Raw genomic sequence first — 103800 nt, forward strand, 5'->3', positions numbered from 1 at the left:
GTGTTTTAAAACCAGTTAATGTGCCCGACTTTATAGATGGCTGACCAGGAACACGGTTCTGGCATTTATTTTTCATTAAACATCTTAGGCTTTCCCATATTCCAACACAAACTTTCAAATATGTTGACGTCACAGCTCAAAATTACCTCCTTCCAGGCCACATTACTGTCATAAAGCTGTTCTGTTACTCTGTAGGCACCACAACAAGTTCAGACCAAGTTTTAAGCGATTTTTCAACGAACAAACCCATTTAAATCAGAATGACTAAACGAGGTGACGTCACACAACGGTCGCTCCATGTTGAAGATAGGGCCTTGTACAAGGCCCCATTTTCAAATGAAGGAACGAATTTCTTCAACACCAAGAGCCGCGGGGGTTGCAACCTAGATAGATAGTGGTTTTGAACCTCGCCGCAAACTTGGCTATCTCAACTCAAACCCCATGTTAAAGGTGGGATAGTCCCTTTAACTAATAGCTATAAGTTTGATTGTCGTTTTGAAATCATAAACTCATGAATCGCGCATGATAATGCATTTTATTGCAAGTTTAAGATATGTAGCCCACGTCAGTCTTAAAATGTTGACTATTGAGGGCTAGTCTTACATTTCAAGTAAACAATTTACCCACGACATTGAATGGTCAAATCTTAATGCTCGTAAACAGCTAAACATGAAGTGCTTATGACATCCTGTCGTGCCGTCAATAGTATTTAAACAGGCTGAGAGAAGATTTAATACACTAACCCCACTCGCTCATCGTTGCTCCCTCACTCACATTTCGACGATATCGGTAAAGCTGTTTCGCATGAAGTCCCAGGCGACGTATCTGCCGACAGTGGTGCTGGACACGGCCTTGAAGGCCATCAGGCCGTGGTGCACCCTCAGACCCGAGTCGGCAGCGGTCAGCCACCCCAGCATCCTGCGGGAACAGACCGGTAGGTACAGAGTGTGTGAAACGAGACGAGAGGAGAGGAGAACAAGGAACACATGTAGAGGAAAAAAAATGGAGTGTGACCAAAACACCGTGACCAAATCTAGGTGAACACTAAGCATTTGAAAGAAAGTTCCTTGAGACTTCGACTTGTTCTTGTATTTAACCCGCGACCTGGTGGGGGGGGGCTATTTTTTGCCCCCCCCCCCCCCTCCAGACTTTTCGATATATCTCCAGAACCGCTGCGCCGATCGTCACCAAACTTTCAGTACCCTCCCGGACATCAATTTTACACATTGTGACCAAAATTTTTCCAAAGGCTATGATAGGTTGGCCGGAAATGACGTCAGAGTGACGTCATGTTCTGCCGTTTTCGACCCAAAAAAGGGTTTCGCGGGAAGAGCTGTCAGGCCTATAGCTTTGCAAATACAGAAAAATGATTAAATCATAAAAGCTGTAGATTGGACAGGGCTAAAAAACTGCTAAAAAACCCCGTAGCGCAAAAACAAAGACCACCATTAGACTCCCCGTGACGAGCTGCATCGAATCAATATCCATTTTATGCAAAACTATCAACTTTAAAATTTGACCTTTTTTGGCCTGACCTTGACCTGAACTTCACCAGAAAGTGACCTAAGCCGTACCTGATAGTCTTATAACCAACACCATTGAGTTGGAAATGAAAAATTGGCCATAAAACATGTATCACACAACCTTAGTAAAGTTGGGCTCATGTGACCTGACCTGTGACCCTTGGTGACCTGACCTGTGACCTGACCTGGTATTGTCAGTGACCTCTAATAGCAACATATCTACTAGGCAACTGACGCCCTACCGCTGATTCTCGACAAAATGCGTTTTCCTCGGTGTTATAGCGCATTCCCTAGAAGACCCGTGAACGGTGAAACATTTCATCTTTGACCTGACCTGTGACGTCATCGGTGACCCCGAGGTCAATGAAATTTGGTTTCCTTCGACAAATTTGACAGGCCTTTCGAACACCGTTTGAATTTTGCGGATTCGTCCAGTAGTTTCGGAGATACGAGGGGGGGGGCAAAAAATAGCCCCCCCCCCCCCCCCCCACCAGGTCGCGTTATAAACAGACCCCACCAGGGCGCGGGTTAACTTAGGATGAGCAAATAAGGAACCGACCAATTGATCTCCAGGTAGTTGATATGAAAATATCTATATCAAGTCCTTTCCGTGGCCGAGTGGATAAAAGCGCCGGAATTCGACGCTTAGCCGGAAGTGAGAGCCCGGTTCAAGCCCCGGTGCGGGCGGCCACATTTAGCTCCTACGTGTAATGGCGTGCGTGTCTGTGGCAGGGGCCGCACGGAAGTCAGGTAACGTGAGTGAGCGGAGGGGACCGTGTCCAGTCGTGAGGGCACGTTAAACGTTCGGACAAAATTCTGCCATACAACTGGAATTGCGCGATCGGGTGGTGGGTTCAGGGTCAGCACAACAAGCTATGCTTAGTGCGGGCTCTGATTCCTCAAATCCGCCCATTCAGCCATTCGGACTAAATTTATAAAAAAGTAACACCAAACTATACGTTAAAGCAGCACCATTAAATCAGTTTTCTTCTACCAATAAATTGCAGATACAAACCTGTTCAATAGCCATATTTTATTTGTACAGGCAAGCGCCTTGAGCAGCTTTTGCCTTTCGGATTCGACGTTGGACTCGTTGAAGCGTCTCCAGACGAACTCCCATTCGGTGAGACCTCCCTGATGCAGAGCCGTGCAGAACACGCTACTGCGGATGTTGACCGGTATGATGCTGTGGAAAGAAACGTAGAGGCGAGTCAGGGTAGGAAACGGGAAAAAAAACGTTAGCATATCGCGGCATACATATTGGCATACCAGTACGAAATACAGACTACATTAATACTTTGCAAAAGAGGCAACGCACTTTCCTTTTTAAGTTTTTTTTTTAACTAGTATATGCCAGCTTTGTAAGAGATTCTTTCTTTAGACGGAGGTATATTCCAGACAATCATGTCACCACTTCGGCATTTCACTCATAAACACCTGGCGTTGTCGGGGTCTTCCATCCAGCGTTTGAACATGTTTACTGCCTTGCTGATACAGTCCGGGTGACCCATGGAACATGCCCATACGACCACGTGATTCCGAGTCAGGTGGTCGATATGTGAGTCACTGGGACGCTCTTCGAATCCGATGCGGTCATACAGAGGACCGATCAGCTTCAACACAAACTTCTGCAAAATATAAGTAATCGGTAAATAGTGGAAATTGCTTCAAATAACGAAATCAATAAAAATGACGATTAATCGAAAATATATTTGGATCTTCCAGTAGCATAAAATTTCGGCATGAAGTTCCGTAAATCTGACCTTTGCATAAAAGGTTTGTTTTAAGTTGCAGATGACAGGAGGCCTACGGCTACCTTATAGCTTTTACTTGTCTGCAAGCCAGCGGTACAATGCATTCCATATGTCAGCAACTCTTCACTCTGTGATTTGCACCTACCCACCTGGAACGCGCCGTAGCCGGCCGTCCGCCTCAGCTGGGTATTGAGGAAGCCCAGGTTGTTGAAGGCGGCGTCCCAGGGCAGGAAGTCACGCTCCCGCTCCAGATAGCTGACCAGCGAGAGAGCCGTGCTGTAGCTCAGCTGGCCAGCCCGGGCCAGGTCCAGCGCGTCATCCACCAGCTGTTTGCACCAGGTCAGGTCAGGCATGGCACATTATCCACCAGCTGCGTGCACCAGGTCAGGTCAGGTCAGGTGAGGTCAAGCACAAAATCCACCAGCTATATGAGTAAGATCCTGGCCTAATTGTCGGGTTGATTTTACTTTGTTAACCCTATTAGTGGCAGGGGGCGGGGTTTCATCCACCCCTCAGGATTTTCGAGAATATCTCCGAAACCGCTGAAGCTACGATGCTGAAATTTTCTGACTTTTCCTAAAACTAAATTGGGCACATTCCCTGAAAATTTCAAGTTCATAACTTTACCAGGGGCGGCTCCAGAGCACTGGGAATTGGGGGGTCCTATTCGTGAAGCGAGTCATTTGGGCGAAGATCACGATGCTGATGTATTATAACTGTATGCACCAGTTTTACGAACAGTGGATGAAAGGTATCATGTGATAACAACATATACAAAGTTATTGTGCATCCTCTTTTGACACGTTTTTGCTATAATAGGCGGATCCAGGCGTCCAAAAATGGGGGTTATGTTTTACCTCCCAACATAGGTGCCCTGACACCGCCTATGCATGACCAATACAATTGTAGTCGTTCTCTCATAAGAAAATTGTAAAGGCCGCCGTCCACTGCGACGGAATTCCGTCCGGAGTCCGTCCGGAATGTCGCCGCACGCTTGCCGCATCCGGTCCGGATGCGGTCCGGATGCGGAGAGCTAATAAATGTTTCCTATCAGTTATTACCAAATAAAATATTGCAAGTAACCAGCAGCGAATACTCTTGCCATTCTAAGGAAATAATTTTTACTTACTTCATGATGATCGAGTTCCAATTCTTCGTACAATTCACAATGTTTGCCTCCGATACGGCCCCAAACCACGTCTGTTCCGGACGTTCCGGATGCGTTTTCCGCAGAAAAGTTCAACGCGTCGGACATCACTCTTCCGTCTCCGTAGCAACCGCATCCGAAACGCATGCGGAGAGCTGACGGAAAATCAACAGCTGATTGCCGTTCGGATGCGGTCCGGACGGAGCGCACACGATTTCCGTACGGACCGGATGCGCCCATAGGGTTCTGTGTTAAATTCCGTACGGACCGCACGCGTTCCGCACAGTGGACGGCGGCCTTAACATATCAAGACCATTACCATCCCTTTTAGAAACAGTACCAACAAAAACCTTATTTACTATACTTTTTGTGTACCCCCAATCTCAATGATCTGTATCCGCCTATGATTTTTGAAAATGCATATTTTTAGGATCCATGTGAATTCCTGGTTCATTCTCTATCGATCGGCAAAAGTTGCGTTAAGATTGGTTCAGAAACCTGGCCGTGATAAACAGTCTAAAATGTATCTGCAATTTGCCCGTTTTTACCCCCCTCTACCCCCTATTGACATTTTCTTAATTTTTATTGATTAGAAATGTAGATCACGTTGAGCGAAATCGAATGCCGTTTGAATTTTGAAAATCGGCCCGTTAGATCTCGAGATATCAAGGGGGGGTCGTAAACAGCCCCCCTGCCACTAATAGGGGTAGCCAGGAGCCTGCCACTAATAGGGTTAACCCACAGCTGGATAAACCAGTTGAAGCCAAAATAATAAATAAAATTCAAGCTTTATCACAGAACTGTTTGTCAAGAGTATGCCCACGTGTGTAACTGAATTACAAGAGCCTCACAAATAAGCCACAAAGGAAACCGATTGTTGTTTACCTGAGCTCGGTTTACTGGATGAATTGCGGTATGATCTTCGTTGAGCTGCTTGATAAGCATGTCCCAATTCCTCTGGTCGTAATTAACCTTGTAGAATCCCATTTCTTGCACGTTTAAAATGAACCATTCCTCGTCATTGGCGACATCTGAAATTTGGGAGGAAAAGGTGCTCTTTAATTCGATACAATCTGCAATACATTTTTGCGTAGATGTGAAATTGTTGCCATTGTACGCAAAGTACGCATTTGCATTGAAAACGGTTGTTAAATCAGTTAGAATTAAATGTCATATTACAGTATACTGTAATAATGCCCTATTACTTAATAATGCCTGTAATATTACAGTAATTACAGTAATTACAGGGCATTATTACAGTAATTAATAATTACTGTAATAATGCCCATTATAATGCCCACCTTCGATGGTGACCTGTCGCTGCCTCCTCATCCAGTGGGTGGGCTGGGTGCGGTTGAAGTTGGCTGCTGACCTCGAGGTGAACACCAGGGGGACCCACCAGAGGAACTCGGTGGAGTTGTCAGCTGCTCCAAACAGGAATCGATTCTAAGAGCGCAGAAAGGTATAATAAAAGAACCTCGTGAAGCTCAAATTGCATGTTTTAACGCCACACATAATTTAGCGGGTCACATTTTAGAATGCTCAGATAAAACTTTCCAGAATTCCGACATCATTCTAACTTCAAAAACTTCTAAATGCACGCCTCTCCTCTCCGCCGCCATCCTGACCTGCGTCATCTGCGCCGACCTTTTGCCGTAGTTCCTGACCACGGTCACGAGCGGGAAGCCCATCTGCAGTGTCCACGTATCCATGACCTGTTTGACGGTGACGTCATCGGGTAGCGTGCCGTCCCGGTGCGCCTGCTCCGTCAGGAAGCGCCACAGGTCGTCCTGGGTCGCCGCACGGTACTGCCTGCCAGGGATTGATCAAATTCTAATTTTTATTAGTTATCATTATTGGACACAGGCAAACGTAAGTAAGCCAATGAATTTCAGAGCAAGCAAACATAGGATATCAAACAGTTTCCAATTCGTCAGCATTTCAACCTAAAATGACCCATTTTTATAATTTAGACGGTAGGTACCGTATCATGAGGTACACTTACATGGCGGTGAGGTAGTTGGTGAGAGCGCCACGCAGAGTTTTTCTCGTCAGCATGTGATCCAACATCCTGATGATCGAGTTACCTGGAAAGCAGAAATCGTTAGGACTGAGGCCTAACAGCGTCTTATATGTCAATGGAATGTAGGTAACCGGTAAAACTAGATAGCAGCACAAACTATAGCCAGCTGGCGGTACAAAACAAACTAAAACAGGTAGCAATGCAACACTTTCGATGGGCCCCGGAACAAGAAAAACGCAGGTCACTTCCTTTTTACATTCTAACGCGTATATTGTGCTTACGTGGTTAATGAATGCTGTTGAAAAACGGTATGCTTGTCATTTAATTTCAGGTTACACTCCCAATACGACACGATTCAGATTGATGATGTTTTCACTCCCAAGCTCAGTAGAGCTCAGTAGACTTATTCTATTTTAAGGCAGTGTGCTTAATCCCCTTCAAAATTGCCCTCAAATGTGATTTCCTCGAGTGACAGACGATCGCTCACCTTTATCATACGATATTTTATCGAAGATCTGTCCGATGTCGTCCGGATGTTGGACAGGGATAGAGATGGCGTGCGAGCTGCGCAGCGCATCTACCGTCATCACCCCCTGTAACTCATTGGTAACCATCTGATCCATGGCGCGCCACGTCGGCTCCACCTGCAGACGGTCAGGTGGGGCGATGACAGTCAGGTGGGGCGAGGACGGTCAGGTGGGGCGAGGATGGTCACCGTCAGCCTTACGAATAGTGGGTGCTTTGCTGTAGGGCGTGTGAATGTATGTGGAAAATTGTTATTATCTCTGATGCGTGCTTTGGTTGTATAAATACGACTGTTTTCATGTGTGTTTTCGTTTTACATGTGTTTACTCCAGGCGTATAATATATATTAGATTCTATGTAAAGCTGATTTAGTTACCTGATTTGTTGATCACACACAACTATTGAATGCATCGCCATCGGTGACCAATCATGTTCCATTACTCGCTTGTACAAAATGCACATGAAAGCGTATTATCCTAATCTAAGCCCACCTCTTGTGTTCCCATGACTCCCATGTAGCTGGCGAAGCCCTCTTTGAGCCAGAGGTCTGTCCACCAGCTAGGGGTGGCGAGATCACCGAACCACTGGTGTGCCAGTTCATGTGAGACTACGTCTGCCACGCGCTTCTTGTTGGCTTCTGACGATACCTCCGGGTCGTACAGCATCGACGTCTCCCTGACGGTAACAGGTGGTGGTCAATGGGATGTCTAGGATCGTCTGTAAAAAAGGCATAGGATAGTAAACGATGAATGTTGAAAATATAAAAATAAACAAGTAAAAGATAAAGATTGAACGTAAAATGCTCCAAGAATGGTCAAAAAGGTAATATGAAATTGATGATAATTGGTTATTTGAACTTTTCCTTGAAAGGTAAATAGCAGAATCACTTTAGTATGATTAACTTTGAGATATTTTCGAAAGCCGCCAACCACGTTTTTCGTCATTTATAGCCTAAGTCGAGTTAGGGGGAAAGTTCAAATCATTTATCTCCACCACGACATTGAAATGAAGAATTGTTCATTCTCCCCTTGGTAGGATGCAAATTCTATCATCAAATCCATAACCATACCCACCTGTAAGTGATGAGTCCCCAGTTTTCCATGCCACCAAATGGAAAGTCAGGAATGGCGGCCATGTCCAGTTTGGGCAAAGGGAAGTCGATCTGGAAGAAGTCCTCGAAGAACTCAAGGATGGTCGGTCCTATTTTGCGAGCGTACTCGGTGTGGTTGATGGCTGCCGGCTGCGACCAGACTGCAGACGGTGAACACGTGTCACTAGTAGGCAGGGGACCAGTGAGCCAGTATCAGCTTGTTTATGCATGCAGTGTTGTACGCTCACGATGTCTGACAGCGTCACACTTGTGTAGAAGCAAAAGTGTTTACAAGATATATTATCAGCACGCGGCAGTTGATTCAGGAAAATGTGTATGTTGACGGGTCACATGAACGTGACTGCGCTGACTCTAATGAAGGACCACGCTAAAAACCTGACTCTTAGGTATCTGTTTTGATAACTCTTATCGAACAGTTCGATATTCATATATTTGTAAGACATATGACGTGTAATTGCCCGTCAGAAACCTCACCCGTATGGGTGTTTTTCCGGCCGCGAGCGATGTAAGGGAGGGGGCCCGTTGGACCCCCTTTCCATTTAGCCCCTGGTCGATAGAGCTTCGCAGAAATAACGAGCGTGTTGCCCGTGACAAAAACAAGCCGATGGTACCCAATTTTAAGGTTCTAGGTCATTGGTTGACCTTCCAGGTTAGGTCAATGACCCACAAATCAGGAATATCGGGACCTATTAGAACGTCGTAAAGGGTGGCTGCTATGGGGTTTTTCGGGGTGCTGATCACGAATTCATCATCATGCTGGTTTTGATCACATATGATGTCTTCACGCATTTAGGCCAGGTCGGGTCAGATCAGGCCAGGTCAACAAGTAGAGGTCCTGCCGGATATTCGTAGTAGGTGTCAACCGCCTCTGACAGCTTCGTAACATGTTACGAAGACACCAAAACTACTACGTAAATGTTCAAATGGCTGCTAAATTTGAACTCAGCCCCAATAACTAGCCTAGAAACATGTAAAACTCGAAAAGTGAACCGAGGTCATCAAAGGTCAGTGAGCTGACCTTACCTTCAGGTGACCTTGACAACCACACTTATGCATGGGACCAAAATCATGTTACATGTTTGAACGCTTTAGACCTGATGAAAAGATTGCAAACGCGCGGCTAATGCGAGCCGACATACGCCAAATCGCGATGGCGGCCAAACATGGTCTCGAGAAATAGGTCACAGATCAAAGGTCATTTGTGTCAGGGTCATGAAATTTTTAGAGTTGGTGTCAAATTGATTAACTTGAGGGTACTGAAAGTTTCGTTGCGATCGGCCGCTTTCTAGGTTAGTTATTCGCGAAAAACCGAGCCCCCTCCCCCGATGCGGGCAGGGATTGTTAGCATATCTGCACCAGGCATCATGTCACTAAGCAACTCAGCATGACTCGTGATGACAGCAACTCAGCATGATGCATCTCCCACACGCTCCACTTTGGCACCGGTTCCTCCTTGGTCTCACCTCTGAAGTGGGTGTCGCTGAGCGCAGAGTCCGCCACTCGGTGCGTCATGTCCGTCACGATGAAACCCACCACGTAGGTGGACATGGGTAGCGACCTCTCGAACGTGTCCCAGACAAAGTCGGCCCTCTCCGGGCTGCGACACATGACACATGACCGTGACATTTTGGACACGAGTGGCTACGACCCAACCGTGCAGAGATGATGCAGTTGGGTTTCGGGGTAATGAACAGTGAACACGGTTCTCCAATTATGTCACCGAGGAATGCCAATCACATAAATATAAGCACATTCAACATACGATAATAATGCCAACCAGTCCTACATATAAAGGCAAGCAAATAACCTTCCGCCTGTAACTCTGTCAGCCCTATTTTCACCACGGTGTTAATGGGGTCCTGCATGGTCAGTCCTGCACGTACTACACCTATTCTAGTGCGATCGAGACTTTACACAAAACACCTCAGATTTACCCACCAGATGACACGTTGACGACAGCGGTGACGCTGAATTGCGTCAGTCTGTCGTTCTGTCACAGAAATCCCCTCTCACTTTGGCTCTGTGGTGCTGAGCGGCATGTTCGAGATGGCCGTCATGTTTTTATGACGTCCCAGAGTGATCTCAAACGTCGCCTTCAGCGCCGGCTCGTCCAGGCAGGGAAACGCCTTCCTGGCATCGTTCGGAGAAAACTGCGTCACCGCCATCCACCTGAAACCAGATTATGGCGGAGACACAATAGGTAAGCCGGCTTATTGAGGTCCTACCACCGAAATAGCAGACTACGAGGTGTACGAGAGTTCAACTGTCTGCAAAAAGCAAGCACATCAACATAATAAGGCCGGATAGAGCTAGGCTGATACTCATCTAGACGGCTTAATTATTCAGCTTTGAGCTCTCTTTTTTTGAGAGCTAACAATATTATCATATCAGACAGCATTATTTTACATGACAATGAACCACGGCTGACGTCGTAGAGGCGAGACAATTACGAATGTAATTTGTAAATGTTGTGTAATGCGATCACATAGTGAGCCTGATTATGGAGTTCACATACAACTTCATTATCACCGTTCAAATGTGTCCAAAGGTGGGTACTTATTCATTTCAATTTTGATTTGTCATCCGATCACTAGACTTGATTTGCGATTGTCCCATGGCAAGACAGCAAAGCAACTGTTTTTTCGGTGTATAAAAAACTGTTATCACAAGAACAAATATCGATAATTGGTTACGCCCACTCACCGTTTTTCTCCCTCTGATGTGGTGTAGCTGCTGCGGTAGAACCCAGCCAGCTTGTCGTTGAGGGTGCCGGAGAACTTGACGTTGACGCTGTAGTTGTGGCCTGACACCACCGGCTCCGCCAGCACCACCACCAGAAACTCGCGCTCGACGTCGTGCACCAGCCGAACAACGGGCACCTGTCTGTCATCGGTCACGTCCGTCACCGCCACGGAGTCGTCGGAGACGAGCAGCTGACTGACGTGCAGCGTGACGTTGTCGCCGGCGGCGTCCGCCCGCAGCGTGACCGTCACCTCGCCGCTGAAGCTGAAGTTGCCCTCCTCGAAGAGCGGCAGCGTGCGCAGCTGGTAGGCCAGTGGCACCAGGTGCCGCGGCAGTCGGATGTCGGGCGCCGGCCGGTCGGCGGCGGCGGTCCCATCGGAGACGACGGGCGCGGCGCGTGCCTCAGAGGACGCGCCGTCGGCCGGCGTGCCGAGGTGGTGCACCAGCAGGCCGGTGGCCAGCAGACAGGCGGCCAGCAGGAGCAGCAGCAGCAGGCCGCGCCGCCAGGTGAGCAGCACGCCCGAGCGGCGTGTGAAGCTCACCTGGTGAGGCTCCTCGGTCAGCTGCTCGGCCGGCGGCATCACGACCAGCCACGCCTACCTCTGGGGGAGGTGGAATATGAGCGCTCTGAGCGGTACGGTTTGGAAGTGACACTGCTTTTAAAGACGCTTCTAAAATGCTGCGATCCAATTGCCCCAATCCTCCTGACGTATAAATGTGAATCGATTGTGTGCAAGAGTTGCTGGATTTCTATATTGTATTAAAAGTTGCAGAGCTTTACCACATGTCTCGACTCTTGATCATTAATTTCACTGCAAAGTATGATAACTTAAAATCATTTCCTGATGCTAGGTACTTGCGAGCAAAGTGTCCGCATTAACACACCAGTGTAGACTCAAAATACCCTCCAACCGCACCGGGGGAGGGGGGGGGGATTAACACTCCTTGCGGCTTTCCGTGAACGTCTAAAAAAAACGGCGACTTATCATGCATCTTTTCAGCACATGTGTGACCATTTTAGACCCAGGTCTTTAAAGGTCAGATCACCAGGTTATGTCAAGTGACCTTACCTCAGAAAAAGCTATAATGTTCGCCAATGCTACACCTACATCACGATTTCTTTGAAAATTTCAGCGATGGATAAGAACAGCAGCATGCATAAGACGTTTATCTGTCGGAATTTTGATAGCAAAAACCTAAGATCAGGTCAAATTTGCGACATTTTCATTAAGTTTAAGTCCTAATGAGAGAAAATTCAATGGCGCTTTTCTGGACGAGTCATATCAAATGCTCTTAAACATCGGGCTAAATAAAAACATGACACATTGAATCGGAAAATTGTATCCATGACCATCCTTAGTTAACGCCTCTAAGGTCGTCTCTTTACAAACCGTACTCAGTCAGTGCACTAGTATAGTCGACTATAGAGTGATGTTACACTCCTCAGAAGCTATCAGTTGACAGGAGCGCTAAATTGTGCCGTTTATCACGCAATTAAGCGTGTCGATTGTGAGCATTAGGACAAAGCTATAATTTGTGAACTCAGCCCGTGTGATGCGGCACAGCCTACCACTCCAGGCAAATAATTGCCTGTGAAAAGTGGAACATTATTCTGTAGTCGACAGTCCGTAACGGTTAGCGAGTCAGCACAAACCACCTCATGGCAACTGGTCAGCTGAGGTCCGTTCAGTCTCTACAACCGGTAACAATAAGTACAGACACATGTGCCCGCCCATTTATTGTGTAGAGCTCACAGCCGGTGAACGGGCGACCCCGTGGTGGTGTGTGCAGCAGAGCGAAACTCCAACCGAGCTGATGCAGCTGCACAGACAATGGGTGTTGCACACAGCCTGAAATACCTTCCTACAAATCAGTGATGACAAACTTTAGACAAACTAGAGCGTTTTGCATTATGACAAAAAAAAATCAGAATCCCCAAGTCATATTGGCTCTAACAGACAACATATGGAGATTTCCTGAACAGGCCTCTCAAAGACCGGTATCGACCAGTGTTCACCAATGGAGCCTCTCCCATATATGCCTGAAGGCATGGAGCGCTGGATCTCCGGTCTCTCTGGTGAAACCGGCCGATAGAAAGCAAATCTGGTTGGATCCATGATGCTATCGGTGGTGATTTGTCGGCGGTATGCGGACAGCTGTCTTATGATCGACGCGTCACAGCGATATAACAGTCACGGTGCTACAGCAGACTGGACAGAAGAAAGGGGACAGTGTACATGTTTTCTGGTATAGCATGAGGAGGCCGCACGAGCTCACCCATCAAATACAGGGATCGTATGTTCGGATTTCTGTTATTGAAAGTGATTTGCCTATTTTGCAAGTGATTCGAGGAATTATCTAAATTATTGAGACGGTAAAATCATTTCAATCGCTGCAAAATATTCCAAAACGTTTCAGACTTCTTGCGAGACTACAAGTGGCATTGACTTGCACGACGTTTTGTCTCATCAGTGACAGCAGAAGTAAGTTGTGTTCGTCATGGTCATGTTAGTTCATGTCAGCTTTGAAGCAGCCGAAAAAGAAACGTTACCTCACTCGCCCAATTTTACTTATGCAGTCGGGCAATGCATGCATAGCTCACATCCAACTCCGTACATGCAGCAATGGCCCACACTTCACCCCGTGCGTAAATACCGCATATATTAGCGGCTCACATAACACATCATTGGCCAACACAAGTAAACATTAGTCATTCCAACGTCAATACTCACCTGTGCTGTACTTTCCTCGGAGCTCCCTTCCGTTTTCCGTCTGCGCTGGCCACTGGGTCTACAACTCTACACAGTTCGAGTATATTTGCCGAGCGCAGCGGACGGTGTCGTCCCCGCTGGGCCGTACACCCGACTGACCCCACCAAACGAGCCACCGGCCGCAGCCCCGAGGGACCGGTCAGGCAACACACATACCTGCAGGTGCCGAGCTGACGTATCTGTAGACTGCGCCGCACCGCTAGCACCGAAGCCAAGCCACGACTAACCTGGGTGCGCGAGCCTACGCGGCACTCGTTAATTATAAATTCAGCACATGTAGGCATTAGTGATGCAAATATGATACCAGTCGAGCCCACGCAACTGACTGGACTGCAGATACGCCAGGTAATCCAAGAACAATGCTTTGACACATCGGCTGCATAGAGAGCTTGTGTAAAATGTTTGTTATCGCGTAGCACGTGCGCTGGTGTGTCCGTGTCACGTGCGTTTGTGTCTTCTAACCCACAGCTGTCTACACAACTGGTCAGTTGTCATGTCAGCAGTGACACCAGACAGTCACCAGTGACGGTCCCGCGGGGCTGTGCAGCTGGTGTCTCGTGTGGTGGGGTCAGTCTGGTGCGTACGGCTCTGTAAGGACGATACAGTCCGCTGCTGCACTCAGCAAATATTCAAGCCGTGTAGTGTTGTACTCAGCACAAGCGGAACACACACGGGATTTACGGACAGCACAGGTGAGGTTTGACATGTTGGCCACGGATGGATGTATCTCGGTCTAGGTAGGTATGTATGGCAGTTGAGGATGTCAGCTTCTGATCTACGCATTGTCTACTTGTAATTTATTTATTTATTTATTTATTTACTTCGTAGTGGCCGTCCCCTATCTATGACCGAAGTCAAAGAGGCTATTCTTGGCACTGAGTCAATAAAAGATGGTGATGAAGTGGGTAAAAGAACATCATGCTATGACATAAAAAATGCTTAAAAATCACGATAAAAGCGCACAACACAATGCACATACATATACATACATATCACACTTCGTCCGCACCAGACGTCAGTCGACGTTTCAGCTGGTTTCTAAACTCGGTGACGGTCAGATCAGTAAAGGCGGCGGGGAGAGCATTGTACAGCTCTGCGGCACGGTATGTAAACTGCCGCTTTCCCGCCGCCGTGCCGCGTATGTCAGGGAGACTCAGCAGGTTGTCACTGCGAGTGCTGCGCACATGGTTGGGCCGTTCGCGGTTCGTGAAGAACCGAGCAGCCAGAGACTCGGGCTGCCCAGTCTGACGGACCTTATGAAGCAGTGTGAGGGTGTGATGGACGACCAGGTCTTGGGAACACAGCCAGCCCAGGTCTTCTCGCACGGCGGATATGTGGTCAAATTTACGCTTTCCAGAAATGATGCGGGCTGCATAGTTGAAAATTTTTTGAATGGTTGCCATGTTTCTGCCAGAACCGTTGCCGTACACTGCCAAACCATAGCGGATGTGCGAGAAGACTAGGGCTGAGACGATGATAGGAAGGGATCCGGGGGGTAGGTAGTGACGTAGGTGAGAGATGGCGGTCAGGATCCCTACGCACTTCCGAGACAGCTGTGATACGTGCGAATCCCACGAAAGATGACGGTCGAAAGTGATACCAAGATTTTTCGCCTCGTAGCCGGGAAGGAGAGCTGTACTCCGAAATTTTACAGAGAAGGGGGGAAGGTTTCGTAGATTTTGCCGAGTGCCGATAGGGAGGAGCTCAAATTTCGCCTCGTTGACTTTCAGTCCATTGGACCGAAAGTACGCGTCCAGGGATTGAAGGGCCGCCTCCATGTCACCGATCAAGGCTGGAAAGGCGTTTTTTCTGCCAGAGACGAGAACCTGCGTGTCGTCGGCGTACTGCGTGACGCAGGCGCCGGCGGCATGCAGGCTGAGGTCGTTCGAAAAAACCGTGAAGAGAAGAGGGCCGAGAGAGGAACCTTGGAACACGCCTTTGGTAATTGGACGAGACTGGGAGATAAGTGTTGGAGAAAGGCTGACGCTCTGTGTATGGCCGGACAGGTAGCTGGAGAACCAGGAGGTGTCGATGCAGTAAAGCTGCAGCTTGGATAGTAATTTGGAATGATCGATGACATCGAAGCAGCGACTCAAATCGATGAGGCAGAGAAGCGAGATTTGACTTTGATCCATTGCGTGAAGCGCGCGGTCGGTGACGTTAATGAGGGCTGTCTCGGTAGAGTGTTGGGGCCTGTAAGTACTCACATCGGCGCGGTGGTATACGCAAGGCTGTAGAGTGTAGGTAGGGAAGGATTGGGACATGCATTTATAACTAGTGAACTGCATTTATAGCATTAACGTGACATAACTCAGGAGACTACATACCTAGTTTATAGATTGAAGGACGTTGCAAGGTGCAGATTTATTACAAAATTCAGCTGCACATCTAAAGTTTAATTCTTTAAACATATCGCTCTAACAGTTCGATCATAGTTTTCCCAGAAAGCTGAGCTAGAGTTGGTTATATAGTGAGTCAAAATTGGTCCGCTATTATGTTTACTCTTCATTCGTCAAAGAGGAATGGGGTGTGCCTGGGTGTGTTCGACGTGTTTAGATCAGGGGGCGGATGTATGTGTAAATTTATGTCAGTAACGCTCAGACGCCTATGTCGTTTCCATCCACGTGTTATGCAACGGTATGTCCGAAATAATCTACAGCGTCTCGCAGCCAATCCCTTTTTAAGAAACGATCGATTCAAACACTTAAGATGCGACAACAGTCCGGTGTGAACTTATACAGTCTTCAAACTAATACGAAAATAATGACTCTCAGAACTACCAGAGCCATGTCGCATTTCTGCAGGTGTGTAATCTTTAAATTGAAAGTATCTATAATCTGCTAACAATGAACTGATTGTGAACAATGATAGTTACGTACATGTTATAAGCTGTAATAAATTTTGTATTGCATGTACATACGCTGTGTATGCATCTTTCTTGCCACGCTCTGGCGGCCAGGAGGAGAGCCAGCAATCACAATGGCTCCCCGGTTACGATGCCCCGTCACGATGCGGCGGATGGCTGTGTCTGTCCTTGAGTCGCGGGGCGGGAACCTTCCTCTCCGCTCCGCGTGATCCAGCCTCGGGGCACGGAGCGTGGCTCAGCATCCGAATGGGGCGCAGAGAGCAGAGAGCTTGTCTCCACGAGAGGGAGACGCAGTAGAGTAAGCCTGGGGGAGCAGCAGTTGGTGCATGGTAAGCACCGTGTGATAAAGCCTGGAGGGCATCGCGTTGTGCCTTCGCTTAGGCCAAGGACCGTCGTGGGTGAGTTGAACGCTTCATATTTTATCTGAAAATGTATTATTCCTCTCATTGTTTGTCTAGACGGATTTTATACCTGGGCTTGGATAAGCATTTCGGTCCGCTACTGGGGAAAAGTGTTTCCAAACCACTCATTCATTTCTGTTCTCTTTCCAAGAATGTTTGAGTGAATTGCAGCTGATTGCTGAAAAGACATGAATAGCGATCATCTAGGTGTCAGAATAAGATACCGAATCCTACTTTTCGTAGCCTTAGTATATATTCCATCTCCCCAGGTCTCTGCGGCTGGTCGCGATGCCGCCGGCCGAGCAGCTGACCGAGGAGCCTCACCAGGTGAGCTTCACACGCCGCTCGGGCGTGCTGCTCACCTGGCGGCGCGGCCTGCTGCTGCTGCTCCTGCTGGCCGCCTGTCTGCTGGCCACCGGCCTGCTGGTGCACCACCTCGGCACGCCGGCCGACGGAGCGCCCTCCGAGGCACGCGCCGCGCCCGTCGTCTCCGATGAGACCACCGCCGCCGACCGGCCGGCGCCCGACATCCGACTGCCGCGGCACCTGGTGCCGCTGGCCTACCAGCTGCGCACGCTGCCGCTCTTCGAGGAGGGCAACTTCAGCTTCAGCGGCGAGGTGACGGTCACGCTGCGGGCGGACGCCGCCGGCGACAACGTCACGCTGCACGTCAGCCAGCTGATCGTCTCCGACGACTCCGTGGCGGTGACGGACGTGACCGACGACAGGCAGGTGCCCGTTGTTCGGCTGGTGCACGACGTCGAGCGCGAGTTTCTGGTGGTGGTGCTGGCGGAGCCGGTGGTGCCGGGCCACAACTACAGCGTCAACGTCATGTTCTCCGGCACCCTCAACGACAAGCTGGCCGGCTTTTACCGCAGCAGCTACACCACTTCGGAGGGAGAAAAACGGTAAGTCATGGGAGTTCATGAGGGTATTTTACAGTGAGCTTCAAGCTACAGAGCCCAGTCATCAGGAGTGGTAACTTTCTGGTCGGCCCTGATCGTGTCCTTGTAAAATCCCACTGACAATAGCTATCCTGAGTCTGACTACGCCTTTTACCGTGACCTTCTCAGGTGGATGGCGGTTACTCAGATGGCTCCGACCGATGCCAGGAAGGTGTTTCCCTGCCTGGACGAGCCGGCGCTGAAGGCGACGTTTGAGATCACTCTGGGACGTCATAAAAACATGACGGCCATCTCTAACATGCCGCTGAGCACCACAGAGCCAAAGTGAGAGGGGGTTTCCTGCAGTTGTCATTATTTGGTACATATGTAATTCGGGGGACCATCAAAGCGTCCAAAACCGCAGCATCCAAAGTACGCAACATCCAAAACCGCAGCGTCCAAAGTACGCAACGTCCAAAATACGTCCAAAATCGGGTATATAGGGAGCATTCACAGCGTCCAAAACCGAAACATCCAAAACCGCAACATCCAAAACGTATTATCCAAAAACGCAGCATCCAAGGACGCATCATCCAAAGTACGCAACATCCAAAGTACGCAACATCCAAAGTACGCAACATCCAAAGTACGCAACATCCAAAACCGTTAGGTTAGGTTAGGTTAGGCTAGGTTAGGTTTCCTTATCCCCGGTAGGCATAAATCAGTAGGTTAGGTTAGCCCGCGCCCCACTGGGGGGGGCTATTTATAGCCCCCCCTCCCGTTTTTCTGCAATAACTTCCAAACCGCTTGACGAATCGACGCCAAACTTTCAGTACCTTCGGCTGCATCAATTTGACACCTTGTGTCAAAATTTGAACTTCGTAGCTACCATAGGTCGGCCGGAAATGACGTCAGAGTGACGTCATGTTCGTCTGATTTCGACGCAAAACATTGAACCACGGCAATCGCTCCCAAGAGCTCAGTTTTCAAGCTAGATCCAATTTCTTTGCATGAAAGAACTCAGAATTGACCGCGCTATCAAACTGCTATCTCGGATTTTCAAAATTTTGAAAATTTTGAAAATTTTATATAATAATATTCAAAATTTATATTTTTATATTTTTTTCAAAAAAATTTTGACTTTTCGAAAAAAACCGGAATATATGTCACAGAACGCATGATTATGACTAACTCTAGCAAGTTTTAGCTAAATATCTTCAAAAATGGCCAAGTTACACGCATTATTGCAAAAAATTCACAATTATTAATTTTTCAAATCAATTTTTCAGTACGTATTTGGCATCGTACACCAATATAAATGGCACCATCGTGTTCCTGAGCTCAAACTGCATCCAATAGACACCTTTTTTGTTGAAAAATTTCAACTTCAAAATTTGACCTTTTTTGACCTGAAAGTGACCTGACCTAAGCTAATTTCGACTCAAAATGACCTTGAATGACACAGACGACATCAAATTCGAAATCTATGGCCTAAATGGACCATAAAACATGTGTCACGTGACCGACGCATGATATAATATTTTCGTGACCTGTGATGACCTGACCCTGACCTGAAAATCAAAGTACAAGTTTGGTACCCTCAAGGTATCTAGAGCATCTGTTCACGAGTGTGGAAACCAAAAATGAGCCTGATCTGACTTGTAAGACGGCGGCCAGAGCCCAAAATGAGAACAAGCCAAAGTGCTAATAATTTTTACTTTGACCTGACCTGTGACGTCATCGGTGACCTCCAGGTCAATGAAATTAGGTTTCGCTCGACAGTTTTTCCGGGGCTATCAGACGCCGTTTGAATTTTGACGATCGGCCCAGTAGTTTCGGAGTTAGGAGGGGGGCTATGAATAGCCCCCCCCCCCAGTAGGGCGTGTTATACACAGACCCCAGTGGGGCGCGGGTTAGGTTAGGTTAGGTTAGGTTAGGCTAGGTTAGGTTAGGTTAGGTTAGGTTAGGTTAGGTTAGGTTAGGTTGGGTTTCCTTATCCCCGGTAGGCAAAAATCAGTAGGTTAGGTTAGGTTAGGTTAGGTTAGGTTAGGGATAGGCAAAAATCCATAGGTTAGGTTAGGCTAGGTTAGGTTAAGATAGGTTAGGTTAGGTTAGGTTGTTTTTGGATGTTGCGTGCCTTGGATGTCGTTGTCTTGGAGGTTGTGGTTTTGGAGGTTACGTACTTTGGATGTTGCGTCTTTGGATGTTGCGTTTTTTGGATGATACGTTTTTGGACGTTGCGGTTTTGGATGTTTCGGTTTTGGACTTTGTGAATGCCCCCTATAAACCCGATTTTGGACGTATTTTGGACGTTGCGTACTTTGGACGCTGCGGTTTTGGATGTTGCATACTTTGGGTGCTGCGGTTTTGGACGCTTTGATACGGACCCATGTAATTCAATGGCGGTTCTCTTTTCTCGCGAAGTCGGGCAAGTAAGAAAAACTTAGAAGATACAAATGATACAAATGTAAATGCTTACCGCAATAGTAAAGACACTCCAGCAGCTTCGTCAATGTTCTCTGCTTGATATGTCTCGTTCATTGCGTGCTCACCCACCCATGCATATTGCATACCTATAGATTAATTATAGACATCCTTTCTCCGAAGTCCGACGGCACTCTAACCGATCACAATCTTGATTACAGTCCGGAGAAGACAGATTTTGTCTGGGACACGTTCGAGAAATCCATGCCGATGTCCACTTACCTGGTGGCGTTTGTGGTTTCTGACATGGTCGCCAGGGAGTCCGACCCTTCTCTCAGCGACACTCGCTTCAGAGGTCAGTGGAAGGAGGGAAACGGGAGATATCACTCGTGTTAGATGATTCAACTGTTCTTTCAATGATGATGTGTAAAAGCAACAATTATATCGTTTTCGGTTACACCCCTTACCAAGCGACTGGTTTATCGGGATGGGGTGGAGGGACAAGGGGGAGGGCTCCTACTGTCGAAAACTGGATTCGTCCGCTGCCGTCCAGTCCAACCTCAACCACTGAGCTTGGCCTATATGTGGATAAAACGTATTCGCTCCATTCATAGAAAATACGTTGGCTCATAAATGGCTCACGAATGATTCTTTTTTGTACAATAAATAAAAAATTACCTTCCCACAGTTTGGTCCCGTGCAGAAGCTGAGGAGCAGACCAAGTACGCTGGAAAGATCGGTCCCGCCATATTGGAATATTACGAGGACTTTTTCAAGACAGACTTCCCGTTACCAAAACAAGACATGGCAGCCATGCCTGACTTCCCTTTTAGAGGAATGGAGAACTGGGGGCTCATCCTATACAGGTAAATGGGTACTGGAGATGATGCACAAGATGGTTGCATAAAAACTGTACCTATATACCTAATCGTTTATTTCAGAGGTATACCAGTCTACTGAAAAAAATACAGTTATGTTTACAGGCACAATTTTGTAGGAATTGCTGATTCTTTGGTAATCACTGATGCAGCTTTATCACAGCAAGGTCAAGGAAAGCAAACATAAAAATAGCTGAATGTTAACAGTGAACTTGACCTCAGTAACAATTAACATAGTCCTAGAGCCCGGAACTTTCATGAACGCTTATCACAACGCTTTACATAACTAAGCGGGCCTTTAAAGCTTCGAGCTCGCAAATATTGAAACACTGTATGTTCGCTCATTCGACATGGTGTATTTGTGGGCAGCGAGGCGGCACTGCTGCTCGACCCGGAGGTGACCTCAGCTGCCAGCAAACAGGCGCTGACCCAGGTGGTGGCCCACGAGCTGGCCCACATGTGGTTCGGGGACCTGGTCACCCCCGCCTGGTGGAACGATATCTGGCTCAACGAGGGATTCGCCAGATATGTGGAGATGCTCGGAACGCACAAGGTGATTAAAACGACGACAGAGTGCACTTTGATGTAAAGACGCGCGGCTAGTGTGCCTGATGCAACAACTGAAAACCATGGAAATGGTTCAGCCTTGACATGAATATAATTATGTCCTGATCGAGTGACAACCTCCCTTCCTGTGTCCCGGTCTCGCTACAGGTGAAGCCCTCCTGGCTGGTACCCGATCAGATGGTGACCCGGGTCACGCAGGAGGTTATGTCTGTTGACTCCCTGCGCAGCTCTCGTCCCGTCTCCATCGACGTGAACAGCTCCGATGACATCGACCAGATGTTCGACAAGATATCGTATCAAAAAGGTTAGATGGCGGGGACAATTTATTGGGCGGAGAAGGATGAATGGATGGTGTAGCAGAAGTGACTACAATGGGAGCACCTGCGTTCCCTGTTCACGATAACTAACCGATTTAAATTTGTATGCGTTAAATTACAATCGATGCGAAAACTCAAGAAACTCAAGATTACTTTCAAACGATATTTATTTTTAAATTACTTTTAAATACACAAAGCTTTCGGTCACATACGACCTTGATCACTGTGTTTCACAATGTTTCACAATTATGTGTATTTAAAATACACAATTATGTGTATTTAAAAGTAATTTAAAAATAAATATCGTTTGAAAGTAATCTTGAGTTTCTTGAGTTGTCGCTATGCAACTGTCATGGATACTTTACAATCGATGTGTGCCAATAAACAGATGACAAAGCATCGTCACTTGTAGGTGTCATGTGTCCGATTTACATACAGTTGAATTTATTGATGAACCGACGCTCCCTTTCATTGTAATGTTTCAGGTGCTTCAATTATCAGAATGCTGGACAAAATGTTGACCAGAGAAACCCTCCGAGAAGCCTTGTCTAACTACCTCAGGGCGATGTAAGTTGATGCACTGCTAATTAACACGAATTATTATTACAACTGGGTGAGTGGGAAATTTTAGAATGATCATATCAAATTGGATTGCGGAATGCTGAATGAAACTGAAGTAGTTATTCACAACTTTTTCGTTGCACGTTAATTGATTTGTTTTTATCATTTGCCAGCATTGGCAACCAGCATGCAGATGACGAGATGAGAATATCGTTGAAAATGTTCGCATGACAAGACAAAAATGATGTGCAGTATTTTAGTACGAATTGCGTCTTTGAAGGCAGTATCGTGCGGCGACCCAGGACGACCTGTGGCGCTTCCTGACCGAGCAGGCGCACCGGGACGGTACGCTGCCAGATGACGTCACCGTCAAACAGGTCATGGACACGTGGACACTGCAGATGGGATTCCCGCTCGTGACCGTGGTCAGGAACTACGGTAAAAGGTCGGCGCAGATGACACAGGTCAGGATGAAATCGAAAGAAAATGCTATGTTATATAGCCTATAAACTGTTGTTTACTCAGGCACATACCTACATACCATGATTTTTCTGAGGAGGAGGGAAGGAATGTTCACTAAAAAACGTTCAAAAGAAAAACTCGCGTTGTGCACCATTAAGTTCATGCATTCTGTTAAGCCAATTGTTTTGCATTTCCTTACACAAATACGAATTAATTGTATTTTTTTCAGAACCGTTTTCTGCTAGACGGGATCGACAACTCTACCGATTATCTTTGGTGGATTCCTCTGACATTCACGACCAAAACCAAGGCCGGCTTCGATACCACTCAACCTTCCCACTGGATGAAGAAGGAACGTCAATTAAGCATTAATGGTAATGAGTTTGTTGGCTATCTATCCTGTTCTGTCGTCTAACATGATGTAACATTATCTTTGCCACCGGCCAAGTGCCTACTCAATTCGCTGTTTTACCGTCTGAAAATATTTCGTAATGTTCGAACATTATGTTCAAGCGCATTAGAGGGCAAGCTGCGTAACTTTATGACGATACAAAATTTCAATAGAAGAAACTTTCATTAAATGAGGTGTGTTTTCACTTGTCAGTATTTTTCGTCTATTTTACTTTTACAATCCTTTTTCTTTTGGAGCTGGTAAAAAATAAAATCTTTCTTCCCTGGGTGTCGTTGTTATTTATAACTTTTCCATAATCATCTCTCAGATGTTGCCCATGGCGAAGACTGGATGATTTTGAATGTGCAACAGATGGGTTTCTTCAAAGTCAACTACGATGAAAGAAACTGGAAAATGATAACAGGACAGCTCCAACAGAATCACAGCGCTTTCCATGTCATCAACCGAGCGCAAGTGAGAAATGAACTATATGATAAGTAAGACGATCGGTATAATGTGTATTAACTCGTTCGCACAACCCGTGCCATGCATGCCTTGATGGAGAGGAAGTGCAGGAAGTGCATGGAGTCAGCAAGTGTCCTTTGAGCTCATTCACACACAGTTGACTTAAGATCGACTGGACCTTGTCTGGCCTGTGACCTGACTTGACCTGACCTGACCTGGTGCACGCAGCTGGTGGACGACGCGCTGGACCTGGGCCGGGCTGGCCAGCTGAGCTACAGTACGGCTCTCTCGCTGGTCAGCTATCTGGAGCGGGAGCGTGACTTCCTGCCCTGGGACGCTGCCTTCAACAACCTGGGCTTCCTCAACACCCAGCTGAGGCGGACGGCCGGCTACGGCGCGTTCCAGGTGCTGGACAGGATATTAATGCTCATTTGCACATCTAACTTCAATAAGAATTCCCATTTATTGACTCATGTGTTGTCGATACATCGATTTGCAAAAAAAGATCCTCGCGGTAACATTGTGTCGATGACTTGGTCTCTGTTGTAATGCGTTTGATGAATCATCTGCCCTCAGAAATTCGTGTTGAAGCTTATCGGTCCTCTGTATGCCCGCATCGGGTTCGAGGAGCGTCCCAGTGACTCACATATCGACCACCTGACTCGGAATCATGTGGTCGTTTGGGCATGTTCCATGGGTCACCCGGACTGTATCAGCAAGGCAGTAAACATGTTCAAACGCTGGATGGAAGACCCTGACAACGCCAGGTATGCCGCCATATCACAAATCAAAGTCAATCTTGGATCTGCGATCAATTTTCCCAATGCGGATCGGCATGTGAGTCTCAGTGTTTATAAGCAATTGCTTGCAACGAGAAGAAGAAACAAATTTGCTGGATTACCTTATAAGCTACTGAAGCTTGAGCTCGGATCCTTGTCTTGTTTGAAAGAACTTGATTAAGCTTTCTTTTCTACAGTATCGTACCTGCCAACATCCGCAATAGCGTGTTCTGCACGGCTCTGCACGACGGAGGTCTCACCGAATGGGAGTTCGTCTGGAGACGTTTCAACGAGTCCAACGTAGAGTCGGAAAAGGAGGAAATGCTGAAGGCACTCGCCTGCACTGAGGAAACCGTGCTTATAAATAAGTAAGCAATGAAAAATACGAAATCTAGAAATAAACTTTATTACTGTACCATAAATCCTAAGGGCGAGATATCGGATCTTTTGATATTAGGGACTTACATCTTAAATTTGTCTTTTGTAAGGGGAAACATGTATGTAAACATGTTTGTATGTAAAAATGTAGTTCGACCTTTCGATTTCGATTTATGAGCTCTTTGTAAGATGTGGCCCCATGAGGTTATGAAACTCACTGGTCCATATCTAGACAATGATAAATGCATGTACATGATCAATTGCTAACATACCGACTATTGAGTATAAAACATCGTTAGGCGGCACGGGCGGACATCGATAGCAGCGCCTCTATCGGTCACTAGGGAAAGCTGGGCTGAAGTCGACGAAATACCGGCTGAGTTGTCACACGTTGAATAGGTTTATAGACATCCGTCTTGTGAAAAAGTTGAACTTTTGCCTTCAACATTTCTACAGGCAATTTTAGAAGTGTCTTCACATGGATTACAAAACCGTTTAGATTATTGTATTCACTTCAAGCCTTCCCTATTGTTCTTGATGATGCGGGAACTATTTCTAATTAGTGTTTCTAGCTTAGTAAAAGAACATACTGTGTAAACGATGAAAAAAGCATAAATGGAAGACCTTAAATGCAATTTCCTCTAACAATTAATGGTAAATTCTCTACATATCAAGGAAAAGGTGCATGCTAACTGATAATTTAAAGTTATTGGGGCCAGTTGTTTTCTTCTTTTCTTACGTCGCCCCAATGGCCGCGAATACACTTGTGATAACGCCTATCGTAGCATCCAGCCACAGCGAATTCGCTAGTGTTTACTTACCTCCATGGTTCCATCTGCAAGACTGCTTAGCTGGTTGATCACGCCCGATTCTGGACTTCGAGTGCAGCACGGCAACTTGGTCTTCAAATCTGTGGCCAGTAACCCGGCGGGCGGGGACCTTGCCTGGAGCTTCATGCGGGAAAATTCTAAAGAAATTGTCGAAAGGTAATGCATATAAATTAACCCTATCGCCCATGACCTAATGTTCGTCATTACTTTATTATTGTTGTTATCAAAATATGGCTCTTTTATTAACTAAGCGCTTGAATGAAGCATTTACGAAAAGAAATAATCACTTATAGAGGTGACTTTACTTTAGCGCTATTTGTTTCCCATTTTGCAGATACAGCAGTGCTCTGTTTTTACTTCCCCGGTTCATCGCAGCGCTGAAGGACAGCTTGAACACTGCACTGCAACTGGAGCAGGTCAGTTGATAAAAAGTACTCTTGTAAACGCACTTTGTGTAATCCCAATTTATTGGTCGTTCTATTGATTTCCCTTTATTGATATCAATGTGTCATGATAATTTTTCTTGTTTTCTGGAAGCCAGATACCATTGCGTTCTTGGAAATCAGCAAACTACTGATACGCCAACGTGAATCTGTAGCGATAGATCAAATGATAACGTACTCAGATCACGTCTCGTAGGTATAGTGCAAATGGTGTGATGAGGGTAAGGGTTATTTGCGTAAAAAAGGCAATCTCTGACTTTGTGAAATGCTTCAGTCCAATATTTCAACGTGACATGTTTCGTTACTTTCAGCTTCGTCAATTTTCAACTGAAAATGCGCATATTTTGAGCGGAGCGAGCCGGGAGATTCGACAGGTTTTGGAGCATGTGTTTGCTAGTGTTTCATGGATGGATGGAAAGTCAGATCAAGTCGTCAGATGGCTGGAAGATCATATTTCATAAGGATATATGTGAACTAGGACCTCTCTTTTACGCTGTTGTTGTTCGGGGACTATTTACCTCTTCATGTTTACCTCATCATGTTGTGTTGTGTCTTATAACGTTAAGAGTAGTTTTTAATCATAAATCCAAGCGTTTTATCCCATGTCGTCTGTCGCGTTATCAAGCTGCTGTAGTTACGTAGCTTCCAATATATTTCCCCAACAGCACCTTGTCTCAAGGGCCTCTCTGGTCTTCTCTCTCCCCTCCATCGCAATCTCACCCTCCTCCGAGCAAACTTCGGCAAACATCGTACGCACTGCTCTGGACATAACTGCCTCACTGAGGTGCAGGGCCTCCTTGCCACACTCGCGGATGAAGGTGTGGTTGCTGCTCACGCGGTCGTTTTGAGGACGGCCGTTGACCAGGACGGCAGGGGTCGAGTCGTCAGAGGTAACGGGGTCCTGACGGCCCTGCATAGAGTAGCAGGTGTGTCTGAGGAACCCCGTCGACTCCGGCAGGGCAGATGACCAGACGGTCAGACCAGGAATCTGCAACAGGTGGATGAGCTACAATACGGGGCACTAAGGGTGGCACGGATCACAGGAACAAATGATGTCGTGGAATCACATAGGGCAGTTTCTTTTCGTTATTCTTCACTGCGTAAAAAACAACACTGGTGGGTAAGCGTTTTTTTTTTTTTTTTTTTTTGTCTACATACCTCCCATGATAAGGAAATGCCCTTGCAAACTGCTCACCTTCCTCGCTAAGTCGTACACCAGGCTGTGCACCACGGGGATCTCGGCCGGGCTGGCGCTGTGCACCATCAGGTGCACATCTGATGGCGTCCCCTCATCCAGCTTCCATACCATCCGTGTCAGAGAAGCCAGTCGCGTCAGGGCCACTGCTGCACGTGCCAGCTGCGCGCGCAGGAGCAACAGAAGCTGCGCAGTGTCCCCGCTCCAGGCGTTCACCTTCAGCATCGCCTTCATGTACCAGAGCGCCCCGTTCACCAGCACCAGGTCTGGACAGTCGCGGTGGCCGCGCTCACAGCTCTCAGCGGCCGCCTCCAGCTCCGTCACCGTGGCATCCGTCCAGAACGGCCGCCACTCGAACCGCAGCGCCACACCGGCGGCGACGGCCGCGCGCGGACAGCAGTGCCACGGGCACACCCGACACCAGCGCTCCGGAGAGTTGGTCCAGTGGATACCTCGCTGCCAGTCGGGGTAGCGCTCGGAGTCTTCGGGCGGAGTAGGAACGCCCAGCTCCTGGGCCAGGTGTTGGTAAAGGTTCCGCAGACGCGAGTCGCCCAGAAGAAGGATGGAGGTGGGCCTGCGGCGGCGCCGGGCGCGCCGCTCCACACAGCGGCGCAGCAGCGGCCCGGTGAGCGGCGGCGGCAGGCAGGTGTCGCTGTTCGGTGGCGCCGCCTCCTCGCGGTACCGGACCGAGCCCAGACGGTACACGCGCCGACAGACGGACAACGACGGTGTCGACGGGGACCCGGAGGGCGATAGGAGCCCTGAAAATATCTTCGCTGTCAGTTTTTCCTGGTCAAATGAATTAAGTTGGTGGGCTCAAAGGCAAAGCAAGCGTGGCATACACTTCCACGAAACCCCGAAGGCTGAAACGTTTTCCATTCATTTGGCGAATCCCCTGGTAAAAAAAAAAAATGGAAACTATGTCTTTAGGATTGCACAATGCACAATCATGCTGCCTGAAATGCCCAACGGCGGGAATACCACCTTTTGACTCGCTTTTCTTAGCCAGTAAAGTTGGTCTAGGCTGGGCAGTAGCTGGTTTTACTCTGGCTAGCTCCGGCATTTGCTCCGGCTGAAGTACGGGCAAGGTCTAGGGCTCTACTGGAGCTGACACACGATCCCAGAGCTCGCCCGCACCACAGCCGGACTTAAGCCGTTTCAGCCGTGCCGCAACTCAACCGTACTTCAGCCACAGTAAGCCAAAGCAGCTACGATGCAGCCGGTCCTGGCCGTAGGAAGCCGGACTTGAGCCGTGACTAGGGAGCCGGACTTGGGCCAGACTTGGCGGTCCGAAACCATACCAACTGGGCGGGAGCGCTAAGACAAAGGCTGGCTAACCGAAATAGAGCCATATCGACCCAAACCCCGGCTCTGATGGCGTTCCGTTTACACCGGCCCAACTCTGGCATATCGGAGTTGCCGGAGCAAAACAGACTTGAACCAAGCCAAATTGCTGGCTGGGTTACGCCCAGCGAGGATTATCATTGGCAATATAATTGATAGAGTCGTGGTCGTTGAAATTCATTGTATACTAATAATATAATTGTATATTAATTGTATATAAAGAAATAAAAATATTTTTTATACATTCGTACCTGAAGGATTAACGCATCAGAAGCCCAGTTGAATTCGTGAATGGTGATTGGTAGCTACAGATATTACTACCTGAAGCTAAGAAAAGTCATCATTTTCCAGCTCACCTGTTTGGCTAAAGCACACAATCAGCCACTGGACCAGGAACAGCACCAAAACAATCTGTGTGACACCTCGAAGTCGCCATCTTCTCAGCAGGACTCTGCATGGCCACAAAATGGCCATTCTATGCCGCTATGTAGCATGACACCATGCTGCTCACTGTCTCTAATCGCTGTCACCATCCACCACCCGAGTCACTTCATGTCTCTTCAGTTCCCCACCTCTCGGATTCCCACCACTCTCGGCAGTTCAATCGGTGTGACGCCGCAGCTGCCGGTGCCTGAGCCGCCGTCTGCACTCTGCACGGTACATCGCCCGGGGCGGTCCGGCCACTGACCCCGGGTAGCGAGAGACGCCATAGCGCCGCGGCGGAGAGACGGGCAGAGGTAGTGATGTTGATAGATGCTGTTTTTAATTAGCTCACAGGATAAAGTTGATGTAGAAGGCGCGTAAAATAATCAGTTTTATCGAGATGCATAAATGAGTGCCGTGATACGATTGGTATTTCAAAAGTTGCCCATGCATTATCGATAAACAAAAGAAAAAAATGGGTTTCAATGCGTGTGCAATGCGAGGTTCCGCGCAAATTAGATTTATGGGACAAAATCTTGAGCATCAGCTGTCTGTTTATAAAATTAAGCATAAAAGCGAGCTTTTTTATGACCGACCGTTCTTTTTAAATTGCCTTAGGTATTGGTTGGTTTTAATTTTATTTTCCGGGTTAAGTAAGTACCTAATTGTGCATGAAAAGTCTAGCTTACCCAGCTGCAACGCCCGGTAACAACCCTCCCTTCATATTCCATACTGCACACACATTGCAAGGAGTGCAACAAACACCTCCCATTCCCGCTGAGTGACTCAGCGTGTTCCCGCCGCGTAGGGTCGTTCCCCGTTGTTTTCGTCGCCCGCCAAGCGCCCAGTATGCGGTCAGGATGGCTCGCCCCGCGGTGGGCGGCAGTAATGGCATAGGTCAGACGGCAGGAACTGGGCCGATGTTTGGCGTGTCGCCGGCCCATCCTGGGAGGGAGGCAGTCCCCGGGCAACAGGTGACCGGACCAATCAGCCCCGGATCGGCCCCGCAGGACGCGCATGTCGCCGATAATTACAGGCAGGAACCGGCCTTCTGCTGCGTCAGAGGCCGGCCGAGGCAATGGCATAAGTTGTGGGGTAGTGATCGGTCAGTGCAGTCACTACACACTTATAGGTCAAAACGGAGGCGAAAAAGATAGGTATTTGTTAAATCGTCTTTTTGGCTTGCCGGGGTCTTGAGAAAGCACAGGTCCAGCGGCATTTGGGTCAGGGTGGTGAATTTTTTCAGAATTGGAGACGTTGCAACAAAACAACAATGTCGAATGTGTTAAAATGAACTATAGGCAGGCATCATCTTACATTTTGACACTAACACATTCCACGAGCAAATACAAAAATGTGTTACCTTATCCCGCGCCCCGTAGGGCTACCGGCGGACCCTACCACCCGTAGGGGGGGGGCCGTTTCGCCCCCCCCCCCCTAAGATCTCGGAAAGTTACCGGCCGATTTTCAAAATTCAAACGGCGTTCGATAGCCCCACCCGGGAACTACCTTGTGACCAAATTTCATTGACCTAGGTCAAACCGATGACGTCACAGGTCAGGTCAAAGGTCAGATTTTCACCGTTCACAGGCAATTCAAGAAATGTGTTGTGAAAGCGAGTAAATTGGTAATTTATTGAAAACCATCGATGGTACATTGTTCGTCAAACACATACTTTGCTATCTGAGGTCACTGATACCAGGTCAGGTCACAGCCAGGTCAGGTCACCGGGGGTCACAATATGAATGTGTCGTGTGATACATGTTTTATGGTCCATTTTACATGACAAATGCGATTATGTGGGTTAGGCAGCCTTTGGGGCCAGCCTAGGTCACGTTTTTGTGAAGGTCAGGTCAAGGTCAGGTCAAATTAGGTCAAATTTCAAAGTTGATATTTTTGCATAAAATGGGTATCGATTCGATGCAGCTCGTCACGGGGAGTCTAATGGTGGTCTTCGTTTTGCTCTACGAGTTCTAGAATTGCCAAAAATTGAGTTTGAAAATTTGACGTCATCATTTTTGAACAGTTTTTTCGCTATAACTTGGCCAAAAAACGAGGTATCGATCTGAAATTTGGTATGTAGATAGAAGATGGTAGGCACTATCACATATATTCCGGTTTTTTTCGAAACTCAAAAAACTTTTTGGATTTTTTGGCGAATATATAAAAAAAATGCTTTTTTGATTTTTGGGGGTCAAAACTCGAAAATTTCAAAAATTCGAGATAGCAGTTTTGTAGCCCTGTCAATTCTACACCTTTTATGTCTGATCATTTTTCTGTATCTTCAAAGCTGTAGTCCTGACAGGTCTTCTCGCGAAGGTCTTTTTTCGGTCGAAAATGACAGAACATGACGTCACTCTGACGTCATTTGTGGCCAACCTATCATAGTCTCTGGTAAAATTTTTGGTCACAATGTGTAAAATTTATGCCCGGAGGGGTCCTGAAAGTTTGGTGGCGATATCTCTAGCCGTTTAGGAGATATCGACCGAAAAGGACAGGGGGGGCCGTTTCGGCCCCCCCCCCCCTACGGGGCGCGGGTTATCTCAACAATAGGTACATCATTTGATGAAGATGCATTTTATTCATTCATTGCATATAACTACAATTAAAGTCGTCAAATGGCATGTGCCAAACATTTCTCGTCACCCTACAGGTACAGCGACTCAGAACACGCATTCATCCATTGTCACCAATAATCGCATGATGATGGTCTTTTCACGTCAGTTCCGTGCAAAATACATTAACGCTTGGCGTTAGAGGTGCAACCGGCCCCCCGTTTCCTGGAGATGCCCGGCATGATGAGGGAGCCGGCCACAGAGGGTGCGGGCGCCAATAGGAGGCTAGATAAGCGCCAGCGGTCGGGTAAGCAAATACGGCCCGCCCGGCCTGGCGAGGACACTGCGCCGGCCGCCGGGCGCCTCCAGTGCGTGAGTGGCACGTCCGACGGCGGCCGCTCATGTTTTTCGTGCGTGCGCGCTCAAGCCACTGCGATCATCTCCCGGAGATTGGACGCTCCACACGCGAAAGGGCATCCGGTAAGTCACGCCTTTGCTTGCTGGCGTCTCCCTATTGTGTCCAGGCTGTCACGAGCGACCCCACTACCAGCAATCTTAGGCCCGCGGGCGCTCCGTGCCGGCGTACCTACCGCCCCCTCGTATTGTTGTGTTGAACATTTCAGAGTGGTCCACGTTCCACTTGTGTGTCGATTACTGCCGTGGCGATCACGTGGCGATTACTGCTCCTTTGCTTGTCTTACCGCCGACACGTCCCGCGCCGTCACGCCGCAGCTGACATCCCATGTTTATGTCATGAGAGTTTCTCGGACGGCTAGTCCGCCCTGCCCTACTATAACGCCCATCTCACCCGTCGCCGGTGAGATTTCCCGTCGGCTATTAGGCCGTCACGCCGCCGCTCGCATGGCTTCTATCGTCAGTCGCCTGAACTGTGCCGTCTTATACGCTGTCACGCCGCCGCTGACAATCAACTATCTCGCCCGTTGCACGGCCTGTCCCGTCTGTCATACGTGGTCAAGCCGCTGCTGACTACCTCTTCTGTCACACGGACTGTTCGTCTGTCATTTACACCGTCACGCCGCCGCCGGACCTCGGTCTTGCCGCCGCCGCCCCTGCCTCGCCCGTCACCCAACATGTCACGCCGCCGCTGACACACCCAACCGTCACGCCCGCTACGTTCGTCGTCACCGCTGTCATGCCGCCGCCGACAACCCACCGTCACACCTGACGCTTCCGCTGGCTGTCCTGCCGTTTGCCACGACCCGCCCGCCGCCTGGCCGCCCCGCCGGCCGCCGCCCGACAACCCCTTCCCCCCCCCCCCCGCAGGCCGCCGCCCGGCCGACCGCCGCCGCGGCAACCCCTCCCCCCCCGCCGGCCGCCGCCCGGCCGCCCGGCCGCCCGCCGCCCAGCCGCCCCGCCGACCGCCGCTCGGCCACCCCGCCGGCCGCCGCGCTGTCTCTCCGAGCCGGACTGTCACCTGCCACCGCCTGAGGCCGCCGGCCGTGCCTTTGTCTCCCGGCGGCACCTCCCTCCCGCCAGCCCCGCCCCGCCGCGCGCACCCCGGCCTGACCACCCTCCCATCCCGGGCCGCCGCCCGCGGCCCCTAGCCGCCAGTCTGTTTGCTTGGCGCTGCCTTTCCCACCGGTGCCCATTCTATCGCGCTCGCCCTGCTCATACACTCGCGTCCCTCTCCTACACTGACGACAAACAACTCGCTATAACAACAACACTAACTAGCTATGACATTTCCGAGATCAGCTGATCTTTCATGTCATACCAAACTGTCATGCCCGCCGCGCTCTTCACCACCGCTATCACCGCCGGCCGTCTCTCCCGTTTGCCATTTTCCACCTAAGCCTGAGGGCTGTTCACGGGCCCTGTGTGCGGTCGGACCGTACACAGCCTCCAAGCTCCGCCCACTGCGTCCCCACGTCAGCCTTCCGTCACCGCACAGCAGCGACCGCTGTGGCCGGTCGGACTGGCCACAGCGGACCGTCCACCATGACGTCATGACGCAGCCATGACGTCATGACGCAGCCATGACGTCAGAGCCGTCTACCCATCCCCCTGGTCACCCTGCCAGTCACTGCGGCGCCTCTCTGGACCGGGACCGGGCTGTCTCCGGCCACCGCCGCGCCAGCCGCACGTTTGTTTACTGGCGTCCCCCCTTAGCTGGTGCACTTGTCTCGCCGCGCTCACCGCCGCGACCGGCCCCTGGCCACCCTATCAGTTTCGGGCCGGTGGCCCCCAGCCGTAAGTCTGTTTGCTTAGCGCCGCCCTCCTCACCAGCGCTCGTTGTTTTGCGCTCATCTGTCGCAGAACGCTGCGTCCTAGTTGTGTGGTGGTTAGCGTGACGGTTCCGTTTGTGTGCCGTTAGGACTATCGCCAGGGTGTCCCGGTTCGACCCCAGGTGGCGCCGGACCTTTGCGCTGCGTTAGGCAATGTATCTTCAGCACAGGGGGCTGCGCGCCTGCGCATCGCGCCTTGGTCGCCACCTACGCCGCTACGTCACGAGCCGTCACGCTGCTGCCGGTCATGCCCGTTACACGGTCACCGCGTCTGTCATATGCTGCTGTCAAGCCACCGCCACCGGCCGACCTGTCAGGTTCATCGCACGAGCTGCCTGTGCCTATCCGTCACATACCGCTACCACGCCGATGCCGTCACGACGCTGCCGACAACCTGGCACTGTCACGCCGCTGCGGACAATCATCTATCATCCCCGCCGCACAGGCTGTCCGTCTGTCACGAACCACTGCCACGCCGCCGCTGACACTTCTGTCATGTCTAACGCACTGAGTGTCCGTCCGCCATATATGTAGGTACTGCTATCACGCTGCTTCCGACCGTTCACGATCATGTCTAGCCCAAGCGCCCGGACCGACACGTCTCCCACATACCGCCGCCATGCTGACACTCCAGTTCTACCCATCCCGGCCGCCGCCCGGACCACCCCGTACGTCTTAACCGCTGCCGCGCCGCCGCGCCGCCAACGGCACCGGGCACACCTACCACGGCAATCGCCAGGCCCACCCCCTCTGTCACATACCACCATCCCGCCGTTACCACAACTCCTATCATCTACCCATAACCCCGGCTGTCATGCCGCCGCCGACAGAACCTTCGTCATGCCAGCGCTCTAGCCGCAGGCCTGTCACACGTCAACGTCACTCCGCCGCTGACAGAGCAACGGTCATGTCCGACGCCGACGGCGGCCCGTGTACCACGCCGTCCCCCACCCGCCGCCTAGACCGCCCGCCGACAGCACTCGTTCCGCCGCGCCCGCCGCCGCGGCCGGCCTGATAACCCTCTCGTCTCGGGCCGTTGCTCGTAGGCGCCTGTTTGCTCAGCGCCCTCCCCCCCCCCCCCACCTCAGCGCTCTTGTACCGCGTTCGCTCGCCGCGGACAAGCGCAGCCTCGTGTTGTGTTGGTTAGAGTGCGGGAAACCGCCGGTGTACACAATTCGGGCCAAATCGCCCGGTGACCAGCTTGATTCCAGGAATCGGCGGACTTGTACGCATCGTTGTGAGGTATCCGTCCCTACCAGGAATTTTTGTCTACCTGAATGTTAGGAGACAATAAAGATAAACAAGACCCCTCCCGACACATGATTTGTGAGACAGTCACAAGCTACCTAGGTGGCGCATCCTATCCACCATTGCAAATGCACATCTGTTGCATCTGTATTTCAGTTATATTCTATTATCATTTACATTAACAGCGCTTCTCGCCGGATCACTTCAAAGACGACGGTTCTCACTTGACTTTGCCCCATAACTGTGCCAAACTGACTAGGCGTCCCTCCCATCTCAAGTCAGTCCAACAACTCCACTTACACTGTCGATTGTCGAACACGCCTCAACAATGTCCCACCGCTGCTGTCATGCCTCTCCCGACAACCCGTGCCGTGCCCGACACGGGCGTCTTACCCGTTGCCTATACTACTGCCATGTCCTGCCGACAGCCCTCAGCCCTGAGTCCAGCGCAGCGGCATACGCACGCCGCGGCTAACAGCCGCACCGTAACGTTTCGCAATTATACCGTACGACCGTCACGTATGTACTGACACCATGCCCTGCGCTGTCACTGACCGGCTCACCGCACATAGTCCTATAGCGACAGCCGCCATGCCGCCGCTAGAAAACGCACCGACTCACGCCGCCTTGCCATCTAACACATCAGTCGTGCCGCCGCTGACCGCACCCCCATACCGCCCGTTCGCCCGTTCGCCATGTCGTTCCCACCGCCGCCTAACCCGCTGTCGGAGGCCGCGCCGTCCCTCGGGCTCGGACTGCGGCCAGCCACCGCCGGCGATCGCCAACCGCGCGCTTGTTTGCTAGGCGCCCACTCTCCTCCCTGCCCGCACTTGTATGGGCGACGCCGTTATCCGCCGGCCTCCCACCCGCTCTTGGCAGCCCTCGCGGCTCAGTGGTTTGCCCGGGCGGCATGTGCGCCGTGTGTCTCTGGGATCCCAGTGACCAGGCTCAGTCCCAGAGAGCTATGGAAGTTGTACAGCGATACCGGGCGCGAAATCCAGCGCTGCGCCCCTGCTACGCCCCGTTTCCACTCACTTTCTACCCAGCGTGGCCGGTTGGTGACGCATTAAACGTTTGCTAATGCTATCCCGTGACCTCACAGCGGCCGTCACCGAGCTCGTTTATTCCACCCCACAAGTCCCGGGGTACTTATGATCCCCCGCGCCCGCATGGCATACCTCATGCCGCCCCTTGCCGGCATCGTGCCCATACATTTGGGCAAATTTTGGCGTCTTTCAGCTAGGGAGAGCTGGAACACACGCAATAGGAGCTGGCGGAGGTCGAGGCCGCACTACGCCAAATCCTCCCGGATACCGAGGTAAGAGACGGGTAGGTCCGGCCCTTCAGTTCAGGCTCATCACACCACGCAGGCACCGGCGACGCCAACGTTAATGGTCTTTTCACGTCAGTTCCGTGCAAAATACATTAACGCTTGGCGTTAGAGGTGCAACCGGCCCCCCGTTTCCTGGAGATGCCCGGCATGATGAGGGAGCCGGCCACAGAGGGTGCGGGCGCCAATAGGAGGCTAGATAAGCGCCAGCGGTCGGGTAAGCAAATACGGCCCGCCCGGCCTGGCGAGGACACTGCGCCGGCCGCCGGGCGCCTCCAGTGCGTGAGTGGCACGTCCGACGGCGGCCGCTCATGTTTTTCGTTTTTTTTTCTTTCTTATTTTTCCTTTGTCTCCTTCCGTCAACTCCGGCGTCTTTCAGCTAGGGAGAGCTGGAACACACGCAATAGGAGCTGGCGGAGGTCGAGGCCGCACTACGCCAAATCCTCCCGGATACCGAGGTAAGAGACGGGTAGGTCCGGCCCTTCAGTTCAGGCTCATCACACCACGCAGGCACCGGCGACGCCAACGTTAATTCAATATTTCATCTTCCTTTGCACCGATAGGATTCGACCGTGTCATTCGACATGACCGCAGTGAGATCAGCTCACAGGCTGTTAGGTGTTACTCCTTTCCTTTGTACTCAGTCAGTCATTGACCAGAAGGAAACATCACACACCGTGCGCTACCGCAAAAATCTATAGATGACTCCGACCAGCAGGACGAACACCAGGCACAGGATCACCACGGTGATCAGCTTGGCGAACAGGTTCATGTGCTCCTCAGCCTCGCTGAAGTGGCTGCGCCGTTTGTGGCGCACCTCCTTCCCTGCCAGTGTGGGAAACGCCAGTCTCTGGGTGAACGTAAGCCGGCCTGCTGTGGCCACGGCAGACCATGATTCCTCCCCTCCGCCGCCTCCGGCTCCACCGCTGACGCTGCAGCAGGTTCCGCACGCGCCTCCTCCACATCCGGCGCCTCCTCCGCAGCCGCAGCACTTCCTCTCGAAGAGGACCGAGTGGCGCGCGGAGGTCAGCGACAGCACCTCGCTGAGCCGCGACAGAGTGGAAGAGCGTCTCGGAGAGCGTATGACGGCCTCTATCAGCCGGCTGGCGGCGGAGGAGGAGGACGAGGAGCCCCGCGAGCCGCGGCTGGAGCGGCGCGACTCTGCTAACACCAGCGCCAGACGGCCGCGGCTGCAGCGGCTGCATACACTGCACGAGCGCTGCGACAGGCCCGAGCTGCGCCGCGAGCCGGCCGGCGACACTGAGCTGCTGACTGAGCTGCGCGCCGAGCTGCGCGCCGACGCGCAGCTGCTGGAGCTCTTGCGGCGCGGCGCGGCTGGCGCGTCGAGTCGGGAGGTCGGCCGGCGCGGCGACTGGCACGGAGACAGACAGTCCAGCTCCAGAGTGATAGTGGCAGGGGAGTCGTGGTCAGCGTGCAGGGGTGTCGACTGGTCGTCGTGCGGCAGGCACAGGTCACCGTCCGGCGTCAGCCACACCTTGACGGAGGGCAGCCGGCGCTCCATCGGGGTCATTGGACCTGGTGGACGGGACCAGCAGCGTCAGTGGGGGACGAGCCCGTGGCGTCAGTGGGGGAAAGTTCAGCGGCGTTAGTGAAGGACGGGTCAGCGGGGTCAGTGTTGAATGCCTGCAGGCCTAGCATATGCGGAGAACACAGCTTGCTGCGCAAGTTGGAGCACCTTTACCACCACCACCGGCGTTCGCAGTGCGTGTTTTTTATGTTAATAAACTCATTGTTTCCTTCCTTTTACGAGCATCACAATTGGTCTTTTTAAAGAAAATATATATTTTCTACATATAAGATCAATAGCTTTACTAATTTACAGCAACATGGAAACTTGATAATGGCCGCGAAAAGAAGGACGCGAAATATGAAATATTGACGTTATATGATGCAATCTGTTTAGCATCAAAGTCAAAGTTTTACTATCAGTTTCTTTCCATCAATCACTCCGGAGCATTGCATGCTGTCTATAGTGAAAACAAGGGACCTCTAACCCGACACCTATGGCGATTTTCATGTGTGATGATGCAAAGAGGTATGCAGAGCAATGACCGGGAAGTTTTTTTAGGGGGATTCAAGGCAGAAATAATCGAAGTGCAAACGTTTTTATCCTATCTGAGGGTGTATTTTCATCCTCTTAACACCAATATTTTTCATTGCACGAGTATCACAACAAGCAGTAACACGGGTGTGTGTAATTTCGTTACCATCTCGGAAGGCCTTCTTTCACAACCATAAAATCGAGAATGCAGTTTAGAGAGTACCTCTGTTGTGCATTTCCCGCACAGCTCATCCCACATCGACTCTTATGCTAAGAAAAGTGCAAATGAGCAACCTGTTTACTCTCCCAGTTTCACGGCTTGGTGATGACAAACGGAAGTCAATTTGCTTCTGCAAATGCATATTGCTTAGGACGGTACAAAACGGTAAAGGACAGAAACGCATCATAAAGAGTAAACTGCTAACTACATTACGATAGGACGTACATAGGTGATGCTTCCAAAATGACAACTGGTTTGCTAATCGTCACCGAAACAGAGAGGTAATGTTTTCAAATATCGCATGAACGCAAGAGGGGGTCGTTATAATCGTTTTGCTCTACACTGCGGTGGACGTTATCAACCTCGACCTTTGAGCGCTTCCCAGCAGAAAGGTCATCATTACACTCGACGCGTCTTTGAAAAAGAAAATATGATCACTTGGAACGAGTGTCTTTTTTCAGGGACCGTTCTTTTATGAACAAATTTGATTTTTGGATCATTAACCCTCGCCGGCACAGGCCATTTTGAGTCCTTCGACGGCACAAGGGGGGGGGGGGTTGGTACGACCTCCCCCCTCGCGTTTGGCCCCTGATCGAGCTAGAGCTTCGCGGAAAAAACGAGCGTGTTGCCCGTCTCGAGAGGAAGCCGATGATACCCAATTTTAAGGTCCTAGGTCATCGGGTGACTTTCCAGGTCAGGTCAATGACCCGAAAACCGGGAAAATCGGGACCTGTTAGAAAGTCGTAAAGTGTGGCTGCTATGTGGTTTTCCGGGGTGCTGATCACGAATATCGTGTTAGTTTTGATCATAGATGATGTCTTTAAGCATTTAGACCAGGTCGGGTCAGGTCAGGTCAGGTCAACCGGTAGGGGTTGTGACGGGTATTCGTAATACGTGTCAACCGCCTCGGACAGCTTCGTAACATGTTACGAAGGCACCAAAACTACTTCGTAAATGTTCAAATGGTTGCTAAATTCGAATTCAGCTCCAAAAACTAGCCTAGAAACATGTAAAACTCGAAAAAGTGAACCGAGGTCACCCGAGGTCACCAAAGGTCAATGACCTGACCTGACCTTCAGGTGACCTTGACATCCACCCTAATGCATGGGAGCAACATCAAATCACATGTTTGAACGTTTGAAACCACGAAAAGCTTGCAAACGCGCGGCTAATGCGAGCCGACATGCGCCGAACCGCGATTTCGGCCAAACATGGTCACAGAAAAGAGGTCACAGGTCAAAGGTCATTGGGGACAGGGTCATGAAATTTTCAGGGTAGGTGTAAAATTGATCAATGCGAGGGTACTGAAAGTTTCGTCGCGATCGGCCGCTTTTTACGCGAGTTATTCGCGAAAAATCTTAGGGGGGTTGCATCAACCCCCCCCCCCCCTGTGCCGGCGAGGGTTAACCCATGGCTTATGAAGCTACCGATTTTGCTGGATTATTCAACTCGGGTATAGGTACTGTTGACTTCCTTTCGTTTAGGGAAACACGGTTGCTTCTTTTCTACAAAGTCTTATCTCAAATTTATTGAACGAACATTAGACTAGATGAGAATCTGAAGGATGCCGTGTGTAATCGAGCAACGTAGGTAAGTACTTACCAGCTTTCGTGAGTGGATCCCGATTGGTCGGCAGCCCCACGGGATATCCTTGCTTTGTCCGTTAGTCGGCAGTCTTGTCAGCTTCCGTCAGCACGCTCCTGTTCTTCTATCACTGGCGATGGTTATTCACTTGATGCTGGGCGAACTGCTTCTCTCATTAGCAAGTATGAGAAACCATATATCTTCAACACCTCATGACGCACACCGAAAGGAGCGCAGCTATTTGCTACAATAGGTAATCGATTCCACTACCATGCAGACGTACGCTCAGTGGCTACTACTGCATCCTTCACTTTATCAGCGGCCCACCAGCCATCAACCAGCCTTGTGTTTTCACTCTAAGCGACACCTTTCTGTTTAACACCTCATACTGTCCTCAGCCGACAGTGTCCGTCACTCGCGACCACCCGAGGCGGCTTACTCTGACGACCTGACTATGCCTGACCTCCCCGACCCCGACCGTCGGCCGACGCGACCTTCATCGGCGCAACATACTCGTACGCACACCCGACGCACTCATCGGTAAAAGAAGTCGGAGCGGGGATGCTGGCTTCCAGGTAATACCCTCAGGTGCTCAGCTAGAGCGTATAAGATATAGATTCTTGATCGTTTCGCTCTGCCATCGTAGAACTTTGGCAGGTATTTAATGAGGTGTCAATTGCACGCCGCCTTGACAAGGACGGTCGCATAGATCGATGACCATTTCATAGAAACATCGAAAACATGCCAAATAGCCCATGCCTGATTGGTGGATATGATACGTTTCTGAGGTAAGCAAAGCGAAGATAACCGCGCTATACCTAAAATACAATATTTCCTATTTCGTTATTTCTCTATTTATTTTTGTTGCGGTATTCCTGCACATTTTATTTATAGCATCTGTGTTATACTGCAATAAATTATAAACCGATCATGAGAGACTTTTCTTAAATAAATCAAGACGTCTTTTGCACTCTAAGCTAACGTAAAAATATGAAAAATGCCACGACTTATAAAAGCAAAGAAGCAGTGTCACGGTTTTGAAATGCAGGCTTTTTGGAGTTTTGGATCATGCTCGTCTTCCAACGCACTCCAGTTACTTTGTATTGTATATTTCTTGCTCTTCATAAGCCTCAGTTCTCACGTCATATATGTATGTACAGAGCCACAAGACAAGCACACGCTCGTTCGCTCCAGGTTAAACATGTATTACGTATTTGGTGTAATCCGTGTCGTGTCTGAAAGTCTGCGTATCGGCACTTAACGAGACACCCGTTCAACATAAGAGCACATTTCAATATCAGCGCACGGCTCAATGGCTCAAAAAAAGTTAGCAGGAGGGCTAAAAATGTTATCTGAAAACGCTACAACTGCTAACTTGTCACCGTCACAATCGTCCTGGACATATCGGCCATTGCATTGTATTTGGTCCGATGGTTTGCAGAAGTGAGCTTCCCTCACATGGTGGTTATCAAGGTGAAGAATGGACGCACACGAAAATCAAACTGGGAAGTGGAAATACTCACCGAGGCACATGATTTCTCGAAAGGAGTGACGGAAAGACAATACACCCCATGGGAGAGAGAGAGAGAGAGAGAGAGAGAGAGAGAGAGAGAGAGGGAAGGGGAGAAAAAAAAAAACGAAGATGGAAATGATGGAACAAAGATGGCGACATAAGACATTCACAGAAAAAGGAAAATTGAGACCGGCAAAGCCGCACATTCACTGCACACATGTAAAATGGCACACGTCTGTTTTGTTTTGTAAATAGGTTCACTCCAAGTTATTGACGATGCGTCACAGGTCTACTTACTAACGACGAACTACCTACTAAATTACAATGTACCTCACACACTTTCCGTAGTAGCCAGTGGCTATTGAGTTTGCTAAGCACGCCATATCATTCGAGCAGTTAGACAGATATAATTTTCGTAATTTTACTCAGATCTACGACGTGATTGTATTGGTGTTTGGTGCAGTCGAGCGATACGTGCAGCTGAGTGAGCATGAATCGATACAACAGCAAAACATATGTGCTTTTACGCTCAAGGCCTGCGATCTCCAATTCAGGTATCACCTCTCATATTTGACCGGTGTGGAGGAAATTAGCCACAGCAGAGGAGCAGCCTCCTCACCGAGCTCTGCAGGACAGGTGCCGCCCCCGACGCGCCAGCCGCCGCCGTCGGACGCTACAGCACGCTGTCGACGGTGGCAGGGGTCGCTGCGGCCGCCTCCGTCGCCGCCGCCGCCTCCGACGGGTTATAGTTGGCCTTTCTGCGCCGCAGTACCGTGGACAGGGAGGCACCCTCAGCCAGCAGCAGGTGCGGCGGGTGCTTGCTCTTGTACTCGTCCCACTCGCGGCGGTGCTCGGGCAGCGCCGGTCCCCAGTCGTCCGTGGGCCTGCAGCACTTCTGAAGCCTCTCGCTCAGAGAGCCCGGTGTAACCGCCAGCAGGTAGATGGCGTACCCGGGCATCAGGAGCAGAGAGACGAGCGCAGAGAGCCAGCCGACGCCCTGTGCCCACGGCGGGAAGTCCACGCCCCGGTAGCTGACCGGGGTGTTGAACACCATTGTCGTGACGAAAATCAGCTGTCGGTGAAAACGAGAGGGAGATGAGCGACAGAAGAGCGTGAGGAGAGAGAGTGAGTAAGTGAGAGAGAGAGAGAGAGAGAGAGAGAGAGAGGGAGGGAGGGAGGGAGAGAAAGAGAGAAAGAGAGAGAGACAGAGACAGAGACAGAGACACAGACAGAGACAGAGTGAGTGAGTGAGTGAGTGAGTGAGTGAGTGAGTGAGTGAGTGAGTGAGTGAGTGAGTGAGTGAGTGAGTGAGTGAGTGAGTGAGAGACTGGCGCGTGATGGGAGAAAGACGAAGGTGCAAGAGATATAAAGTGAGAAGTGCAGGAAGTAAGAATGTGAGGCGAGGGTGAGATGGGCGCGGAATGGGCGGCGTGAGATGAGCTAGAGAGACGAAAGTGAGCCGTAATGGTGTGATATGAATGTGAGACAACGACGAAAGTGAAACGAGGTTAAGGAGCGTCAAAGACGATAGTCAGAATGCGAGGCGAACCGGCGTTGAAAGAGATGAGAAAAAAAAAACAGAAAAGGAGTTGTGGTATGACACACACACAAAGAAAAGGAGTTTTACGGAAGTCCACAATCATTAAAAAACGCACGAAACAGCGATCAAAGGATTGGTCACACAATCATTTCTATGATAGAGACGACGTTCAATAAACATTTTTTTACACGGAACGCGACCCGGCACTTGCGCAGAACTCAACGGCCTCGTTTTGAATGGTGTGCTGTCTCTCTGGACTTTGTTTAGCATCAGCATCAATGTAGTAGCTGCGTTCCTACGCTGCAATACCATGATTAATGTCATACTCTTTTGAGTGTACTCAGCTGTGCCCAAACACAGGGACCATGTAGCACGTCATCACATTGCCCCACAAGTGTCAAGTCTCATAAAATGACCAATAAATAGACATCGGCATACTAAGAAACCGACGCAGCATGATATAACGTCGAAGTGCTGTGGGGTCAAATGGTGACATCAATACGGCCATTCCGAACGAATACATAAATAAAGAGATGTTGTGTTGTAAGCCACAAAGAACTGGACTAGCACGTGTGTGTGTATATTTTCTTACCACGAGCACTATCGGTGTGACGAAGTTCCAGCACAGCCGCCACCAGAAGCCTACGGGCTTCTGTACCATGAACTCCACGTCTCGGCACAATTTTCCCGAGCCTGCACGTGAAGAAGTAAACGGGTCACTAGGCTGCTGCGTTGGGGCGTATCAGCAAAACAGCGTGGGGCTCCGGGTTTTAGCATCACCGACTCGATTAAAAAATGTGGGACGTAGCAGCCCACAATAAAAGCGTTTTGCTCCGAAAGCTATGTTTTGTGAGTTCAGTTTCGGCGTCCAATTGTGTGTTACAGTCGCTTGTTTGTTTTCCTTGGATCTATTTATTTCCTTTAATATCTAATATTGATTATTTGCAAAACAATAAGAAAAGGGTATGAGTGTGGATAGGAACAGCTATAGATAGTCATCATTTAATGATGTACGGTAAACGTATGACGGAAATACTTCGCTGCATCCTCAGTCACAATGCACATGAATGTTGCACATACTGTGCAAAATAAAACTACAATGCCTCAACTTGCAACGTCACTGTAGCCACTACGTTACAAGGTCCCCGCCTAAATGACGCAGCATTCAATGGCACAGGCCGTGTCGTCGCTGTGTGTGCGGCGGCTTTCATGTGCGAATGGCTGACATTGGGCCTCAGCATGACAAGAAACACTGGGATCATAGCCCGTCTCACGTCTCTGGCACCATGGGGCTTTGTTTACACCTCGCCTCACTCAAGAGGAACATGGTATGCGATTGTGACTTTTGTTTAAACAGTGTGTTTAGTGGTTTCACTCCCAGCCCTGACTTGTGGGGGGGGCACATTTAAAGGTGCCCAACCACTTAAACTTTTTTTTTGTAAAATCTAGCATATCAATCGAAATAATAATAAAACGAAAACCGGTTAGATATCGCGATTCGCGTATAACGATAAATATGAATATAAACAGTAACAAATACGTTCCATGAAACATTTACACAAGTTGAGCTACACCTCAAAGGAAGCCCACGTAAGCAGGTAAAATTGGCAAAAACGATGTTATTGTTAAAGGTAATGTGTATGCTTACCGTAGATCCAGCAGAATGCCAGGCACTCGCAGATGCAGACCAGAATCACGGACATACTCGCGCAGTACCAATCGAGAATTTGAAGAACGTACATTCCACCCTGCAAATAGAAGGGAGTTAGATAGTGTTTGAGAGAAAAAATAGGAGATAGAAGGAAGAGAGAGAGAGAGAGAGAGAGAGAGAGAGAGAGAGAGAGAGAGAGAGAGAGAGAGAGAGAGAGAGAGAGAGAGAGAGAGAGAGAGAGAGAGAGAGAGAGAGAGAGAGAGAGAGAGAGAGAGAGAGAGAGAGAGAGAGAGAGAGAGAAAAAGTAAAGGAGAAAAAATATGAAATTAGGAAGTAAACTAATGAGGATGCTGTAGAACCAAAAGCCTCATATCAACACGCCCTACCTATCGAAATGCACATTTGAGTCGAGACATCACACAGCACTAACTCGTAATTCAGCGCAAAACAACGGTGACACACTATAATTCCGACGTAATTACAATCCACATCACAGCTACAGCTCAACAGTTGAATGAGAAAAACATTCATTGAGTATGTCAATGAAGACCACCACCCATTAGTCTCTCACCTGGGTCACACAGGCCAGTGAAATGAGACCCATGCAGACGCATAGTCCAAGTGTGATGATCGACTTGCGCTTCCTGTACTGAGGGAACTCGTCCAGCAGCGCCGATACCACGGTCTCGATCTGCACAAACTCGCTGTCGATGCCTAGCAGGAACAGCATGAAGAAGAAGAGCACGGCCCAGAACGGCGCGGCCGGCAGCAGCGCCAACGCCTCCGGGTACGTGACGAACGCCAGGCTGGGGCCTGCCGGACGCATCAGAGCGCGAGGAGTCAGCTCGGCCGGACGGTGCAGCAAGCTATTAGCCAAAAAGCGTCGCCGGTTTCTACCGTCGTTGGTAAATACATATATGATAGCCCGTTTAGTAAAACGTTGTTACTCGAGAAGCCACAGTTACCAGAGCCAAGAGCAGATCATCTGATCCAAGTTCAAAGTCATGAGTGTACAAGTAATCCACTTGTTGGGAACCGAACGTTCCCTCGCTTGAGGTTTTAGTTTGTCTCACCTCCAGTTGCCACCTTCTCGATGGGAACACCGGTCTGATGGGACATGAATCCAAGTACCGAAAACACCACGAATCCGGCGAAAAAGCTGGTGAAGCAGTTCAGCACAGGAACCACGATTGCATCACTGGAACACAGAGAAAGCGATATTCATGGCTGCGTTTTTATTATTGGGCAGTTGGAGCTCAAACAACACGCTACTCCGACGGGATTTTGTCCAACTATAACATGGCCCGGCTTTCTTCACAGGATGTAAACAAAAGCTTGGTAATGATTGGAATCAATATTGGTTTAGTAACCCCCCCCCCGTCCCCCCAAAAACAAACGGGATAGCGTCTTGAACGTCCTCCCCCATCTCGCCTTGAAAGCGGTGGCAAAGCAAATGCCAATTACTAAGAAATCCAAAGTGAGATGCTGTACCGCAATACACGACAGTACGACGGCACAGACGAATTCGTTGGAAGTGGAGACTGCAATTGGTAAGAGATAGACAACATGACGGTAGAAATGTATCTCTTGGACAAAAAGTGCCAGAAGAAGGTAGCTCCGGAGAAAGGTATGGTAGTTATTAATTAACCCGCGCCCCGCTGGGGGGGGGGGGCAGAATCTGCCCCCCTCCCGTTTTTCGCCAATAACTTCTAAACGCGTTACGCCAGCGACGTCAAACTTTCAGTACCTTATCATACATCAATTTGGCACGTTCCCTGAAAAGTTGAGCGAAATCCGTCGGAAAATTTTTGAGAAATTAACGTTTTAGTGACGTCATGTTCGCCATTTTCGCCTAAAAAACGGCAAAATTTCAAACGCCGCTAACTTCTTCATTTTCAAAGGAATCAAGACGTAACAAAAAAGGTTATACGTGATTCTACTTTGTCTATTAAATGGCTATCTCGGTTTTTTGAAAATTTTGGATTTTGGCCAAAATTTTTCCAAAAAACTGACTTTTTTGGGAAAATATTTATAAAATCCAAAATTTTGAGTTTATCGAAAAAACCGGAATATATGTCAAAGAAGTGGTCTATGTGCACCTACATACAAATTTTTAGAAGAATCGGTTCAAAAATGTGGGAGTTATTCAAAACTTTATGACGTCACGACCCACAAAAATTTTGAAAAATGATTTTTTTGGAAGTTCTAGACCTCGTACGGAAATGAAAATAGCACCATTCGATTCGGCGTGAAAAACTGCATCGGATAGACACCTTTGTAGGCCTTAACAACCAACTTCAAAATTTGACCTCACTTGACCTGACCTTGACCTGACCTCGACCTGAAATTCATCCAGAGGTGGTCCATATCACTTATTGAGTGTGCCTATTGAATTCCATGAGTAAAATGACCCATAAAACATGTGCCGCACATGCCCTTTTCTATATTTTGTTTTTGGTGACCTGACCTGACCTGACCTGACCTTGACCTTGACCTTTGAATGACATTGTGTGCAACGAATATTGTCTTGGTAGTCTAAGAACACGTTTTGGGCAATCAGTCTCAGTCCATTCTTCGGCAACTACGGTGCAAGGCCGATACTGTAGAAACTTGCATTTTGTACCCTTGACCTGACCTTGACCTGACCTCTGACCTACTTAAGCAAAAAAATTTGGGCTCTTAAGATCCGCCTTGTTGAGAGCTTTCGATTGCCGTTTTCCCCGTCTTTCTACGACCATCGGTTCGGAAGTTAGACAGGGGGGGCAGAATCTGCCCCCCCCCCCCCCCAGCAGGGCGCGTATGGCTGAATAGCCCAGCGGGGCGCGGGTTAATGAAAAACCGAAATATGTGTTCTATCCTTAGCAATGTTATCAAAGTGATTCATTATTTTTGCCGACAAGAATGTCTCTCGGAAGACGCAGGCTTATCATATCAAACTAGATTAGGCTGTAAAGGTAATAAGTCAAATTTTCTTTCTTTTGAAATTGCAATATCTAAGTGTTCAGTGGTTGATAACATCTGTAGCATTTTAATGAAAGTGGCAAGTAAATGATTCAACACTGACCTGTAACCTAACCATTTGAGCTAGAAATTTGATCGCCACGGCCCACGTGTGTGGGCAGCCGGTCAATAACTCACAACTTGGCGTCGTTCCTGAAGCGATTGAATGAGGACATCATGATGAGGCCTCCCCAGCCTGGGCCGAGCGAGTAAAAGATTTGGACGGCGGCGTCGGCCCATACCTGGCGAACCGAAAGAGCATTGACGTCAAAGAAGACTTTCCTACACAGCTGCACCAAATGCGATTCAACTTTACTAAGCGGTCGTGCCGCATTAGCATTCTGGTTGTTGAAATCAAATCAGGACACTGAACTGAGAGAGCGACCTCGCGTACCTTGAACTCGCCGAGCTTGCTGAAGTTGGGCGTCAGGTAGAAAAGGATGCCGTCCACGGCTCCGGGCAGGGTGACGCCGCGCACGAACAGCACGAACAGCATGACGAACGGGAAGGTGGCTGTAAAGTAGACCACCTGGCGACGGAAGGCGACTCTACTTCAGACGGCTCGACATGGAGGATGTAATGTATGTTAGGGTATGGGCGTACAGGTAGCATGTCTTTTAAAAAATATATTTCAAAGCGTATCACATATTCACGAATTCAAACATCTATCACACTTCGTGCGCGATACGGAATGTGTCTGTTGCTATGCACACGAAAACAGTAGACAGGCCGAGCTCCCTTTATGCTCATATAATATTTTGCAGGCACGCCGCCCTCAATCGATGGTTGGCTGGCCACACACAAGGTCTGGGCAGGACCACCAGCACAAATGGAGGCGGTCGATACACCCACTGGGCGAAGGCGACGGTTCGGATTCATCACTTATCAGACCACGTAAATGTCCACGAATATGAATGTACCCACGGACACTAACGGTCAAGCACCACAGCCACACATATTCATACGCTAAGGCTAGGCAATGAACGCTAGCATTCCACAGCCACGAGTAAAAATGGAATGAAACCAAGTTATAGCATATAGTGCATTATTGTGGTTAGCCTAATAATGCGAGAGTAAGGAATGCTACCTGAAACATGTTACTCTCGCACACTTGCTAAAACAATCTAATAACAGCTTGCAAAAAAGAAAATAAAGTGATAATCCATAAATAACTCTAGAGGTACGATGAATTCACGGCCACTGTAACCGATAGCCGTTTATCGCCCTATGATACGAGTATCTGCAAGATCATTCAAGCAAATAAATGTTAACTTTCTTTTCGATTTAGCATTATCCATTTTAACGGAGCCTCACTTTTCCGACGAGTTTGACGCCGCGGAAGATGCAGAAGTAGACAATGACCCAGGCGATGCACGAGCACAGCGCCAGCTGCCAGACGACAGTGCCCTGGTCCTCCACCGAGTCGGTAATCTGCAGCATGAAGTTGCTGAAAAAAACGCGATCAGACACTCGTGAGCGAAAATTGTGAGTGCGAATCACGTGGGGTGATTGGCATGTACAGCCCACCGCCAAAGTAATGTAGGGTTTTACCAATCTCAACGGTTGGCTTTGACTGGCGATTGTCTAATGCGGAGTGATCGAAAAGAAGATGTCAATAGCTAAAGTTGCAAGGGTGACGATACATATAAGCTACATTCAAAGTTTCATTGTAGTCTGGCTAATCGCTCCTAAGCTTCAGAAGCAGAACATACCCATGACTGAAACCCCACATTACTTTTGCTGTGGACTGTACCTACTGTGTGCGGGTGCCTACAGCTTCGGCTGGAAATCATCCACGCCAATGGACCAGGAATGACGGTGCATGGTAGCTTCTTCACAGAAGATCAGGAAAAAAGGTCTTACTTTCAGGCTTCATGCAAGCAAGTCTCAATTTCAGTTCGCCAAGACTCCCAGCGCAGAGGCAAGTATTTACTTTAGTCATTTTAACATCGACTGACTGAAAAGATCAATGGGTGCATGCTGCAAGGGATTGATTTTTTGCTCCCCGCTCCCCACGAAACATGCCAGGCGATGTTCTTCATCAATTTCTGCACCCAAGTGGCCTTTGTGCTGTTTGGTATTGCTATTTGCTAACCATCGGTCATTTTCCGTACCGCCTCCCGCCGACTACACCGGTTGACTGGGTTCATGTCCGAGCCTCATAGACGTCGACTGGATTCGCATACCCCACCGGTCGAGCGGCCGATTTTGCCCTCCAGACACGCGCCTGGCATGCGTCCATGAACCCTGGCTGAGGTATGCATTTACAACTTCACACGAGCTATCGGCTACCGGCCAAAATTTAGTGAAAACAGCCAGTTCTCCCCGGGCGCCATAGGCGGTCCCAGGGGGGGGCCACGGGGGCCATGGCCCCCCCTTTGGTGCTGAAAGGTGGGGCCATACTATCTTTTGGCCCCACCTTTCAGATCGAACAAAAGTCCTAGAAAGCTTTTTGTATGTTTCATTTTCTTTCTTGCGCCATCAAAGGGCGTAAATTTCACTCATGAGTGGGCCCAGTTTCGCATTCTGTCAATTTGGCGGTCAGCGTCGCTGGCACCGGTTCACGAGTATGGCCGGATCTTATATGGAATATCAGCGTGGGTTTAATTGAGGCTCTCTAGGCCCAACAATGGCTGGCATGAGACCCTCTTCGGCAGTGGCGGGTGGGCCCTGCCAAATGAGCGTGGCTCTACGACACTAAAGTAAGACCTCATGGGTTTGTGCTGTGCACCTCAGAAGCCCGGTGGTGACGCCGTATGCCGGCTTGGTTTCTTAAGGATTAGCGTGGGAGTTGGGACCTCCGGAGCCTGCATAGAGTTTACATGAACTAGTATGCAATCTCAGAGGCCTGTGTATTGTGTACACAGTGGCGGTCGCGGTGGGGGGGGGGGGGCATCAGGGCCATGCCCCCCAAAGGCCAATAAAGGGGCCATCATTTCATTTGCCCTCCCCCTCAAACAACCGATGGGCCACCATAGGTGTATGGGGCCCTGGCCCTTATTCGATCGTCACGAGGCTCAAAAAACCCACTCCCAGCTATTAATATAGCTCCCACACCGGTCTTTGAGCGTCCTACACTGACCTCTGAGAGAACTTCAGTGGCGGTCAAGCGCCCACGTTGGCCGCTAAGAGCCCACATTGACCTCTGAAGCCCCACATCTGGCTTATGAGGGCCCCTAACCGGCCTCAGGGGCCCCAACCGGCGTCTGAGCGTCTCACGCCGGTCTCTGGTGGCCTTATTTCTGTCTCTGGAGTCCCAAGACGAACCTTAGGTGCCAATGAGGGCCCCGCACTGGTTGCTAAAGACCCGATGCCGGCCTCTAAGGGCCTGCATTGGCCTCTGAGGAGGGCCCATCTTGGGGCCTGCTGGCCTCTGGGGTCCAACGACGGCTCATGCCGGTCTTTTAGAGCCCCACGCTGACCTCTGAGGGCCCCATGTTGGCCTGTAATGAGTAAGGACCCACATTAGCTTCTGAGAGCCCAACACGGTCTCTGATAGTCTCAAACTACTGGCCTTTGCAGTTTGCAGGCCCTGTACTGGTCTCTGAGGGCCCTAAACTGGCCTCTAAGTGAAAACATACATGGGTGGGCTTCTGAAGATCAGAGGGCTTACGCAGACTCCTGCGACCTGCACAGCCTGCCCTTAGGTACGGTGGTCCTGATCAAGATCACTTTACGTCCTGATGGTCCCGCGTAGATTCCCTCATATTTCGACGTCGGGACCCCATGAGGCGTTGTGGTTCCTGGGGCTGGCAGAGACTGATGAAGTCCTCAGGGCTCAGGGCCAGTCTTTTTAGCATGAGGACTAGGCAGGTTGAGTGAGCCCCAATAGAGCCGTTTCGAAGCCCGCAGGAGTTGCACGCGGCCAATTTTGAAAGCCAGGAACCTTTGGTCTCCAGAGGTCGGTCAGTCGGTGTACCTACTCTCTCCCGCCGCCACACAACTATATGGGTAAATGTCATAGTCTGAAAATGCTCTCTGGGTTTCACATGCTTGTTCAAAGCAAGAGGTAGGTATCTGTACTTTTCCGAATTGTTTTATAGTGGTAAGGTCATGAATCCGCGTGCCCAACCTTCCAGTATATGCTACACCGATCCGTCGCCATGGTGCAGTGGCCTGACCGGTGGAAACACCGTGGGACGGGAAATGGAACTGGTGATTTTGCCTTAAATTTAGCTTTAAGATTCCACGCAAGAATGAGATGGATGAAGCATAAGTAGTGCCAACTGCGCGGCACCTCGTGGACGTAAAACATTAGCCGATCACCCCCCCCCCCCCTCCGGTGCCGGATTAATGTTATGTCCCGCGAGTGTGAGTTTGGCCCCCCCTTTTGCTAGCGGCTGCGACCGCCAGTGCCGGGCGCCTATATCTGTTCATGGGTAAGGTTGTGCCAAAATAAACTGAGTGAACACCCCCCCCCCCCCCCCCAACGTTCGGTAGTTCAAGACGTTGGGGAGGGGGAGCGTTGGATGGGGTGGGGGTGAAGGGCCCGCCGACCACGTCAGCCGGTAATTTTCCACAGCTCGATCGGTCTGCTGGCTGTAAGCACAAACGACGCCCAGCCCTGCACCGTCGGCAATCAATGACCTCTAGTTACACGAGGCTAGACGTCCGTCTTGATGTGACACTAAATAATATACCCAAGTGATAACATCTATCATCAATGCCGTTTTGGATGGTAGATATAATTACTTTCAGAACTTTTTAAGTCTTTCTGAGTATAAGTTGCTCTACATTTATTGCAACGTTGTTCTTGCTTTCAATATCATGATGCTATTCATGATTAGGTATTGATTTGTTCGGACTTCGGTATTCGGTTTGCGATTCGTTCCACATGTGTAATTGACATCATTGCAATGTAAGAATAAAACATTCCTAAACAAAGCAAAACGTAGGTATAGTTCGTTTTTTTTTTTCAAAAGGACGCTGGCTCCAAGTATGTTTTTCGAACAAGCACGTGTTTTAGCGAGCAAACCGAGCAAAAACTGAACCTGAGAAAATCGAACGTCGACTAATTTTAACATGTGATTTCTTCCCGACAATTTCCATATGTGCGTTTTGGAACCATATATGAGAACAGTGATGACGTCATACTGTCGAACATGTATTGCAATGTAACTTATAACTATCATGGACGGAACTGCTTACTCGATTATAAGCTCGGCAACAGTGAAAAACTAAGTTTCACCCAAATTCGTTGACACTTGTCCCATTGCACGGACATTTGGGTGCCTGCTGCCACCAGTGACGTCATCATAGTATGTTCATTTTTAAGAAACAATTTCCAGCTACTTACCGTGTACAAGTTGAAATCGGTTATTTTTTCGGTAAGAAATTCTTCGCCAGACACTGAAGCTGCCAAAACTCACGTGAGAGCTTCGATATTGAACTTTGAGCCAGCGTCCTTTTGAAAAAAAAAAAACGAACTATACCTACTGTTCATTCTGCATTCTTCAGCTCTTATGTGCATTTTCCGTTCAGAAAATATATACAAATTGCACGATACACAATGGCGGTTACTCACTGGAAGAACTCGTCGGTGGGTGTGTTCTTGACGGTCCCATTGTCGACCGTCCCGCGACCGGTAGTGTTCGACTCGAACCCGCGAAGCTGTCAACAGATGAAACAAAGCGGCGAGACTCGAGAGGGTCGCCTATAGATATGGAGCGGATCATCGGCGTCAACGGGAGCGTGGTGGGAGATGCGACAAAGTTAGTGTCTGGTGTAGGGCTCATGGTATGTTGTCGCTAGCTCTCGTCACTCGCAATTTTCCTGGTACTGTATCACTTAGGCAATAGGAGCTTGTTCGTATGCATTATTATTGACCTATTTTTGACCCATTATTTTTGCCGAAGACAAAGCTACGCTATCCGAAATGTTGTTGTCAAATCATTTATTTATTTATTTGTTCTGCATTTGCCAGACTATCAGTTTTTTCCATAACAGGGCAGTGTGGGAGCGTTGAGTACTAATCACCTCGTAATTTTACCCCTATTGGTCTAAAATGTTTCACAAAGGAATAATAGGAATAGGGCCGACACATATCAAGCTATAGTTGTGATAGCTATATTCAAAGAAATGCGCATTTAATATTTATATATGGCCATGGAACGTAGACGTAAATCTTATCACCAAATGATATGGAATACATCTGAAGCTGCTTTTTATGCACTGCAAGCCTAGGCAAAGGGACAGTAAAAAATATATGTGCTGCTAGCTTATGACCTCATGCCCCGTTTTAAGTTTACGGACTTATCGTTCTACCTTCTCCGCCACTGTGAGGCTGTTCCGTTCAATTGAGTTCCGGGCTATTCACGTCTCTCCCCTGAGGAAGCGGCCAATCACACTCTATTAGCCGTTCCCGGCGGTTTAGAGCAGTCTGGGGTGCGTCCCAGACACAGATACGGTGCCCCTCCCCCGGCGCCAGCCCCCCCCCCCCCCCCGCGACCCGCGTGTCGGCGCATTGGCGGACTGGAGCGGCGCCAAGACGGAAACAATCCCGCCATGGCAAGGTCATGCTGGTTAGGGATGCAAGCAAATGATCTATCGTGCAATATAAACCCATTCGCTTAGAATCTGACGACAGATCACAAATATAGTACTTCTTTTTATACGTACTCGTGGCACAATACTCGAATGTAGTTGGAACAACATGAAGCATTGGAACTGGAATAGACGCATCATCAGCCACATATCGATGATTTGGTCTCAAACTTGGCACACTAACTTCTAAAGTCTGATAAAAATGTGCCGTCGGCAAAGGTAACGGCGTAACCTGGATACACTCACGGGCATGATACGATCATCAGCATAGAATATATAACATCAGACGAAAGATGTCTTGTTATCCTCTCGGTACAAGCATAGCAGCCATTCATAAAGCTCAGGCCTGAGGCTTCAGAGTGTGACCATAAATATAGTGTCCCAAAAATTGACGTGTCCTCACCCTTGTTCTCCGGCTGGGTCATATCAAACAACACAGCACTGTATCTGTGTGTTTTTATAGCGACATGAATGCGCACCCCTCGTAACAGCCGCGTCATCACGGCCGCGCCAGCTGCGCCGTAATTGCATCACAAAGCTGCGCCATAACTGTGATTGATTCCGATTACCAGCGTCTACCCCCCTTCAAGTCAGGAGATCTCTAAGGGGATAAACATGAAGATTAATGATGGTGGCATTATTACTCATCAGTCCTTTTTTGCTGGAAGAGGGCCTCGAGTGGCGATAATTTTTATCGTATTCCAAAGAATTTAGAGAGTAAATGAAAAATAAATCACAGACCAGCTTTTCCATCAGAAAAAACGCCTGCCGGATTTTTTTTTTTGCCATAAAGACTGCTTTACATACGGAGCATAAAAGCGATGGGCACGTAAGGGGATAGGGCTTTACCGCTTACCGTATATGAAGTGAAGCGGTCTCAACCAAAAAATTCCGGCAGGCGGCTATTTTTCTGTTGGTAAAGCTGCCTTCAGAACTTGAATGGGAAAGCAAAAATCGACTGAAGCTGGTGGCTTGCCTGAAATAATGCGCCTGTCAACTCAGAACCACAACTAACGGTCTGACCTGTGTGGCCACACCAGGTTCATAGGTCCAATGGGGTTAGCGATGTCATGCGATGCTAATTACAAATAGTTGGAAAACCGATACCAAAGCAAATGCGTACCAACCAACAACCTTGGCAAAAGCCGAACCACCCAAGGATTTTTTCTTCTTCTTTGCTTGCTTCAATCACATAACGAAAAGGCAGCTATATCTGAAGCATCGTAAATCGGCGTTTAGCGCAGCTAGGAGCTTTTTCCAATCGTATACGAGCGAAAAATTGTGTGGTACCAATAACGAAAAGGCAGCTATATCTGAAGCATCGTGAAAGGTTTTCTTGCCTTGTTACATTGCATTTTCAACGAAACTAAATGCGCTGATAAAATCCCTGAGAAACCAGCACATGTCATCATGGCGGCCCGGTACTCACGTTATCACAGTTTGGAGTGTTCCAGGTGTTGTTGCAGTCCATCCAGGGCAGGTGGGGCGTCAGCGACAGGTACATGTAGTAGATGGGGTACGAGATGATGACGTTATAGTAGCCCGAGACGACGAACGTCACCAGACACGACGCGAAGCCGGCGCCTGAGGCACGATAGTGGGACAATTGTAATTTTATACAGAGACGACCAGCATGAGGGAAATAGAACGCGACATCTACTGAGGGGATAAAAGAACAACTGGTAGATGTAGAAACATCAATTGACTGAAAGTGCAGTGGTAATAGTTTTTCAGTGAGAACCTGAGAAGATTTGAGGCTTTCCAAGTACTGAGGTGACCGGAAATACTCAACATCGCTGGTTCATCGCTCAACCTTGGAGTAACTATAGATAAGAACAGAAAACACTGAAATCATCAAGATTGTGTGCGATAACTCAAACTTTATCAGCATGTTACCTTTGAAAATGGGGCTGATCTTGAAGACTGTGAGGCAACTGGAGCTGGAGAACTGACCGATGCATGTTTCCATGAAGAACAGCGGGATGCCGCACAGGAGCAACATCGAAAAGTACGGTATGAGAAACGCGCCTGTAAGGAGGCACAATCACATTAGATAAGTTCTGAAAATTGATAAAAATCTAACTAAAGAGTTTCATGTTATAAGTAAGACGGACAGACAGACATACAGGCAGACAGACAGACAGACAGACCAGCAGACCGACAGACAGGCAGACAGACAGACAGACAGAGTGTCACTGACCTCCTCCGTTCCGGTAGCACAGATAGGGGAACCGCCAGACGTTGCCGATTCCGATGGCATAGCCGGCCAGGGAGAGCAGGTAGTCCCACTTGCCACCCCAGTTGCCGCGCTCAGCGTTCTCATCTTGCTGAAACGTACGGTGAATTCCAGTCACGACCCGTGCACAGCTGCACACTGTGTGACAAGTCACAGGGACAAGACAGGCTCAGGGGAATACAGACGGGCATTGTTGTCTGATTTCTATCATTGTTTTTGGGTTAAACCCACGCCGGCGCCCCGCTGGGCTATTCAGACAAACGCGCCCTGCTGGGGGGGGGGGGGCAGATTCTGCCCCCTGTCTAACTTCCGAACCGATAGTCGTAGAAAGACGGGGAAAACGGCAATTGAAAGCTCGCAACATGGCGGATCTTAACTCGCGCGGGGCTGGGGTCTCCAGCCGAACGCGCGGGGCTGGGGGGGGTAAATTTTACCCCCCCCCCTGTTATCTCCCGAACTAATGGTCCGATTTGGAAAATTCAAACGCCAATCGAAAGCTCTCATCACGAACTACTAAAAACATGTACTTAATTTAAAGTTTGAGGTCAAGGTCAAGGTCAGGTCAAGGGTACAAATTGCAAGTTTCTACAGTATCGGCCTTGCACCGTAGTTGCCGAAGAATGGAGTCATGGACTGAGACTGATCGCCCAAAACGTGTTCTTAGGCTACCAAGACAATATTCGTTGCATACAATATCATTCAGAGGTCAAGGTCAAGGTCAGGTCAGGTCAGGTCAGGTCACCAAAAAACAAAATATAGAAAAGGGCATGTGCGACACATGTTTTATGGGTCATTTTACTCATAGAATTCAATAGGCACACTCAATAAGTGATATGGACCACCTCTGGATGAATTTCAGGTCGAGGTCAGGTCAAGGTCAGGTCAAGTGAGGTCAAATTTTGAAGTTGGTTGTTAAGGCCTAAAAAGGTGTCTATCTGATGCAGTTTTTCACGGCGAATCGAATGGTGCTATTTTTGTTTCCGTACGAGGTCTAGAACTTCCAAAAAAAAGTCATTTTTCAAAAAATTTGTATGTCGTGATGTCATAAAATTTTGAATAACTCCCACATTTTTGAACCGATTCTTCTAAAATTTGGTATGTAGGTGCACATAGACCACTTCTCTGACATATATTCCGGTTTTTTCGATACACTCAAAATTTTAAATTTTATAATGATTTTCCCAAAAAAGTCAGTTTTTTGAAAAAATTTAGGCCAAAATCCAAGATTTTTAAAAAACACAGATAGCCATTTCATAGACAGAGTAAAATTACGTATAACCTTTTTTGTTACGTCTTGATTCCTTTAAAATTGAAGATGTTAGCGGCGTTTGAACTTTTGCCGTTTTTGAGGCGAAAATGGCGAACATGACGTCACTAAAACGTCAATTTCTCAAAAATTTTCCGACGGATTTCGCTCAAATTTTCAGGGAACGTGTCAAATTGATGTAAGAAAAGGTACTGAAAGTTTGGCGGCGCTGCGCGCCGCCGTTTTTGAGATATCGCAAAAATTCGCGAGGGGGGGTAAAATTTACCCCCCCCCAGCCCCGCGCGGGTTAAGAGCCGAATTTTTTTTGCTTAAGTAGGTCAGAGGCAGGGCCTCGGCTAACATGTTAACTGGTGGGCCAAATGGCCCACCAGTGACCCGAAATGGCCCACCAGCCTCAAAGATTTGGCCCACCAGTAATTTTCCGAAAAATCTAAGTTTTCACATTTTACACATTTCAAATTGAATTAGCAGATCTTATCGTACATTTTCAGGCTGTAAAATACACATCGGTAAAACATATTCTTGTGAAAAAAAACTTCAACCTATTGTTTGCAATATCCTTGAGGTAAAAAGTGGACTATAGTACCCGCAACTTAAAAAAGAATGATCGTCGTTGCCCGCCTACTACCATCACCATTCCCGGTTTCTTGAGACAGCCGTAGCGTAGGTTAAAGGGACCCTCCCACCTTCAAAAAAGTTTATGAATTGGCATGAAAGTGATGTCGCTCGGTTCAGAAAGAACGAAAAGGAATATCTACCAAATTTCACCGAAAAAATATTCACCGGTTTTCAAGATATTCGACTTTTACTTTTGTTTACTTTTTTGGGATCTCCGCTGTTTCTAGCGACTTTATTTTAGAAGTGCGGCGTTTGCGGCAGATGTTGCGCGCAAATAGCATGTACCACCGCGTGCTACAAAACGTTTTAGTCAAACATTAAAAAATCGTTAGATATCTGCGCTGACGTCACACATTCAAAGGGGTATTCCTAAGCATTAGCCCCTCTGAATCAAAATGCTGCAATTTTGAAATTCAATATTTCCGATTTAAGGCATTTCTCGATGTTGTGAGTGCCGAAACCGGTAATTGTGAGCCAGGGACCCCATTTTGGCTATCTCAACTCAAATCTAATGTTAAGGTGGGAGGGTCCCTTTAAGCCCCAGTCACACTTCACCGGATTGGACCAACGAGTGGTTGCAGTCACATAAGCATATGCCGCAGACCAGTCGGTTACAAGAAAAACTACGAATAAAGAACAGACCAGTTCAGACGGTCGGGGATAAGCCTGCGAGCGATCTCAGACGGCTCGCCGATAGACACGATACAAGCCAGAGTCAAACTAGAGGTAGTGTCGGCGACTTCCAGCCGATTGAAGTCTGCAAGCGATAATACCTATACGTCTTCACGACCGGTATGATGCTTGCAGTCACACATCTGACCAGTCGGACGAATTTCGAACCGTTCACAGTCAGCGTTCCAAAAATTTCTCATTTGGGCTGAAGATGACACTCAAGAATAAGAATGGATAATTTTCCACTCTCACATTTTGGGTTGCTAGAATTTTCCACTCAGACACCCAAGGGAAATCTGAAGCTTGGGACACTGTTCACCAGAAGTGTACATAACTTTTTTTATAGAAAATATTAGGGTTGCGCAGTGCGCTTGGGCTAATTGAGTAAATTATTTTCCATGCGACACCAATAGGCCTAATGATCATTTTCAGAGATGTTGGGGTTGCTGCTACAACCCCCTTTTGGGGTTCCTGCTACAACCCACTTTATATAGGCATAAAGTTGCACTCGTGCTGTTCACAATTCCTCGACAACGCCCGATCCCGTCCGACCGCTTTCGATTCTCCGACTCTTCGACTCTTCGACTAGTCGGCGAGCGATCCACTCAGGGCTCGCTGATTTTAACATCCGATCGGCCGTAAGTTATCGTCCAAAGTCTTATCATCTGGGTCAATATTTTGTGCATACTTGTGCGATTTTATGTGCACCCCGCCGGAGTATCACCACTGAGAGGGTTGTGGGTCCCTACTCTCTCCTCTCTGTGTGTTATCCATGACAGATATATATAAAAAACGACAATATATTCAAATACACAATTAAAAAACAGAGCTTTCGGTAACAAATACCTTGATCACAGCATACACACAGTGATCAAGGTATTTGTTACCGAAAGCTCTGTTTTTTAATTGTGTATTTGAATATATTGTCGTTTTTTATATATATCTCTCCTCTCTCTGAAGAGTCGGGGGGGGGGGGTCGAGCCCCGTTTTTTTACATTTTTTGAATGCCATCCTGACGTTTTTTGCAGAATAAAGTGGCCGAAATCTGGGGAGAAATCGAAAATTGGGGGGGGGGGCTATGGCTACGAAGGTCAGTCCATGTCGCTGCCCAAGTGGCCCACCAGTCAAAATTCCTTAGCCGAGGCCCTGGTCAGAGGTCAGGTCAAGGTCAGGTCAAGGGTACAAAATGCAAGTTTCTACAGTATCGGACTTGCACCGTAGTTGCCGAAAAATGGACTGAGACTGATTGCCCAAAACGTGTTCTCAGACTACCAAGACAATATTCGTTGCATACAATGTCATTCAAAGGTCAAGGTCAATGTCAGGTCAGGTCAAGTCAGGTCCAGGGTTGTATACGACTCAATCAATAGCAATCAATTCAATCACGACAAATTTGGGAAACCAATCAAATCAATCAAGTCAGAGCAGTTTTCGGGAATTGATTCAATCGACTCAAACGCGACAATGAAAGGAATCAATCAACTCAATCAAACGACTCAAACCAAGATATACATTAGGTTTTTTGCCCCACCAACTTGGAAGTGTCCATAGCAGTCTGGTGTACCTACCTACCTACCTATACCTACCTACCTACAGAAGAAACATAAAAATGGTATTGTCATTTAAAATTATAAATTGCCATGCCATTCAAAGTTTCTATGTAATAAGGAAGGATACCTAGTGATGGACAGGTGGATCATGATATTGAGGTTCAATGGGAAGAATTGGAGCAGAAGTTTCATTTAACCCGCGCCCGGCTGGGGGTCCTGGATTTCCACGCCCTGCTGGGGGGGTGTTTGAACACCCCCCCTTCTAACTCGGCTCCTGGGCCACGTAGCGATACGCGGAAGGCGGCGTTCGAAAGAGCGTCAAAAATAATGAGGAAATCACATCGGTCAATTTTTTGGTCAGGTCAAAGGTCAGGTCACCAGAGGTCATTGAAGGCAAAATTTCGCCGATTTCCAGGTCGAATGTCGACAATTTCCAAGAAGCCAGCGCATAACTCGGGAACCAATAGAGCTACAGCGCCGCGGAAAAGCGCATTCGATAGCCCTATTAACGCCCTTTCTGAGTAATTCTCTCAGATTTGACCTAACGTCAACGGTTTTGCCTGCAGGGGGCAAAAACTGCAAAAATAGCCGATTTTTTCGGAAACAGTTTTTCTGCAATAACTTTTGACCCAAGCCTTGTACGAGCTTACTTTTACCAGCATCGTGTTCCTCTCGTCAAGACGCATCGAATGAATTATAACTTGACCTTGAAAGGTCAACTTGAAAATTTGACCTCAGGTCAAGGTCATGACCTGACCGGAAAGGGTCATGTTGCATATCAGTCGATCCGTATCGTCGAGCTGAACACATCTAAGGCGTTTTCATCGCTCTAGTATGCCTCTATCAACAGTTATTTGCGAAAAACTGTTAGATACCATTCGTGACCTAAGATGACCTCAGGGCATAAACAGGGGTCACGGACACCATTTCCATGTTCAGTGTGTCTAAACCACTTGTAATTCAGTGTTTGGGAGTGTTTATAATGTCTTTCGTCCAAAAGAGGCGCATTTCAATTTTCTCCCATTGACTTATAATGGGGAGGTCGCAAAATTGACCTGACCTTAGGTCATCGATATCAAAATTCTGAGATATACATTTTGTACATGCTATTGCTCTTAGCAATCGCTGAAAGTTTCAAAGCGATCGGTCACTCGGTGTAGCTATGACAGACATTGAAACTTTTTATGAGGTGAGGTCACTTCAAGTGACCTGGTGACCTGACCTTGAATGACCTTGGTCTGAAATTTTCACAACATGTGTAGAATTGATGTATGATAAGGTGTACCAAAAACGGCGGCGCTCCGCGCCGCCGTTTTTGAGATATTCGCGAAAAACCACAAGGGGGTTGTTCAAACACCCCCCCCCCAGCAGGGCGCGGGTTAATGGGTGCAAAATAACCCAGTAGTTGACTTCAACAAACGCCCCTTAACCCAAATCACCACCTTTCACCTAAAAGTTGTCAATTTAATTTTGGTCATATTCCAGCTAAGTCATCAGGCTATCTACCCCATGTAAAGCCCCCGTCTGTCTCTTATGTGAGTTATGCGGAGCTCTTCTGAATTGAACCCTGAACATAATGAACCTAGCTAGGTTTCATGCCACACTGACACCATATGAAAGTGTTGAAAATGTGCTACAAATTTGACAACTTCATTAGGTATGCTTTATGAAGACAGCAGGAAAGCAGGTAGGTACCTACTTACCTGCCTAGATGTGTCACTGGCTACCAACAGTACCAACGAAGGTAGATAGGTTATATGCAGGGATGCGGAGCCGGAGCCGGAGTCGGAGCCGGAGCCGCCGGAGCCGGCATATTTTGCCCGGAGCCGGAGCCGGAGCCGGAGCCGTGAAACAATATAGACCGGAGCCGGAGCCGGAGCCGGAGCCGCCAAAAAAGGGGGCGACTCCGGCTCCTTTTTATTTTTTGAAGAGGAAAAAAAATAATTGACCTAGTTCGGTTTGACAGTACAAGGCAGTGAAACATATGGTATGTACTTACGTCATGGGCCATCAAGTGAATGAAAAAAGCCGAATATCCCCAGTATCCCACAGTACGCAATCAACTTCCTGTCTGCTCCTCCCCCCCCACGTCTACTGCATCCCCAGAACATGAGGACCGGTCATCAGGTGACGGCCATTGTTTTCAAGCCAGTGCAGTGGACTGCGACTCCCAGCACCCGGCACCGTCTCTGCCGAGACGGGTGTCAGCTTACGATGGTTCAGTGAACTCCGATTCGCGGCGACTGCGTTTCCAATGCCATCGCTTCCTAGTCCTTTGTTCTGCCAGTTCTCTCCGAGGTGCGTTTGCGCAGGGACGCGGTCATGAGCCGGTCATGGCAAAGAGTAACGCGTATAACCAATCCAATTTTTCTTCCACCCGTATTTAATTGATTGCATAGCAGTGTTCGCCACGGGCCGGGCCAGCCCAACGGGCCATGGGCCGGGCTGGGCTACGGGCTGGGCCGGGCCCCCAAATATCATTAGTCAACGGGCTATGGACGGGCCGGGCCAAGAGCTTTGTGCACTATGGGTTTTGCGACTAATGTCAATTTAAGAAAATTTGGAAACTGATGCAAACAAAACCCACTGGGAAAATACAAAACTAAACCAAATTTAAGCAATGTGAAAGAAAACCTACTTGATATTGAATTTTGGGAATCTTGAGAATTATCCAATATCACATCATGTCACACATAGGAGGGTTTTCATAAAAATTCCGCAACCAAAAAGATCAGAGAATCTCTAGCATCATTAGTTAGTTAATAAAAGTTAAAATGTAGTCATCAGAATAACTTACTTAGCACTACAACTCCAAAAACTAAGAAGCCACTCAACAATGATGGGCTACAGGGCTACATTAAGTTTAACACTTATATATGGTGATAGTGAGACAATTCCAACACAGTCTTTTTTCCTCCACCGACGGCTTTTTAACGAACAGAACCTTAAAAGGATACTCACAAAACACACTGTAAGTAACGAGGAACTCTACAGAGTATTTCGCGATGAAAGCTTCTTTAAATGTCCATAAATTTGTCAAAATAAATCACAACAAACCAGCCCCTTCTCAACAAAATTTGCAATCATGGCGGCGGCGCTATGTTTATGTGGCGGCATCTAGGTAGTATACACAACAGTATATCAAATAAATACGTTTTTTAAGTAAGTATCAAGGTGAAAAAAATAAACAAATAAAAAATAAAACCTAAATCACGAAGTCTGAAAACTCGAACAAAAACAAAACAAAAACTTGATCATATATGTTTTATTATACAATTGGTCAGAATCGCTACCTGCCGCAGCTGCGACAATCAAGAAGTGTTCGCTCATTATCGATTGATGGTGATGATGCATAAAAGTCGCAAAAGTACCCAATGACATTTCAAGCTTACCATGTTTTCTGCTTACGCTGCTAGCGATATCCATATCTTGAAAAGAGCCTAACATAAAATAGCAAGGAAAGTAGCAGATAGTTGTCCACAGAGATTCGGTTGACACGTGGGCATGAATTGAAAATAGATTAAGTCAGTTTTGCTGATAAATGGATGGATTTTCTCTTTTTTTGGAAGACAGTGCTAAAGTTAGTGTCACCTATTTTGTATGCTTTCTCAGGCTTTTGATATTGCAGCATCTATGGAGTGAATTTAACAGCAAGGTCGATCCCAGACAGATTCATCAATTCCCATAAGTCAAGCTTTTTTTTCTGCTGGTAAGTGCTGGGAAGTATAGAGTATGTTGCAAATACTTCCTTCAAGTATGCATTAGAGTCACCAATTATGAATGATAATGTTCACACACATCAGCTTGCAAGATAACTTTACTCATAGAATGTAGTTAATATAATCATGTAAACTTTTTATAGGTGTGTAATCATGACCTAATTGACTGAGGTGCTTGCTGTTACTGTTAAAATTTGTGCCATAGGTGCTTGAAATGATTATGTTCATTGAAAAGAAGGGGTCATGATTGCCATGTTAATATTCATGCAATTTGAATTGTTCTCAAAATAGTGTAATCAATCATGCTTATTATAGCAATAGACTAAGACAATAACTAGATTGCTATTTTTGACGGGCCGGGCCGGGCTGGGCTTGGAATATTTGCCAAGAGCGGGCTACGGGCTGGGCCGGGCTCTGAACCCATGGGCCCGGGCCGGGCTGGGCTGGGGATTTTGGGGCCCGTGGCGAACACTGTTGCATAGGGATTAGGGGATGTACTGAGTCGGAGCCGGAGCCGCCGGAGCCGGAGCCGCCGGAGCCGGACCATTTTACTCGGAGCCGGAGCCGGAGCCGGAGCCGCCATAACATTTCACCCGGAGCCGGAGCCGGAGCCGGAGCCGATTTTTTTCTCCGGAGCCGGAGCTGGAGCCGGAGCCGTCTGAAATTTCCACGGCTCCGCATCCCTGGTTATATGTGAAGTCTGAAGAATTCAAAACATTTTATTGCAATACAATTTGAAACTGTTAGGACTGGGGGATAGGGATGAGCATTAAAAATATATTTAAACGGAAATGGAAAGGACAGGGACTCTGGAACCACAGGATAAGTTAAGGACAAAGGAAGTAGAAAAGAGGAAAATTAAAACGCGAAAACGGCACGGTGCGACTGCGAAAAAAAAAAACAAAGAAAACGTTTTGCCGATAAGTATGCTAAGCTTTTATAAATCCTTATTCTACGTCTTTTGATTTTTTGGTAAGATGACGTCATTGATTATCATGTAGTATGGTAGATCATCATAAAATAAATCAGTTGTACAGCACCAATTTCGTTTTAATTATTATTTCTTTTGAAATAAAACCACTTAATAATATTCGGTAAAATATTTTAAGGAAAATGAAATATATTAAATATGTTATGCTTAGGCTCTCAGGAGAACAGGATCAACAAACGTTCTGCTGCAAATTAAACAATGCAGCAAATTAGCTATTAATTTACGTAAACGTAATTAGCGAGATGAAAACGGTGCTTTTGTTTCAGTTATTTTTGTAGGGGTTTCAGATATTTATAGAGTTCAGTGGGTTGTTTCTGAGGAGATGTGGAGATGTGGATTATTAATTAATCACACTTTATTAGTATATAGGGCTTGCACTTTATCATCTGGATTAAAAAAAAAAAAGTTTCCTGCTGAGTGCAGAAAGGTAGGTAGGTGCATCGCCAGGTTCTATCACAGGATTGGAGCAGTTATTGCAGTTGAAAGTCAAAGTTGGCTGTTCATGTTTAGGGCCCTGTTCTTTATTTGGCCATCTACCCCATATTGCAGTTGTGATGACAAGCAGTTTTTAGTGTAGTTTTGTGATCTTTGATGTCATCAATTGGTGTCATTATTTTTCGTCAACTAAAACTTATTTGAACTTTCCATTCAATCGACTCAATCATACGAGTCACTCTAATTTTCGGGAATCAAATCAGTCAACCAGTCGCTAAAGTCAAACGAGTCAGTCAACCAGTCATCTCGAAAAGTCAATCGACTCAATCCAATCAACTCAAAATACGCGTTGAATCAAATCAATCAATTCAATCGACTTGATTGGTATACAACCTTGGTCAGGTCACCAAAAACAAAATATAGAAAAGGGCATGTGCGACACATGTTTTAAGGGTCATTTTACTCATAGAATTCAATAGGCACACTCAGTAAGCGATATGAACCACCTCTGGATGAATTTCAGGTCGAGGTCAGGTCAAGGTCAGGTCAAGTGAGGTCAAATTTTAAAGCTGGTTGTTAAGGCCTAAAAAGGTGTCTATCTTATGCAGTTTTTCACGGCGAATCGAATGGTGCTATTTTTGTTTCCGTACAAGGTCTAGAACTTCAAAAAAAATCATTTTTCGAAATTTTTGTATGTCGTGACGTCATAAATTTTTGAATACCTCCCACATTTTTGAACCGATTCTTCTAGAAATTGGTATGTAGGTGCACATATACCACTTCTCTGACATATATTCCGTTTTTTTCGATACACTCAAAATTTTGGATTTTATAATTATTTTCCCAAAAAAGTCAGTTTTTTAAGACAAAAAAAAATTGGGCCAAAATCCAACATTTTCAAAAAACCGATATAGCCATTTGATAGACAAAGTAGAATCACATATAACCTTTTTTGCGTCTTGATTCCTTTAAAAATGAAGATGTTAGCAGCGTTTAAAATTTTGGCGTTTTTGAGGCGAAAATGGCGAACATGACGTCACTAAAACGTCAATTTCTCAAAAAAATTCCGACGGATTTCGCTCAAATTTTCAGGAAACGTGTCAAATTGATGTATGATAAAATACTGAAAGTTTGACGTTGCTGGCGTAACGTGTTTAGAAGTTATTGGCGAAAAACGGGAAGGGGGCAGATTCTGCCCTCCCCCCACCGCGGGGCGCGGGTTAAAACCACACCAAAGCGGTGCATTGGTCCGAGTGGAACATAGCGAGAAAGGGAAGGTCATTTTGATGCCCCATCATCGCAGCATTTGGGCCACGTAGCGACAAGCAGTAAAAAGGTTTTAGAAAGGGTTAGTAAAGGTCATACTCAAAGGTAAGGTCAGGTCAGACGTCATAAAAGATCAAGTGCTACCCATTTGAACGTTTTTGGACAAAGTTGATCACTAAGTTAAAAACTCATCATCATGTAGGTAAATCGTGAACTGATACGGTGAATGAATGGCATGTTTCGACACAGACGACAAGGAAGGCACAGCTTTTAACAAACAACACCAGCACCTCAGGCTCAGCAGGTCTTGCAAGCGACGCCCATTCAAAAACATTCAAACACAAGTAACAGAAAAAATAAAACAATGACACAACAGTACTTCACACTATGAATACAGTGCTTACCCGGCGTCTTTAGCTAAGTAAGTACATGCCTAATGACAATATAAAAACGCAGACTCTGTGATGCACCACTTATTTACCAGCCAGTGGGCTGATTCATGTGATTCATATACCAAACCTTCGGTACCCTTGACTTGAATCAGCAGAGTTCGACTAATATACCGTGTCTCAAATTGCGCAGCGGATACGGACGCTGTGTTTATAAATGTGACAACATTTTGTAGCCCCGTCGTGGCCTCCCAGAATAAACCTTTTAAAGACAGACCCGGACGAATTAGGTCTGAATCATTAGCATATAAGGAGATCATCGGTCTCTCCTTGAAATGTCTGAATGGTGTGTTTGGAACGGCGCGTCATAAACAATTAGAATCTACGACATACTATTGAGTTGCATTTCCGAAAGAGTTAAAGTAAAACTCACTTGTTTCTCGGCGTTGTCCTCATTGGCGCAGTCATATTGGGGACAAAATACGGGGGGACATGTGCGCACCATGGCGGAGTCGCCAGCGGAGGACGGTGAACGAAGTGAAGGTGAAAATCGGCTGAGAAGGCTCCTCGAATCCCATTGGCTTGTTACAGGCACTCATCTGGCCACAATACGACAATGAGCAGAATCTCACGAAGATACAAATATAGGTACCATAAATGTAATTACGCGGAGATGTGGTAAAAGTAAATATAATTAAATCTAGCAATTGGTAGAACGTTTATTACATTTGTTACTAAAAGCGACATCATAAGAGTCAAAATTAAACAGGGACTTTTCCCGTTAAAAAATAAATCAATCAACAATTTAGAAATCCAAAAGAACTACCGACAACCGATCATCGCTACTCTAATTGATTCCCTCTCTCCGGCCGGGTAAGCACGAACGTAGGTGCACTAGTGACTCACTCGGTACCGGTGTGGCACCTGACTGCTGGCGGCGTCGGCCAGAACGCCGGGCCCTGCCCCTGGCCACCCCCCCCCCCCCCGTCTCCGGACCCCCCCCCCCCCCTGACCCCGGTAGGTGCGCGGTGCTTAGTGGACCTGCGCCGGCCAGCCGACGAACCGTGACACGCTGACTAGGCGCATGGCGCATGCTATTTATAGTGGCGCATGCATATGCTTACCTATGTACCTCCGGACATGGCTACTCATATGTTCGTGAGAATGAAAGCATTTGGCTGCCTCTGTATTGCGCGGAACCTACTAATTGCAATATATGTGAATGAAAAAAAAATTATTAGGCTAAAAACTGCTGCCACTGGCTGTGTTACGCCGAGAGACCGATACATTTAGACATTTGTTGTGCATATAAATGCATCGAATTTTACGAGACTGTGGCAGTGAATGAAAGACGAGATGTCAAACTTGTGTCATGCATAACATCATTAGCCACCTATCTTTACACCATGGTTGCGAATGAAATACCTATTGTCTCGTGAAGCTCCAGTGAAGAGTCGGTAGAGCGGACAGCAGTTACTGGCGAAGGGTCCGCGGCGGTGGCAAAAGCAATCGCCTTTGCCCAACGACACAGGCGGTTCCATGAGAACGCATAGGGTCAATGGTGCCTATGTTTCACCACATGAATTAGGGCGATGAATTACAGCTATGACGGTTATAGAATCTAATAATTATGCTGCCATGTTTTTCAAACATTATAGGTATGTGATAGAGGCGTGTACATAGTAAATTGTAACTTGAACTGTTAATGATAGGTATGGTTCATCCGGCCTGCTGACTGTTCCCTGTTATGTTAACTACATCCGCCCGCACATAAGTTTCCGAACATTGCTTTAGTGGAATGAGCTTTATAGTTATGTTTAATGCTGTAACCAAAAAACAATGGTCACAGCCTCTGTGAGAATTCAGAGCACCAGACACCAGTTTGAAATTAGGCAGATAGTTACATGATGCCAGTCAAGTAGTGTTGGAAAATGGAAACTATTTAGTGCATTCGTACGTTGTGCTTATAATACCTATGTAGGTATTTAGTTCATCGAGCAACTTCTCGGATTGATGCTAAGCACGTCAGCATTACGACAGAATTTGACACATGTTCTGGAGACGAGATCTGCATCATCCCTCACTGGTTCGTGTCAACCTCTGTACGTGCGACGCGATTGACAAAGAGTTTGAGAAATCCGTAACCTTACAATTCGCCCACTTTTCGAGCTACCGAGGAATCTCGAACCACTCGGTGAGCTAATGCATTCACCCGATATTCGCTCGCAGAACCGTGACGCTCACAACTTTGACGGAAAACTTAGTGCCTATAGGAATGCTATCCACGATTTTAAATTTTATGCATATCTCGGCATTTTGCTTAATTAACCCTCGCCCGAATAGGGGGGGGGGGGTCGAACGGACCCCTCTCGGCTTTTCGGAAATAAATCGCGTAAAAACCGGCCGAAAGCGACGAAACTTTCAGTACCCTCGAATCAATCAATTTTACACCTACTCTGAAAATTTTATGACCCTGACCCAATGATGACCTTTGACCTGTGACCTATTTCTTGAGGCCATGTTTGGCCGGAATCGCAATTCGGCGTATGTCGGCTCGCATTAGCCGCGCGTTTGCAGTCTTTTTGTGGTTTCAAGCGTTGAAACATGTGTTATGATGTTGGTCCCATGCATTAGGGTGGGTGTCAAGGTCACCTGAAGGTCAGGTCAGGTCATTGACCTATGATGACCTCGGTTCACTTTTTCGAGTTTTACATGTTTTTAGGCTAGCTTTTGGAGCTGAATTCGAATTTGGCAACCATTTGAACATTTACGAAGTAGTTTTGGTGCCTTCGTAACATGTTACGAAGCTGTCAGAGACGGTTGACACCTACTACGAATACCCGGCAAGACCCCTACTGGTTGACCTGACCCGACCTGGCCTAAATACATGAAGAAATTATATGTGATCAAAACTAACATGATATTCGTAATCAGAACCCCGAAAAACCCCCATAGCAGCCACACTTTACGACTTTCTAACAGGTCCCGATTTTCCCGACTTTTAGGTCATTGACCTGACCTGGAAGGTCAACCAATGACCTAGGACCTTAAAATTGGGTATCATCGGCTTCCTCTTGTCACGGGCAACACGCTCGTTTTTTCCGCGAAGCCCTAGCTCGATCAGGGGCCAAACGGCAAGGGGGGGTCCAACGGACCCTCCCCCCTTATACGTTCGCAGCTGGAAAAACACCGATACGGGCGAGGGTTAGAATGAAAGTAGGTGCATGACAAAGTAAGGTAATAAACATTCAAGAAAACATTTTTATTTAGGTATTGACTTCGCCTATCACTGGGATCTGTAATGGTATAGGTATCCCCATTTGCGGCATAATAATAACCCGCGCCATGGTGGGGGGGAGTATTTTTGGCCACCCCCTCCAGTCTTTTCGCGTTATCTCTAAAACTACTGCGCCGAGCGTCGCAAAACTCTCAGTACCCTCTCGTACATCACTTTTACACCTTGTGTAAAAAAAATGTTCCAGAGCCTATGATAGGTTGACCACAAATGACATTAGAGTCACGCCATGTTCAGCCATTTTCGACCCATTAAAAAGGTTTTGCGGGAAGAGCCATCATGCCTACAGTTTTGAAGATGGATAAAAATGATCAAAATCAAACAGATGTAAAATGAAAAGGGCTACAAGTTTGCTACGTCGAGTTTTTTATTTCTTTTTTGTGTTTGATACCTAAAATTAAAAAAAATTAACAATACCCTAAAAATACCAAAAATTTTCCAACATTCGAGAAAAACGGAATATATGTATAGATCTATAAGTCTGCTATCGACATGCCAAATTTAAGCTCGGTAACACTATTTTTGGCAAAATTTAGGCAAAAATGCTCAAAATTGATGATGTCTAATATTCAAACTCAACTTTCAGCCTTTATAGACCACGTAGAATAAAACTAAGTCCACGGTTGGATTCCTCGTGATGACCTGCATCGAATAGGCGCTCTTTCATGCAAAAATATCATGCAAAATTATCATCTTTTAACTTTGACCTTTTTTACCTGAACTCGACCTGCCCTCCACCAGAACGTGACCTAAACCGTCCCTGATGGTCGTGTAACCAACACCATTGAGTTTGATGCTATAGATTGGACAAAAAAGATGCATCACACGGCCGTAGTAAAGTTGGATTCATGTGCTGGCCCTTGGTGACCTGACCTGGTATTAGTGACCTCTTTTAGCAACATATAGTATGTACTAGGCAATCGACGCTCTATCGATGATTTTCGATAAAATACGTTTTACCCGATGCTATAACGCATTTCCTAGAAGGCCCGTAAACGGTAAAACATTTTGCTTTGGCATGACCTGTGACTTCATCGGTGACCCCGGGTCAATGAAACTATTTTTTTTCGTGACAGTGTTTACAGGGCTATCGAACGCCGCTCGAGTTTTGTGAATCCGTCCAGTAGTTTCGGAGATACGAGGGAGGGGAGGGGGCAAAAAATAGCCCACCCCTTTCCCCCACCAGGTTGCCTCAATCGGACCCCACCGGAGCGCGGGATGATTGAAATGAAATAAAATGAGCACGGTGATAATTTCATCATTGACACCTCCCACTCATGTTTGCATTTTGCAAACCTGGGAACTGCCGTCACTGCCGCGCTGTCTGTCTCCACAAATCATTTTACGAGTGGTCACGAATTAACTATTGCACATTTTGATGTAAACAAATAAAGATCGTTCTGTTGATGCTCTGTAATGTAACTGAGTTCTTACTCAGTTACATAATATAATTTAAGGTATAATTTGACCTAAAGGTCAAATTATACCTTAAATTACCTTATACCTTAAAGGACGACAAGTTTCAACGCGAGGAAAAGATGTCGCTAAAAATAACCGTAGTGCCAGCTTGGTGACAAGTTCTTGCACAAATCAAAACATGTTCCGCAAAAAACGCCAATTATAGGTGGGGGACTTTTGATAACTTCTTGCGACGACCTTTGACGCGACCTAAAAATTGACCAATCTAGTATGAGTTTTTACGCTCTTTCAAATATCGCTTACCACGTGCCGATAGCCCAGGAACGGAGTTAAATGGGGCTGTTCCCGGCGCAGTTTAACCTGCTCCTCTGGTGCCGTAGCAACGCATATCCCACATACATGTACTCCACAGACACGTCCGCCAGTCGTGCGACCCTCCTACCTCATGTCCGCTGCAGCACGAGAACGCCTTCTTCGGGCCCATGACTGAGCGCGCTTCGCCTGCCGGCCGGTGCCGCACAATGGTCCCGAGTCACCGCACACGCAGCACGCTGTGCCCGCTGGCCGGCGACTGCGGGGACAGGCTCACGCCGCTGCCCCGGCCGGCCTCAGTCGGACCCGGGACACGCCACACGGCCGCGAGAACAACTGCCACAGATCGCCAGCCTTGCGATCTGGTTAGTTTACACCAGCGTGACCGTCCCCGGGTGGAAATGATCGAGTATATATGTAGAGCGATAGTTGAGTCAGATAATTTTGCACTTTTTGGTACGCCCCATTAAATATGGAGTGTGGTGAGTTGGGTTTGTCGAAGGTGGTCCCACCAATGCTGGTGGGCCAAAAGGGGCGACCAAAGCGAGATGCAGGTCAAGGAATTGAAGCATGCTGTTTTGCAATAGGTACTAGTATATGTGCGCCGCAACTAACCGTATCAAGTTTACTTGCGAACAAGTAGCCATTATCGGGTGGACACTGGACAGCCAAAGTACAGGCAAGGCTCATAAAAGATGCACGGCTGGCCGGGGATAGGACGATAACAAAAACGTTGGCTATTGACATTTCCAGCTATCGACCCACACCTGAGTGCGCGCTGACAGCCCCGTCACTCGGGGGCATGTTTAAAATTTTCAGCAGCCTCCAAATTGCAATGTTTCCCGCAAAGTCACACAGACGTAGCTCGCCTCTGTCCAGCTCGAGGCTCATACTACCAGCTGACCAGAACTGGAGCTAAAACGAGGGTCAGCGGCGTTTTGGCGTCGGTGACCTAAGGTTCGGTCAATTTTGCGAACTCTCCATTATAAAATTGTATGGGTACCCCTGAGGTCAACCCAGGTCACGAAAGTCGCCAACAGTTTTTTTCGGCTATAACAATTGATGATAGAGACATGCTACAGCGATTAAAACACCTTAGATGTGTTCAGATCAACGATACGGATCGATTGATATCGAATCGATCCGTATCGTTGTTCACCTGACCTTTCCCGGTCAGGTCGTGACCTCGACACTAGCTCAAATTTTAAAGTTGATCTTCTAAGGTCAAAGTAGGGTCCATACTTAATGAGATGCGTCTCGACGAGATGAATAACACGATGCTAGTCCTAATTTCGTGCAAGTTCTGAGTCAAAGGTTATGGGTGAAAAATTATCCCGCAAAAAATCAATGTTGGCAGCCTTTGCTCTTTGCAGGCTAAGCCGGTGGCTAGGTCAAATTTGAGAGCATTCTTCCGAAAGATCGTTGAAAGGGTCATATTAATGCGCTTTTTCGCGGTGCTGTGACTCCGTGTATTCTGGAGTGATGTGCCGATTCGTTGAAAATTGGCGAAGTAGGCAAACTTTGGTCTTTCTTGACCTCTGGTGACCTGACATTTAACCCGTGCTGTGCTGGGGGGAGCGTGTAAAAATAAATGTGTAAAAATACGCAACACTTCTTTATAACTGCGATGGCCAATACCTCCTAGGGGCCCACACTGAAAAAAACTTACACCTAGAGAGTTATTTTTGGAGTTTTTCCACTCCAGTTTGGCGAATAATCACGCACCAATGGCATATAATGATTATGTTTTGTAGCGTATTCCTACTCTTTGCATTGCATTAAGGGCGTTTTTGAAAGTTATTCTTAAACCTGGTACTATAATCATCTCTTTTGTGTTTTAGCAAGTGCTAATTTTATCTTCTAATTTTATCACGTGTCCTTTTTATTCTTTCGGGTTATAAATTTATATCAGTCTCAAAGAGGCATGGGGTAATTTTAGCTTATTTCACAGTGATAAACAAGGTCATTGGAATATATTTGTGCTTAACTCCCATTAGATGGTAATAAAATTGACAGCTAGAGTACTTTTATCAAAACTGCATAAAAATAAACCGCTGTGGAGTAATTAGGGTAATTTTTATACTCCATTACGGCTGATAAATTGACGCGAAAGAATAAAACTATTCTCATGTAGGTGTAAAAATTACTTCCTTCGTGATAAAACTATCATGTCCGGACAATAATTTTATAACCATGGAGTAATATTATGTGGTAGCATTACTAACATTATTCTTCGGGAGTATTCGGGAGCGTATTTCAAGCAATACTGTATCACTTTCTTGATAATCCTATTTCGTTGTGACATAACTAATCTAAAAGTGATTAATCTTTTCGTCCAGCACAGTATTATTCCAAGACTAATATTTTCGGAATGTCTCTGCAGTTCGCGACCATTCGCGACCGCCATTGTGCTCAAGTCGTCAGAACCAAGGCCTTCTGTCAGAGAACCAAGCAAGCGTCCCACCTCGAAGGTAAGCTGAAATTACTGTATACTTTGTGTTTTGTTAGTATGACTTTACAGTAATCCGTAGTATGACCATACAATCCAAGAAATGCGTTGACGTAGATTTGCGGACGACGATTTCCGCGATGATGAAATTCTGGAAGACAAATTGTCACCCATGACATGCTCAAGGCCATTGAAACCAGGGGAAACAGCCATGTCAATTACCCTGATTTAGTTCAAGTTGTGAACAAGATTGTTATGTAGAGCTAATAAGTTATAGATTTTGTGATATTTTTTAAACCATGCAACTCACAGTGTAAGTGACAATATAAGCATCTCACTCAGGTACACTGTATGGAAATGCTCCAAATACCTAGGTATGGCAGGGACGGCTCAAACTTTCAAACTTTTTGTGAGCTGGAGTAACTTACCTGACCTGACCTTCCACAATGATATAATGCTCACTTGATGTTGCTTGATGTTAATTCCATTCATTAATGTGATTTTGCGATGTTTCCAGGTGTGGACTGACTTGGGAATGATCATTGGGCTCGAGGAGGACGTGAAGGAGCATGTCCTGCACAAAATCAGACATACCGCGAAGAAGTATGCCCAGACGATGATAAACGGAGAGCCGGCCGACAAAGACGGTGAGTTTTGAACGGGCACAAGCACACCTTTTCGGATGAGGTGTTCCGCTAGCAACGCATCGTGCCGGGGGGGGGGGAGGGATACTCTTCTTCTATATAACTGGGCTCGAGCCGATCATCGTAGACAATATATTCCTGGCCAGGGCTGGAATAATGTTTAGATCTGACTGATTTCTTTCTTTTTTTAGCGAATGTAAAGTTAGGCCCAAGGTATTTTCGATAAATACGAGGTCAGGCCAAAACATTAGCCAAGACCAAGTGTAGGAAGGTATTTCCCACGCATGCTTCTTCCTGCACGATGGAGAAATGGCGTTTCACATATCCCAATGGCGTAATACATTAATAGCAGAGGGCAGGACAACTGTTTATTTTCTTGATGATTTTTTTTTGGCTTAAAGGAAGACTGCCACCTTTTTTACACAAAACGGTTTTCACGAGACCTAACCCACCTATGACCTACCCTGAAGTCTGTTTCCCGAAATTCGGCCTAGTTTTCAAGATATCCGCAATTGGACTTCAGATTAAAGCCATCACAAATGTGTGGAATACAGGAATGTAACATTACCATGTTAAAATCCCATCTCCCACACTTTTTGTGACGGCATCAATGTGAAGTTCGAATGCGGATATCTAGAAAACTAGGACGAATTTCGGGAAACGGACTTCAGGTCATAGGTGGGTCAGGTCTACTGAAAACCGTTTTAAACCGAAAACCGTAAAAAGGTGGCATGGCACTTTAACGACGGGCGGGACAACATGTTGTACAGGGTGATCAATAAAGAATGACATAAAGTTAGCCCCACGAGAGGCACATAATACATATTTTAATGCATAAACAGCACACCATAGAAAGAGAAATGTTGGACATTTGACATTACCCAAACGAAAGTCGGTTGTGACACTTCGTTTGTCTATAGGAGGTGCTCGAAGTGCCCACCCCTCTAAGCGCAGCGGAGCTCGGCCCGGCGCTGCAGGTGTGCCGCGCCATTCGTCTCAGATGGTTACCGACCATGTGAGGGTGTAGTCTTCGACGACTAACGACAGCATTCAGCTCATCAAGGATCTTGAGTTCTCTCCACGATTTTTTTAGCTGCTTGGGGCCACAAGCTCAAGTCCAGGCAGGAAAAACTCTGGACTGCAGGGTGACCAGGGATGCTGGGCCCTTGCCGGTACTTACGAGGTGCAGAGAATCTGACAATTCTTCAAAAAATCGGCTCAACATCCAGTTTCGCAGTGCTTCAGGAAACCTGGGAATGACTTTTAGGAATGTGTGGGCGATTCTGTACAAGAAACTGGACTGGAAACCATATCGCCCGATCCTAACGATCGTCCTCTCCGATGACAGTATTGTGTCGAGGCTGGCACCTTCTGGCTCAATCAAGCGGAAGAATGTTTCGAACGGCTGATCTGGAGTGACGAGAAGTGGTTTGCGCTACAGCAAGCACCCACAGGAAGGATATAGTCTCCTGGTAGCCGAATAATCCACAGAAGCTGATTCCATACAAGAAGGCGCCCGGAACGTAGGTCATGGCCGGGCTCCGCCGAGCGGAGAAGCAAGACCTCTTCGAGCACCTCCTGTAGACAAACGAAGTGTCACAACTGACTTCGGTTTATGTTACGTCAAATGTCCCACATTTCTCTTTCTAACGGTGTGCTATTAATGTGTTAAAATATGATGTATTATGTGCTTCTCCTGGGGGCTAAGTTTATGTCATTCTTTATTGATCACCCTGTACCTCACCTTTGGACAGCCAATCGTCGTTGGTTTTGCTATTAGTCAACAAGTGTTGTTTAACTCTAGTGATATTGAAAAGTCATGGTTGTCTCCATTCAGGTTGTCTCCATTCATGGTTGTCTTCATTGTCTCCAAATATGCCACAGTTACATGCAGTTTGATACCTAGTACCTGCCTGCACTCCATACTTAACCATGACAGCGGAACATCGGGTACTAATTTCTTATTTCACTGAAATATTTAAACGACGTATAATTATTTTGTAATTATGCACCACGTTTAGCTGTAAGAGTGTATCGTACTACGCAAACGTACTACGCATCGTACTACGATTTTGAGAGTGAAAAGAAATCAGGAAGAAGCGAAGAATCGTCTCCAGATACTGTAGATGGCATAGCCAGCTACTGTACGAACGCGGTTCCTTGTTTCTCTCCTAGGTTTCCTTTACATTTATTTGTACGATATGCATTGATGCCAACTGACTGTAATATTCTTTTTCACGGCAGACGACGAGCTGCTAGCTCTACTTGCCTATGGTTGTGGAACAACCATTGGCACCTTGGCAGATCCGAGAAACGGGGTTCGTCAGGCAGGTGAGGAACTATCGGTGGACGGTGTGGTGGTGTGCCAACTGCCGGCCACCAGGTTGGAGACCGTGGCACTAATGACGGCCGCCCACGCTGTCTTCTACACAAAGTTCACGGGGCCCTGCAGGGCCCTGTTCGAGATTCTTTACCGGAGTGTGGGATTCGATGTAAACCTATCTGGCTTATCACAGAAGGTGTGGGAGATTACCCAGGTAGTGTAGAACCAGCATCGGAGATGCCCACTTCGAATGACTGGCGACCTGTGGCTCACCTGTGGTTCAAGTGACTCGTGACTTGTGGCTCACCTGTGGCTCAAGTGACTCGCAACGTGTGGCTCACACTACTGGAGCCTCTGTATTATGACTAATTCAGCTGCGGCGGTCTCAGTACGCCAATGAGTCTCAGTACGTCTTCCATAGCCCAGATCACGCTCGTTTTATATGCCATCCGTGGCGGTGGTTCTGTGCGCAGATGTTATTCGTTAGCCTCAGTGTTAACCATACACGCTCGTTTTATCTGCCATCCGTGGCGGTGGTTCATGTGCGCAGATGTTATTCGTTAGCCTCAGTGTTAACCATACACGCTCGTTTTATCTGCCATCCGTGGCGGTGGTTCTGTGCGCAGATGTTATTCGTTAGCCTCAGTGTTAACCATAACGCCCTTGTGAGTTGTGACCTTGAACGTCCTTCCAGTGATTTCGCATTGCGGCCGGCAGAGACGAAGTTTTGCCTCCCAGTTGAGACGCCGCTTCTCAACTAGGAAGCAAAATTACGTCCCTGTCGGCCGCAATGCGCCATCACTGGAAGTGCGTCCAAATTAAGATGTACCTGCTGATGCTCAGGTACCATTCGTTGATCAATTGTTGGTGTTTCAATACATTGTTTAAATGCATTCCTTATTTTACACTTGGTCATAATATTATCACATCACCCCGCATTATCAGGGGTGGTGCTTTTACACCGGGGCTTGATTTTACCGGGGAGTTACTCCGGGGTAAAAGTATCGAAAAAAGGAGTGCTTTTTGGCATGGCAATATTATTCCCCGAATGGGAGTAATTTTAGTATTAAGTTAATAAAATTATCATCTGGTGTAATTTTATCCAAAGATAGCATACTTTTATCCTCCGTCATAAAATTACTCCCTAGCACGAATAATATAAGCGTTCGGATACTAAATATATTCTATATGCTAGTTTTATTCCCCAAAACTCCCCATTTTAGGCGCTTATGCCAGGTCATAAAATTATTCGATTGCAGGAGTGCTTTTTGACATTCTAAAATTAGAAAATGGGGAGTAAGTTTTTTTCAGTGCATACCTCCCGGGTCTCCCCTACATGTTGTGAAAATTGCAGACCCAGGTCGTTCAAGGTCAGGTCGCCAGGTCACGTCAGGTGACTTTATCTAAGAAAAAGGTTCAAAGGCTCGCTAGAGCTACACCGACTGAACGATCACTTTGAAACTTTCAGCGACTGATATGAGTAACACTGTAACAGTATGTATAAAATGTATCTCTCGGATTTTTATATCTGCAACCAAAGGTCAGGTCAATTTTGTGACCTCTTCATTAGGTATACCTAAGTCAATGGGAGAAAATTGAAATGCGCCTCTTTTGGACGAATGTTGATCAAAACGCTCTCAAACATCGTTTCATAGGTAAACATGACTCACACACTGAATCGGAAAAATGCATCTGTGACCCCTCTGTGTGTCCCCGAGGTCATCTCAGGTCATGAACGGCCACCAGCAGTTCTTTGGTTACTACTTTTGATAGAAACGTGCTAGAGCGGTGAAAACACGTCAGATGCGTTCAGCTCGACGATACGGATCGACTGATATGCAACATGACTCTTTCCGGTCAGATCATGGCCTTGACCTGAGGTCAAATTTTCCAAATGACCTTTCAATCTTCAACAAATAATTCATTCGACGCGTCTCGACGAGAGGAACGCGATGCTGCTAAAAGTAATGTCGTGGCTTTCTTGAGTCAAAAATTATTGCCGAAAAACATTTTTCGTGAAAACGTCTATTTTTACAGTTTTTGCCCTCTGGAGGCAAACCGTTGAGCTGAGGTCAAATCTGAGAACAATATACAGAAAGGTCTGTTAAAGGACTATCGAATGCGCCCGCCCCCCCCCCCCCCCTCCCCCCAGCACGACACGGAAAACACAGGCCGGCGTGTTTTAAAGGGATATCACCTTAACCCGCACGGCGCGGGTTAAGGTGATCTAAAAATGAGCAAAGTAATCTCGTCACGATTTTTGACGCTCTTTTTAAGGCCATCTACTACTACGTGTCGCTAAAGCGCCTAGCAGCCGAGTTCGAAGGGTGTGTTCAAACACCTCTCCCAGCAGGGCGAGGAAATCCAGGAGCCGCTGGACACGCCTCTAAAGAACTGAGACCAACTTATGCACGGCAGGTACAGAATTACTATCGATGCTACCTTTTCGGAAGAAATAAGCTTCGCTTCTAAATAGCCTGTCACATTTTCGGTGGATAAACGAATTACAACTCATGGTAACCGAGTGCCGCCGGTTCAAGACAGTTGACTCTGATGGACCTTTTCGCGTCTGCAGCGTCGAGAAAGGGCCTTGGCATAGAGCTGTATTGACATTCGATCATAGATGAGACACGGGTGATTCAGGGCCGTCCTTACTCAAGCGCCGTGTGCCACGGCTCAACATTCTCTGTCAGGCGCCGGTCACAAGGCTGCGGCAGCTATAGTCGGTGGATGAGCCGACACATCTGCAAACACATCGGCCCAACCCGTCCCCTCGCCTTCCGGTGCAACACACGCTGCACTAATTACAGTCAGCCTACACACCGACAGCTTCATAGCCAGCCCAGAGTTCGACACTACACCGCACCGCCCATCTCCCTCATCGTCTCATCGACAGGGGGATAGTGGACCAGGTGCGACTGTCGTGTCACACACAACTCAACAACCTACCCCAGCCTGCGCTACCGAGAACCAAACATATCCACGATACGACCAGACAGCTTCATTACGAACAAAGTCCGGCCGTGGTCGACCCAGGGACACCGCACTGGACGCTCGGGCCATTCAACAAAGTACAACATATTTGTCTTCGATCGCCGTTACGCGCACACCACGCATCTCCACGTCACGATTACCATTGCTCATTTAGACGGTTATCTCTCGTCACCTCCGCCAGTATCCGGTGCCGTCGCGGTCCCGCAGCCCAGTCTGACCTCACTGAGGCTCGAGCAGACGGCGGCCGACCGCTGAGATCGGCACTAGTCAGCAATAGTTAGTCGAGGTCGGAGGAAGTTCGCCCCTGCCACAGACACTGGGCACGACCGGCCACAGAAATACGCCTATAGTCCCAGGCTGGCAGGAGGAACGCACTGCAGGCTTGTAGGCTTGTTACGAACAGCAGTGCGAGTGACACGACTTCTCTGCCGAGAACAGAGATCACGGCGGCCGCAGATATCGGAGGCAGACGCTCAGAAGTAGGCGTCGTCGTAGGTGACCACGTTCCGCTGGTCCTTGTTGTGGAGGCCCTTCTGCGAGTGGCTCGCCGCTGAAATCAGAGGCAGAACGTGACTGACAGGCAGTTGACACTCCAGCGCAGGCAGACTCGGTGTGGTAACATCAGTCTGAGCGTACGCAACGGGGTAGTTTATGATGTCTGCAAACATGGAGACATCACAAAGTTCAGAGTTATTCTGAAGTGCTTGGCCCAGCAGTACTACGCATAGAAAGCTGGTTATTACTGGTAGCGTACCGATGGGCTAAGTATGAGTTATCTGTCGATTGTGTATACGTGGTGACTCAAAAAGTCGTTTCACATTCTTTGCTAGGAATTGCGCCATTCAAGAGTAACAGAGCATGCAATTTGGGCAGAGCGCATATTACCAGATAATTAAAACTAAAAACGATACAAATACACTTGCAACACAAATAGTATGTATAGTTGTAACAGAGCCTGCGCCTCACGATAAAATGGACGCATATTTTCTTCCTAAAAAATTCAACGTACGCGCAAAAACAAACTGTCAACACTGTCCGAACTCGCAGTCCTGATCAATACCTAAAATGGCGGTCCCGACGCTATACAACGAGGATTTGCGTTTGGACCGAGGCAGCTAATCAAAACAAGCGCAGGCGTCCACTGGCGGCTCGAAGGGGTTCGAATCGACCATCATCGACCGTGGCTGGCCGCCGTCCGTCAACGGAAGTGACACCATGGGTACCAGCAGTGACAACACGTCACGTGACGCCACAATGGCCTGCAACATGTGGTCACGTGGTCTGGGCAGTGGAATATTCCATGCTCAAACGGCTGGAGCGAGACTATGAAAAACACGACAAAAACTTGCGAAGATGGATAGTCTCAACTCTCAACATACTATGAAATATAACAATAACAAATGAATTGGCTTCGACGTCACAAATGCAAACACTTGGAAGACAAACGACCACTAAATGACAACTGTTGGTCAAGTACCATTAGTCTGGCCATCAAAACATAGCATCACTTCCAACAGAGCGCTAGTTGGTCCCATTTTTTCCAGACCCCAGTCTGTGAATCTGGCAGTCGGAGGTTTACAAACACACAGCCAGCAGAGGGCTTCCCGTCGGCGGCGGCGTGTGATAAGGTTGGCCAGACGTGGGGCCGACATCGGCCGGCCCCACCAGAGCCCAGGAATGCCGGGGGAGGAGGAGGGGAGGGGCGTGGGCGGCAACAGTCACACGAATGGGACAGGGGCACGGTTATCATGTAATAAATATCAGCGGCGTTACTCGTTGGCTACCCCATATGTAAGCAAAACGTAAAAAAGCCACTGAGAGGACATCGAATCGTAAAACATAATTATGTGTTGTCGCCCGGGGCTTGGAAAACGATGCTTTATTTACCGGAACATTTTTGCGGAGGACTGAGTGTTGGTATACAGTATACACCAGATCCGTAGCAGATATAGCGAGGTAAGATCGTTTTCTCAAAAACGCTTCCAAATTCATTCGATTTTAGTCACAACCGGACGGCAAGCCTTTCCTAACAGCACTCGCTAATATTAGCAGGACAACTCGGCTCGGCATGTGGTGAAAAACGAAGCTGAAGGCACGCGTTCGGCGCTGCCTTGCTGTGTCACAGCCGGTTGTCTGGTTTGATCCGGATCACGTCATCCGGGCGACGGACACAAGCGCAGCAATTGGTGGCTGATCAGTGGCGGGGCCGCGTGGAGTCACAGACAGTCACAGTTCCGCTCCCGGCCCACACAGATACCGAATCCGACCGTCGCTTCAGCGTCGGCTCTGGATGTCTTCTGCCGGGCCGTCTCTAATTTGTACGTACGTAATTTGTACTTCGGATCGCTACCCCACGTTCAAGCCCGCCACGGGACAACAAATAAGACGGCACTAAAGCCTAGATTATTACAACATTCACAGGGTGATACCGTAGCAGTGATACCGCGCTACCATAGCCTTCGTCAAAGACACAGCTGACCGTCTTCAGCTGTTCAGGTTCTCCGAATGTGACGTCCGCCGAGCTCAGAAGGCCGGACATGTCTCAGCAGCTCGGTCTGCCCCGGCGGTGTCCGCGCCTGTTTGGGCACGCCTACATTGACGGTCACGGCCGCTGGGGCGCAGCTCGTCCGGTTCACACCGACATCGGTCAATCTGAATTACAGAGCGCGCCGACAGCCGGGAACCGTGGTAACAGGGGAAGCTGAGGAGGGCGGTGGCAGGTCGGAAGTGGCTGATTCCTGTTCAGAGTCGACAGGGCTAGACGGACGGGGGAGGCCTTGTTTCACAGACGGGAACTTGGTCTTCTAGGCTAGGCACTCCATCTGTCATTGTTAGGTCAACTATGAAAGTATACTTTGGCAAAATATGTTTAAGTCGAGCCCCTCACTAAAATTGTGCCGCTCTTACTTTTCCTATAAATACATTGCGGTACTGAAGCCAAGGAAAGAGTACCTAAGAATGCAGAAGTTTCCAAGTGTGTGTACCGATCCCAATGTGTGCCATTGTGCTTGGGGGGGGGGGGGCAGTTCGGCCCTTTCGGTCTGACGAGACCATTTTAGGGCCGCAAGGATAATAGGAATAAGGGGGAGACTTTGGTCTGGGCGAGCACCCTGCCCGTCCAGAGGATGGGCCGACCAGCCCCCCCCCCCCCCCAAGCACTCACCGCACCCGGCTACCGGCGTGCTCTTACGGGCAATCCCGCGTGGGATAAAGTAGCCCGTCCAGCTCGGAGCAGGGGTTTGAGGCGTGGAGGAGAAGGATCTGAATGTCCTGAGGATGGAAAATGACGGAACGGTGTGCCATTGTGTATTAGCCTCTGCGCTCTTCTGAGAGGTTCGCACATCATAGTACTCGTACACCATGACTACATAACCCCGCATTAAGCACTCCATTACCCAGCACAGCGCACACAAGGCCCCAGCGTGCGTCCCCGATCGCTCACCGATAGTGCTCCAGGCGCTGGATGTGGACGCGTCGTTGATGGGCTCGATCTTGGGCTGCCGGCGCGCGTACGACACCTGTAGCTGCACACCGTCCACCGTCGTGCCGCTCATAGCGGCGATCGAGCGCTCCGCAGCCTCCATCTTGTCGAACGTCAGGAAACCGCAGCTGGACGAAACGGACACCAGGTGGCTTCAGCGGCGGGGTAAATGGAAAACAAGCGAGCACAAAGTGCGATATGTCGCACAAGTCCGTTCCAAATAGAATCATTTAACTGATGGAGAGACAAGACCACAGCCGGACACCGTAATTTATAGCCACTTTCATTAGATACTACAAAACAAGAGCAGTATACGCATAAAAAGAGAAGCTGGACTGAGTCGCGTACTGCACCACTACTTTTAGCCTCAGAAGTTTTGAGGAAAAATCCAGACAATTCACCGTTCCATGCTTCTATCCTCAGGATACGGAAATCCTTCTCCTCCACGCCGCAACCCCCCTCCGGGCTGGACAGGCAACTTTATCTAATGCGGGCTGCTCCCTTGGAGCGGCACCGCTGCTCCCGAGGGAGCGCACCCCGTAGCCGGGTGCAGTGAGTACCTTGGGGCTGGTCGGCCTGTCCTTCGGGATGGGCTCAGCCCCGGTGACTCACTAGGGTGCCTGCCCAGACCAATGTCTCCCCCTATATCCTATCATCCTCCCGGCTCTGCAATGGTCTAATTGGACCGAAAGGGCCTAACCCAACAAAAACAAACAAACAAACAAACAAACAAACAAACAAACAAACAAACAAACAAACAAACAAACAAAACCAGACAATTCAAAAACTTTTCACACCAGCACTAAGCTCTCGAAAATTCTCCCTCTACTCACTTTTTCTCTATTTCCATGCTGATGTTGACGATGACGCCGAACTTCTGGAAGGAGCGCCGCAGCAGCTGTTCGGTAACACCATAGCCGCGCACGTACACCGTGTTGCCCTGACGCGGTTTGTCCGGGGCCACGTCTCGCGATGACGACCGCTCCTCCTTATCCCGAGCCGAGATGAAGCTGTCGTACAGCGTCTGAAAACGGAGCGAGGGGTGATAGGACTGCCATTGAGCTGCTGAGGGGATTGTGGTACTGTGATTGCAATAAACAGTCTAAACATTATAGGAAAATGATACCTAAGTTCTCGTTAAAGCACACTAAGAGCTGATGTTGATAGAATAACGAAAAACATGTCGATAATTCGAGTTTTCGCATATAATTTCCTGTAAATTATAGTGATCGACAGTAAACGACCTGCAGTAATCACTCAATGATTCCTAAACATCTATTAATTTTTTTAACCATTTAAAGAGCCGCAACACCACTGGAATTAGGGGCAGTTCAAAACACCTCGTACACAGTCTATCAGCGGGGGTGATGCGTGCCCGAGACCGTGGTGCCCACCTTGACCTTGTTGCCGGGCCGGAACTCCTTGTCACGCTCGGCGGGCGGCGGCGGCGGCGGCTCGTCCTCCGGATGGCTGGCAGAGAACGGCTGGTAGCCGCTCAGCGCCCGGTCCGAGCCCGACAGCTTCCGCTCCAGGCCCTGAGGACGAGCGGTACCCGACGGTTGACAGACGGTTGACAGAAGTGTTCCGGATTACGGTCCCACAGCCAGGTGTCGCAGAAGTACCAACACGCCCGGAAGGTATTATAGCCGGTGGAAACGGTGAAAGACGGCGACGAAATGTGGATGACTGGTCTGATAGGCAGAAATTGGGACTAAATTTATTAGATACTGACCTACCACTAAGATGCTGCATAAATATAGGAGACTTTAATGGGTGAGGAGATTTCTATGCGTAAATCGCCTATGAAACGCTAAAACGCATTTGCCACTACACGAAACTGTGCAGAGTGCACTTACCTTAGAGCGTTTGAATGTTGTTTTCTCTTTGTTATCATCACGACGTTCGATGGATCGAATGGCCCCAGACCGGATTAGTTTTTTAGCATATTCCTTGGCATCTTTGGCTTCAGATGGCCGCTTCACTGGGTGAATCGGCTCCGGTTCCTGGCGAGGGGCCTTCAGTGCCTGCAATGCCTTTTTCTAGGGGGAAAATGACGACCGGTGAGATACATAAACAAAATGTGAAGAGCCCCTTTATGATCTAGCTGCAAGGAACAGTCTTTCTGACAATGGAAACATTCTACCAGTCCCATAGCTCAGTTAATAGGTGATGAAAGAAAGTTAGGGCTCCAATCATTTTGGTGCTCAATATGAGACTCTTGACAGGGATATTCACAATAGGCTGGAGCACCCACAGCCAGTTAAAGTCAGTTGGATGACATCCACCACATCAAAATTGTGTCACCAAATTCAGAATATCTTGATCTATCAAAATATAAAAATATGCATAACAATACAGTACCTATATCTGCAGCACCCCATACTTCAACTTGTTTCACGCAATGTATTTATAGCATTCATTTACCTTTTTGCGGAGCTTTGCATATTTATTTTGTAAAACTATTTCCTCCTCAGTTAAATTAGTCGGGAAATGAAGATACACCATGACAAATCCACGCAAGACTGTTAAGTCACAATTACTTCGCAACTTTGCATACACTGTAAACACTGTCTCGGTCTGATCAAAATTCAAAGTAAATTTTAGCTCAAAAGCAAATAAGTCTACACCAGCAAGCGCGAAATAGCTAATTATTATTATTGTTGTAGGTTGCAACGGTTGCAACGTAACGTAAGGCGAACTAAATACACAATAGCTATGAAGATTTGTTCGAATGCTGTCACAATATGACATCATTAAACTTGAACTTTTTTTGGAAGTTTTCTGAAACATTAAGTCTAAATTGCAATTTTGACCATTGAAAGAAAATAACTCAAATTTATTTTTGACTAAAATAGTCAGTAAAATTAAAATTAGAGCCAAATTTAACAATATATTTGCAGTGGAATTCATTTTGAACTGTAATATTCATGACGTCATTTTACCAAAAAAATAATTATCTAAAAATGTGAAAGGTATTTTTTTTTTTTTTTTTTTTTTTTTTTTGCTCGGCCAGCCTAGTGCCAGTCTCGAGCGGTGGGACAGTTAACCCGGCAATTTTGGCCGGGATGCAAAAGTTACGTTAAAAGTTTGATTGTAGACAAAGATAATGTTCAGTTTTGAGTAATAGCACGAAACGGAGTGTCGTTGCCTAGCAACGATCTTCAGTGCCTAGCAACTCGCACAAAAAACGAGATGTTGAAAGCTGATTGCCTAGCAACCTGATACTGGCAGTGAACTGTCATGAAAAATGATAGCTGTTTGAACAGTACGCTCACTTTCGTGGGCTTCATGTGCGTACATCGAAATTAGTATTGTTATTGTGAATTATTTAGACCGAGATCGAGAGAATCGAGGCGAGATACCTATAGATCGAGGCATCGGAGGCATCCTCAATCCGAGATTGTGGAGCTGAGTGGAGTTGAAAAGACAGATCATCATATTCACGTTTTTTGCAGAAATGGCAATTAATTGTGGTGAGTTCAGATTTTATGGCGGGTTTTTGATGTAGGTACCTACCTATGTCCTATACCCCAGGACCCAAACTGGGAAATAATCAAAAAAATCCATGTAATTGCTGACATGCCTGGCGTAACAGGCAGATTGTGCCAAAACTTTGGCACAGCATCTCTTGTGATCTGTGTGCTGGAATTTTTGCCTGGAAGGTGCACAAAGAAATTCTAATGAAACGAGCAATTTAATAAATTTTGGCATAAGGCAAGATTAAGTATTAGCTTACTTCAGTCACTACTCACTCACTAACTACATTCAAATAACGAACATGAGACCATGACTGATGGGTATGTAGGTAATGTTCATCCAAGCCTACCTGGCCTGAGCTCCCTGGGTTGACATTTCAATTTGTGAAACCAGAGACAGCCCTTGGATGATGGGGGATACCTTGGTACCTACTTACTTAACTGAGTATTGCTGTTATTACCTTACCTTACCAGGTACAGGAATTTAGATGGCCAAACTTGGCCTGTTTGGGTCCTGATCTCATTAAGCTCTGTGCATGAGGACAGACATAGCTATATTACTTTTGCGTAAATTGTGTTTAGTGGGTTCACAGAGCTTTCAGACTGTAAGACCATACTTAGGTGAGCTCTTGTTTTCCAGCTTAGCTAAGTCAGTACCCTGGTGCTGTGGGTGAGAAATCATAATGGTTGAGCAGTGAGCATCAAGTCAGCAGTATCATGGGTAAAGATCAGCTGCCAGTGCCTCTTTCATTAAGTTTAATATAAAGTTTACACTGTTCTAGTTGATTTAAAGTCATTTTTGAGTAAAAGCTTTCTATAGCTCTGTCATTTACACTGCAGTGTGTTCATTTTTGTATTTCAGATACCCATGACTTCAAGATTCCTCAAAAGGAAGTCAAGGCCCACAATGAGCTAAAGAAATGGGCTGAATCAGAGGCTTATCAGGTGAGCTATTGATGTAGCAGCTCAGTACTTATAATATGCATTATCAAAGTCAATTGCTCAATTATTTTATAAGTGCCAGGTTATCTTCAGCTCAGTTATCATCCAATTATTTGCATGATTCAATTATCTTATATTTCTGGTTCGAATCATCATTTATGATGTTGGTGTGCTTAGTTTTTTTTTAGTGGTTTATGCTCTTCAAATCAACCATTCAACTAGCTTTCATATTGGCCTTATCATTTACATCAACTCTTAGCAGACTTCTGAATTTCCTCAAATTGCCTTACCCAATGAAGAACCCCCCCTTTCACTGTTTTGTCCCTAATTGAAGTAGAGATTTGTGAGAAAATGAGTGTTTGCTGTAAAAGAGCTGCTGAGGGCTTGTATGCCCAATTTTAGGATCTCTGGTCAACTGGTGACTTGCAAGGTCACTTCAATTTAATTTAAATTTTGTGATTTAAAATAGCTAGTCAAACTTGTTTCAACCTTCAGTGGTACAATTGAGGGCAAAAGCTCTAGTGAAAATAATTGCAACAAACTAAGCACTAGTTAGGTACCTAATCCATTCAATACATTACCTACTTGTTTTATTGTTAGGCATGAACAGTCACATTGAAGCATCGATACACCCGCGCCTAATCAGTCTCTCCGGCGCCAACACCCAGCATCCGGCTGATCATGCTGTCCCGTCTCCACAGGACATCATGGGCATGCTGCTGGCGGTGAACACGGCGGTGCGCGGCCTGAAGATGCCGCCCGCCACGGCAGAGGCTGGCTCCGACGCCGTGCGTCGTCTGGTGGCCCTCCTCGACCATATGTCCTCCTGGGTGGACGAGATCGCGCCCGTCGAGCAGCCCCAGCGCTTTGGCAACAAGGCTTTCCGCACGTTCTATCAGCGCCTTGAGGAGGTCTGTACACGTTGCCGTAGCCGGAGTGAATCTGTCGCGCGTAGGGCTGACACTGACACTGTAGACTAGTCTAGCATTTGGTGTCACTGGTAACCGGTACCCATATCCACTTTCATGATTTACGTTTACCTCTTCTCGCGCGTCCACTGCATGCGGACCGTGGAGTGGACACGCAGCAGGCAGCAACTGTGCCGCTGGCCGTGAACAGACCGACCCGCTTCTGACCTGTGTATGCTCGGGTTATCTGTGTCCACCGTTGTTTCTGTGTTACGCCCCGCTACCCTCTGCCCGCCGCTGACCATTCCTCACCGTCCTCAGCGCGCCGAGCCGCTGCTGCGGGACGCCCTACCGCCGAAACTCCACCGCGCCGTACCAGAGATGGCCGTCTACCTCACCGAGTCGGTCGGCAACGCCACCCGCATCGACTACGGCACCGGACACGAGCTGGCGTTCGTCATGCTGCTCTGCTGCCTGTTCAAGGTCGGCGCGCTGGCCGAGGATGACATGGCAGACGCCGGACTGGTCGTCTTTCCACGGTCAGTGCCTTCCTTCACCGGGTAATGCCTGCATTTTTTTAAAGTTAGCTCGAATGGCTAACTTAACGAATGGCCGGTCCCGTAGCTCAGTTGGTTAGAGCGTTGGACTCCGCGTGGTGAGAGCACGCGTTCCCGGTTATGACAGTCCGGGTTCGAAGCGCGACGGGCGCTCGACATTTATGGGCCTCCTGACAGGTATGGCTGCGGTTGGTGGCAGGCCGTAGCCAGGTGAAGTCAGCGAGGGGACCGGCCGTGCGCGGCTTTGTGCGCACGTTAAACTTTGGACTCTAAATTCTGCCATAGAATCGGAATTGCGCGATCGGAGGGTAGAGGGCAGGGTCATCGCAACAAGCTGCGCTTAGCGGTGGCTCTGTCCTTGTGAATCCTTCCCATCAAAAGATTCGGACTAAATTTATAAAAAAAATGGCTGACAAAGCTGGAGCCCATGCTAAGCAGAGTTTGATGCGTGGGTCGCGGCCTCCGTCGTCCGATTGGGCATTTTTGGGCACTCGGGAGGATTTTAACAGACCGTATATACCCACCGTAACGCTCGCGTGCCCCGTTCGTTTCAGGTACCTTCGACTGGCACAGCAGCTGCAGCAGCGCTACCGTATGGAGCCGGCCGGCAGCCAGGGTGTCTGGAGCCTGGACGACCACCAGTTTGTACCGTTCATCTGGGGCAGTGCGCAGCTGATCGACCAGAACCGCGTCTCACCCAAAGCCATCGCCAATGAGGACATGGTGCACGCGCTGGCTAAGGATTACCTCATCTTTGCCGCCATCGAGTACATTCTCAAGGTGTGTGCTGGGGAGACTGTGTGATGGCGGGAAGAAGTGAGGTGTTGGGCTGTTGCGTGACCGCTTCTGGGTGGTGATGCGACCGTTCGGGGGGGGGGGGGGATTTTAGCAGCTGGATGGAGGTGTGTTACGACATGTGCTCCTGCGTATCGCTCAACACGTTGTTTAAAGTCTGCACCGATATAATAACATTGAACATTATGATAATGGTTGAAGCATCGGACGTCATTTACCGGTGAATCTTGACCTCAACGAAGATGTACTGTATACGACGTGTTCTTTTTTAGGAAAGTATCTTGAAACTCGCTTCCGGACCGTCCACTAATTTTTTTTTTTTATAAATTTAGTCCGAACCTTTTGATGGGAAGGATTCACAAGGACAGAGTCACCGCTAAGCGAAGCTTGTTGCGATGACCCTGCCCTCTACCCTCCGATCGCGCAATTCCGGTTCTATGGCAGAATTTAGAGCCCAAAGTTTAACGTGCGCACAAAGCCGCGCACGGCCGGTCCCCTCACTGACTTCGCCTGGCTACGGCCTGCCACCAACCGCAACCATACCTGTCAGGAGGCCCATAAATGTCGAGCGCCCGTCGCGCTTCGAACCCGGACTGTCATAACCGGGAACGCGTGCTCTCACCACGCGGAGTCCAACGCTCTAACCAACTGAGCTACGGGACCGGCTAATAAGGTCATGGATGCCAATGAGCCAATTTGCTCATTGGCATCCATGACCTGCCTCATTTGTAACTTTTAGCCAACCGTGACCCGAACCGCCCCGACCCGTGACCCTTACCGGTCCGTAACCGACCTGTACCCCTTCGACCTATGACCGTCACGGTCCCCGTTCGCAGGTGAAGACGGGTCCGTTTGCCGAGCACAGTAACCAGCTGTGGAACATCAGTGCCGTGGCGCGTTGGACCAAGGTCAACTCAGGTCTGCTCAACATGTACCGCGGCGAGGTACTCTGCAAGTTTCCGGTCATCCAGCACTGTCGGTTCGGCTCCATCCTGAGTATCGCTCCGGCCTCTGAACGGATACACGAGCTAGTGATCCCGGCCGATGTGACGGGTGGGCCGCTCGGAGGATTGGGCATGCACACGGGGATGCCTGTGGGAAGAATGCCGCCAGCGGGAGCCATGCCGGGGAAAGCGCCCATGGGAAGGATGCCTCCACCGGGAGGGATGCCCATGGGAAGAATGCCACCCCCTGGGGAAGTGCCCATGGGAAGAATGCCTGGCACAGTCCCGATGGGCAGAATGCCGCCATCTGCGGGTAAGATGCCGCCGCCGCCCGGTCCTGCGGCGGCCCCGGGCTCAAGTGCCCCCGCGCCGGGTCAGGGTGCCGCCCCGTCTGTGACGTCAGATGCAGGGGAGCGGTGACAGTGTCAATAGGATAAGTTACAGATGGTCAGGAGCTGCCACGTATGTCCATCTGGGGCAGTGTTTAGGTGATGATAGGATGAGGGCCGCCAGGACGGCGGTATCATTTCCCCGTTGCTATCTAAGCCTCTCGTTCACCTCTAAGGCTGGCGGATGGTCTGCGCTTTACTCATCGCGGAGCCCGGCAGTGCAGTGGTGTGCGCCTTGTGTGGCTGTGGTCGACATTGTCCGTGATGGGTTGATCAGTGATGCCTGCTTGTTGCTCGCTGTACAATGCTAGTTCGTCCTGTCTGGTGATGACGCTAAGACACACACCCTCAACATTCGAATCGTGTGTCGAGTTACCAGAGCATCTCATTTTCGATACCCTGTCTTTGTTGTTGATGATGAATTAGAACGTGTAATAGCTCAGATGTGATCAGTCAGACGTAGCGCGGATTGTTCGTGTTCGTGTCTGTTCTGGGATCATTTGAGTTTGTGAAGGTCAGCGGGCCCTTCCTTCCCTTGTGTGATCATTATGCTTGTGTAAATCGATAAGTATTCGGGGTGCGTACACATAGCGTAGCGTGTGCGGCTTATGCATATTGTTTGTTTGCGTGTTCGGCCCAGTCGATCAATGCCGCTGTTTTTGTGATGCTACGTTTGGTTCGAATGTCCACCATAACTCTTCATCGTGCTAGGTTTTGACCAGTTTCTGAAAGTCTGATGAGCGGCAGACTGTTATGTTAACAACTGTTATGACTAAAAACTGCGATACGACTTCTTTCTTTACGAAAATAAACTTTTGAAAAGGTTTACTGGGTAGTCAACACTCCCCTCGGCAGCGCATGTGCTGTGTCAAGGAAATTATTGACTTGTCACTGACGAGGAAAATGATTCGAAATGGGAAAAGCAAGTGGAATGGTGAAATAAAAATCTAGTAACCAGAGCTGGGCAAGTGCGTTCCTTTAGTGCGTTCCTGCGTTCTTCCGTACGTACGCACCGCCCTTTTTAGGAACGCAGGAACGCAAAGTTTTTCAAAGGAACGCAAGTAAGAGGAACGCACCACCCGAAATTTTGAAGCGTTCCTGCGTTCTTGCGGAACCACCCGAAAAATCATATTGCTGCCAATGACCTCTGTGTCAAATGTTTGAATCTCGAGTACGTGTGTTTGCCGGTAGAGGCGCCACTTGTCGGTCGAATCGAGGAAGGCTCGTTTAGATTTAGTGGTGATGTTCACTATTCGATTCGGTTTCAGCCTTCAGGCATCAAATGTGTAAAGGAATATGATAACTTTTACTTAGATACATCTTTCAACTTAACTATTGTTTTTAAGCAGGTCGTATTTTTGTTGAAAACCCTACGGATGATATTGGTAAAACGTATTTCAGATATTCGATTCGGAAAAGAGATGTCGAGTTGCTTTTCGGCCCCGCGTCGCCATTCTGGGTATTGTGATTTGTGATCGATTCGCCCCGTGTTTGGTTGGGCCCGCGCCGCGTGGTTCGGCGGTATTTCTTTGTCCACGACTTCGGTTGTGAAGAACACGCCTGTAGTGTTGGACTGGCGCGATTTGCCTACTTTGTCCGCTACAGTGTTGCGTTGCACTGATTTTGGTATGATTTGCTGCTTGGTAGAGCCAGAATACAATACGGGTTAACAGTTTGGGACGCAGGAACGCAGGAACGCTAACGCACCGAGCGAAAAAAAAAATGAGGAACGCTATTCCAGGAACGCACTAACCGCGGCCGGAGGAACGCAGGAACGCTAACGCACTACCGAAAATCGAGGAACGCGCCCAGCTCTGCTAGTAACAAAACACTTTCGCGTGGTTGCAAACGTGATTCATAGAGTTTTTCTCATAAATTACTGTAATTATGCGCTGAACAGTCTTTTGCAGTCAAATAACAAGATTTTTGAGACAATTATGATGCAGCTGCTTCAAATACCAGTTCTTCCATTTTGTTCTAAATTGGTCGTGTGCAGAAGCTATCGCCTCGCAAAGGCAAATTGAATGCGTTGATTTGATGTCGCTCGCTAAAAGGTGTCAGCGTGAGCAGATTCACGATTTTCTGTACATTATGCTGAAAATTATCTGTGTTCGTTAGCTCCCTTTGGATTTTGCTTTGGACGAACTGACTTTAGGGACATTAGGTTGGAATTTAGGCAGTAGTTAATGCTGAAAATTAGATAGCCTCTTTTCTGAAACTACTATGGACGTCAAACCCCTTGAGACCCCACTTTTTTGCGATAATTTTTAAATGCGTCAACTCTCGTTGACAATATTCTGGCAATGTGTGTTTCAGAACCTGCCGAAACTTTTATTACTAAGGTATTTTGACGCCAAACGATTATGAAAGGTACTTCTCATTCACTCGTAATGTTAAATTTCACGGAACGAATCTGCTGTTTGGGTAGAGGCTACGCGCTCATGGGGCGGAGCCACGTAATGACGTCAGCGCTAAGCTTCGCCCTACCTTGGCCCTACCCCTCCGGCGCTCCTTGCCCGGCGACCGGTCACTCGCGTCTCTCGCTCCATTCAGGCTTGATGGTGGGCGGTAGCTGGTAGCGGTAGCGGGCGCTGGTAGATGGCATTTAGAGCAGATGGCGCTGGTGGCGGGGCTCGAGTGTGGCCGAGCGCAAGCCTCTGCCCGGGCCTGAATTGACCTTAGCATTACGAGTGAATGAGAAGTACCTTCCATAATCGTTTGGCGTCAAAATACCTTAGTAATAAAAGTTTCGGCAGGTTCTGAAACACACATTGCCAGAATATTGTCAACGAATGTTGACACATTTCAAAATTATCGCAAAAAAGTGGGGTCTCAAGGGGTTTGACGTCCATAGTAGTTTCTATTAGATAGTAGGTAGGTATCTTGGTAGTCATAAAGCAGGCATCGCATGTGTTTTTTTTTTGCAACCAAGGACTGGAGAGGTGCTATACCCAGATATGCTTTCTAATCCAACCAAGCCAAACCTGACCTAACCATACCTACAACCTAAAACCTACCAGTAAAACGCCTTTTGGGCGAAGGACGAGCGAGCGAGATAGTGAGCCCTGCACGTGCGGAAGGGCGAGAGGGTACTTCCAACGGACTTGTGCAAAGCACCGTTCTAACCGGTCGCTAGCGGTGTGCCAAATTTGAACGCAATCAGCCCAGCCGTTTCTGAGATCTGGAAGCGGCATTCTGCACGTGTGCACGTGCAAACGGGGTCCAAACTGACTTTTGCACGGCACCCTCCTAACCGGTCCCCAACCGTGTGCCAAATTTGAGCGTAATCGGCCCAGCCGTTCTCGAGATCTGGAAGCGCCCCCTGCACGTGCGCACGTGCAGTAGCACCCTAACCGCAACACATGGGAATGCATTGCCTGGTGGGTGCCTACCTGTATGCCAAGTTTCAGCGAAATCGCCCCAGTAATTACCGAGTTATTGAAATGGGAACAAATTTGACACCTCTTATTGTTGTATTTTTGCACGTGCACTGGGGGTCACTCACATAGATCAAGAGTATCCGACCTTTGGTAGAAGGGATGCAGCTACCCTATAAAAATTACCGCAAGACAATCGCTCAAGCCGCTGCTGAGATATGGGCCTCTCAAAATCACTACTTTTGCAAAACTGCTTGAACACCTTTGACTTTTCACGTGGCACGTGCCACGACGGTCACTGAGATGTATCAAAAGTAGTCAATTACGGGGTAGAAGGGATGGGGCTACCCAGCAAAAAAAGACCGCAGGGCAATCGGTCCAACGGTTGCTGAGATATAAGCCTCTCAAAAGCGTTACAGGCCGGGCCGGGCCGGGCCGCTCATACTGAGATTTTTCCCTTATATTGAAAAGACTTCGCTTCGCTCGCTGCGCTCGCTCGCTCGTAACAACCCAAAAGCTACCACCTAATACCACCTGTACTGTATGTTGTTTTTGGTATTCCGTGTTTTTCTATAACCTAACCTACAGCACCTCTCCTTGGCTGCCAAAACAAGTGTGATGCCTGGGTGCTGTTCAGTCTCAGTTTTTTATCAGCAGGCTGTGAGCACTGAGCATGCTGCTGTTTCTTGTCTCATCATAGTCGTAAGTCGAATTCATGTGGCCTATTCATATTCATTTGACCAATGACCAGCTAAGAAGTGTCAGCAATAACTTCCTTATATGAGAAAACTGACGGCATGCTGATAAAAAACAGCAACCGAACAGAGCTCTGCTTTACTACTACCGGTATCTTTTCATACCTGAGCATTAAGCAGCCTAAGTGTGAGCATCTGAAGTTGAAGCAGGATAAGTCATGTTTGCCCATTTTTCATTTATTTTGTTCCTCTTTCTTTGAGATTATGAATTTATTATTACCTACCTTTGTTCCAGAGAAGCCGGCCTGACCACTGAATATTCAGATATGACATCTCTGCAGCCTGCTGAGCCATTCAAGCACCTAAATATAAGTTCGGCAGAGGTGTTGGAACGTCTCACTGAGCGCTCGCCATGCCCCAAGTGTCACAAGTCACGCATGTACTTCTGCTATAATTGCCTGGTACCAGTGGATGCCCTTACTGGAAAAATTCCTTATGTGCCGGTAAGCTGAGCTGGGCCATCCATAGTCACAGTTCTCTACGATTTCAGTGGCAAATACCTATATGAATGAATATCTTTTTGTGCTCAAGATTTACAGTGGTGTAACAGGTATTGAAATAAATATGCATTGTCTTGTTTCTGATGTGATGCCAAATTGTCATGAATCTGTCTTATGATTTTGTTCATTTGCAGTTGCCAGTAGAAGTGGAGATTGTCAAACACCCTGGTGAGACGAATGGCAAAAGCACGGCCGTACATGCTGCCGTCCTCGCCCCCGATGACGTCACGCTGCGGACGTATCCAGACGTGGGCAGCTACGACCCAGATGAGGTAGGGATGACTGGTGTCAGGTCACATCAATGCTTTGGCTTTTGGTTTTGATTACCTATTTTCTTTCATCCCTAGGATGTTTATGGGTAAGCAAAAGTGTTGGTTCATAGTTTAGTAACTTCAACTCTGTTTGGTGATTTTGATGCAAAAGTCCGTGGAATAAGGGCACATCAGGAAAATGACTGGATGTAAATTGTATATGACGTACTGCCAATGATCAATGAAATTAAATTGAATTGATTCGCCGACCACCGTGTCCAGGTCACAAACTGTTCCGTTCTCGACCTTCTGTTCACTGCTACCTACTCCTCCCTCGGCAGACTGTGCTGGTGTTCCCCGATTCATCGGCCGGGTCCGTGGCCGACGTTTCTGCCGAGTTTGCCGCCGCCGGTCGGCCGCTGCGGCGCGCGCTCTTCCTCGACTGCACATGGAACCAGTGCCGCCGTCTGCTGGACTCTGACCAGCTTCGCGGCCTGCGCTGCGTCCAGCTGCGTGAGCACGAGACGCGCTTCTGGCGGTACCAGCGAGGCAAACCGCGCACCCACCTGGCCACCATCGAGGCCGTCTACTACTTTGTCCGAGAGCTGCAGGAGAGTCGACACGACACGTACGGAGGTGAGTTTGACGACCTGCTCTTCTTCTTCGACCACTTCTACCGCACTGTGTTCCGCAGTAGGGCGGCCGGCTCGCTGTGGGCGTACCGGACTGAGGACACGTGGGTGCGGCCGTCGGAGCGCGAGCGTCAGAACTCGGACAGTGAGGAGGCCGGTGGACGGGACGGTAGTGGGGTGACGAACGGACAGTTGGAACGAGCGCCATAGCGGCGGGACAGTGAGCGGCGCAGAGATGATGGAGGTGTGATGACAGTCTGGTGCTGAAGCCTGAAGGGCGTTGTGTTGTTGACAAGAGGCGAAGTCACCGTTATTTATGATGCGGCGTGATTGAATTGACAAGTTTGGGTCTTACTGTAAGACGGTGTTATGCGTCATCGCATTGACAAACATTCATAAGAATCCTTGCTGGTGATTAATATTGTTTTTGCCATTGTTCAAGGCTCGCTTCACGGTAAGCATTTCTTTGATGTCTTTTTACATTGCTTTTTGCACACTGTTGTGTAAGTTGACATTTCCCATTGCATGTCTTACTGACAGAGAGGAAATCTGAACGGTACGTGATAAGTTAGGAACGGTGAAGATAAGTATTGTTCTTCGATAACAATCAAACGTCACAAATACCTATTCCGTAATTGCTGCTGCTCCTGTAAGATTGGTTCCATGCAAATGTTTTGCGAGCGACAATGCTCCTTTTGTAATTAGATGTGCCCAATCGGTACGGAAACCACTTTCTCATGATGTGTCAGCAACAGAATTTGTGCACCACGAAGTATATTTCAAACAAGAGGGGATAACAGGGTGTTTATACCCTAGAAGAAAATAAATAGCTTATCACAGTTTCGATGCACTGACGGTACTGATTGTAGCCAGAGAGCCTGTCTACATATTGAACTGTTTCGCCATTAATGCCTCATCATGACATAATGTCACGCTGCACAATATTTTCTGCCTAATGTACTTGCTAAGGTGGGCAACCGCCCACCGGTCGTGAATCCCAGCAGCGCTTCAGACCACACGCACATACAGCGGCAACTGGCCGCATTGGTATTACAGTTTGCAGAGCAGACTGAAAAACACCGGTCGGCCCACGGCCACAATGCACCAGACGTTTCCCTGGGGAAAAATCGTCCCCGGCGGGTTGAGGGGACGGAGACCGTGATAGCGATATTGGAACGCAACTGCAGTCTGCAGGACTCAAGAAACTATTCGTACATTGACAGCTATACATCGAGATTGTACAAAGCGTCACGAGCGCAATGTGTGGACGGTAGACGGTAGCCGACATTGCAATGCACCGGATACCAGTTACCACTAAAACACCCCAAACCGCTCAGCAAACCGACCGCCTCCAGCCCAGCATCGGGCTGGAGCTACGAGGCACGAGCACCAGAGAGAAACCTCGGCGGCGTGACCCAATCGATGTGCACTGCTTTTGCCCTGTTGTGTTCATCTAGAATCACTATTCTCAGGGCTTAGCTTCTGGGCGGATGCGTTGGTTCGGGATGCTGGTCACTACAGGGGCAGCCGCCTACAACAGCTGCCTACCAGCTGCCTCCCTAGCTGCTTCTGTGCTGCCTTCCTACTGCCTCTCTGCTGATTCCTCCCAACTTCCTTCCTGCTGTCTCTCTGAAGTCTCCTCCGAGCCTCCTTCCTGCTGCCTCTCTGCTTCCTCTCCTGCACTGCCTGCCGAGGCACCCGCCAGACCGCCCTCCCTATCCGTTCCGCGCGGACGGGACGACAGCACTCCCCGGTCGCTCCGCTAACAGCTCACTCTCTGAGCTCAGCGCAGCAGGGAGAAACTAAGCACGGAGCTACCCGACTGCGGCCGGGCAGACCAGCGAGACTTGCGTCCATTGCTGATGGAGGGCACTGGCAGCGGGGACAAAAACGAGCCGTTAGCGGGAGATGCAACCAAACTGGCTTCAATGATGGAGTGAGGACCATGGGCCCACGGTAGAAGAGACAGACGAACGTGGTGATGGGACAGACGTCAGGGTAACAGCCAATAATGAACGCCATGGAAACTGCAAGACAGTCTTTATGGTAATTGCGTACAGACGCCATGGAATCAGAGCCAACGGGACAGACGACATGGCAAAAAAAGAAAAACGTCACGACAATAGTGGGGCACACCGATACGTCCATTATCCATTTCCCTAGCGTTCACTACCCTCTCCTCGACTCACGCGGCGGAAGGCCGCTGTCGTGCAGTGACCCCGGCGACGGCCAGCGGGTCGGGATTGCAGCGATGGCAGCCGCGTCCCGTCGCCCTCGTCATCGGACTCGACGATGGGCTCTCCGTGCCTGGCGCCACTGTCGTAGAAACGAGTGATGATGTGGGGAGGGTGGTGGAGAACGGGTGGTGGCGAGTGGAAGTGATTACAGTTCAGTAAAGGGCGTATGGTGACGAGTGGTAACGGTTTGTTGTGGGCTGGGATGACGGCAGGACGGCTTTTAGACGGCCCATATTGAGTGGTTGAAATGTCATCCACGATACGCTGACTTGTAAGGTTGCAAGAAATGTATGCACCATGTAACATTTAAATCGTCATTTAGTGAAACAGGACCTTTACTTCTCTATCTCTATCCAATTGATCCTACTTTACTATCCAAATCACTATCCAATTGAATATTTACGGATACGGGCCTCCTTGACCTTATTGTATCGAAAAAAACGTGACGCTTATCGTATGTACGGGTTCGGACACTTCTGCTGTTGCTCAGGTGAAGCGACTTACAGCGATATCCGTTCTGGGCCGCGCCGGTCCCTCAGTGACCCAGTCCGGCGCCGGCGAAGGTCAGCCAATGAGCCGAGCTCGTCGTAACTGCTGGCTCGCCGCAGTCGGTACGGCCTGGGCGGGGTAGTGGGAGGTCAGTCTTACGGAACAGGTGGTCTCTCTCTCTCTCTCTCCTCTCTCTCTCTCTCTCTCTCTCTCTCTCTCTCTCTCTCTTCTCTCTCTCTCTCTCTCTCTCTCTTCTCTCTCTCTCGCTCGCTCGTCACTCACTCACTCACTCACTCATCACACTCACTCACTCACTCACTCACTCACTCACTCACTCACTCACTCACTCACTCACTCATCACTCACTCACTCACTCACTCACTCACTCACTCACTCACTCACTCACTCACACTCACTCACTCACTCACTCACTCACTCACTCACTCACTCACTCACTCACCATCACTCACCTGACAGTGTCGCCGTTGCCTCCACCCGCTGAATTCAGAGCCTCGGCGGATCCCGAGAGTCGCCTGCCTCGGCCGCGCCTGATAGAAGAGAACGATCAGCAAACTCGTATGCGACGATCACATACGTTCACGAAACATTTACATTCAGGAGACTACAACGTTCGTATAGGGACTAAAGGACGAAAGCTGACTGCTTGCCTTTCAAATGTAAAACACTGAATTAAAGGGACTATCCCACCTTTAACATGGGGTTTGAGTTGAGATAGCCAAGTTTGCGGCGAGGTTCAGAAACCACTATCTATCTAGGTTGCACCCCCGCGGCCTCTTGGTGTTGAAGAAATCCGTTCCCTTCATTTGAAAATGGGCCTTGCGCAAGGCCCTATCTTCAACATGGGGCGACCGTTTGTGTGACGTCACCTCGTTAAGTCATTCTGATTTAAATGGGTTTGTTCGTTGAAAAATCGCTTAAAACTTGGTCTGAACTTTGTTGTGGTGCCTACAGAGTAAAAAGAATCAGCTTTATGACAGTAATGTGGCCTGGGGAAGGAGGTAATTTTGGGCTGTGACGTCACATATTTGAAAGTTTGTGTTTGGAATATGGGAAGCCTAAGATGTTTAATGAAAAATAAATGCCAGAACCGTGTTCCTGGTCATCCAATCTATAAAGTCGGGCACAATTTAACTGGTTTTAACAGCATTTTAGAAGGTGGGATAGTTCCTTTAACGCCTAAGTCGCTGCTTTTCTTTATAAGTTAGGCTGTGCCGCAGTGCAGAGGCGCTCTGCAGGTCAGTGTGTTTTCCGGCGTCGCACCTAGTTTCGCTAATGCCACACCATTGTATTACTATTATGAGTAAGATGGAACTGGTTCCAGCGCCAATGAGCGAATCTTAGTTCGACTGGACATGGAGATCCTTTTTGATAGTGACAAAACAAAAACGATTTCTCTGTTACTGTATACTTTATACCTATGTATACCAAATCAGCCGACTGCCCATTTAGCGTACCTTCCGAGGACCGAGTTGATGCCGCGCAGGTTCTGCCGCATCTCCAGGCGGTCGGCCTCGGTGGGCTCGGGCGAGGCGGCGCCAATGGCAATCGGCGGCAGTTGCAGCGGGGAAGAGGCCGAGTTGGGCACAGAACTGAGCGACACGGGACGCCGGGACAGGTCACTCGTCAGGGGAACACAAGGCGCGGACCGGGAGGAGTGACGCACTCGCCAGGCAGAGATAACACTCGACACGGTCAGAGTTGACGGACCGTTCATAGGGCTAGTCACGTGACATGTGAGACAAACACTGGCGTCAACTGTGAGAAACAGCAGTGTGGTAATATTATATCGATCAGGCAAACCATCGGGGAGGCAAGGCGCTAGCCGACACCTGTCGACCTGAACACCGCACCAATCGAACGAAGAATGGCGCGCACAAGTCAATCTGAACAATGCACGATATTATGACAACCAGCAAAGTACACCAACGGCAGGAGAGCAGAACAAGTCGAGTACCGACCACAAAGTTATATGTGGTTAGCCACAGCGAAAAGGGTCACCTGTGTGAGTGCATATACGTGGCCGAATCACGGTGCTAGGGGCTGGTGCTGTAAGTGCAGCAGCGGACCCTGAAGTTCCAAGGTCACTCGATCGCGAAGTAATTTGAAGTTTGGACCGATATAGCACCAATTGGTGCCTCCACGTCGATGTCCAACGTTTTATGGCCAGCTAATTTCCGCCGTGTGGTTCTAATGGAATTGGTAGCCGGTCGTCAGTGAAGTGTTGCTCCGTTTTGACTGGAGGATAGTTTTTATGCTGGCGCTTAATCGATGTTAATAAATCATGTTTTGATGTAACAACAGCTGCCAATATTAACAGCAATAAAATTGCTGTATGAAACGTTTACTGTGGATTTCAGCGAATCGCAGCATGACACCTAGCACCCAATCCAACACGAACAAGCCGTGGGCAGGAAATACCGTGCACTCTCCAACTCATATTTCACAAATTAAATGAACAAATTTAAACAAACAGCACACTGCACCGACGATGTGTCATCGGTGTTGCTCAGTCAATGCATGATGCCAAACGTGAAGGCAAAACGCCGAAATGTGAAGTGTTCGTTATGGCAAAGGAAAAATTTGCTCTCGAAGGATATCATGACATTTCGAAGGACTTGAGGACCTTTGAACCGATTGTCGCCGATATAGCCCAGTTTGGAGCGTATGTGAGCCATGTTAGTGCTGTATTTTGGGCAGGTGCGGGACGGAGTCGGTCCGGACGTTGCTCTCCCGACTCGGGGAGCTGGGAACACTGCGTGTCTCGCGCTGAG

At 48.2% G+C, this 103800-nt stretch overlaps 8 protein-coding genes and 1 long non-coding RNA gene across 16 annotated transcripts; 3 read left to right on the forward strand and 6 right to left on the reverse strand.

The window, feature by feature from the left end:
- Positions 1-769: 769 nt before the first annotated feature.
- On the reverse strand, positions 770-13948 carry LOC122375243 (aminopeptidase N-like). Its single transcript, XM_043354515.1, has 15 exons — positions 13558-13948; positions 10787-11427; positions 10097-10252; positions 9547-9680; positions 8046-8223; positions 7464-7647; positions 6935-7091; positions 6430-6511; positions 6053-6236; positions 5726-5870; positions 5310-5455; positions 3427-3603; positions 2961-3151; positions 2539-2709; positions 770-918 (listed from the first exon to the last, which is right to left on the reverse strand). The coding sequence occupies exons 2-15, from the start codon at positions 11404-11406 to the stop codon at positions 771-773; spliced, it is 2673 nt and encodes an 890-aa protein (XP_043210450.1). The 5' UTR covers positions 11407-11427; positions 13558-13948; the 3' UTR covers position 770.
- Positions 13949-14219: 271 nt separating this feature from the next.
- Positions 14220-26909, forward strand: LOC122375242 (aminopeptidase N-like). The gene is made up of 17 exons (XM_043354514.1): positions 14220-14288; positions 17133-17771; positions 17937-18092; positions 20393-20526; positions 20860-21037; positions 21419-21602; positions 21764-21920; positions 22419-22500; positions 22775-22958; positions 23186-23330; positions 23676-23821; positions 24041-24217; positions 24389-24579; positions 24789-24959; positions 25812-25955; positions 26134-26215; positions 26554-26909. The coding sequence occupies exons 2-17, from the start codon at positions 17152-17154 to the stop codon at positions 26701-26703; spliced, it is 2901 nt and encodes a 966-aa protein (XP_043210449.1). The 5' UTR covers positions 14220-14288; positions 17133-17151; the 3' UTR covers positions 26704-26909.
- On the reverse strand, positions 26834-29369 carry LOC122375244. The gene is made up of 3 exons (XM_043354516.1): positions 29138-29369; positions 27438-28198; positions 26834-27230 (listed from the first exon to the last, which is right to left on the reverse strand). The coding sequence occupies exons 1-3, from the start codon at positions 29253-29255 to the stop codon at positions 26877-26879; spliced, it is 1233 nt and encodes a 410-aa protein (XP_043210451.1). The 5' UTR covers positions 29256-29369; the 3' UTR covers positions 26834-26876.
- Positions 29370-37229: 7860 nt separating this feature from the next.
- On the reverse strand, positions 37230-41982 carry LOC122375239. The gene is made up of 3 exons (XM_043354509.1): positions 41973-41982; positions 37963-38119; positions 37230-37872 (listed from the first exon to the last, which is right to left on the reverse strand). The coding sequence occupies exons 1-3, from the start codon at positions 41980-41982 to the stop codon at positions 37266-37268; spliced, it is 774 nt and encodes a 257-aa protein (XP_043210444.1). The 3' UTR covers positions 37230-37265.
- Positions 41634-73218, reverse strand: LOC122375245 (sodium- and chloride-dependent GABA transporter 1-like). 2 transcript variants are annotated; one of them, XM_043354517.1, is made up of 14 exons: positions 68746-68778; positions 68273-68438; positions 56897-57023; positions 56593-56724; positions 56126-56280; positions 53678-53763; positions 49468-49600; positions 48548-48682; positions 48292-48395; positions 46227-46351; positions 45725-45966; positions 45151-45250; positions 44095-44195; positions 41634-43034 (listed from the first exon to the last, which is right to left on the reverse strand). In XM_043354517.1, the coding sequence occupies exons 2-14, from the start codon at positions 68342-68344 to the stop codon at positions 42636-42638; spliced, it is 1911 nt and encodes a 636-aa protein (XP_043210452.1). In that variant the 5' UTR covers positions 68345-68438; positions 68746-68778; the 3' UTR covers positions 41634-42635. The 2 variants fall into 2 exon arrangements, with proteins under 2 accessions (XP_043210452.1, XP_043210453.1); XM_043354518.1 differs by lacking the exons at positions 68273-68438; positions 68746-68778 and adding an exon at positions 72996-73218.
- Positions 73219-80870: 7652 nt separating this feature from the next.
- On the reverse strand, positions 80871-87467 carry LOC122375240 (negative elongation factor E-like). Of its 2 annotated transcripts, none has more exons than XM_043354510.1 (6): positions 87181-87467; positions 86613-86795; positions 86151-86291; positions 85590-85780; positions 84718-84884; positions 80871-81825 (listed from the first exon to the last, which is right to left on the reverse strand). In XM_043354510.1, exons 1-6 carry the CDS (start codon positions 87259-87261, stop codon positions 81749-81751), a joined length of 840 nt encoding a protein of 279 aa, XP_043210445.1. In that variant the 5' UTR covers positions 87262-87467; the 3' UTR covers positions 80871-81748. The 2 variants fall into 2 exon arrangements, with proteins under 2 accessions (XP_043210445.1, XP_043210446.1); XM_043354511.1 differs by having other exon boundaries at positions 86157-86291; positions 87181-87461.
- Positions 87468-87772: 305 nt separating this feature from the next.
- Positions 87773-93595, forward strand: LOC122375241 (serine/threonine-protein phosphatase 2A activator-like). The gene is made up of 6 exons (XM_043354512.1): positions 87773-88229; positions 89095-89177; positions 89876-90085; positions 90404-90621; positions 91194-91419; positions 92271-93595. Exons 1-6 carry the CDS (start codon positions 88214-88216, stop codon positions 92796-92798), a joined length of 1281 nt encoding a protein of 426 aa, XP_043210447.1. The 5' UTR covers positions 87773-88213; the 3' UTR covers positions 92799-93595.
- Positions 93596-94216: 621 nt separating this feature from the next.
- On the forward strand, positions 94217-99122 carry LOC122375246 (tRNA-uridine aminocarboxypropyltransferase 1-like). 6 transcript variants are annotated; one of them, XM_043354524.1, is made up of 5 exons: positions 94944-94986; positions 95622-95641; positions 97135-97342; positions 97534-97671; positions 97992-99122. In XM_043354524.1, exons 3-5 carry the CDS (start codon positions 97166-97168, stop codon positions 98490-98492), a joined length of 816 nt encoding a protein of 271 aa, XP_043210459.1. In that variant the 5' UTR covers positions 94944-94986; positions 95622-95641; positions 97135-97165; the 3' UTR covers positions 98493-99122. The 6 variants fall into 6 exon arrangements, with proteins under 6 accessions (XP_043210458.1, XP_043210454.1, XP_043210456.1 ...); XM_043354523.1 differs by lacking the exons at positions 94944-94986; positions 95622-95641 and adding an exon at positions 94217-94261; XM_043354519.1 differs by lacking the exons at positions 94944-94986; positions 95622-95641 and adding an exon at positions 94746-94821.
- Positions 99044-100506, reverse strand: LOC122375248. The gene is made up of 2 exons (XR_006255366.1): positions 100472-100506; positions 99044-100154 (listed from the first exon to the last, which is right to left on the reverse strand). It is a non-coding gene; the product is annotated as an uncharacterized LOC122375248 (long non-coding RNA).
- Between the last annotated feature and the right edge of the window lie 3294 nt (positions 100507-103800).

This window comes from Amphibalanus amphitrite, unplaced genomic scaffold (genome assembly GCF_019059575.1).
Source record: "Amphibalanus amphitrite isolate SeventyFive unplaced genomic scaffold, NRLGWU_Aamphi_draft 001802F_arrow, whole genome shotgun sequence".
NCBI classification, from domain to species: Eukaryota; Metazoa; Arthropoda; class Thecostraca; order Balanomorpha; family Balanidae; genus Amphibalanus; species Amphibalanus amphitrite.

Excerpts from the sequence above, each read along its gene's own strand:
- LOC122375244 (XM_043354516.1), bottom strand. The coding sequence starts at position 29,255 with ATGGCCATTTTGTGGCCATGCAGAGTCCTGCTGAGAAGATGGCGACTT. Across the intron at positions 28,199-29,137 it reads TGTGTGCTTTAGCCAAACAG|GGCTCCTATCGCCCTCCGGG; the intron begins GTGAGCTGGAAA and ends AGATATTTTCAG. Across the intron at positions 27,231-27,437 it reads TGTACGACTTAGCGAGGAAG|ATTCCTGGTCTGACCGTCTG; the intron begins GTGAGCAGTTTG and ends CACCTGTTGCAG.
- LOC122375243 (XM_043354515.1), bottom strand. The coding sequence starts at position 11,406 with ATGCCGCCGGCCGAGCAGCTGACCGAGGAGCCTCACCAGGTGAGCTTC. Across the intron at positions 9,681-10,096 it reads CTCAGCACCACAGAGCCAAA|CCCGGAGAGGGCCGACTTTG; the intron begins GTGAGAGGGGAT and ends CATGTGTCGCAG. Across the intron at positions 2,710-2,960 it reads GAAGACCCCGACAACGCCAG|CATCATACCGGTCAACATCC; the intron begins GTGTTTATGAGT and ends TTCTTTCCACAG.
- LOC122375241 (XM_043354512.1), top strand. Across the intron at positions 89,178-89,875 it reads CTGAATCAGAGGCTTATCAG|GACATCATGGGCATGCTGCT; the intron begins GTGAGCTATTGA and ends CCGTCTCCACAG. Across the intron at positions 91,420-92,270 it reads CCATCGAGTACATTCTCAAG|GTGAAGACGGGTCCGTTTGC; the intron begins GTGTGTGCTGGG and ends CCCCGTTCGCAG.
- LOC122375245 (XM_043354517.1), bottom strand. The coding sequence starts at position 68,344 with ATGGTGCGCACATGTCCCCCCGTATTTTGTCCCCAATATGACTGCGCC. Across the intron at positions 57,024-68,272 it reads AGGACAACGCCGAGAAACAA|CAAGATGAGAACGCTGAGCG; the intron begins GTGAGTTTTACT and ends CGTACGTTTCAG. Across the intron at positions 44,196-45,150 it reads GGCATTCTGCTGGATCTACG|GCTCGGGAAAATTGTGCCGA; the intron begins GTAAGCATACAC and ends CTTCACGTGCAG.
- LOC122375242 (XM_043354514.1), top strand. The coding sequence starts at position 17,152 with ATGCCGCCGGCCGAGCAGCTGACCGAGGAGCCTCACCAGGTGAGCTTC. Across the intron at positions 23,822-24,040 it reads ATGTCATCAACCGAGCGCAA|CTGGTGGACGACGCGCTGGA; the intron begins GTGAGAAATGAA and ends TGGTGCACGCAG. Across the intron at positions 24,580-24,788 it reads GAAGACCCTGACAACGCCAG|TATCGTACCTGCCAACATCC; the intron begins GTATGCCGCCAT and ends TCTTTTCTACAG.
- LOC122375239 (XM_043354509.1), bottom strand. Across the intron at positions 37,873-37,962 it reads GAGCTGGACTGTCTGTCTCC|CTCGGCGCGCAGCTCAGTCA; the intron begins GTGCCAGTCGCC and ends GTCGGCGCGCAG.
- LOC122375246 (XM_043354519.1), top strand. Across the intron at positions 97,343-97,533 it reads GAAAAATTCCTTATGTGCCG|TTGCCAGTAGAAGTGGAGAT; the intron begins GTAAGCTGAGCT and ends GTTCATTTGCAG. Across the intron at positions 97,672-97,991 it reads GCAGCTACGACCCAGATGAG|ACTGTGCTGGTGTTCCCCGA; the intron begins GTAGGGATGACT and ends CTCCCTCGGCAG.
- LOC122375240 (XM_043354510.1), bottom strand. The coding sequence starts at position 87,261 with ATGGTGTATCTTCATTTCCCGACTAATTTAACTGAGGAGGAAATAGTT. Across the intron at positions 85,781-86,150 it reads GGCCCGGCAACAAGGTCAAG|ACGCTGTACGACAGCTTCAT; the intron begins GTGGGCACCACG and ends CTCCGTTTTCAG. Across the intron at positions 84,885-85,589 it reads AGCATGGAAATAGAGAAAAA|CTGCGGTTTCCTGACGTTCG; the intron begins GTGAGTAGAGGG and ends CGTTTCGTCCAG.